This window comes from Neurospora tetrasperma (assembly GCF_000213175.1).
Source record: "Neurospora tetrasperma FGSC 2508 unplaced genomic scaffold NEUTE1scaffold_81, whole genome shotgun sequence".
NCBI lineage: Eukaryota > Fungi > Ascomycota > Sordariomycetes > Sordariales > Sordariaceae > Neurospora > Neurospora tetrasperma.
The window spans coordinates 5391082-5529169 of record NW_009799179.1 but is presented as its reverse complement, the minus strand read 5'-3'; the positions used below and the strand labels follow the sequence as shown (position 1 = coordinate 5529169).

At 47.7% G+C, this 138088-nt stretch overlaps 32 protein-coding genes across 32 annotated transcripts in view; 16 read left to right on the top strand and 16 right to left on the bottom strand.

Annotated features, from left to right (window-relative positions):
- Nucleotides 1-7120: 7120 nt before the first annotated feature.
- Nucleotides 7121-10228, top strand: NEUTE1DRAFT_126214 (mitotic control protein dis3; the record flags this gene model as incomplete). Its single annotated transcript, XM_009858089.1, has 1 exon — nucleotides 7121-10228. The coding sequence occupies one exon, from the start codon at nucleotides 7186-7188 to the stop codon at nucleotides 10138-10140; it is 2955 nt and encodes a 984-aa protein (XP_009856391.1).
- Nucleotides 10229-10570: 342 nt separating this feature from the next.
- On the bottom strand, nucleotides 10571-13916 carry NEUTE1DRAFT_150239 (uncharacterized protein; the record flags this gene model as incomplete). Its single annotated transcript, XM_009858088.1, has 2 exons — nucleotides 10571-12276; nucleotides 13676-13916. 2 exons carry the CDS (start codon nucleotides 13806-13808, stop codon nucleotides 10652-10654), a joined length of 1758 nt encoding a protein of 585 aa, XP_009856390.1.
- Nucleotides 13917-14310: 394 nt separating this feature from the next.
- On the bottom strand, nucleotides 14311-15666 carry NEUTE1DRAFT_91415 (uncharacterized protein; the record flags this gene model as incomplete). Its single annotated transcript, XM_009858087.1, has 2 exons — nucleotides 14311-15416; nucleotides 15552-15666. 2 exons carry the CDS (start codon nucleotides 15664-15666, stop codon nucleotides 14311-14313), a joined length of 1221 nt encoding a protein of 406 aa, XP_009856389.1.
- A 778-nt stretch (nucleotides 15667-16444) lies between these two features.
- NEUTE1DRAFT_91412 (uncharacterized protein) lies at nucleotides 16445-18799 on the top strand (the record flags this gene model as incomplete). Its single annotated transcript, XM_009858086.1, has 6 exons — nucleotides 16445-16545; nucleotides 16686-16827; nucleotides 17075-17116; nucleotides 17205-17272; nucleotides 17367-17515; nucleotides 18305-18799. 5 exons carry the CDS (start codon nucleotides 16691-16693, stop codon nucleotides 18653-18655), a joined length of 747 nt encoding a protein of 248 aa, XP_009856388.1.
- Nucleotides 18800-30916: 12117 nt separating this feature from the next.
- Nucleotides 30917-34185, top strand: NEUTE1DRAFT_91411 (uncharacterized protein; the record flags this gene model as incomplete). The annotated part of the gene is made up of 4 exons (XM_009858085.1): nucleotides 30917-30993; nucleotides 31529-31575; nucleotides 32103-32491; nucleotides 32551-34185. The coding sequence occupies 4 exons, from the start codon at nucleotides 30917-30919 to the stop codon at nucleotides 34183-34185; spliced, it is 2148 nt and encodes a 715-aa protein (XP_009856387.1).
- An 816-nt stretch (nucleotides 34186-35001) lies between these two features.
- On the top strand, nucleotides 35002-35282 carry NEUTE1DRAFT_118916 (uncharacterized protein; the record flags this gene model as incomplete). Its single annotated transcript, XM_009858084.1, has 1 exon — nucleotides 35002-35282. The coding sequence occupies one exon, from the start codon at nucleotides 35061-35063 to the stop codon at nucleotides 35226-35228; it is 168 nt and encodes a 55-aa protein (XP_009856386.1).
- Nucleotides 35283-38615: 3333 nt separating this feature from the next.
- On the bottom strand, nucleotides 38616-43120 carry NEUTE1DRAFT_91407 (uncharacterized protein; the record flags this gene model as incomplete). Its single annotated transcript, XM_009858083.1, has 2 exons — nucleotides 38616-39508; nucleotides 39571-43120. The coding sequence occupies 2 exons, from the start codon at nucleotides 43118-43120 to the stop codon at nucleotides 38955-38957; spliced, it is 4104 nt and encodes a 1367-aa protein (XP_009856385.1).
- A 3246-nt stretch (nucleotides 43121-46366) lies between these two features.
- NEUTE1DRAFT_51953 (uncharacterized protein) lies at nucleotides 46367-49860 on the top strand (the record flags this gene model as incomplete). Its single annotated transcript, XM_009857295.1, has 4 exons — nucleotides 46367-46615; nucleotides 46685-48129; nucleotides 48186-48715; nucleotides 48770-49860. 4 exons carry the CDS (start codon nucleotides 46367-46369, stop codon nucleotides 49858-49860), a joined length of 3315 nt encoding a protein of 1104 aa, XP_009855597.1.
- Nucleotides 49861-50308: 448 nt separating this feature from the next.
- Nucleotides 50309-51788, bottom strand: NEUTE1DRAFT_142612 (uncharacterized protein; the record flags this gene model as incomplete). The annotated part of the gene is made up of 3 exons (XM_009858082.1): nucleotides 50309-50874; nucleotides 51029-51147; nucleotides 51271-51788. 3 exons carry the CDS (start codon nucleotides 51786-51788, stop codon nucleotides 50309-50311), a joined length of 1203 nt encoding a protein of 400 aa, XP_009856384.1.
- Nucleotides 51789-53208: 1420 nt separating this feature from the next.
- On the bottom strand, nucleotides 53209-54219 carry NEUTE1DRAFT_51132 (uncharacterized protein; the record flags this gene model as incomplete). The annotated part of the gene is made up of 1 exon (XM_009856657.1): nucleotides 53209-54219. The coding sequence occupies one exon, from the start codon at nucleotides 54217-54219 to the stop codon at nucleotides 53209-53211; it is 1011 nt and encodes a 336-aa protein (XP_009854959.1).
- A 6516-nt stretch (nucleotides 54220-60735) lies between these two features.
- NEUTE1DRAFT_72703 (delta-1-pyrroline-5-carboxylate dehydrogenase) lies at nucleotides 60736-62948 on the top strand (the record flags this gene model as incomplete). The annotated part of the gene is made up of 3 exons (XM_009858081.1): nucleotides 60736-61006; nucleotides 61057-61164; nucleotides 61231-62948. 3 exons carry the CDS (start codon nucleotides 60803-60805, stop codon nucleotides 62722-62724), a joined length of 1806 nt encoding a protein of 601 aa, XP_009856383.1.
- Nucleotides 62949-64023: 1075 nt separating this feature from the next.
- NEUTE1DRAFT_91395 (uncharacterized protein) lies at nucleotides 64024-65370 on the top strand (the record flags this gene model as incomplete). Its single annotated transcript, XM_009858080.1, has 2 exons — nucleotides 64024-64631; nucleotides 64690-65370. 2 exons carry the CDS (start codon nucleotides 64050-64052, stop codon nucleotides 65368-65370), a joined length of 1263 nt encoding a protein of 420 aa, XP_009856382.1.
- Nucleotides 65371-65456: 86 nt separating this feature from the next.
- NEUTE1DRAFT_118914 (uncharacterized protein) lies at nucleotides 65457-65873 on the bottom strand (the record flags this gene model as incomplete). Its single annotated transcript, XM_009858079.1, has 1 exon — nucleotides 65457-65873. The coding sequence occupies one exon, from the start codon at nucleotides 65700-65702 to the stop codon at nucleotides 65487-65489; it is 216 nt and encodes a 71-aa protein (XP_009856381.1).
- Nucleotides 65874-67032: 1159 nt separating this feature from the next.
- NEUTE1DRAFT_51242 (uncharacterized protein) lies at nucleotides 67033-67513 on the top strand (the record flags this gene model as incomplete). The annotated part of the gene is made up of 2 exons (XM_009856661.1): nucleotides 67033-67062; nucleotides 67292-67513. The coding sequence occupies 2 exons, from the start codon at nucleotides 67033-67035 to the stop codon at nucleotides 67511-67513; spliced, it is 252 nt and encodes an 83-aa protein (XP_009854963.1).
- Nucleotides 67514-69921: 2408 nt separating this feature from the next.
- On the bottom strand, nucleotides 69922-72812 carry NEUTE1DRAFT_133332 (uncharacterized protein; the record flags this gene model as incomplete). Its single annotated transcript, XM_009858078.1, has 6 exons — nucleotides 69922-70931; nucleotides 70989-71129; nucleotides 71188-71271; nucleotides 71332-71586; nucleotides 71647-71878; nucleotides 71929-72812. 6 exons carry the CDS (start codon nucleotides 72810-72812, stop codon nucleotides 69984-69986), a joined length of 2544 nt encoding a protein of 847 aa, XP_009856380.1.
- A 1707-nt stretch (nucleotides 72813-74519) lies between these two features.
- NEUTE1DRAFT_91388 (uncharacterized protein) lies at nucleotides 74520-76387 on the bottom strand (the record flags this gene model as incomplete). The annotated part of the gene is made up of 1 exon (XM_009858077.1): nucleotides 74520-76387. One exon carries the CDS (start codon nucleotides 76347-76349, stop codon nucleotides 74586-74588), a length of 1764 nt encoding a protein of 587 aa, XP_009856379.1.
- A 610-nt stretch (nucleotides 76388-76997) lies between these two features.
- On the top strand, nucleotides 76998-77944 carry NEUTE1DRAFT_91384 (uncharacterized protein; the record flags this gene model as incomplete). Its single annotated transcript, XM_009858076.1, has 2 exons — nucleotides 76998-77345; nucleotides 77400-77944. The coding sequence occupies 2 exons, from the start codon at nucleotides 76998-77000 to the stop codon at nucleotides 77697-77699; spliced, it is 648 nt and encodes a 215-aa protein (XP_009856378.1).
- Nucleotides 77945-80398: 2454 nt separating this feature from the next.
- Nucleotides 80399-82219, bottom strand: NEUTE1DRAFT_91382 (uncharacterized protein; the record flags this gene model as incomplete). The annotated part of the gene is made up of 2 exons (XM_009858075.1): nucleotides 80399-81706; nucleotides 81797-82219. 2 exons carry the CDS (start codon nucleotides 82217-82219, stop codon nucleotides 80645-80647), a joined length of 1485 nt encoding a protein of 494 aa, XP_009856377.1.
- A 2531-nt stretch (nucleotides 82220-84750) lies between these two features.
- Nucleotides 84751-87097, bottom strand: NEUTE1DRAFT_126197 (uncharacterized protein; the record flags this gene model as incomplete). Its single annotated transcript, XM_009858074.1, has 3 exons — nucleotides 84751-84856; nucleotides 85095-85131; nucleotides 85421-87097. The coding sequence occupies 3 exons, from the start codon at nucleotides 86766-86768 to the stop codon at nucleotides 84751-84753; spliced, it is 1491 nt and encodes a 496-aa protein (XP_009856376.1).
- Nucleotides 87098-88745: 1648 nt separating this feature from the next.
- Nucleotides 88746-90383, top strand: NEUTE1DRAFT_72682 (uncharacterized protein; the record flags this gene model as incomplete). The annotated part of the gene is made up of 4 exons (XM_009858073.1): nucleotides 88746-88888; nucleotides 88969-89141; nucleotides 89204-89238; nucleotides 89306-90383. 4 exons carry the CDS (start codon nucleotides 88746-88748, stop codon nucleotides 90269-90271), a joined length of 1317 nt encoding a protein of 438 aa, XP_009856375.1.
- A 278-nt stretch (nucleotides 90384-90661) lies between these two features.
- On the bottom strand, nucleotides 90662-91320 carry NEUTE1DRAFT_72679 (uncharacterized protein; the record flags this gene model as incomplete). Its single annotated transcript, XM_009858072.1, has 2 exons — nucleotides 90662-90945; nucleotides 91186-91320. The coding sequence occupies 2 exons, from the start codon at nucleotides 91318-91320 to the stop codon at nucleotides 90754-90756; spliced, it is 327 nt and encodes a 108-aa protein (XP_009856374.1).
- A 1388-nt stretch (nucleotides 91321-92708) lies between these two features.
- On the top strand, nucleotides 92709-93803 carry NEUTE1DRAFT_150222 (uncharacterized protein; the record flags this gene model as incomplete). The annotated part of the gene is made up of 4 exons (XM_009858071.1): nucleotides 92709-92904; nucleotides 92967-93059; nucleotides 93117-93142; nucleotides 93195-93803. The coding sequence occupies 4 exons, from the start codon at nucleotides 92721-92723 to the stop codon at nucleotides 93720-93722; spliced, it is 831 nt and encodes a 276-aa protein (XP_009856373.1).
- On the bottom strand, nucleotides 93782-94203 carry NEUTE1DRAFT_72674 (uncharacterized protein; the record flags this gene model as incomplete). The annotated part of the gene is made up of 2 exons (XM_009858070.2): nucleotides 93782-93907; nucleotides 93969-94203. The coding sequence occupies 2 exons, from the start codon at nucleotides 94167-94169 to the stop codon at nucleotides 93782-93784; spliced, it is 327 nt and encodes a 108-aa protein (XP_009856372.1).
- Nucleotides 94204-94793: 590 nt separating this feature from the next.
- NEUTE1DRAFT_126191 (uncharacterized protein) lies at nucleotides 94794-96051 on the top strand (the record flags this gene model as incomplete). Its single annotated transcript, XM_009858069.1, has 3 exons — nucleotides 94794-94856; nucleotides 94993-95510; nucleotides 95650-96051. 3 exons carry the CDS (start codon nucleotides 94794-94796, stop codon nucleotides 95966-95968), a joined length of 900 nt encoding a protein of 299 aa, XP_009856371.1.
- Nucleotides 96052-123584: 27533 nt separating this feature from the next.
- NEUTE1DRAFT_150219 (uncharacterized protein) lies at nucleotides 123585-124833 on the bottom strand (the record flags this gene model as incomplete). Its single annotated transcript, XM_009858068.1, has 4 exons — nucleotides 123585-124029; nucleotides 124102-124284; nucleotides 124348-124620; nucleotides 124679-124833. 4 exons carry the CDS (start codon nucleotides 124831-124833, stop codon nucleotides 123609-123611), a joined length of 1032 nt encoding a protein of 343 aa, XP_009856370.1.
- Nucleotides 124834-125277: 444 nt separating this feature from the next.
- Nucleotides 125278-127315, bottom strand: NEUTE1DRAFT_91362 (uncharacterized protein; the record flags this gene model as incomplete). Its single annotated transcript, XM_009858067.1, has 1 exon — nucleotides 125278-127315. One exon carries the CDS (start codon nucleotides 127313-127315, stop codon nucleotides 125744-125746), a length of 1572 nt encoding a protein of 523 aa, XP_009856369.1.
- A 60-nt stretch (nucleotides 127316-127375) lies between these two features.
- On the top strand, nucleotides 127376-127576 carry NEUTE1DRAFT_96826 (uncharacterized protein; the record flags this gene model as incomplete). The annotated part of the gene is made up of 1 exon (XM_009858066.1): nucleotides 127376-127576. A coding segment is annotated over one exon (201 nt), but the record flags the coding sequence as incomplete, so codon positions are not given.
- Nucleotides 127577-128942: 1366 nt separating this feature from the next.
- On the top strand, nucleotides 128943-130655 carry NEUTE1DRAFT_126188 (uncharacterized protein; the record flags this gene model as incomplete). Its single annotated transcript, XM_009858065.1, has 3 exons — nucleotides 128943-129062; nucleotides 129130-129232; nucleotides 129291-130655. 3 exons carry the CDS (start codon nucleotides 128943-128945, stop codon nucleotides 130364-130366), a joined length of 1299 nt encoding a protein of 432 aa, XP_009856367.1.
- A 1123-nt stretch (nucleotides 130656-131778) lies between these two features.
- On the bottom strand, nucleotides 131779-132078 carry NEUTE1DRAFT_142594 (uncharacterized protein; the record flags this gene model as incomplete). Its single annotated transcript, XM_009858064.1, has 2 exons — nucleotides 131779-131910; nucleotides 131941-132078. The coding sequence occupies 2 exons, from the start codon at nucleotides 132076-132078 to the stop codon at nucleotides 131779-131781; spliced, it is 270 nt and encodes an 89-aa protein (XP_009856366.1).
- A 3301-nt stretch (nucleotides 132079-135379) lies between these two features.
- NEUTE1DRAFT_150216 (uncharacterized protein) lies at nucleotides 135380-137324 on the top strand (the record flags this gene model as incomplete). The annotated part of the gene is made up of 2 exons (XM_009858063.1): nucleotides 135380-135864; nucleotides 135922-137324. The coding sequence occupies 2 exons, from the start codon at nucleotides 135813-135815 to the stop codon at nucleotides 137193-137195; spliced, it is 1326 nt and encodes a 441-aa protein (XP_009856365.1).
- Nucleotides 137318-137651, top strand: NEUTE1DRAFT_118903 (uncharacterized protein; the record flags this gene model as incomplete). The annotated part of the gene is made up of 1 exon (XM_009858062.1): nucleotides 137318-137651. The coding sequence occupies one exon, from the start codon at nucleotides 137364-137366 to the stop codon at nucleotides 137580-137582; it is 219 nt and encodes a 72-aa protein (XP_009856364.1).
- Nucleotides 137652-138025: 374 nt separating this feature from the next.
- The window catches only part of NEUTE1DRAFT_91358 (uncharacterized protein), a gene marked incomplete at both ends in the record, with an annotated part of 2211 nt that continues 2148 nt past the window's right edge, over nucleotides 138026-138088 (bottom strand). Inside the window, one exon of the mRNA XM_009858061.1 lies at nucleotides 138026-138088. This exon is cut by the window's right edge and continues 1118 nt beyond it.

Genomic DNA, 138088 nt, shown 5'->3' with positions numbered 1-138088 from the left:
TTTTGTCCAGGATTGTCAAGCTCGGTTGGCTCCAGCACCCTGCTACCATTGTCTTGGTCCGACCCGAGATGCCTACTCCTATGCTTTCCTTGGTAGCATACGTTACGCTGTTACGATCTGAATATACAGATGTAAGCCCTACCGGAGCCTACCTAGAGGGTCTCCAGTCATTATGACTCTAGGCGAGGTGATATCGACAGCGACAGCGAGTAAGTCTATAGCATCGATCGTATTCGTGTAAGAACAGACACTCCAAGAGCGGTGTTAACGGCTTGTGCCAAGTGCGAGTCGGACTGTTGTCGCTCTCGTGAAAAATCCTTGTAGCCGCAGTTGAGTATGGCGGCAGTGTGACTTTGCAACCTTGACGTGGAATAGGAGGGTGCGGAACGACCTGCTGGGACGTCTTGGGACGGGAGCCGGGTATGCTGTTAGTGTGGACGTCGAATCTGTGAGACCACGAGCTTTGTCGGCAAATTCTCGAATAATGCAAAGGCCCAAACCACCTTCCAAGTACATATCCACCTGCAGGGAAGCGGCGGAATTTCCAAGTACACTTTGCATACTGCACCTTATTCCCTTGCTGCATCCTGACTACCACGCGACATACATATCATGGGCCCAACGTTCGCAGGAGATGTGTGATCAACTACAAATTGAGACCCTTTTCTAGTTCTCTGAGACTCTACTTCCATCCATGGAACTGTCGGAGAACGAAGAGTGTACCAAATATGGGTCGCACAATATTCGCAAAAATACAGGGAGTGAAGCGTCACGCCGTCAGCTGCATCGTGAATAATATCACAGGACATGATATGAATCCTACCCTGGCCTGGAACACCTCCCCGCTTACAATGACGAAGCGCTCTAGCCAATACAAGTGGGGCGACCGCATCTGTTGAGAAGATGGAGACATGGGGAAAGGTGGCCCCTACAAGCCACGATGTTAGATAGACGCCTAGAGCTTCGGAGTATGTGCTATGTAAACAGCTACCAGCGACCCAAACAATACAGAGTACGAGGATATCGTCGCTGAGTGTATCTGATAAGGTGTAAGTATACAAATGGAGTTAGGATAGTTGTAAGGAGATGGAAGACAGCTGCGATCTCAATCTTCGATGCAGATGTATGTACCATGTCGAGCATGTGCAGCAAAAGCATTTGCTAGGGAGCATGGACATTGCTACCTCATGTAGTGTAGTCATGAGAACAAGAATGATTGATAATGACCTGCCAGGTTTTTGCCGTTGAGAAAATCCCGCTCTATAGCTTCACAGCGGAGCCAAATATTGAGTCGTACAGCATTCACTTGCTGAGAATGAAGCCATGGCAGGAAAAGCATCAAGAAATTGATGGCCTCGACGTCGTCTGAACGTAGGAGTATGTATAGCCTTAATCTTTTTGGTGGATGCTAGGGGAAAATTTGTGGGGATGACAGAAGTTGTAAATGCTGCGATTAGCCCACAGTACATTCATTCAGTATCAGAGACCCTCGTCAACGAGACCAAATCCACAGAAAGGGCATGCCAATCTCCACTCTACTAACACGTTCTCTACCCGCCATGGCACGTCGAAAATGCCTTATCAGGTCTGTTCATTGAAGCGTGCTTCAACTATGCAGAGGTGGACGCTTTTCAGTCTGGGGAGTATGACCTACTGCGGAACATCGAGAGGTAGGTACTGTATATGTATGAATTCAACTTCATAGTGTACGAGTCTAGCAACCAGGCGTCAAATCGAAATGTACAACACCCTACCAGCCTTGTTGACGTGCAGATTGTGAAGTAGGTGGTTGGCAGGCCGCGCCCGGTTCTGATCAGCGCAGTGGGGCATCTGATGTCTTTCCCGACAATCCTGGCTGTGCCTTCCACTCTGACTTCGAGTTCGGCTTGACAATGTCTGATTGTTGAATGCACTACCGACCTCCTCTGCCTCTCGTTATCCTCTTCTCAATCGCTGGGTACAAACCAAAAGATACGAACTCAACAATCGATGGTGTCTTTTTACCTCTTTCTGAACATAAACAGGCAAGTTACGGCGATTATCCTACTTTAGCGGCGATTGAGGGGCGTTTCCCTGGCGAGTAAACTGCGCGTTGCCATTGGTTAAGTCAAGCTTTAACACTGCGTCCTGCGCGTCACAGTTCAGACAACCAGGGTCGCCCTAACATCCAACAATCCCGAATGGGTATGACTGCCGGATGGCTCGAAAGCGGGTATTTGACGCTTTCTCCGAGCGAGCAACATAAGTCCGACTAGAATTGTGACCCAGTATTTCTACTCAGCATAGGTGGCCTTCACTTGGAAGGAAAAAATTGAACCGAACCGAGTGGGAGTCGTCCCGTAAAGCCGTTTGAAACTCGAGCCGACCAGATGATGTCAGCTCGGAGTGGGAGCTTTCCACGATCTGCACTCTCGCAGGTCCAGCCGAACATCTTAAACAAATGTTTTTTGGCTCAAGGTTTTTGTAACGGTGCATAGTTTACGCTTCCTGTTTGTATGACATACGGCGGTATTAATCTGACTGCAGTAAGACCCGTTCGCTACCTATAGCCGCCATATTTGGTGCTTCGATTCAAGGCCGTGCTCTTTCATCAACTCGAGATAGTAAACTGGTAAATGGTCCAGATATCTCAAGAGGCTTCAGACACGCTTCGCGTGGTAGATACCGTTCGCTGGTTACACGACATCACCTTTCCATTCCTCACATTGGCACCGATGCTGCAGCCGAGTTCAAAAGGTGCTCCTTTTAGTCCCTGCATTTTGGGCTGTCCCTCCCTTGTCTTACTGTGTAGACACCCCAGTTTGGATCCGGGCCCCGCTAACGACGTCCAAAGACTTGTGGTGCATTGGTGCGTAACTTACAAAGATTTATATATCACCGGATATTCGCCAAGATGACTTGGCGGAGATAAATTTAAGCGAGAGTCAGTCAAGGCAGCCTGTCTACTCTCAGCTATGCCAGGTGCTCAGGACACGATGGACGTGATCATGATGAGACTCATATACACGGCTGGAAAGGTTCAGATCCAGGGGTCAAAGCCTCCAGTGGGCAGGCCTATCATGAAGAAAGCACATGTTGTAAGGTTACAGCCCCGCAAGGTCGAGCCTTGGGTCAAGCCATTTGCAAGTCACATACCATCATATGAAGGGCACACGAAGCCTTGGGGAAAGTAGGGGATTGATGAGCTGCCGACATACATGCGATAGGCTGTTTCACATTACAAGAGTACGGTTGCCTGGTTGCCTAGGCACGATAACGCTCCATCCGGAGGAATAACCTGAAAAGGTTGACTCATTGCTGCAAGGCAAGTCAAAAACTCATTCGTGACGGCAAGCACGACTATTCTGGTCATCTGTCCCGTTTTTGCCTGCTAAGTCGGATTTTCCTTGTTCACTGAGCATATGAAAACTAGAACTCGCCGGTCGACCTGCATATCAAATATTCATCACAATGATTTGCGATCCGGGGAGCCGAGTCAACAAAGAATGATGTTCCATGAACCCTGGAGAGTAATAATGCCGATTGAAACAAACTAGAGCCCAGGGCGGAAAATTGAGATAGAGGGTGTGGGAGAAGCCGCGAGGCCTTATTGAGGGGGTGGTTTTGGGAGCTTAACCCTTGACTTGTTAATGGAGGTGAGGGGGCCGAGCAGATGGTCGAAGCCAAGGAACCGTGGAGCCAGGGAGCCAGGTGGTGTGGTGATGCATTGCATGTGGAGCGGCAGGGGTGAAAACGATCAGTCATGACTTGCGCAGATGCTGATTGGCATGTTGTCTGCAACAGCGGCAAGCAGCTGACGCAGACTGCAACTTGCAAATCACGAACGACACCGTCCACAAACCAGTAAACCACACTCCTACTGCCGCGACCTCCACCACCACGGCGTGGCAGCCGGGGTTGTCAACCCCAGCTCCCCATGCGGACTCCAACCTTCGGAACCTTGTGAGCGAGTGTCTGAGTGGAACCTCCGGATTCCCTTTGTCCCGCGTGGCCCGCGTGGCTACTTGGACTTCATCCAGATATCCCTGAAAAAAAAAATAAGAAAAAAAAAAACCAACTTCGGGTGAATGTCAGCATCAGCGCCGAAGGTTCCCATATCCATAGAATATGATTTATGTGGCCCTGCGCAGCAGAAAGCAGATGCTAATATCGTACAGAATTGTGAGAGCGGAAATTCTGCATGTGAGGAAACACGGCGGTAAGCGAGAAAGGTTGATAACGATGCCCTGTTCATGAGATTCATTCCCCTTCCATCCTCACTAGGTACGCGACTCGTCTTTCTGAAATGCCAACGCTCAGTTTCAACAGCCAGGAATAACTGATACCCGAAAGTTCTCTGAATTATCAGTTTCCCGGAAATATCAAGCCACATAAAGAAAAGTTCAGTCCGGTATCCGAAGGCATGCATCACTGGTGGTATCAGGGAGTAAGCAGCCCACCTGGATTTGGAAGCACTATTATATTCGATATCTTCCGGGACCCTAGCATTTGGAGTTATAGGCCTGCACCCTCTTCTCATGATGGCGCCTCTACCTACACTACATATGCAACTCATGTGCATATTTTGGCTGCATGTCACAACATCCCTCGCTGATCCAGTGCCTCGTCCGACCAACATCGGAAAGCAATCATTGGAACGGCACCGCACGGCACAATGGACCTAACTTTGGCCCTTTGGTTCCTTTGCTCTCCCGCGATTTCTTCTGGAAGATCTACCTACCCTTGCTCACCTCTACCCCCAGTCATCCCTTATAGCTATCCCATCTTCCAGACATATACCGTGAACAGTTAGTTTCGAATGCCGCGATATCCTCAAAGAGCAAGGTGGAGTTGAGCAGATCTGGGCCGAGATGGCCGTCTGATGTTGCTGAAGCGTCTATGGGGGTACTGTACCTACGTCAACCGGCTTATGAGCCTCTGCCCAAACCTACGAAGATACCACTGCCCCTGAAATGGGGTAAGATTGGCGAAGTGATGAACCGGCTCCATCGTTACATGTCCATAATGTTAAGCTTCTGTCGGCCATCATGACCTCGTCTTTGCTATTTTCAGCACTTTCCAAGGCGAAGAAGCAAGCTCATAGTTCACTTGACGGGCAAGAAGATCGTTTCCGCTACTGTATCTTTGTGTCCGACCGTCCTGGCCAAATCAAAGGGGCTTTGCTATATTCTACAGAGCGAATGCTACAAGAAAGGATACCAGCAGTCTCCCAAACCGAAATGAAAATGACGAACGAACCGACAAGTTAAGAAAATCTTGAATACTTACGCCTCTTGCATCGAAATGTCTCAGACAGAACAAGCCATAACTCTTCCCATGTGTGGAATGCAAAGAGTCACAGGGATATCGTGAAGCCTACGGTACCACGAAGCACAGACTACCTGCCAGTCCACACCAGCGTGGTTAGGTCTCAAAAGGATGTTGCGGAAGGGTTACATCCGACTTGACCGGCCTAGCGACCCCTTCCGCCCCCCCCTTGCCCCCCCCTCCGCCTCCCCATCTAACAGTCCCTCCCTACTTACCGTTATACCTTCAAACTACCTAAGCTACTGGATAGGCGAGACAAATTCAGCACGTTGTAGTGCACACACCTCCAAATCTCTACGTACCATGCTCACATACACTACATCTTCATCACATCCTGACATCTTATAATGCCCCAAGTCCATGTCTCAAGTCTTCTTGGAAGCGAGTGAGTTCCGCAGGCACCGACCGCACTGCAGTGGGTTGTGATGATGCGACCATGCCAACCCCCAAGCTTTAATCTGGGAAAATAGGCCGGTTGAAAGTTGAGTGCAGATCATATGATCTGGGGGTCGATTTTGCTACTTTAAACTGCGCAGAAATCGAAGCATTGACGCTTTATGATAACGATCTCTGAAACCTCTATGATAAACTGCCCGAACGGAATGGTAAGGTTCAATGTGGATAGATCAAGGCCGACGTCACGGGGTCAAGGGGTCCGCTACTTACCTACGTATCAGACCGAGGTGCTGATTCTGTAACACGAAATATCTAGCATCTTTGGGAAGGGGGAGCTCATGCAGATGATATTGACAGCTGTCGTAGTTATACTGCATATAAGATGTGTAACATGATGGGGGTATGCATGACCGGTTCAGCAGGTCTTGTGGAAGGATGGATGGATGAATGAATGTGTGGGTGGGTGGATGAGAGGTTCGATAACGGCTCTAGGAGACGGATAGAATGCCGCTTTTTAACATTGGCCACTTTGACGCGACTGACGAGAAAAGGGTAGAAAGGCAATTGGAAGTCAAACCAAACCCTACTACCCATAGTCGCTATAGATGGAGATATCTGAATGGACATGTGTAGCTGAGTAAGTCTATAGGAGATAAACGCACAGTCCACGCTGGACAGACCATCCTTATCCTATCTTTGATGGATTGCCCAAAACCAAGCATGTCGTATTATAGCCAAAACTTGATCTGATCTGATCTGGTCTCATTTGATAAAACCAAGAGAATGCTTTCACCACATCCAGACTATAAGCCCACTAGATTTTGTACAATATATGTCTCCCGCGGTATAAGCTATTTCTAGGCTTCGGGGTATGTCGGTCAGGACGATTCCATCGCCCATAAGTCTACGTTTCTAGACACTCGGCGGGTGCTTGCATCCACTTGCTGAGGGTTGCTATGTGCGTGCATGTGTGAAGTTCGAGATGTGCGACTGTAACCCGGGTCGGTTTTTAGGTGCCCTGTACCTTACCGAGATATGGAAGTGAGGTGTGTGTGAGTGGGCCAGTGGCCGGCCACCGAGATGAGATGATTGATGGTGACAGGATGGCCGAGAGTGACGAACGGCGGGAGTGTCCGTTTGTCACCTGTCGGGGAATACACGTGCTGCCCGTATTTATGTATTTTTGGTATGCAATACGTACGTCTTGGTGGTGTGTAACTTGGAGCAGGTCCCAGTGGAGCGGCTACAAAGACGCGTCTAAGTCAAGCGCGGACCGGCCGCTGATTAGCTGGACAAGCGCCCCCACCATTACCTAAGTCCTGGTTTGATAGTGCAGGGCAACCACCTCAATCGTCCATGCGGTAGTGGCGGCAGCCATCACCACCTAAAAATTCCATCCCCAGATCAACAACTTCAACTTTTCCTTCGCCCGTTTGCTGAACCACCCGGCTGCCGTCAATCCTGACGACAACGACCGCAACCATGGCGAGCTTAAAGAGATCCTTCGAGTCCGACCCGTTTGCCCAGAACATTTCGAGCAAAGTCTACGTGCGCTCGACGAAGAGTGGCAAGGTGCAGAAGATTGTGCGCGAGGTTTACCTGCGTCAAGATATCCCCTGTTCTTCCAAGCTCTGCAATGCCTGCCTCAAGATCGCGCCCAGAGATGCCGCCAACCGTCCGATTCCTTTTGTACTCTCAGAGAAGCCCGCCGGCACCAGCGTCTTCACACAGGGCCATTACATCGTCCCCGACACCAACGCTTTCCTCAGCGCCATGGACCTCTTCGAGCAGAGCTCTGCATTCTACGATGTAATCGTCCTACAAGTTGTTCTCGAAGAAGTCCGAGCCCGCTCACTGCCGCTGTACAACCGACTCGTCAGCTTGACCAAGAGCGAAGACAAGCGATTCTACGTCTTCTTCAACGAGTTCCGCCTCGAGACCTACGTCACCCGCGAAGAGAACGAGTCCGTCAACGACCGCAACGACCGCGCCGTACGCAAAGCAATCAAGTGGTACAACGAACATCTTTCCAAGGCATCCAAGAAGGCACCCGCCGTGGTTATGCTGAGTAATGATCGGGATAACCTGCGGAAGGCCAAGGAGGACGGTATCCCGGCCTACTCTCTGGCTAACTATGTCAGCCAGCTCAAGGATGGCGAGCAGCTTCTGGATATGATTCCAGAATTGGAGGAGCGCGATGCGCTTATCGAAAAGAAACCCGGACAGTTCCTTTACCCCGAACACTATACCCTGTCCAAGATAAACACGGGCGTCAAGAATGGCTTGCTTCACCAGGGCATCTTCAACGTCTCGCCTTACAACTACCTGGAAGGCTCCATCAGAGTTCCTGCGTTCCCCAAGGCGCTACTAATATTGGGCAGAGAAAACATCAACCGTGCCGTTGATGGTGACTTGGTTGTGGTGGAAGTTCTGCCAAAGGACCAATGGAAGCAGCCGTCAACCCAGGTCATTGAGGAGGAGGCTGTCACTATGAACGAGAATCCAACGGAAGAGGGATCTGACCTGATTTCAGAGAAGGAGCGCAAGGTACTACAAGAAGAGGCCAAGCGGACGTTGGCCAAAACCACCGAAGGTCATGCTCTGCCAACCGCAAAGGTGGTCGGTGTAATCAAACGGAACTGGCGTCAATATGTCGGCCATATCGACCAGTCTTCAGTCAGTTCATCGGCAGCGCAAGGACGGAAGCAAGACAGTGTCTTTGTCATCCCGATGGACAAGAAGATTCCCAAGATCCGCCTGCGTACTAGGCAGGTCGCCGAGCTTCTAGGAAAGAGGATTCTTGTCACGATTGACGCTTGGGACAGAACATCTCGCCACCCGACTGGTCACTTTGTCCGGTCTCTTGGTGAGCTCGAGACGAAGGCTGCTGAGACCGAGGCGTTGTTGCTCGAGTATGATGTGCAGTATAGGCCCTTCCCCAAGACTGTCCTTGACTGCCTTCCCAAGGAGGGTCACGATTGGAAGGTACCTACAAGTATGGACGACCCGGGATGGAGAGACCGACAGGACCTTCGCGACCTTCTCATCTGCAGTATCGATCCTATCGGCTGCCAAGATATTGACGATGCGCTCCACGCTCGCGCTCTCCCCAACGGCAACTTCGAGGTCGGTGTACACATTGCTGACGTGTCCCACTTCGTGAAGCCCAACAATGCCATGGATACCGAAGCCAGCATCCGTGGCACAACGGTCTACCTGGTCGACAAGCGCATTGACATGTTGCCCATGCTTTTGGGTACTGATCTATGCTCGCTCAAGCCCTACGTCGAGCGTTATGCTTTCTCTGTCATCTGGGAGATGAACTCCAACGCCGACATTGTCGGATCGAGATTCACCAAGTCGGTCATCAAATCTCGTGAGGCCTTCAGCTACGAACAAGCACAGCTGCGCATCGACGATGCTTCGCAACAAGACGAGCTCACAAACAGCATCCGGACACTACTTGAGCTTTCCAAGAAGCTGAAGCAGAAGAGGTTGGACGCCGGTGCCCTCAGTCTCTCCTCCCCCGAGATCAAGGTCCACATGGAGTCCGAGACTTCCGATCCCATCGACGTCAAGACCAAGGAACACCTCCCTACCATGTCTCTCGTCGAAGAGTTCATGCTTCTCGCGAACACCAGCGTGGCCGCCAAGATCTACGAAGCCTTCCCGCAAACCGCCATCCTGCGTCGTCACGCGGCCCCACCCAAGACCAACTTCGACGAGCTCGCCAACCAGCTGCGCGTCAAGAAGGGTCTCGACCTTTCCGTCGAGTCCTCGCGCGCCCTCGCCGATAGCCTCGACCTGTGCGTCGACCCCAAGGAGCCCTTCTTCAACACGCTCATCCGCATCATGGCCACGCGCTGCATGATGTCGGCCGAGTACTTTTGCTCGGGCACCCAATCCTACCCAGAGTTCCGCCACTACGGCTTAGCCTCTGAGATCTACACGCACTTCACGTCGCCCATCCGCCGCTACGCCGATTTAGTTGCCCATCGGCAGCTCGCCGCCGCGATTGAGTACGAGGCCGTCCACCCGGCCGTCCGCTCCCGTGGCCGCCTTGAGGCCGTGTGCAAGAACATCAACGTGCGCCACCGCAATGCCCAGCTGGCCGGCCGTGCCAGCATTGCTTACTATGTCGGCCAGGCCCTGCGCGGCAAGGCTACGGAGGAGGACGGCTTCGTCATGAAGATCTTTAGCAATGGCTTTGTTGTGCTTGTGCCGAAGTTCGGTATCGAGAGCTTGATTCGTTTGCGTGACCTGGCGGAGCCGGAGCCGGCGGCGACGTATGATGCCGAGACGTACACGCTGACCACGACGGGAAGCAGGGAGCTTAAGGTGGAGTTGTTCCAGAAGGTCAGGGTGAAGGTGACGGATCAGAAGGATGAGACGACGGGGAAGAGAGGGGTCAAGATGGAGCTTGTTAGTACTTATTAGATTTGGAGATGGATGTTTCAATATTTGAGAAGGGGTACAGGTTAGGAATACCCATGATGGACTTTTGTAGAGCAATACATTGTTTTTTTTTTACTTTCGGCTATCCAAACGTTCATGAAGTCATTTTCGAAATGTCGTTGCTTTCGAACTCGTTGATAGGCCATTGAAAACCAGTTCGGTATGATGAACGATGCACGAATTGTCAGAAAGAATTGAAAGCTTCACTTCCAAAAGCCTTTTGTCGTAGAGGTGTTTATGATCAGGCTATATTTGACCTATTTTCTGCCAGCCAGCCTGTCTCCCTTTTTGCTCTTTCCCACCTTGACGCCAAAACGCCTCTTCACTAAGATGTGTCCAGCTCCGGGGTTCGTTGTATTGTGTTTCTGACATGCAAAACAACAAAATACTCATTACGACATTGACCACCGAGGCAACCGAGAAAAAAAACAAGAAAGTGAGATGCTCAACAACAACTGTCAACAAACACAAAAAAAAAGGGGAATAAATCGCTTTACTGCATCTCAACATCCGGAGTCGCCGTCTCCTCCTCATCTCCCCAAAGACCATCCAGCTTGAACTCCTTGGCCCACTCGGTCACGATCACCTTCTGATCCGCTAGGGGCTCATCAGCGGTAGCAGACTTGCCGCCAGCAGGAGCAGGAGCAGTGGCGGTACCAGCCACAGCCAAGACGGGAGCATCGATCCAGCCCTGGATACGACCGTCGCGCCAGTCGGTCACGACAGTCATGGCAGCGGCTTGGATATTGGGGATACCGCCCCTGCCCAGCCTGCCGCGCTTGCGGGCAACCTGGACGAGGAAGTCCATGGTGGGATCGCCGTTGTTAGGGTCGCGCAGCAAGGGGGGAAGGTCGTACACCTTCATCATCTTGTCCATCAACTCGGGGGTGGCCGACAGGCGCTTGAGCAGCAGCGTCACGGCGGGAACCGGGTCCTCGATCTGCTTGGGCGGGATGGCATTGAGGAGCACCAGGTGGGCGTGCGCCTCGGTCTGGTTCTTGGGGGTGAAGGTCGAGTTGCCGGCAGTGGAAGGGAACACGATACCGGGCGAGTCGAGCAGTGTCAGCTTGCTGTCGATCTTGACCTGGCGGATCGAGGTGGTGACGCCGGCCTCGGCGCCGGCCGGGCAGGCGTTATGCTGGCCGCGGCTGTTGCTGAGGCGGGACAGGAGGGCGTTGATGACGGACGATTTGCCGACGTTGGGGTAGCCGATTACGCCGACCTGGATGGAGCGCTTGAGGTTGCGCGAGACGGCGTACGACTTGAGCGCACGGAAGAGAGCCGCGCTGGTGCTTTGGACGGTAATGTCGCGGTGCTGGAAGGTGTGGGCGTTGGGAGCAGGGTTGGAGGCGCGCAGCGGCAGCGTGGGGAAGTAGCGGCGCAGGTGGGTGAGCCAGCCGCGGAGGACCGGGGGAGGGATCAGATCGACCTTGTTGAGGATGAGGATGAGACGCTTGCCACCGTGGGCGGCAGCCATGACGGCGCGCTCGACGTCCCTCGAGCGGGTGCCTTCGGGATCACGGGCGTCGAGGACGTAAAGAATGACATCAGCCTGCTCGACAACCTGCTTGAAGACCTTGTCGAAGGCCTTGCGCGAGGAGGCGCCGCCGGGAACCTCAATAACGCCGGACTGTGTGGGTTCGCCATCGGTCTCGTCGTCGGACTCGTCGTCATCGTCCATCTCGTCGCCGCTCTGGAGCTCGCGGTCGTATTGCTCGGCAGCTTTCCTGGCGCTGGCCACCAGGGCAGCGAGGGGGTTCGACTCATCGTCAACGTCGCTACCATCCTCCTCCATAGCATCGTCGTCGTCCATCAGATCGTCATCGAACGCCTCGACATCACCCTCGGCGCCCGTCTTGGTGTCCTGGCCGGTCTTGGCCGCCTTGGCCATCTCACGACGCTTCTGCTCCTGTTCCTTTCTCCGGATGCGGTCCTCCTCGATCTGGTTCAACAGCTTCTCCTTGTAGGGGAAAAGGTTCGGGATACCCGGGTCCTTCTTGAGCTTGGAGCGCCATTCTGGGTTCTTCTTGGCGAGCTTTCTGTCCTTGCGTTGCTTCGCGGCCGAGGCCTTCTGGATCTTGTGCCTGAGGCGTACGGGTGTACGCTTCGATTTCGGCTCTATTGTAAAGTAACGTCAGTCAATGTGTTGATTGGAGGAATATGTCGTTCTCAGCGAAAGATTGACTGACTTTTGGGCTTTGTTATCGATCCGGCCATTTTGAAGATATGCTGCTCCTAATGTCAAAAAAGGAGGTACAGGAGGAGAATTGAGGATGGGACAGCAAGGTAAAGCAGCAAAATCCGGTCGCTACTATGGGCGGCTGTACTGATTGATGGTCGTCAAAAAATTAGAGTGGAGGAGCAGTTTGTGCCACTGCTGACCGCCTAGATAAGCTCTGATAAAGCAGGGATCCGCCGTGTTGAACTCCACCAAGATTCCAGAAGTCCCCGCTTCGTATGTGGAGATACGCGTGCCTGTAAGTTACAATCGTATTGTATGTTTCAATGGTGTTTGACCAAACGTGGAATGTAAATTACGATGATACACTTATGACGTGGTTGCGCTTGATCTCTATACCAAGGATTTATTTACTCTTTACGCAAGTAACTTGCATTGCCTTTCCAGAAAGAGGACTTTAGGTCGGTCCGTCTCAACAATCAAACACTTGTCTGCCATGACGATCCTCAAATCCACCGGACCGTCCGTCAAGGTGCAGTTCTGAATGCCATCAGTTCTGTCGTCAAGCACTTGTTCATACCACGCACACATGGACGTTGAAGGTTTTTTTTTTTTATTTTTTTATTTTTTTTTTAAAATTTTTTTTTTTTTTTTTTTTTATTTTTTTTTTTTTTTTTTTTGGAGTTTGGATCATCATGGATTCGGCAGAGCACCATGCCCGCTCGTGTAATTGATTGTCGCTTAAGCTGACAACGGCATTGCACTGTGCAATGATTATCAGCAGAGCAGACACTCCTGACATTGGGTCATCTTGGCCTACGCAGACAAAGTCCTGAAGCAAAATAGCATGTTAGCATCGAATACGAATTAAGAAAGAGGGTTGTGATGGGGAGGTAACATACCACCCAGACACTAAGCCCATCACGCTTTACATGAGGGAGTATCTTGAGAAACTCTTCCGTAGATATCCCCAATCATTTGTCGGAATTGGGTAGAGCTGCGATCATCCGGTGTCTTTGCGTTGGGCTCCTCCTGAATCCATCGATACGAGAAAAATATCAGATAGTCTGCCGAGCTCTTGGACTCACTGGTACATCCAGGAGTCTTCCAGACCTTAAACTCCTGAGCCAAACCGTCACTTGACCGTGAAAGTTTGCTTTAAGACCTCAAACATATCTCTCTTATCAGCGTCTTTGGCTAAAAACTCTGCGTAAACACGTCGGAGTTCTGATATGGACTTGTCCGGATCGCTACCTCCAGCAAGCAGGACAGACCGCAGCCGATCTTGAAGCAGCTCTCAATATCCTTTGCGGAGATTTGACTCCTTGTGCAGCAAACTCAATATGTCAGAGTCATCCAAGTCTCCGGCTTGACGGCGAAGGCTCTCAAAGACGATGTCTTGCGCGTTAGCATCTCCCGCGAAAGTTGCGTAATCAAGCGCGTTATAGCCGTGGTCATCAGTGCCGCTCATGTTTGCACCAGCATCGATGAGCTCTCGCAGGTACTGGCGATGTTCATCGAAGGGCTCCTTGCATAAAGCAAGGGAAGGCGTACACCCAACGTAGGAATTGAACTATTGCATGACCACATCCCGCTATCCGTCGAGCAGGAGCGCCCGTCCGTAAAAGAAACGACCCTTAGCCACCACATTCACGTCCTTGAATGTTCGAACCTGTTTTAGGGCTTCGTACGCGGGTTAAACCGCCTGCTTCGTGTTTTCTCGTTGCATAGTATAAAGAAGAACGGGAGAGACCGATTGTTTCCCAAGTTATCGCAACCGTCAATCGCTGTTCTCTTGTAACTGTATCCAGGTCTTGCGAGTCAATTGTATCCTTGATTTGATGGGCCCTTTCAACGCGTTCAAGGAGCTAATTTGTCGCCAATTACAACGACGACTCATCCTGACGCTGCTGGGACAGTTGCTAGTTGACCATACCGAAGTTTCCGATCGACCGGCATGCGAACCGCTCCGCCTAAAACTCCTTTGCTGTTTCATACTGAACCCGAAGCACACGCTTTGCATCATCCATCAGGTCCATGTGCCGATAGATAACGCCAAGCTCGCCACTGGCTTCGATGCGCAGCTCACTTGAGGCCGACATGGCCATTGCTTGCTCGAGCAAGTCTTTTGCCTGCTCATACTTGCCAAGGCGTCTGTATGTACCACCGAGTTTGGTAAAAACCAACTGTTTGTAACGGTCACCGTCCGGGACGGCACCGGAAGCAGCCCCTGATTCGCAAAGAGCAAGCGCACTGTTGAAGTTACGCAGCGCCAATTCCAGATTTACGCTATGCATACATTGCTGTCCTTCTCCCATCAGTCTCTCAAAGGAGCGGACTACCTCCACCATGTTGGCGAGCGACGAAGGTGGCTGGCTACCCACGTCCCGATATTGTTTGTAAGATTCTCCATCCGCAGGCCCAAGCACTGGCGCGTCTTGTATGAATCCTCGGCTGGAATCAAAGTAGAAGAGAGTCGCATGCAAGGTATCCGCTGGCACTTTGGTTCTGTGGAGTACACCGGCTCCAACAGTGTAGCTCATATCGCGAGTATGAAGCGCAGTCTCAACCTGCTTGATGTGAACAATCTTCCCGGTATTCTCGACGATGGAGTAAGACTGATGTGGCACATAGGCTGTCCCGTGACCTTTCCCTGTGCCGCTCCAGGCGATCCTGTATTGGGCATATGGCGTGTCCAGCGCACCTTTGGCTTCCGGTTCTGTAACCGCATATTGGTGATCGCGGCCTTCACCCGCAAGAATCCAGCTTTGAGCAAAAGGTTGGTGTGAATGGATAGCAAAGTCACGGTTTCCTCTGTGACCATCCGGCAGCCAAACGTGCAGTCGCCAAAGCTCGTCAATCCTATTGTCTTTGATGAGGCTGCAAAGAGGAACGCTGAGGAAGCCTTGTGCACTACGGGACGCGCCCGGTAGAAGTGGCGCAAGGACTGGGTCGGTAACTGCGTCTCTGACAAGTCCCCATACCAAGTCTAGGTCGGCGCCATCAATAGGCTGGCCCTGTCTGGCCTTGTGACGCAGCACTGAGACACCAAGTGCGAGATGGATCAGTTGCCATGATGCTTGCGACTCGGGTGAGTTATCTTTGGTTTGAAGAACGGCATTATCGAGCCATTCCCTTATCGTAAAGGTGTCCCTCTTCGGCTGGATGATGAGCCCGGTGTTTGATATGATAGATCGTGCGTGCTCTGAAATACCTTCAGACACTTTTGTAGCCGCGATAACACCAATGATAATATGGGTGAGCGCCGAGCGAGAAACATCGAGGTGTTGAGCCTCGTGACCTTCATTATCAAGCTTGTTCATAGTCATGGCTGCTGAGAGCGGGGAGATGTCAGCAATGCCATGGAGACAAATTATCGGGACTCTTTCACTGCGACTTACTGGAATCAGGCTCAGTCAAGTGAAATCAGCTGGGGTATCGGAAGCGTAACTGTGCGTGAGTTCGGGTATCAGAAGTGGAAAGGGAGATGAAGAGGGCGGCAATCGGGCATCTTTTCAGCTGTTCATGGGTTTTGATAATGTCAAAAATGAAGAGTCACAGTCTGTCCGATGCCCAAGGCATAATCCCCCGTTGGTTGTGAGCGGCTTCTGACCGTCCATTTCGTTCGAGATGTTGCCAATCGTGCCACACCACAATGGTGCTCAGCCTCGGAGGCTCCAACCAGTGAGGCAGGGCAGCAGGCTCAATTGGCCATCAACAGCCTAGGCGAAAAACGCAGCGACCAACGATCCAGAAAAGCGGTTGAAGGTCATAATGGCAAAGCTTAACTGCCACTCTTCATTGTTTGCAAGTTCAGCCTTGAAGGTAATCGGCTTGGCTGCCTGAGGGCTGACGTGATCAAAGGTGGTGTTCACGGGTGGATGACCTAAGCTGCCATGCGTTGCGGATTGTTAATGCCGAACAAAAATGGCAAGTGCCTGGCTGACTATGAGGGGTTCGTCAATCGGGATAACGACTGCCGATTCGATGCGAACAATGCCGCAGAGGGTTAGGGCTCTGGCTAATGTACTTGGCTGCCGATGCCGTCCGCCCGCCCCGAGTCATCCACGACGTCTCCCCCGGTTCCGTCTTCACAACCCGGCCCCGTGTCAACCGTTCTGATCACCGCAGCCAGGTGCACCGTCAATCTTCTGAATCATTTGGATATTCTAGCTACTACTCAGCCCGTAGGGAACAGTAGGCTCAAGGTACGTTGACACCGGCATGACTAATAATCACCCAAAAGCGCCGTCATGCTGCCAACTTGGGTGTTCTGTCTAGATCGCGACACAAAGAGAAAGACCTGCAAAGGCGCAATATCAACTATTCTTTCTGACACTTGATATAGGCAAGATGGGAAGCACCTTTATCGACACTTCGGGCGCGGACTTCTCCGCGCCCCCCGTTCAGGTCACCTTCGACGGCCTTCTCTTCGACATGGATGGCACCATCATTGACTCTACCGCTGCTGTTGAGAAACATTGGGAGGCGTAAGTCTAAATTCCTCATAAGCCTATATGGCGAAGGACAGCAAGTATGCTCGGTTTTACGAGCCCAACATGGAGATACACCCGAGTGTCTGTCCGGCCGTAAGAAGATGCAGATAGCATAAGGCAAGACAGTCAAGAAGGGAACCAGGGTATCCATTGCCACGAAGATATTAGGAGTCACCACTTCGTGAATTTGATCTCGTATATACGATTCATGAGACTTGCTGACAAATGTCAACATAAATAGCATCGGTAAGGAGATCGGGCACTCGCCCGAGGTCATCCTCCAGTAAGTCATTATCACCACCACCATACCTTCCGGTCACTCATCGATTACCGATGATTTCCAACTGACCCGTTAATCTCCTATGATCCAGGACCTCCCATGGCAGAAGATCCATTGATATTCTCAAAGAACTTGCCCCGGAGAAGGCAACTTTGGAGTGTAAGTCAGTTTGAAGTCCGAGCCGCAGGTTGGCCTGCAGCTGGTCAACCAAACCTAGGCAACACACCGCACTAACAACACTGAATCATGCCAGATGTTCAGCACATGGAGGGTCTTCTCCCTAAGAAGTATGGCAACGACGCGGTTGAGATCCCCGGCGCCCGCGCCCTGCTTCAGGCCTTGATAGATCGTAAGAAGCCGTGGGCCATCGTTACTTCAGGTACTTTGCCGCTCGTTTCTGGGGTAAGTGAACTCGCTGCTGTTACTCTTCATCCACTCCCCCTGTTAAACTTCTGCAAACTTTGTTCGAATATGTTCTTCACTCTCCATTCTTGCACATCTACACATATCTCACTCCACATAACCTCTCTCATTTGACATAATCTTCATGCCGTTTCTTGGGAGTCACGCATCATTTCATCCGTGCTTTTTGTTATCAATGGCCCTCTGTTATTCATCTGGGCTCCTCAATCCTTCATACAAGTTACCACACTTCTTTTGCAATGGTCTTCTTGCCAGAGTTGCCATTGCTTTCCCGCATTCGCCCATCAGACTCATGTTCAAATTATCTCTTGAACCACTCTTCTACCAACACTATTGATCGGTTTACCCTTGTTCTTCACTACATCCCCGTCCTATCGACTTCCAACATGGCCCCCTACATTCTCCCCGTACCATACTCTCTAATATTCATCATCCTTTTCACGGTTCAGATTACCTTCCCATATGCCATCCCCCTTTCCACCCTTCTACACCCACTCACCTAGTTTGCGCCGCTCCCACCCAGCTATCAGTATCTATCTACTCACCCCATCCACTCCTGATCCGACTTTTACCTCAACTTCCCTCACATCCCTTCCATTTTTCTTTCTCCTTACCTACCTGGTACCTGATAACCATTCAATTCTTAACTATCTCCCACATCACTTCCCTTAACCCATTCCACCCTCTTCAAGACCTCTTTACCGCCTCACACCTCACCATCATTTTCCCACTTGCTCGTATCCAACCTAGAAGCTAACACCTCAAAAGTGGTTAGACGTCCTCTCCCTCCCCCACCCCGAGCACCTCATCTCCGCCGAATCCGTCGTGAACGGCAAGCCCGATCCCGCCTGCTACTTGCTCGGTCGCGAACGCCTCAGCCTCTCAAACCCAAACGCCGAGGTCTTAGTGCTGGAAGACGCACCCGCGGGTATCCGCGCCGGCAAAGCCGCGGGTTGCAAGGTCATCGGCTTGGTCACCAGCCATACGGTTGAGCAGGTGCTGGAAGCAGGTCCGGATTGGGTGGTGAGGGATTTAGGGAGTGTTAAGTTTGTGCCGGAGAGCAGCGGGGAGGGGAAGGTTACTTTGGAGATTAGGGATGCGTTGGTCTTGAAGAACTAGACCTGGAGGTTGGCAACATAAGAACGGAAAGGCTGGGTTGATTGTGGTAGATTAGACTTTGGAGGTGGAATTAGAGGAGAGTGCTGTCGGCGAAGCCATATAGAATAGAGGTTACTCGTTGCTTGTAGACGAATCGGTTGTTGTTGAGATTTCAAAGGAGAGGATATGTCTACCGATTGGGACGGTCGGTCGAATACTCTCCTGCTCTTTGTTTACCGTCAAGTGTAAGAAACGCTCCCGAAGTGAGGCCGAAGCTCTCATCCCTCTCTCTCTCTGTCTCTCTTCCTCTCTCATCTCGTCTTATCATTGGCTTCAGACAACATTCACTCACATTCTGGGTAGATACGCCTCCCAGTCCAACTACTCCTACACTGTACTCCTGCTCAGGGACTGATGTCGTACGACACAAAATCACGCCAAGGCTCCGTCATCAGACATCAGACAGCCAAGACAGCATTATTTATCTAGACAGGCATACCGACAGGCATATAGAGAGAGACATACACATTAGACAGAGGCAAACAGCCATGTCAGACACCCATATGCCTCTAATTAGACACCAGTACGGCTTTCAAGAAATAAGGGTTCGAGACACGATCGCACCACCAAGACAAGACGAACAGGTGTTCTGTAGCCTGGTGGTATATCCGCTCCCGAGTCTCTGTCTCTCATGGTCGAATTGCGTTCGCCTCACATCACCTGTTTCTCAATTCCGACCGATTTGTCACAATAACAAAGAATGCGAAGTCACCCAGGTAGGTAACTTGGGCTCATTCAGAATTATGTGTTTCCATTCAACCGAGCTCAGTTTGTTAACGAATGAAGCGAAGCTAAGCTAAGCTTTTCTCAACCTTTCCCCATCCAGACGATTCCCAAGCGAGCCCTCCCGTTACCTAATGACCACGGCTTATGCACCCGCGTGTTCATCGTTCACCTTCACCTCTCTTCTTCCGGTCCTTGGAAGGGTCGATCTCGTTCACGAACAATGAGGGGGGCTGTTTCATCTTAGTGCCGGATTTCGGTCGGTAAACTTAAATGTCCTGTGGAAACCATGTCTCCATCATGAAGCCAGAGCCTTGGCGTTGAAAAAAGAAAAAAAGGAAGGAAAGAAATAGGAGACTTGATGTCAGAACAACTCTCACTCCCCGTTTCCTCGGTATGAAGTGGCACCCTTTCGTTTTCCTTTTTCGTTTTCGGCTTCCTTACCTATCTACCTACCTACCTACCTACCTACCTATCTTGCCGAGGAGTTCCAAATGGGTTTCTCTTCTCTCCCTCAACAACTTCAAAGACTCGGAGAAACAACTGGGAATTGCCGTGTTACCATACGGTAATAGCAAATGCTCATCTCTGTTCTTTTGCTTGCTTGCTTGCTTGCTTGCTCGTCTACAAAGATAGATTCAAGACATGGCAAGACGAGGAAGAGAAGAGCACACACACCCAGCCACGTACGAGGCTCATCTGAATCTCCTTCCTTGCCCCCTCCCCCATGGTCTAGTCCAGTCCGACAGAGAGAGCGTACGCATGAAGGCGCATCGTATATGGACGAAAGGAAAACCACCTTCGACTTTCCCAATTTTGAGCCTTTTCACCTTGATGAATTCCCAACCATCGGTATTCCCTGTACTGACTGGTACGTGTTCAATTTCGAGGCCCAGTAGTCTGGTCCTTGTGCAAAGAGAGAGTGGAACTAAGGGTGGCGAATTACAGACCACGCTTTCATAGGTAGGTAGGTAGGTAGGAAGGAGTGGAAAACGGGACATAATAGGACAGAAAATAAAAATAAATAAAAAAAGAAAAGACACCAAGACAGAAAGAAGGAGACGCGAAGGAAGATTATCCACAACGGCAGTTTGTTTCGCCTCTACGAGAGAAGGTTACATTCTCACTCATTCACTAAAAAGTAGAATTTTTTCCCTCTGTTTGGACCAGCATGTCAGTTAAGGTAAAAATTAACAAAAAACACCGCACCGTACCGCACCGAACCGCATTGAAACTTGTGACAACGTGAAGTGTACATAGTGCAAGGAAGTGGAAAAGGGGGGGGAGGCTTGCGGTAAGAGGCTTGTCAGACATTTAAGCATCGCGGCATGACGATGGTCATGTGTGTTTAACCAAAGTTGCCAACAACACCCACCACCGCGACTCACCCAACCCGCGCAAACATAAATCCCTCAAGTTTCAAGATTGCAGTTTTTAGTGTATGTACGAGTTCTCGCCGTTAGCGTGTCTCCGTGTCTCTTCGCAAAATCTCTTGCTCTCCAACATCCCCCCAAGCAAGCAAGCAAGCGAGATTCAGCAGCCGTGGTTTGTTTCCGTAGGGCGCGACTCTCATGCCGCCGCTTTCCTAGGTATCCATCCTAGAAGTAAGTACCGTCTTATCGGTAGGTAGGTAGGTAGGTAGTCAAGGGTTATCGTTATCAAAGAAGCCCATTTTCCTCTGACAACCGGAAGATGACGCCCGGGTTTCCTCCACTCAATCTCCCGAATGGGGGCCCCAGATGCCCTCACCGCCTGGCCCCCTTCTCCACGACACAAATATACCGGAATTTCGGGGGGACCCAGCAAGTGAAAACGACAACAGCTTGGGTTTCCACAGCGCATTGTGTCGTAATTGCGATCCTGTTTCGAAAGCTTCACCCGATCCTTTTTTCCTCCGTACTGTGCAAGACGCCGCCTCGACATTTACGACGTAGCGTAGCGTGGTCCCTACTCTGTCGCCTCCTCCCACCTGAGTTTTCCATTCAAAGTGTGACACGACGATAGGTGATGGGCAGGCAATCAGCTCTTGGCGTGCTCCCGTCTAACGTAGGTTGAACTCTTTTTGGCCTCCAGGCCGATGAGATGAGGAGGCAGAGTAGGATACTGATCATCCACCGGTCTCCATCTACACCCAGCCGAAGCCAACTAAAGGCCCCCCTCCCCGTCCTCCTCATGTAGGTAGCTGTAGCCAGGTGTACTAGGCAGCCAAGTTGCCAGGCAGTTGAGGAGAGAGGCATGTACACAGCACTGTGTGTGTGTCCCCCTGTCCAAGTCAGTGTACTTCTGTTCAGCATCCATTATCCGTCCATTCAACGCTCACCACCTAGTCTCCATAAACTCGTCAGTGTCCCATACCCCTCTTCCTTACCCGCCGCCTCGAAGCAGGAAATGTGGGAAGGGGAAAGCTCCCTCTGACCTGCCATTCGTCAACGGCCTCGAACTCCTTGCTGAAGATGGTGTCATTGGCGACAGTACAGGCTTAGCCAATGCCGCCGACCTTTGTGTGGCTTTGTGGGGAGCAACAACATGAGGGGGGGTTAGGTCACATCCGGATACTCCCCCCGAGACAGCAGTCAGAGCCCGTTCTCTCCTTCCATCTGGTTGTCTCTTCTTCTCTTTTCGTCTCCGCTCTCGGTTCTGGGTGCCGAGACATAGGGTGACACGGGTGAGATACCGTGTTGAGACAGAACAGGCGACGAGTAGGGCCAATCGTGTTCGTAGATGTATGGATATGAAGGCGAGAAGGGGGTCCCCGTATGGGGTACAGATAGACCTGGATGAGAAAACACCATGCCTCGTGGCCCATGTTTGGGCGAAGGGAAGAGCTTCTCCTTTCAGTTACCCCTGCTAGCATATTGTTGTGATTCCTGGTAGCCACTGAGCTCTGAGTTGTGTAGTGTATGTACGCTTACCACCCCCGTATTGAAGAGCAAAAGGTTGATCTAAGGAGCTCTTCTTCCTAGGCTGATGCTGATCTCGATATCTCCCAGAGCATGAGGTCGGAGCAATCACTTTGCCCCCCGAGGCCTGAAGTTGATCGATCAGCTGAGCGTTTTTCAACCATCTGCGTGAAACGGTATCTGTGGGCTTGCTGAAGCCCTACCAGGCTACCCTTCGAGCCCGGGTCTGGCCATGTTGTCCGCTGGAGAAAAGACGGGGACTAGGAAAAGACCTTGTGTCAGAACGCGGATTTTGAATTGCCCCCTCAAGCATCGTACGCACTCTTCTGTTCAATTCGCTGAACAGCGTGCTATGAACACAAAAAGAGAAACGAAAGAGTGGAATATGGTTGCAGAGCAGATTGACACGAATGGCTGGTGAAGAAAGTTTCGCGCCGTTGTCATGCCGGTGATGGTCTTCTAGACTGCCCTAGATGTCGACCTTGCGACAATTTGGGGAAATTAAGTCGTCCTGGTGTTCCCGGAGGAGGAGTGGCGGTGGCAACATCATTCGAGCCCGCAGCCTAGACTCATGTCCCGGGATTTTCGTTTTACCCGCAACATTGTAACATTAGCCAAACGAGCCCGTTAGCAGCGATGAATTTTTTTTTCTTTTTTTTTTTCTTCTCTTTCAATTGTTTGCGGCTGAGAATCACGCTGCCATCTCAACGGTTTATATCCACTTTCCGGGAAACCTGTGATATGAGAATCGCGTTCGCGCGATGAATATTCGGCCCAAATTGCGCTTGCGCATCAATTTCTGCTCGTCTACCTCATAGCAGATATTTGTGACTGCCAATGATCGGCAGTGAACGACAATCCAACCAAACGGCAAGCTAGAATTTTGCCCCCAAAGCTCGCCAGTCAGCTTGTACACAAATTTACGACGTTTGTCGAGAACTTGTAGAACTGCCCTAAGACCAAAAAAAAAAAAAAAAAAAAAAAAAAAAAAATTGGAAAAAGAGATCAGAGAAAAGAATAATAAAAAAAGAAAAGAAAAGAAAAAAAAAAACATCGGGACTTTCAAACCGCTCACGCCGTTGGACTGGAGAGCCTTCTTCATCCAGATAGATGCCTGTATGCGTGTAATTGGTCTGATATACGGGCTGCGATCTGTTCCGAAAGCAAGTGTAAGACATTTCGGACTCAGATTGGTGGCTGTTCCTGGAGCAGGTAAACAGCCGCCCAAATTTATCATGAACTGGATGGAGTATGCCTTCATATTTTGGACACTGTCGCACTTCCGCCTGTCTCGACAGGGATGAACATAGACGGAGGGACGACATCGGCCACCCGGTCCCGAAGAACAGGCGGGCGTTAAAGATGAAATGACACTGGAACAGCTCCTGCAAGGTCCCGACTGCCTTTCGTAGGTGATAGAACGGCCCTGAGCTGATCAACCATCATTTTATGAAGCTGAATCGGTTCGTGCGCCAGGATCGGCCTTCCACGGGGGCGACGGAGCTTGCGAAATTTGATGCCCAAGAACTATGACCCCCCTCGGGCAATTGCATGCTCCAATTCACTTGTCGACCGCAAAAGATAGGGGCTGAGCTTCTCGCGAATAAATGCTGTGAATTAGTATCTTGACGTTCTGGAGAGGACGGAGAGGTGCTTCTGTAGTGTAGCGTTGAGAGCCCTAACTGGTCATTGTCGAACCTCTACGAATGGGAAAGAGTTGTTCTCTTCCTTAGATCAAAGAGGTCTCTAGGTTGGCCTTGTTCCACCCTTGTTTTGCCTCGTCAAAAGAACCAAACTGACAAACAAATTAGGGTTGTGTTATAGACGGTGGTGTAGATTGACATCATACCAGGAACGGATACAGACAGATTGCCGGAAATAGTCGGCGCTTTGCGTAACCGCCAGTTGACATCTGGTTCTCTTGAGTGATCAGTGGATGTCCTATGGTAGTAACTTCCACAAGCCCCAGAGTGAAGTCCAGATGGAAGTAGGTATTTCCATCTCACACGGTGCTAGCAAGCACAACCAAGACCGCTGTAGCAACTGTAGTGGACATTTAGCCAACATAACAGAACGCCTTGTGGCCTGGAGCCTGGCCCTATAATGACGCCTCGAAAAAGCTCGCTACGCCACCTCTGCAAGCTATCGTGATCGACGGCTACTGATGTCCTGCTTCAGTCGGGCGTTGCTTGCTGCAGGAACATGAAACAGACGAGCAAGCTGCGTCAATCTTGATATTCTTTGCGGGTAGTTGGCGATTCAATGATATTGCTTGAACCACTTGACCGAAGGATTGCGTGTTCGGGCATGTCGAAGAGCTAGATTGCGGCTCAAATCGCGGGACGAAATTAGAGTCGATGTTGTGTAATTACATCTGTCGTACAACGGCCCCCACGCCTGCAGTGACGACCCCTACGAAGAGGCACATTCTCTCGGGTTTCTTTGTCTCCTTCAGCGTCCAAATATCCATATTTGAGTGTTCAACCTGAGAGGTCCGTCTTCACGGCTCCCCCTATCAAGGCCGAGCTTTTGCGGTGGCATTTTCGGGCAGAAGAGGCTTGATGCGTCCGCGCACTGAGATATTCGGAGGGATTGAAGTTTTCCCCTCAGAACCACGTGGCCGCCCTCAACTTCTGTCGAATATCTTGCAAGGGCGTGATCAGAGGCGCAAGAGAGCGAAATGTCGGACCACTCATTTGCGGGCAGGGTCCAACAGCTCTGTAGTTAAGCAGCTGCGCTGTTCAAGACCGACTTAGTCGTATACTGCATACGAATCCTATCACCGGATCCTACCCTTGGATCATGAAATGGCCACGAGAGAGATGCGCGCGGCTACGCTGGCTGCGATTCGCTCCTCGTTGATGAATGTACCAATTACCGAGATCAGAGCAGCGGCGTTATCACTATTGCAGCAATCAGTGAAGAGCAATTCACTGCAGATGTTCCAAAGCTCCCTCAGAGCCTTGAGCTTTGGTAGCTTTCAAATGCTGTTTGGGTAAACAGACGCTCAAGATCCAGTGCATTGGTCTATCGCGCATCATAAGATGATCGATGTTTGGCTAATGATTCGGTGCGAAAGCATATTTCGCTTGTTGGTTGAGGTGCCCCACGTTTCTTGATCATCTTCAGAGCGGGAAGAACCGTACACCACTCTAGAGTCTAGTCAGGGTCGTTCAGTTGCAATACTGTGCAGCGCCCCGGGAATAAGAGCTTGCCGTTGCCTGTCCTTATATGTTGGTTGAGCGTGCCGAGCTTCGATGATGGCGAATACACATTCTCGGAGCGCCTAGTCAAATTTGTACGTATAGAACAGAGCGGCCGACATGGGTGATAAGGACGTGGGGGCTTCCCCGCGATCAGGCTACCACATTGGGACCAGTGATGAGGAGCCTTTTGCCTATTGAAGACTGAAAGACTATCTCATATCCCAAGGCAGTTTGTTTAGTCAGGGGCTGAACAACGGGATGGGAGAAGAAGAAGGTTGTCCAACACGCGGTACCGGAGATATCTCTTCAGATGCGAAAAACGGTTGGTCTTCCGCGTCCCTGACATCTTTGACATGATCATATTCTCCGTGTGGGTGTTGAAGGGCCTGCGGGTGAGAACCTGGTAGCCTTGACTGCTAATCATCAGCGGTATGGTGCAGCTGTCCGTCCATGGTAAACCTCGATGTTGGTGCTCATCGCGGGCAGAGGTTTGATGCGACGCAGTGAGCTGATGAATCTGATCCTTTGGTTCTCCAATCATGGAGTCTCTTCACCTCCCTTTCCGGAGAAGTCATATATGAGTGAAGGCCATAAATAGAAGTGTAGCCCTCAATGCGGGTGCATAGATGTTGTATCACATCGCCGCGTCGCGCCGTGTCTCTTGCGTGTGCAGCGGTAGAGCCATAACAATTAATGACGGTCAGCAGGACGCTTGAATACCGCGGCTCCGGTTCGTCGGATCTAAACTGCGGCTCACAGGGGTCATGAGTGTTCAAAGTCATGATACTTCCAAGGCTGTGTGCAAATACCATGACTTGGTAGTCATCAGCGAATGGCACCAAGCAATCTTGGAGCGGCGAACGACCTACCTTGAGGCTGCCTGGCAGAGCAACGAACACCACAATGGCTGTGCAACCAGTCATTTCCAAGCACAGTTCTCTGGACGACAAGAAATTGACAGTGAGATGCGACTTGGTGGTCGGTGACAACAAAATGTGCTAGAGATGTACGGACACTGTACCGCATGGAGTATGTATATATTCATGTTCATCGGGAGAAGGGAGCTTTTGAGCAGGCTTCAGCTTGCTCAGCCATGACCGCAACTGGGACGGGCCGGGTTGCTGCAGAAAAAGCCCCGAGTGCGAAGAAACGAATCAAAAGTGGGAGTAAGCGAACTGGTCCACAGAACACCAGCCAGATTCAGCATGACCGGTCAAGACAGAGTGTGAGGCCCAGACAGAAATGTAGACAGTGAGCAAGTGACCAGCGGAAACTTAATGTCCCGAGTCCTTTGCCCTTCAACAGCCATGTAACACAGCATCGGGTTATGCAAAGGTAGCTGCCGCCGGGCCGCTGTGCAACTTCAGTTTAGCGAATCACCAGTCTCTCTGTTGTTCCCGAAGGATGAGCGATGCGCATTAATCGAGTAATGAGGAGACCGGGCTGTCTGTCAAGCATGGACTTGACTCGTTGGCTTCAGATTTATGTGTTGGTATTTTAGGGGATTCCCATCTCTTGGCAGGATCCTGGGCCGAGTGGGCGTAGAAACAGTGACCTTTTTGCGCGAGGTGGCCCAGTGTGAGTCTTTTGACTGAGACCCCCCTATACCATAGACCCCTACCAGAGAGATGTTGCCGTAAGGAGGTGCCTTAATCGAGCCTTGGGAGGGTTGCCGAAGCATATGTGATTGTTGTGTCTCGGTGGCGCCACGCCATCAGCCAGTTTCTACCCGTGGCCAGTGGGAGAGAAAGAGTGCCTGACTGTTGTTTAGTTGAGAAGTGATGCTTTTTTCTCGTCTGTCGATACGACATGTAAGCGCATCGAAACTGTCCTCCCCAGAAGCACGTCTAGAAGATGGATTTTCCTTGCACGTGATTCACTTCACAGCAGGAGCATGTACCGGTACGTAAGATGCTGAACCCCATCTCCTAGTATGAATTGGGTTCTGCTTGCGATTGGTCGCCTCGTCAGCTGGTGCGTATCGTGTGGCATCTGGCCCGTCCCTTTCTGTTGGTGCGAAGGTCCGAGGCGGTCCCGATCGCACATCACCAGCCCAGCGTCCCATCTTGGCTTGCTCCGCGTTGCCAAACAGTTGATTGGCTTGAGCCTTTAACGGCCCCGTCATCTCCAAGCCGAAGGTGGACCGGCGAGATGAGCAAAGGGGTGAAATAGAGATCACGATCTAGGTACTTGAGTGGTGAGCAGAGGCGGAACCAGGGATACGCGGTGAGGTCAACGTTCCCACTTGACGACTTGAAGGCGTGCGTGGTGTAAGGAGGACTGCTATCTAGATGCCATCATCCATGACTCGTGAGGTTGGAGAAGCCCAGAATGGAACTGATGAAGGACCAAGGCGGGACATCTTGGCAGAACTTGAAATGGCGGGGATGGCCTCTGAGAGAAGGGAGGGAAGGGGCCAAGGGAGAGAGGATCGAAGAAGAAGGAAGGGACTGATGTACTGCGGTAGATGAGGAGGAGGAGGAGGAGGAGGAGGAGGAGGAGGAGGAGGGTGGTTATGATGGATGTCCCTTGTCAAGCTGGACGGGCGGGACGACAAGCTTGAAGACGAGGAAGGGACCGTGACTGAGTGCGGGAGATCGTAACACTCCGACTCAGTGAGTGAAGTTCCAGACAGGAACGAAGAAGGTGCGCTCTGCAGTGATTGAACCACTCCAGTCCGCAGTCAAGAACCCAAATCGCCCGACGTGAACAGTGTATACCTCCGACTCCACTCATCCCGCACTGGCAACCGAACTGTAGTGCGGTGCACGGCTCTGTAAAATCCGTCACTGAATGCCTAACCATGTGCCACGCAGGCATTTCAATCGATCATGATTTGAGGCTAACTGTGCGGACACAGTGTGGTAAGGTTTGAGATGAAATTTCGGAAACTTTGCAGATACAGAGGTCCGTTATGGTAATTTACTGGGACCTCGAGCATTCCCTGTACTCGGTACGGGCACCTACTGCGTGGACTACACTAGTGCCTGCCAGCTCCGTGTCTGGACCTGGCCCTCCGGACCGACTTCATGACGGACGGCGGTCATCCCTTCCTCATCAGAAGCAGCACATGGCGGCATGGCGCAGACTTTGACAACGTCATCGACTTGGAGAAAATTCTGCACTTGGAAATTGGTATTGCAATTGGGCTCGACAACTGAAAGCTCGCCAAACTATCTCATTGAGCAGACGGATCGACCATTCAGTCCGTCACCTCGTTTCGAAAGTTCAATCAGCCTTTTGGGGTGCGATTGACGGGCACACGCGCTGCACCGTACCACACAGCAGACGCCCACTTTTGGTCCGTCATCACAGTCTCCCGATTGGGCGGTTCCTGCGCAGGAATCGTCAAGCCGTCCAGTCTAAGCCAGTCAACTCCTCCAAAGGAAATCTCAGAGTTCCGCCGTTCCTCATCTCGCTCAGGTCTCTGCCTGCCCCAGTCATCAAGCGGTCCCACATCCCCCCACCGGCCGCAGCACCGCGGACCACAACGGTTTTTCTCTTCAGCTCGGGCCATATCACCTAGCCATGCTTCCCTTTGGCCAACGCTCGGGCCGTAGTTTTCCCTATTCTCTCCTAGCGCCTTGGTGTTGTCGGCTTTGCACTCGCATTCGCCAAGAGCCAATGTACCGTTTGATCTACCCTCTCCACCTCTAAAGCCAAGAACCAATAGAAATCAGACTTCTGACTCGATCTTCTTTTTGTTTTCCTTTGGCTCTGTTGTTTAGACGATTCGAGCAAGAGGCTCCAGACCACCATGACGTTTACAAGAAAGTGCACAACAACATCGAGCACACAACGACGATACTTTGATTCTACCCCATCCAAGCTCCACACTCCCCAAGTAGTGTACCCAAAACCGCGTGCACTCGCCCCGAGAACTTCTGGCCGATCAGGGCCCAAGAAAAAACCAACACGCGCTCAACGGCGAGACTAAAAGACTCGGCTGTATCCACCCAGCGGATAGGCTGTCTCGGCTACATCGCAAGAACTACACTACTACCACATATGTACAACTCATCTAAGGTACTCACCACTTTTGCTGTACGTAACCGCGTAACCGCGTAACCGAAGCTCTCTCCAGGTCCGCAGCGCCGTCTCGCGCCTCCAATGGCAGAGCTGGCAAGCTGGCTGTTGACACACACTGCCAGGTGACTTCGACACCCTCCACAGTTCGGCCTGTCTCTTGGACTCGCCAGTCCCCAGCGTGCCCAGTCAGCTCCAGCCCACACATCGGTCGTCGTCGTCCACGGTGTTGCGAACCAGTTGCTTGCAAGACAAAGAACACGGGCCTGCACCCATGCATCTCCCTGAGGTTCAGGACTCTTCATTGAGCTGCACTGAGCCTGCATCAGGGCCAGGGATACAGTCGCAAGCCAGCGTCAAGAGTCGATCCCCAAGGGTTGCTCAGCAAAAGCCGGGACTGGTGTCTACATAACGTAGTAGTGTAGTCTACCATGTACTATGTATATTGGGCCTGCTGTGCGATGGTTGCGGGACGGTGCTGTCTCCAGTCTCTCCAATGGCCAGGGACGAGATGCGATGCACTGGCCGGGTTGGCACTTTGGACTCTGGAGTGCCTATAGCCAGCCTCCATCCAGATGATCAGCTCGACCCCTGATGCCATGTTCGTCGTCGTTCATTTTCTGGGCTCTGCAGGTGTGGGATTGCTGTTGCCAGGGCGCAGTGATGATGCATGTCAAAGGATCCGACCACCGTCGCTCTCTTGTCTCTTTCAGCTCCCCTTTAACCCTTCCATTCCCCCATTGTCCCCTTTTCGCAGCATAACTCTGGCTGGCGAAGGGTAACGTTTATCCAGGATACAAAAATCATGTACCTTCTCGCCTTTGGCAGCGCCCATCCCGGTCACTCCTACTAAATGTTTTCCTCACAACTGCATCGAGAAACTTATTGCACCAGCAAAATTCAGCGCGCCCAAAAAGGGTTTTTTTTCCCCTCGGCTTGTAACGAACTTAAAATGCCGTGGGTGGAAGAAAAGTTGCCAAAAGTATCCAGGACATGGGGGCTTTTCCCTGGGCGCGAAAAGGTGCGTGCGTTTTTTAAATCTCGATAATCGTTCCCTGATGACTGAAGGTCTCTCGACCTCGCAACCCCAACCACACCAACTACACTAAAGTAGCTTCAGTTCCCACACCCCATGCCCCCTTCTTCATTACACACACTGTGTTACGTCCTTGCCAGTCATGTACCGGTACCCGGTCTTTCCAGCCTCTGGTTCTCATCCATCAGAGCACGAAATGCCCCGGGGAGCTGGTCAGCGGGTCGGCTAACCAACCCAAGATGTCGTGATGACTGGTAAAGCTATCCATGTGCTACTCTTATAGACCAGAGACCTTCGATCCGGCTGTCCCGTATTGTGAGTCTAGCCAGCCATGATTTGGAGATTGCAAAAGGTGTGCAGTACCAATGCCTGTATCGATGACAAGACACTTCACAGATGTTTTGGGATGTTATAGGTGTGTATATGCACGGAAACTTTGGCCTGGAGTGCCATCCCGTCTTTACAGTACAAAAGTCAACAAAAAAAAAGTATCTCACCAGAACGATCAGGGCGACAACCAGGGCAGTCCCCCCCTGCTCCCTCTCCGCGGTGCCCAGACGTGGATCACTTGTGATTCCCTGTCCATGAACACCCACACTGCTTGGAGCACTTTCCCTCCCGACCATCCCATTCCACTTTCCGCCCTAGAGAACCCCCCCGGAGGCTCCCACGTACGAAGTAGTCAGGTACCGGCCTAGCGCCGCCTCAACGTGTGTTTGCCTTTGCGCGTTGGTCGTCGACACTAGGCCAGCGGTACATGTTGACTAGACCTGCACAATGTACAAGACTCCGTGGCGTACACCTTGCTTGTGTTGCTGTCTAGATCCTCTTCTTCCTGCTCTCATCCCCGTTGAGCTGGCAACACCTCACACGGCGCAAATCACAGCACGTCTTGTCATCAAACCATCTCCTTCTTCTTCAACCGCCGATATCACCACTTTAGGTTGCTTCTAGGAAGACAAGACTCGCTCCCTCACTTCTTCTCGTCCTGTAAGTCCCTGTTGTGATTTGTCTTTCTGGATTCAGGTTGCCTGTCCTTGCCGCCTTCAGTCTTACTAGGGATCCGCGAGACCAAGGTGAGCCGACACATCGTCACTTCGCCCGTGTCTCGCTCTCCCGCTCCCGCCCGTATCTTCCCAATCTCATCGAACCCTGTAGCCCCTGTCAGCTCGCCCCTCCTGGCGGCTTGCTCACTCTTAAACTGGTTAAGCCCCCTCCCCCCGAACAGTTCACCCCCTTGCTCCTTCTTAGCCCTGGTATTCTGCTTGACCCACACGTTCTTTCATAACAACCGAGAGTCTGCCGCCTTCTCGTTCATCTGACCCTCAGTCACTCCTTCCTGCAAACCCATCAGCCCTTTATCATCATCCCAGCCCGAGACAGAGAGTCGTCTGAGAGAGCACTTGTATAGACACCAGCCGGTTTCCTGGGTTTCCTTGACTGACAACAGGATCGCTCTTATGCTGTAGTTCTGGAACTCGAGTCTCTGACTTGATCGCTCATACTGCCATATTTAGTCGGCAGAATCACTAACCTGCTGCCTCTCGCCCATCTCCGCGGTGTCGACGAACTAGGGACAATGGATCCGGAACTATTGAAGTATTACCAGCAGCAATACTACCCGGGCATGGGCTTTGCTGGCCCACAACACACACAACACCATGGGCCCCAGTATCAAGTCTGGAGTCCAAACAGCTACCAATGGACGGTTCTTCAACAGCAGAGGGCAGCGATGATGGTGGGACCAGGAAGCTTACACCCTTCGAAGCAAACAGAGCCCAAGCCTAGGTTGGCAAAGGACGAGGTCGAGCTACTGGAACGAGAGTTTGCCAAGAACCCGAAGCCAAACACCAGTCTCAAACGTGAGCTGGCTGAACAGATGGGTGTTGAGGTTCCAAGGATCAATGTTTGTTCTCGCGAGAAATGTTGCCCCGGTTGTGTCGTGAGCTAACATTCGTTTGTTAGAATTGGTTCCAAAATCGACGAGCGAAGGAAAAGCAGATGAGGAAAACAGCCGAGTTTGAAGCACAACAAGCGAGAGAAAGAGCAGAGTCCGAATCCAAGCCCTCCGACGACCAGGACCAAGGCACCATCACCGAGTTTTATGGTCTAAGCAACCGCCATCAGCCCCTGGGCCTATCGACCGCTTCCATCGGGAGCGAGGATGGCGTCAACAACGACCAGTCTGATAGGCAGCGCCCAAATCTCGAGCAGTCAGATCTGGCTTTGGCTGGAAATGCGTCGGCGGCGGCTACGCAAAGCAACGCCTCCCCATCTGGATCGGATAGCGATGGATTTGCTCCTGCTGACTACAACACGCCACACTCGTCCGGACCCCGTGGATACGGGCTTGTCAGCCTTGCTACACCAACACCCGTCTCGAATTCATACGGCTCAGCTTCGAGCCATATGCAGTATTCACAGCCAGCCCCATTTCCATATGGCCTAAATGAGCCACCACGACCGGTGGATGGTCTCCCAATAGCCACCACCATGCCACAGCATAATGGTCTGCTTGGTGAAGCGAATCAGTTTGGATCTTATACTGAGCGGAGCATGTTTATGCACCCTTCCGACGGACCATTCCCATCGCAAATGGGAGGCCAGGATGGAACCGGAAATGGCACTGCTGAACATCCAACGGTCCGTATGTCGATCGAGGGTGCGATCAACTCGGAAAACATGTCTCCTTCATCGGGCACTGGTTCGTCTCCAGTGATAGCGGACCTGCGCCTCAGGTCACCGCCTCCGCCTTCCGACATTGCCAGCCGCAGAAACCTGCGGCGTCCAGCGCCGCTGGGGCCTCTGTCGCTCCGCACCGATTGCGTTGGAAACGGACCAAAGACAGGTATCGACGTTGCGCCCCGACGGATGGACAACGCACGTACGATCAGGAGGATGTCGTCAGCGACCGGAAGCTTGACAGGTCGCATACAAAAATCTCTGGCCCTGAACTCAGGAGGACCACGCTCTCCGTTTCCCATCGATCGAAAGAAGGAGGCCCTGCTACAGGGCATTCAGAACGTCCAATCTCCCCCTATCATGGCGTCTCTGAACAGCGCCATGTCCCCGATGACCAATGGTGGTTCAGATGATGAGCAGGCGTATACCTTTGGCTCTTGTGGGGCGGTCAGTGGGATGTCGTCCCTGCCGCCATTTAAATCTGAAGCTGGAATCAAGACACCGCCTGGGACTCCTGGGCTAGGTGTTCACTTCCGTGATCCATTCGCGTACTCTGCCCCGGCTGACAACGCTTGGGGTTACGTGTCTTCGGACGAGCCTCTACCCACCCCTGGTCTATGCAGCAATGGGGGCTCTGAGCTGGATTACTCCATGGCGCCGCAGCAGCAGTTGTCTGGTTATGTTACCAGTCAGCCTGTGACCCCTTCATTTGCCGCCGCCATCGGACCGACCTATAACAACGTATACGGAACCAACGGCGGAACTCATCTGGCTAGAAATACCGAGTATACCTTCCCGGAGTCGTACCAACCCGAATCTTCGTCACGGTGCTCGCCGGCTGGCCAGTTGAGGGCAAAACAACAACAATTCCAGTTTGCTCAAAACGTCACGCCGCAAGACTTTAGTCATGAAAAGTGAAGAAGCAAAAGAAATAGCCGGCCGGACTGAGACGCAGCTTGCTGGGCGTTTTTCTTTCAGGCTGTTTTGATCACACGATTGGGATGGCAGACTCCTCTGGTGAGCTGCTGGTTTCCTCCCCACGTGGGTTGACGTATGTTTTGAGATGCCGTCATCTCATTCCTGTTGTGGTCCTCTTTCGGACGCAATATGCCAACACTTCCTCTTTGCAGCATCTTATCTTGCCCTCACTACTACTGAGGCGGATATAAGTTGCATACCGCCATTATCGTCTCATGAGGCTGCTCTCGAAGATCAGGTGATATTTGTCCCAAGGCAGGATCGACTTTGTTCCTCTCTCTGCATGGGCCAATTTTTTCCCCGGGACCGAGAGATGCCATTCTGCGACGAACCCCCTCTCACGTCATTAAGTTGAACAGATAAGGGAGCGTACCCGCAAACGCGAATACACGGGGCTCACGAGTCTTCAGACAACATCAACCGCTATACATCCCGCTAGGATAGGGCAAGGTCCAGAATTAGCGAAACAGTTTGAGAGGGACGTGAGAGAAGGGATGGCGAGATGCGAGGTTTTCTTGTGACAAGTCCCAGTGACAAAGAAGCATTTTGAATGCATTGATACGATGGGTTACATCAAAAGACACATATATAAACGACGGGGCTACTTTCTGTGGGCGCCTGTCCGCACTTCTCTGGGTTGGAGACATATGGAGAACTGGGTTTTGGCCACGGATACCCGTACGCAAAGGAACCTGGGAGGGGAGTAAAGGGAGGCAAAGGGGCCTGTGGGAGGTTTTTTATTATCCTTTTTTTTTGTGTGTGTGTATGTGTGTGTGTGTGTCCGGTGTGGAAATTAATGCCGTGATTAGCCCATTATGGGCCTTGAAATACGGAAGTGGAAGGACAGGGGGATAGTGTCTGTTCTTTCTGGCAGAACACCTGGGTCCGTTCTGCTTCTCGCGTTGTATTATTTATCTCTTTCGGCTGCCCTTTTGTCACTGGCCACGAGGGAGCGGAATCAAGGGATGAACAACCGAATATGAAAGATATTTCGAGTATGAAAGAAGAAGAAGACAAAAAAATCAGACTTCATACCATCGAGCTCGGCGGTTTGAGAATTATGTGACGCGCCATGGTAAGGTCAACTGAGGTTCAAATTAGGTTCGGAGGTTCACGCGGGGCGGATGTAAAGTAGTTAGTTACCTTACGGGGCCGGTGGTCGATTACAATTTGCTGCTGGATAAGTGGTCTTAACGCGCTCGAAGCATCCGGTTTAGGTATCATCCTGTTCGATGATTGGCTTGAGGAAACCCCTGGGAGGAGTAATCAGTTCAAATATCAAAACGTTTTGAGGGAAAATAGGGGGGGTGGAGGGCGACAAAAGAAGTAGTAGTAGCCTGGTGAGGATGGATGGATGCCCACCGAAAACCATACATACATACTTGACCTTCAAAGCTTGACCTCTTCAGCTTCCCACACACACTACACCGTACCTGTGACCTAGCTTCCTTTTTTGTTGTAATCAGGACCTGTGACTCTCTCGTCGTCATCATCATCATCATCATGACCATAGCAGACCGACAAACTCGTTGAAATGGGACTGTTGAAGCTGTTCGAAAACCCCAGAAACCCAAACTGCGTGATCGGCACCGAACCTCCCTGGGAGCCCTCGAGAAACCGAAAAAGCTTCCATCTGATTTCAAAGTTTTTTTTGGAAAGGCTTCCATGGGTTCTTTTTTTTTCCCCTGTGCTTGGGTCACGTCAGCTCTTCAGTCAGCTTCGTCGGGGTAAGGTAAGGTTAGGTAGATAGTGGGGCCCAGGGGGGGGGATCCATCTAAACCCATGGAAAACTTGCTGATGATTTTCTTCCAACCAGCTTCTTCCAAGTTTTTTCAGCTCTTTTTGTTTTTTGGAGGATTCAGGCCCCGTTTGGTTCAACTAACAAAAAGTCAACTTGTTTTTACAAGGGGTAGAGGAGGGTACAAAGCTAAAAAGGCAGCTAAGAGGTACCGCAGGAGGATGGGGGCCAAAAGACGCGTTGTTTTGACAAGGGTGCATTCTGTTGCTTGGTATCTTCATACCCTGAGGAGGGAAGATAGAAACCAACAAAATGCTCCTGCAGAGGCCCACTAATTCCCTTCTTAAGCCTTCCGGACTACATTGCATCTACTTGCCTTAGCGCGGTACCTCTATATGCAGCCAAGACTGATATGACCCCCAACTTCCTGCATAAAATAGCAAAAAAACAGTTTGTTAGCTGGCAGGGATCATTTTCCCATACAAACTTTTATTTTGTTGGTTGAACCAAACGGGGCCTCAGGCAGGCAGGCAGGCAGGCAGGCGAGCAGGGGCTGTACGAGTTTTATGTACTATGTAAAAGAGGAATTTTGCGGCTCCGGACCCGGGTTCGTACATAACGGGATCGGCATACATCGATAGGGGGAAGGGGTGGGTGGTGGGAAGTTAGTAGTGTAGGGTGGGAGCGGGGAAATGGAAAGTGCGGCGGCGGGATCCTCTTTTGACGACATCAATCAATGCGATGTGTGTCGTTCGTTCGTTCGTCCCGAAAAAGAAGGACGAACGACGAACGACACGTGAAACCTAACTTAACCTAATCTTGACGACACCAAACAACGGGACGTACCGAGGAGGCGGAAGGGATGGGATGGGATGGGATGGGATGAACGGTTAATTTAAGCTTTTTTTTTTTTTTTTTTTTTTTTTTTTTTCTTATTGTTCTCCGAGATTTTTTTGGTTTTGTTTTTCCTTTTCTGGTCTATCGATCAGCTTTTCACTTTTTTTTTATTTCTTTTTTTCCCACATTTCGCGTTTTTCAATAGTTCCGGGTAACTATTGAAACTGATTTATCAGATCGTGATGATCGTCATCGGGTCTTGCCGTTTGTGGGGTTTACCGACCGACTACCGAACCGGACGAACCTCCGGGAATATCGCAAATGTACCATGTAGTTCTAGTGTAGTATAGATAGGGTAGAACAAACATCCCGAACGATCCCCGGATGCAATCAATCAATGTGCATGCCAGTTGAAAAAAGAGCGTGCCAAATGCCTGAATGCCTGGCTCGAGCCTGGTATGGATGGAATGGAATGGAACGATGAACTGAAATGAAACTGACATCGATACATCCGAACTTATCGCTGAAACCGTCCGTCACGATTCAGGAAAACCGACGGTGTTCAATGGTTGGTGCCACTTGCCGGTATTCTACACAAGAGCACAAAACACAACTTGAACGAACGAAAAGCTTGATTAATGCATCGGTTAAAGCCACACACTCACCAAGCCACTCTCGCCCACTGCACCTTCCCCCATGCGCACCTTGACGAACATCTCCCGCCTAGACTAGCACTTGCCTTAAGCTGTCCATTTTTACGTCTTGGAAACATCACTTACTACCGTAGTATGAACTCTATATAAAATGCTACAGATGAAACGCCATGGGCAGGCGGGTGTAGCGAGGATGGTTGTCTGCCTTTATCCGACACAAACCGTAAGTACCCTCGAACGAGGGTTTGAAGTAAATAACTAACATATTCCTGTCATAGTTACAAGCACCCCTTTTCACTTCCCCTGCGGGTATAGATACATATGGTGCCGAGTCGGCCGGGTTGCCCCGTACCGTTGCCGTACCGAACCGAGCCTAAGATGATACCGATCCCGGCTAGGTAGTTGGATATCTATTTCGGTAGGTGTCCTTGAAGTTCTAGACATATGTAGGTACTTGCCGTTACCGGGATTCTTCCTTGTGTCGTGGGGTTGAGATGTACTACATGTATGCCGTGATGCCGTATCAAATGCCGTGTAATGAAGTGACGAGAACATGGGAGGACCAGACCGGGAGAACTGCCGAATGAACAAAAGTCGAAACCTGGTACAAATCTTAGCTGAAGATATATTGCATAGCAGTATGTATCTAGTAATCACCAGTCACGCTACCTGCGGAGCTGTCGTCTTGGTGAACTAATAGATAGGGAAACCACAAGTGGTCGAAGAAATATATTACATTTGCCTTCTATACTTGCTTGATGACATTTTAGACATCGTCAAGTTGTCCACTAACGCTGCCTGACAACCCCCTTCGTTCCACACACACACACGCACGCACACATATAAAACATAGTACTACTAAAGCCAGGCGCGAAGTGAACCCTGCCATTCAATCCATGAGTTAAAGATGCACATGCAAGAAACCTCCGTCCCACCACCCTATCCCCTCCTTTATCCTGTCTTAAACGCACGAATTATCGGATGCCTCCCTCCTTCGTAGTAGAAAAACTCCAATTGCATCTTTTTGCCCGTCCTTTGAGTTTTTGATACCCTTTCTTCCCTGGCTTTCACCTACTCCCCACCACCCAAAGCAACGTTGCCGACCCAGTCCCTTCAATCAAAGGACTGCTCCATTTATATTGTCCTCTTGCGTCGTCATCATCCTCAAAACTTTCACAGCCCTTTTGTGATCTTTTCACTTTCTCTGTCTCTCGTCACCCAAAAAAAATATAGATAGCTAAGGGGGTATCGTATCCGCGCATGTACCGTTCGAAAAGGGATGAAATGTTTGTTGGCGCTTGTCGTGTTACATAAGAAAATAGATGGGGCGGTTAGAGGTTGGTCAGGTAGTGAAGGTAATTGTTGCTTGGAGCCATAGTACCATGCAATTGCCAACACTTTGTCCTCCTCTTGCTATTCACACACACACTCTCTCTTTTTCCAGTCAGACCCCGGACGGACTCGCAGCACTTCAGAAATCATCAGTACATTCCATCACCAGGAAAGCCGCCTCGTGAAGAATTGCCCGGGTTGAGCGCGCCTTGACTCGTCGTTGAAGAACCTGCGTCGCTACTAGGGGTGGCAGGCTCGACAACTCTGTTCCTGATGGTCATGATCCATTCATGCTGCAACAGCTCCATGGCAGTTGCGCGCTTGGTGGAATCCCGCATGAAACAGCGTCTCAGAAAATCGATGCCCTCAGGGCTGAGCTGGTCTTGGCTGGGTAGCTGGGGCGGGTTTCCTTGGGCAATGTTGTACATGATAGCCCACTCGTTGTCCAGGTTCGCCCATGGCCTTCGGCCAGTTGCCATCTCAAGGATGACACAGCCAAGAGACCATATGTCAACCGCTCCAAAGTGACCGGCATTCTCACCCTTAATCACTTCGGGCGACATGTACATGGGCGTACCTGTCATCGACTTGTTGGGCTTGGTGCTGGCGATGTCTTGTACCAACGTCCGTCCCTGGCGGGCGATGAGTTTGGCCGCACCAAAATCGACATACTTAATTATGCCGTTATGATCGAGGAGAATATCTGTCAGGGCGCAGTTAGTACAGAACAACTAGGCAGCAAAAGCAACTGTACAGCAAACTTACTTTCTGGTTTGATATCACGGTGAGCAATCTTGAGCTCGTGAAGGTACGCAAGACCTTCGAGAAGTTGCAACGCGTAAACCATGATAACTTGTTCGTCCTCGATTCTGCCATGCTCCAACAAGTTGGCAAGTGAGCCTCCGGAACAAAATTCCATGAACATGTACACGCGGTCTCGATGGACCTCGATACCATAGTAAGAAACTACATTGGGATGGTCGACCGTCTCCAGAACCCGCATTTCATCCCTGATCTGGCCAGCAATAGTGGGGATCAGTTTAGGATCTTGCAGGCGAATCTCCTTCACGGCCATCAGCTGGCCGGTGTCAAGGTTCACAGCCGCGTACACGTTGCCGAAAGTTCCACCGCCCACAAAGTGACCTTGCTGCCATCTCATGGTGAAGTTGGTCGCTGTGGAGGAGAGCCATGCAAGCGACCGATCCACCTCGTTAGAAGCCTCCAAGACTCTGCCCATGGCAGATTGTTGCAGTAGGATCTCCTTTCTGTAGTTGTCGACTTTTGCCAACTCTTCGAGGCGATGTTCTTGGTAGTACTTGGCTGCTTCGTTGTCATCCAACATTTGACCTTTGTTCAGACGCTTGATCTGGTTGACGAGTCCCTCCAAGCGCTTCTTCTCCGCCTGGGCGGCCACGCTGGATCTGGCACCCATGATGTCGAAATGAGATATCAGAAGCGCCATGCACCCGGCAACCTTGGCCCTCAATCTTGCATACTCGTCTTCTCCGAGGCCGAGAATGTGTCTTCCACGCGTCATTCCCATGGCAAACTCCAGGGCCTGCACGGCCCAGCGGAAGGTTTTGCGGTCTGAAGAGATGCAGTCGTCACAGATGAAGCTTACCCAGTCCAAAGCAAGCTTGGTGAGTTTCAGGTTATTCATTGTGCGTCGATTGTTGTCCATGTACAGCAAAGACCGCTGGCCGAACTCGGTTGCAAAGATGAAGCATGTCTGGATTAGTTCTTGGCAATTGAGACCTCGTGTTTGTCGTCGGATGGCTTCCACACTGTCCATGAAAGCGTTCGAGAGCTTGAAGGCAACCTTGCGAATCTCCATGAGCCTGAAGTTGACCTTTTGCAGGTTTGACCTCTGCTCTACCACTGGGTCGACCTGCATATCGATCCTGTCGACAAAGGCCTTGCGTGCATTCAATAGTCTGGGTTGGCAGCCGCCGGCAATGAGTCGCATGTGCCCCAACTTGATGTCCAGGGGCTCGTTGCGGACTCTGAGAGTGTGGACGGGCCCGAGCCACTGAGGTGGATCTTCCGCTTTAATGATGAGAAGGTAGGGATCCGATGGGTCCTCAATAGCGGCCTCATATGTGAAAGTGCCCATCAGCACTTGGATCTCATCGTCGCGGTTATGAAGTGTCGGGGAGGCAATGATGAGTATGTCTTTGTGTTCGGGACTGGCACTATAAACCTGGAAATGACCCGTCTCTATCAGGCGGTCGTACAGTTGGTGGAGCATTTGAGGCTGCTCAAATGCGATTGTGTAATCGCATGCATTTTCATAGTTGTCGCTCAACATTCTAGAGAAACGCTGCAGCATTCGCTGCCGAACCCGAACGGAGTCTAGGATCTGTTTATATCGCTTGGTCATCTCAGCCACGCTTTCTTTTGGCCTTCGTTGAACCTCCTTTTCAAAAGTTTGGCTCAGTCGGTTCCAGGCTTTGTAGGTTAGAGAACTGAACTGTTCCGCGACTTCCACATCGCCGTGTGCCAAGTAACGCCCGATTTCGTTTCCAAAACCCCACTCTTGGAATAGCAGTTCGGCCTCCTTGAAGGTGTTCTTGTTGCCGCTGAGCTTCCAGTTCAGCAGTTTGAAGTAGTACTTGAGCGCCTCGAGGATGACACGGTCGAAATCCTCATCAATACATGGGGGCAAGTCCCATCCGGGCTCCGGTCGAGCGATTTCCATGTATTCGCGCTTGATTTTGATGGCGAGCTTGAGAAGAACTTGGAACTGCGAGATCATTTGATCCTGCATCATGGGGTTTTGTTGTGCCGAGTCCTTCATCTTCTTGGCATAAGCCAGCCGCATCTTGATGATCTCCTCAATGAGGCGAGAAGGGAAACTGATAAGGGTGAGCAGCTCCTCGATATAAGGCGGGAGATGGCGCTTCTGGAAACCTTCGGCATTTTGAATAAGTGTGTCCTTGGCCTTGGTAATGACACGAGAGATGCCGTCGAGTCTACTCTTCTTCTTTAGGCTTTTCGGTTCGGTGCCTTTGTCTTCGTGCAGTGACTTGAGACCCTCCTCCTTCATGAGACGATCCAGGAAAGATGATTCATCGCTGAGACCATTCCCGCTGGGCGATTTTTCCTTGGTGCGGGAAAAGTCGAGAGCATCGTTGCCGACCCACTTTTTCAAGATCGACAACTCTGTGTTGATCATCTCATTGACGTTGTACCATGATATCACTGCGTCGCAGGTCTCCTGATAGGCCGAATAAACACCAGGCTTGAGGGCGGTCATGAGTTCCCTACTGGACGGGTAGAGGCTCTCGATTCTTTCGATTTTGTTAACCACATCGCGAACCTGTTCAAATGGCGGTTTCCCTGCCTCGCTCTCTCCGGCAATCGCAAAGTTGATGATGTCGTTAATGGAACGGTCCAGCGCTGCACGGGCATCTTCGACGACCCTTTTCTGGACTGGCAGGTGTCTACCACATAGCCTTGCCCGAATCCCAAGCCATAGCTCTACATTGTGGGCTGACTTTCCAAAGGCCTCATCATTGGAGCCAATGAGACGCTTCTTCTCTTGCCGCACAACATCACCGGTGAGCACAGCCTCCAGCATGCCGTGCCATTCTAGTCTCTCGCGGCTCTCCGGATCTCTCAGGTCTTCCTCGGTAATCTGAATATCCTCGTTACTGGCGAACATAATATGCGCATCATCGTAGCTGTCGAACGCGCCCTCGGAAGATGGCGTCTCGCCTTCGGAATCGGAATCGTACTGCTCGCCGGAGCCGTAAGCGTCGAAGTAGTCGTTGTTGTAGTCCTGTTGTCGTAATCTGCGCACATATTCTCTCTCCTGGGCTCTGAAGGTTGAAGTGCCGGCCAAGGGGCGTGGTCTGGAGCCATCACGGGCGTGGGGATTATTCGCCATATAGGACGAAGGCTGACCTTGTGGGGGCCTGCGCTGGTTGTAGGGCTGATAAGTGTTGGAAGGCGTCCTGGCAGGGGCGGTTGGGCGCTGTGGTCGTGACGGAGTCCCATTGGCATAGGTCTCTGAGTTAGCACCGCGGCGACTGCTCGATCCATTGGCCAGGGGCAGGGAGCTGGTCAGGGACCCGGGCACCAGAGAAGGCACCGAGCCAGAATGACTCTCGACATATCGACTTAGAGAACCCAGCTCGTCAATCTGCTCTCGGACGTGGAGATCATCGTGGGCGTCCGTTGAGGAGTTGGAATTATCCGAGTCGTTGGCACGGGGGTTCGGTCGGGACACGGTCTTGTGCTTGTCGAGCCGGGCAATCGGCTCATCGTCCGTCTGCGAGAAGCGCACAGCACGGGGAGAAAGCTCGCTGGCCATTGTGGGTTGAAGGGGTGGAATGAGAGGTTAGATGGTCGATTGTCAGCGGATGGTCGTCGATTGTTCACCGCCCGATGCGATACGAGGCCGTCCGTCCCGGAGAGGTCGGTCGCGGCCGCGGTCGATGGCGGTGTCGATGTCAATTTCGGAAGACTGGTATCAGTCAATATCAGTGGCTGCGTGTGCTGTGAGCGTGTGTGTCTGCGTCTCGTGCTCGGCGTGTGTTTCTGTTGTTGGAAATGATGGTCGTCGAGGTCGTCGTCGTCTATCTGTGGGAGTCCTCGGTGGTCGTCGTTGTCGATGTCAAGTCAAGGAATGTATGTCTCGCTAAAGAGGCTGCAGCAAAATCACCCACTGCTTGGGGAAACAAGGCTGACACCAGGGCCCTGCTTGTCCATGGGGTGCAAGCCAGAATGAGGGGAGGGCCGTCAGAGCTCGATCAATTGATCGGGTATGTCGGCGAGCGGCGTGAATAATGGAAAAACGGCTGTATCCAGTGTTTCGGGTTCGAAGACTGTCGCGGCCTGGAGCCCCTAGTGGCGGCGGAATAGGGGGAGTCCTTGCGTCGGGATGGAAGTGGATGAATGCAGCGATGCAAGCGACGTCCACGGCGGTCCCGGCCGTCGTCACCTCCAAGGTCAATTGGGACCTGGGCGCTTTCCACTTGTTAAGGTCGGGGTTAGGCAGGTCAGATAGGTAAGTAGGTACAGTACTACCACCAGAGTCCGGCTTAGTCCAGTTTGGTCCGTGCCAGGGGCAGTGCGGTAGTGCGGTCGAGGTAAGGAGCAGTCGTCAGGCGGTCTGTCCTGTGAGGTAGCACTGGTCCCACCATAGAGATCGATATCGACAATGGGGCCGTCGGACAGCAGTAGGTGTCTAGTGTGTCGCCGACAAGTCAAAGGAGAGAAAGGGAAGTTCGTGATAACTCTGGAGCTCTGACAGAGAAGGTGGAGAGAGGTGAAAAGTCCTACTTTGAGTAGAGGTACAGCCCGGTGCATAGGGGGCAGCCCAGATCGAGGTAGGTACCACTGATTGGGCCTTCGGCTCCTCATGGCTCAAGCTGCCCCTGTACCTTCTTAATAATCCGGGGTGGGTTTGACAGGCAACAGGAATGCAAGTTGTGGCCCGACGGCACCCATACAAGCACACTGCAGGCCAGCTCGGCGGGGGTTAGGTACGAGCGGGCAGCTAGCTCCGTCTGCACTGATGGCACTAAGGAGCCCATACCTCTAGTGTATGTACACTGGGGACAGGTTGTGGAGATTGGCGGAGTTTTTGTGTTGGTGTGCTTCTCTTGGCTCTATCAGTCCAGCTCTACAGCCTTGCCTTTGTTCGCGAACCAACAGGAGTCTCTGCAGGCGATGTTAAGACAGTTGGGAACAGCCTTGAAATGAGGAGGCCTTACTCGTGTTACACCCCCACTTATTTGGGGCTCGCAGAACTCACACCCTCCTAAGAGGGTGTTCACCACCATTACGGCCAACCCAGCAAAACGGCCACGAGGGTTGAGCACCAAAGTGAAAAAAGCATATAACGCATAGCAACAACAAACTGAAATGAAAAAAATACTGTAAGTATGACCAGGACAATTCATTTCATCCATTGAGACTTTTCTATTTAAGATTTTAGCGAGATGGAAAAGTTGTATTTCAGCCTCTAAATCAAGCGCAAAATTGCACCTCTAACCCTAACCTGGCCGTTGCGCTGGGTTGGCCGTAATGGTGGTAAACACCCTCTTAGGAGGGTGTGAGTTCTGCGAGCCCCAAATAAGTGGGGGTGTAACACGAGTACTAGGTGGTGTAGTAACACTCAAGCGATCACGGTACAGCGGCAGGGGGTGAAGCAGACCTCGGGAGCAACCCTGACCTGCAGCATCGTGACTTTCACCTGTCGCCTCGCTTTCTGGGCAAGAGCAGGAAGGACATTGCCCCTGGCAAAGACTGCTGGGTTGACTGGGGGTGATGCGGTCGAGATGGCTACAGCAAGGTAGTTATGGCTGATCTTTGCCGGGCCCTCATCCGATCAAGGGCGCATGGCATTCTAAATTCCCTTGCTTTGACTCGACTTTGTCTTTCTACTTGCTTCCTCCTGGCAACGTCCTTGAGAAGGCCGGAAATGAGATGACGAATGGAGGATTGAGTTCTGTGTGCACTAACGATATAATGCGTTCTGACCAGGTTTGTGGTTTTTGGCCCAAATAGGCAATAGGAAAATGTCTAGACCTGGATAACGATCCCACGGTTTGGTAGCCAGTCACTGCCAGTCCCGGTCGCGCAAAAAGCAAAACACGTGCGACAAGGCTGGCCGGGCGAGTAGTGCGTGAGCCCTCCACTCCAGAGCCGGAGTCTCCCAAAAGCGCCCAAGATCTCAATTCTGTAGGGGAATCGGACATTGGACCCGGCCGACATGATCGATCGGGAATTGCCACCGCGTCCACCAACGCACTTGACCACAACATCGTGATCGAACCCGAGGTTGACGAACCATCTAGACCATCTTGCCATCGTATCTGCCTGGGAGATCCAAAAGAATGGGATTTCTGAATTGTCGTATTCGATATGAGCATCTTGAAACAATAGATAAAATGTATTTGACCGGCTGTCTCCCCGTCCAGCGTCCGACCTTTGATTGGATCGAAGCTCTGCTGTCGTTGCTGTGCAAGAGTCGACTTTTGTTGGGTGAGATGGGAGCAGTGCCGCAGAAGCTCTCAACCTCCCCTGCTGTGAACCCGCAAAAAGACTGACGGAATCCAAGCCTGCAAGCTTCTGCTAAGCCACACGGAAGTGCGGAGCACGCCGCAGTCTTTTTGACTGAACCAATCAACGTGATCATCTCCACATAGACTCAGTTACAAATGTACATGGCATTGTTGTAGGTATGTAGTGTAGCGTACTGCGTAGATGTGGCGGGAGCTTGGGCTACATGCGCCTTAGCAGCGCACAAACCTATGACGCTTTGGCAGTTAAGCGCAACGCGTAGTTCTTAATTGGACACATTCACTGCGCGTCCAGCGCGACGGAATGGGGAACCGGCCACAAGGTGACCTGAGGGGCCGACCTGACCATCAAGGCGAGACAGCACCTTACAGTATACTAGGTAACTTAGCAACGAGAACAGACACAGCTTTATTCGATTTTCACGGAATTGCGCACCCGGTCATCGAGTCTTAATCCAAGTCGCCATGTCCATCCTCAATACGAGTTAACAAACAACAATATTAATGGCGAACATATTTAGCATATCGATATGTCCTCTTCGCTTAGACGCACTTCTGGCGCGTCGCGTCCAACTTCATCCAGATCTATATCTGCACCGACGCCATCCTTAACGGCCGCAACAGGACTACCGTTTCCAGCACTACCTGCATCACCTGTAAAACAACCTTCGCCTACAAGACAAAGCCAGGCTTCATCTGATGGCAGGAAGCGCAAGAGGGAGGCAACCGGCTTCTCTCAAGCGGGAGATGGTCTTTTGAAGGCTTCTGTTGTGCTCAGGGTATGTTTGCGCCTTTCTGATGTCAACTCACTTTTTCTTCAAGCAACTGACCGTCTATTGTCTTCCCAGCCACATCCTTCCACCCTGACCGACAAGCCGCGCATTCTATCACCCTTGATGCTTCTTCCACGAGAACACTTGCCTCTGTCTGCCCTTGACCTTGTTCAACCGCAGGGCGATTTCCCTCCCAGCCGCTTCTACGAATCGCGTATCAAGATCTTGGACCTTGAAGGTCGATTGGGCTCAAACATTCTTCTTGCCCGATCTGAGGCCAATCGCATGCTATATGCGATTGAGCGGGAAAGCGATGGTCTATACACACTATGCAAGCTTGGATCATGGGTTGACGTTGATGTTTTGGCCCAGGCCGCAACGGTCGTATCGAGCCAACGAATGAAAAGCTGCAAGCCATCGCAGCTGGAGGTTGCCGCCCCAGGGCCCCTCATCACACCACAAATGTACAAGGAGACGAAGCGTCGAAAGCTTGCAATAGAGGAGATACAGTCGTCACTCACCCGAAAGCGATCCAACACGACAACTACTGAGCAGGAGTCTTTGTCTCACCTGCCTACACCAACATCAGGGAGTCCTGAATCCAAGAGCTGTGAAAATCAATGCATCGCGGAACCAGCCGAGGTGCCGACAGTGTCGAACAAACCCGATCTGCCCGCTACTCTTCCACATCCTGCGGAGGACGTGTTGTCGCAACCAACCGCCGAAGGGATTTTCCAAAACATCAGAATGCAATATTTTGAAGCTCTATATCATTCAAAGGGATCCTTGGCGTATTTTGCAAAGGGGCCGCTCTCTAGGGCACGAGCGGCATTCCACTTAGACTGCGACTCGAACCTCGAAATGAGCCATCTCATTGACTTCCTGAGAGGTCTTGTTATGACGACAGCTTTAATAGACAAGAAGTATCGGGAGACTCTCCCCGAAATTATCGGAAAAATGAAGACTATCGTGGAGGATTCCGAGCAAGGGCATGCACGGTCGAAGCCCAGAAAGAAGAGAGTAAAAAAACCAAAGCTAGGCAAAGATGGACTTTATCCGTCGGAAGAAGAGCATATCGAGCGATGGTGGGTGACTCACAAGCCGAGTACTACACAGGAGGATGAGAAAATGGTCGCGGCGACCGAGGCCAAACACCACATCTCGGCTCTACGGCGTCGGGAGACTCAGCTGCAAATGATCATAATACTCGAGATACTGGCTCTTGAGCCTTTGAACAGACCAGTAGTAGCTGCAGAGGACAACGAATTGCCGGGCTTGGAAACGCAAGAAACGATAGGAGGCACCAAATCAGAAGGAAACAAGAAAAAGAACAAAACGGCCAACTTGCCGCTGTTGCTGGATATGCATGCTGATCGTCTCTGCATTTGGCAGAGCACAACTTTAGACGAGGTCAAGGCATTGACAGAATCACAGCCTTCTGCTGAGGAACAAGAGGCGTCAGCAGAGAATAATAATTCAGATCCTTTACGAGATTTCTGTGTCGACATCATCGTCCCCTTGTAAGTCATGGCCCATTTCCGTCTGAATAACTCGGATGCTGATAAAACCGCGAAAGTTTCTCTGCTCGTCTACCGGAGCTCTGCGATTCCATCAACCGTAAGCTAGGCGGTCCGGTGATACAAGCTCCCAAAGAAAAGGCGAAAACAGTTGCAGCAACCAAGCCAAAGCCTGGGGCCCCTGGGAAACGAGTTGCAGCTACCAAAAAGGAGAATGAAAGAACTCTTCAGCGCGTGCTCTCCAATGAGCGCATGAGACGAAGTGTCTCAAGGGGTCCGTCTGGGACAATCGCACTGCTGCGCTCGGCGAGTGCAACTGCAATTCCGGGCCTGAAAAGAGATGGTAGCGAGCCTCTGTTGGGGATGGTACCCAAGACCGAGGCTGTAGCGGTCAAAGAGAAGAACGTTTCCATATTCTCGCGGAGTGCTGGGCCTTCGGCAAACAGTGAAGACGCCAAGGCGAAAAAGAAGGCTCGTCTCGAGGCCGAGCTCAAGGAGGCCATTTCTGCACTCAAAAAGCCAAACCGAGCCTTGGCTGGTAAGGAGATTGTAGAGGAGGCTGAGAGACGCACAGCTCAGCCAAAGAGTAGTAAGTAATCTCTCGATACCCATCCTTATCGGGCAAGTCTAACAACCCTGCCAGAGCTTAACAAGAAGCAACCAAGAGCCGCCGGCGTGCAAATCAAGGCCACCCCCGCGAACAATCGCTTCAAGGACGTATTCGCCACAGAATCGCAGCCTCTACACCTGAATCATCTCTTCGAAGAGGACGGTCCCCCCATACCGTCTAGCGCCTCAGTAGTCCCTGCGTCCACTTTACCTCGCAAGTTCACGAATGTGTTTGCCACTTCCACTACCCCCAACATTGGCGCCAACCCATCTTTTGAAGGAGGGAATGAAGCCGCACAGATCCCACCGCGCAAGCAAATGCAAGAGACGCCTTTAAGGAAGAAGTCCGTCCCACATATCTCGCTCCCTCAAATTGACGAGGAAGTCGAAGAGGCGACCCCGGTACCGCCGAAGAACAAGGAGCTACATGTTCAAGCAACGCCCATGCGCAAACAGCGATTTACACAGCAAAAACTACCAGTACCTCGCCCCGAGGGGCATCTACAGGTACAAGCAGCAACAACAACACCTCAACGAAAACGAGCCGTTCAAGGAACACCTATGCGCAAGAAATCTCTACAGTCACTGCCTCAGATCGTAGAAGAAGAAGACGATCCCCTTACCCACAGCATCCCTTCGTCCTCTCCGATCTTCGCAAAAAGGTTGACGATCGCGTCCCCGTTTAACAGAGTCGCTAAGCAGCAGCAACAACAGCAACAACAGCAATACCTAGTCCCTCCAACACCCCTCGGCAACCGCTCCGGTAATGAAGGAGCTGCGATGACAACAGCGGATTTCCCTCCCTCCTCCCCTGGGTTCGCATTCTTCGAGACCCCGCTGAACAACGCAAAGACAAAGACAGCCATGTCGACCACCGCCGCCGGCGGCGTTGTTGATGACACGCCCATCAAGTCCAGACTCCCGAGTGCTTTTACCTCCATGACGACGGGGGCAGGGGGGAGTGAGAATAACGGCCCATTCGGCAGCAGTAGTAGTAGCAGTCGTCGTGCTAGCGGCGGTGGCGGTGTTGGAGGAGTTACGAAGATCAAGAAAGAGATGGACAACTCGCCGGTTAGTATATACCAGCGCTTGGGCTGGGATGATACAGATGATGATTTGGCATGAATTCCTGGGGGGGAAATATATGTTGTGGAGCGTGGTTCAAGACAGTTTTCATATACCCATACCCAATAAAGCAGTTACGTACATTCAACAAGTTTCAGGGGTTAGAAATCAGAAGGGAAGGCCGAATAGCTGCATACATAAAGATAGATGATAACTATACGAATATATGAATATCAAACACCTTGTATCATGGCATCTTGGTTTTTTTAAGCTCCATGACGTTCTAGTAAGCATCCGTCTGTATACGGATGATATGGGGCTCAGGGTATCTTCCTCTACTCTCCAGCCCACCGCTCTCCCTTTTCTTTTCCTTTTATAGCCCTAGTCCAATCCCTCAGCTTTTGCAAAACCTCATCAGGGCTCCCTGAGCCCTCCCCTCCACATCCCCAATTTTCCTCCCCAAACTCACTACTCGTCTCCCAGGACCGACCGACTGATTGTGACGTGACTAATCACTATCATCATCAAGCGCCTCATCCTCGTCCGGCGGTCCCGCCCTCTCCTCATCATCCTCTTCCTCTCCTTCTCCTTGTTGCCCATCCTCCTCCTCCTCCTCCTCATCTTCCTCCTCGTCCTCGTCCTCTTCCGCCTCTTCCTCTTCCTCATCCTCATCCTCCTCAACCTCTTCATCCGGAACCGTCTCCGCATCCGACGGATCTTGGTCTTGTTCTTCTCCGTCTACTTCCATCTTTGATGATGACGACGTATCCACCTTGGCCTTCTTGGCTGACCTTGGTCCAGCTTCTCTTTCTCTGTCTGTTGTCGATGTCGTCGCGGCGGACGACTGGTTTTGGTTTTGCTGATTGCTACCGCTGTCGTCGTCGCCGCCAACAGCTCGCTCGTGTGATTCGCCTCCTCCTGGTTCGTTGCTGCCGCCGCCGTCACCGCCGCCGGCTACGCTGCCAGGACCACCGACACCGGAACCGGAAACGGAACCGCCGCCTCCGGCCTTTTTGGCTGCGGCTACTTTTTTGCGGTAGACTGATCGTTTGGAAGTTTGGATTTCGTTGAATTCTGTTGTTTTGGTTTGTGTGTGCGGTTAGTACATGTTGTAGATACGCTACTATGAGCCTGGGTTTCTGTGTATGTGCACAGGCTGGGGGACATGGTGAAGGAAGGAAGGGGGAAAAAAAAAAAAAGAAAAAAAAAAAAAAAAAGGATGACGTACTCGCAAACTCGGCCTCCAACTTATCCCGCATGAACCCGTACTCAATCTCGTCTAGAGCCTTAAACACGTCCGCCGGCATGATGGTTTTCTTTCCTGATGAGACGGTATGTTCGTTTGCACTGGTAATTTTTGAAGTCCCTTCAGTCAGCGCCAATGTCCAAAGTGAATATAATGGAGAGGGGGGGGAGCAGTCTCCCTCGTCCTCCTCCTCCTGGAGCCTGCATGCAGACAAAAAGACATACGCATTGGCCAGATGGCTGATAAACACCGTCGCGCTCTTGGTCATAGCCAGAATCGCATTTGCCTGTATCTGCGTATTCGAGGGCAACACCCCCTTGGCAAGACGGGTGATGATCGATTTCGGAAGCGTGAGATCTTCAATTGTGATGGCATCGCGCTCCTTTTCCCTTTCCCTTTCCCTTTCCCGTTCCTTATCCTTCTCTGATGCCCCTCCTCCTCCCCGCTTAGACTCTGATGGTGATGTTGGCCCTCCTCCTCCTCCTCCTCCTGCTGCTGATCCCGTGGTTGACGAGGCGCGGCCGGCAGCTGTCGAAGGTACTGGGGTAGACTGCTTCTCGGAGGTTGTGGATACAGGTGGAAGACGTTCATCCCGCTCAATGGCTGCCGCGACGAGGGCGGAGGCTGGGTTGGCAGAGAGAGTTGGTTCGCCTGTGGCCATTGTCGTGTCTTCGTCGGCTATGACAAAGCGCGCTACAGAGACGTCGCTGCGCCGAGTACCGTCGGTCTTTTTTGGTGGCATTGTGACTTGGTAGTAGTTTGAAATTGTTTAATGGAGGGGTACGTCGTCGATGGTGAAATTCGGGACGAGCTGTTCACAATGACGGTAGTTGTGGATTCTTGTAGTGGTTATCTTACGGAGAAACTGGGTAGAGGGGTTAAATGTGCTGAAGTCCCAGTGGACGTTGGGAATGAAGCAATACTTTGCGATTTCCAAGAATGACTTCAATTGCGACTGGGGGTATGGGAGAGGAGCATTGGATGCGATGGGTTGGAGAAAATTGCGGCGCGTCACCGGAGGAGGACGCGTTAAACAGCTAGGGACGTTAAAGTGAAGGGTGTTAGTGGCGCACGAGCCAATGTCTGTTTCTCCTGAAAATAACCCTGAATGGCCTCGAGTTGGCCCAGACACTTTGTTCGCGCGGAACCTCTGGTCAAATTACCTAGGCGTTTTAAAACCCAGGTTATGCATCCTATCCAAGCCAGTTGGCATTGCTGAATGTATATGATTCTGGAATAAATCTAGATGATGTACTTCATCGGCTGATTTTGCCTTGCTATGTGTCCTCGCAGCGATCAAGAAATCTCTTGTGAAGTACCAGGCTAACACATGAATCAGCACCAAGACTGTAGCTTCAACAACTATCGAGAGGGCCCATCTCTCACTCTTTTCCTCTTTACGTTCAGCAGTTTGAATACTTGAAGCGATCAAGGCAGGATGAATCTTACCGTCTAGACGCAATTGATTTTGATCGCGTCTAATTCTGGGTCATATTCAGGATCAAGTTATGTTTCAGCCACTCGAAATCTCGTATCGTCCTACTATCACCGCTTATTTCACACTCACAAACAACCACATGGTTAAACCTCACCACAAATAACACCCTCAATATACCTTGATCATACAAAATAAACCAAAAGACCCGCGGCATACATAGAGGTAGTCAATTAAAATTGTATTTGAATTGACGTCCTCCTCTTCTAGTAACAGTTTTCCCAACCAACCCTCTGCGTAGGGGAAGGAAGAAATAAGGTACGAAAATTTTGAAACAAAATTATACACAATAGAAGCAAGAACGTCTCTCGGCAAAGGGTATATCCAACATAAGTTTCCTCATTCCTAAAAAAGTAAACAAAAATCGAACAGCCAGTCAAGGCTAGCTGTCTGTCATCCCGGAAGACACAACAAAAGAAAAGTAAAAAAAAAAATGTTCCTGCATTTTGGCAATGAGCCAGCATTAATGTGTCCAAGGCATGACTAGGCCTCAGATCCAGAGAACGTTGTAAACTGAGGAAGGTAGCTTCCAGCACCTCGGTGTGAAGAAGTTGGTCGATCATGGATCTGCAGGAGAAAAAAAAAAAAATGAACATGGCTTTCCAGCCAGCCGGATATGGAGATTGGAACTGGAAGAGAGTAAAGCGTAGGTAGGCAATAACTCAAATCACCCAATTGCCCGTCCGATTTCTTCTTCTCTCATAAACTGTCTCCTTGAAAGCGCATCATCGCCAAGCGACAGCCTCGGAGGAACTGTCACTCCCGATTGAAGACGTGAATGGTGCATGCTACGGGTGCGAGCGTGGTCGATGGAATGTCGCCCAGGGAACCTCTTTCCTGTGTCGGATGTATAGCCTCCGCCTTGGTAGTATGCCCCCCTGTTGTTTTGGTAGTTGTTGTTGTTGTTGAAGTTTGAGTAACCGCCTATGCTGCTGGTGCTGCTCTTTGAACTCTTCTTCCTCCCATGTCTTGGACCTGGTGATGATACGACGGCATGTGCACCTGGCGGTAGCTTGTGTAGCCGAGAGGGCTGGCGCTTGGGCGTCAGTATGAATGGAACATCGCCGGGGACCGCGTCGTCTGTGAGCCCGGCTCGGGAGTTGGGAGCCCTTGCGAGGATAGGGGTTGGTGGTAGTGGCGTGTGGTCGATGCTCGTTCTTCCGTAATAGCCGCTGTGGGTGCTATGAGCGGCGGACCGAGGCATGAAGCCTTCGTCGAATGATTTCCGGGTTTCTCCAGCTGCTTGATCTTCAGGGTTGATGTAGACGATGACGCTTGCCGGCTTCTTTACCAAGCTTGTTGAAGGCTGTTTCCCATGGCTGGTGTTCAAACGATCCCCTGTTGCCGACCTGCTCTTTCCATCTACGTCGGTGTCGTCCATGGTCGTAAACCCGGCCTCCTCACTTTTTGGGATTTTCCATGTTGCAATTTCCTCATCATCGACTGGTGTAACGGTTCGCGAAAAGACTCGTATCTGCCGTCTTTTCTTCCTCCAGCATAGACAGAGCACAATAGCCGCCAAGAAGATGGCCACGACTGGGATTGCGCTGCTTAGGATGATGATGAGCAGCCTTCCTCCTGTGTATATGCTGGTGGCATCGTCGCTATCGAATGGTTCTCCCCTTTTCTGATTTGTAACGGCGTCGACAAACCTCGCCACGGTCGTGATCGGGGGCATAATAGGGACATAAAGTGACGTGTGAAGAGAAAAAGACAGATGGAAGCCGAGGACGGATTGCCGTATTTCTCATAGAAACGCGGCGCAAAAGGGAAACCTTGCCGTTCGGAAAGTCGACTTTATCGAGACTTGAGGATGCTGATTTCCTTGCCAGCTGCTAGAACAGCCTAAACCGGACGGAACAAAGAGCTTCGTAAGTATGACTAGCGTGAAAATGCCTGATGACAAAGACGTTAGCAGGTTTGATCGGACATATTAGGTTATTGAACAAATATGTTCATTGGTGCCAAATCTTTGCTTGAACTCGGACCTGTGGTCCTGTTGAGTTTTTTTTTTTTACACATGATTCACCTCTTGGCTGTTCGTAATATACATTGCTTCGCTTAATATAAGCGACAGGAAAGATTAAGGAAAGCGAGCCATGGGTGAAGGGTGGATTGGAGAAAATAAACTATGTTTTACCTTTTCAAGATGTCATTGAACTTTGTCTTGATTTCAAAGAGCAGCCCTGTATATCATAAGACTTGATTTGATGAAGCGGATCAGGAATTCGAAAGCAAGAGGAGCGGTGATGAAAGTAGCTTGTTTGAACCGTGCAGGGAAAACCAGAAACCAGGAGTCGAATAACTCGAGGAGCAAACCATTGGCACCGAGGCCTTGTGGTCTGGAGTGCTTGGAAGAGAAGAGGTGAAAGAGTGGGATAAACGGGAGGAGAGGGATCTTTGATGTTCAAACCGCTTGAAGTACAGAGGAAGCCTGATCCCCAACCAGTTGACATCCAGTGTACGCAACAGCAAGAAAGCAACCACGAGGTCGGAAGTAGGTGGCGTACCCTGTACGGTTATAGCTATTAAAAAATAATGACAAAGACTTAGTGTAGAAAAGGAATGACCGGCATGTATATTCCCAGTCCGTGACCCAGGCGCATCAACAAAGACGGACACTATCCCATCCTGGGCAGGAGTGGCGGGCTAGCCGGGCGGGGTGTGGTGAGGTGTGCATATTGTGATGGATACCAGGTGGGTGGATGGTGGTGAGCCCACCAGGAAGACTCGAGATCCCAGTACCTTGCATATCTCCCATTCCTACCCCTTTCAGGGCACCCGCAGTCCCGCCGTTTCTTTGTGGATGTGTAAACCCAACGTCGGAGTCTCGAGGTGTGTGATCCTCGACAATATCCTCGTAAAGCTGTTCAGAGGTTGTTGGTCAAGTTCCCCCATGTCTGGCTTGGGCCGAGTGCACAATGGAAGCATTGTGTGTGCCACAGGCCTGCAAAGTCAGCTGCAGTGATGGTCTCGGAATGGTTGGTCAAGAGCAGACAGAGATATCTTTGGTCGTGGGATCAGACACGCCCCGCTTGAGGGACAGGACAATGGCACCCTCCCGGGCACTTGACCGAGACCGGGGCGGTACGCCGTTAGGTATACCTACGTTTGTACGCAGTGTACAATTCCAAAAGCAACCCAAAAAGCCATCTCCGCTCTGACTTGGGGGAATTTCACGGGACCAAGTGTGTCAATGGCTGATGATATATCAGTATCTAGACGAGTCCATTGTCAACAGCGGATGGTTTCGATGACAGACTCTCCGTGCGGTCTGCCAGCTGCGTAAATATGACAACAATGATAGCTCCAAGCAAGATGCAATCGTAGGGGCACAGCAGACAACAGCCGGCTTCATGCGACCACGGCGAGGCGGCGCAGGTCACTGCGTGGCACCGTCACTGGTGAGGTTGTGGAAAACTTGAAAGCTGCTACCGTCCGATTCATTATGGCGTGCTTGGGCGGCGGGGTGTATTCAAAGAAGAAGAGGGGGGGGAGGGCAATTGAGCATGGTGACGGGAACTCGACGGACGTTTCAAGAAACAGAAACGAAATGGCACTATGGAGCTTCCCAGGCACTGAAACGTCGTGTTCCCTTGTTGATGACATTGCGAACCCAATGCAAGCAAAATTGTCTTCCTGCTCAATGATGTGATGTTTGCTCACCGCTTCGGAGACCTGGACCGACCGGCCAAGCGACCGACCGACTGCACGAATTATTGCTCACAGATGTCAAAAGTCGTCCATGAATGGTCAAAAGAGAGGCTTGAATTGGTGGATGACAAGAGGCAATTCCTGAAACAGCAAAATCCAAGGGCCCGCTCTCTGTCGTGGATGATGTCCATTGGCTGGTCAGCCTAAGGTGGGGGAAGAGAGAAAGCCCGCGGCCAGGCTTGGTCTCTTGCTTCGTCGCTTGTGTAGAAAGTGGGAGTACGTGCTGGGCCGCTTACATACTGAGCTCAGTTGCAAGGAACAGAAATTTTGTTATCAGAGAATGACCCGGACGTGAGATGGATCCGACAGCGGTCTCAGGCTCCTTCATCCACGGCACTTCGCTTTTGTCCAGGGTCAATGCTGGGGTCCCTGCCTGGGTGTCGCTATCCGGGTACGGCATCATTTTTTGAAGTCATCGCCGGTTGATTCGGATCAAGGGACGTGAACAAAAGTTGAACAAATCTCCGAGGAACGATGGAGATTTTACCCCATCTGGTATCGGCAACCTTAACAGCTTTTAGCAAAACGTCTGGGGTATGTGGGGCTAGTTCGGGCGAGCTAGGCCTGATGTGGTAAGATTCTGGATTGTGCAGGACAACGGACAGGCCAGGCACTGTTTCCAACTTACCCCACCGATCCACATCCGTTCCTGACTACATTCAACCTAAGCTTCGGTCCATACCGTTACATTACCTACAGTAATGTCCCCTGAAAGTGCAACTAATCCGGGCCGACAAAATCCTTTGCACTTTCTGGGTATTTGCACTTGGGGGATCTGGTGCACAGACCATGAGCCCCCCTCCAGCCACTAGAAGATACTCGGCTATACTAAAAAGTGGGACCTTGGAGCCTTGCTAACTCGGTATAAGTGTTCTCCCCCACCAAAATTGGGCCCCTGTAGGTGCAAATCCGGGCCAGAGTCTTTGCACTTTGCAGTTTGCAGGTTTAATATAGGAAAACAATTCCGGCCACCCAATTCTTTTGCACTTTGGGGGGCTTTTGCACTTGGGGGTGGTTGCACTTTCAGGGGACATTACTGTACTAGCAAAAACATCGTCCCATTTTCTTTACCTCATCAACTTGATAACAGGTTTTTCAGGAGATTGACATTCCGGTGTCGTGGTTATTCCCGATAAGCTTCGGGGTATTACTTCACGATACGATACGCCATGATAGACTATTGCAAAAGGAGACACGGCTTACAATTCACCGACCGGCCTGAGCTCTTATGCAAGGGAGGGAGAGCCTCTACTGACAGAAGGAACGGGCGCAGACAGAAAGAAGCAATGGAATCGATCCTGTTCCTGCATTAGAAACCGTCGCCCGCAGGAAAGCGTCAGTGTGTATTGGCCGAACCTGGGTTGTCTCAACGACATCCTTTGTCCCCCCGTGCTTACGGATCCCATTTGGGCAAAGATCGTTTGGTCCCATTGTTGTGCAAACGTTACCTTGTGCTCGAGACAGCTCGGGTTCGTGTACGCTTGGAGTGGATGTTGTTTGATCTGCTGCATGCTTACCCCATCTTCTAGGTGGTTACCGTCCCCAGAAGTTTGTTGGTGATGCTCTCTGAACCTGGCCGCATGATAACATCTTGAATCCACGTCTTACCCCCTTCGTCTATCTCGTCGCCTATTGAGGCAGATTTATACGGAAAACGAATGTTTGCACTGTCCACCTGTTCCCGACGACGAAGAGGGTTACCGAGAACCCCCAACAACCTTCTTCATGACGCTGCTTTTGGCGGCAGCATTCCAGTCCGGTTCCCCAAGCGCCCCTGCGGTTCATGTTTGTTGCCGTCGATATATATATTTTAGCATTCCCATTCGGCATTCACGCGGACTCAGGTTTGCCAAACTTACAGTTAAACGTTCCTCTTGGCCGGCTGCTGCTGTCACAAGTTACATCCCACCCACAAGTTACACCACCATTCCACTTGAAAAGGATGCAAAGGATTTGGTGGGGGCATGATGGGGTAAGTTTGCACACATCAACATGCTCGAGTTTAGCGAATGGCTGTTGTCGATCCCCGCAACAAACTCGAATCACTACGCCGGTCAAGGTGAATCTTTGCGCGCGGTACTGTGTGCTTGATGCAGTCATTCAGTCTCACCACAACTTACATACGTTGGACTGCTAATTTGAATGTGGATGGCGAAGGCTCCGATCGACTCGTGTCTATCCCGCAAGGTTGAAGTTTTGAAAAGCTTAACTAATTGCCTTTGGCGAGTTGCAGATGACGGTTCTCTTGATGCCGAAAATTGTCCCGAGTAAAAGGATCTCTTTTCAGCTTTACAGAGTATCGTTCTTTTTTACGAGGCTTGCAACTCATCCTTCGAAACAGCACATGCCGTTTTCTACGGTTTGTGGGTTGTCAGATTTCTCCGACGGCTATCGGAGCCCAAGATGGATGGTTGAGCAGTTACTCCTGCAATTATACATCCAGCTCCTGTTAACCAATTGCCAAGCTTACCAATTATTCCCCTCTTCGACCGACTATGGGGGCGCCGGGCCGAGCCATAGCCCATAGACCAAGTTGATCAGTTTGCTTGCACTTTACCAATCAAACACATACCTGGACGGGAAACCCTCCGAAAGAACGACTGCGGCCGGGATCCCTGCGACTGTTTCTGCGTGACGTGGTCATGTTCGAGAGGTCTGGAGAAGCGAGCTCATGAGCCAACCAGACGTCTCAGACGCCATCTCACGTTGTCGATTCGCCGTCTCGCCTCTTTTTAGCCTGTGCCTTGTGACGGCAAGCCTGTCAGGGCTGAAGAAGGTGGTCTTTTGGTCCATGCTTTAGGCTTATCGTCAACCGTTATGAACACCATGTGGTGATGGTGGGGTTCAAGTTTCATGTGGTCAAGTGGTATTCAATGCCGGCCTCGTCTTATGGCGACGGCCAATGTATAGGTAACGACCCTGGTTTGGAGGGCTCGGGAGGGTTGGTGAAAGTGATCCTTCTGCGCGGTGATTCGTCGTGGAAGTGATCCGCTTCACACCCTCTCGTTGTACTATCGATGCACTATCTTTCTCGTGAAAGCAACAAACAAAAGATTCCAGTATCAAGGACTAGTCTGGGGCTTGTTTCCGCTGTCACGTCGGGTTCAATCGTGAGGGCTGATACTCAAGTCTGTTTTGAGAGGATTGGACATTGGAAATCGCATATCAACTGCTAGAACTACTAACTTGGACCACCAAGGAAATGTCAGCATTATGGTCAGCATGCAGGGCATCCAGCTCTCTGAGCACCCTCGAAGAAGCAACGAGGTAACGAAGGAAGTGTGTAGAGATATACCTAGTTAAACGTAGTGTAGAGCATTGATATTTCTAGCAAAGGCACTCCACTAAATTCATGATTGAATGTTGTACATATTATTCAGTCAAGTTTAATGAGAAGAGGAGAAGGAGGTTCACACCGTGAGGTCCAGATCGTGGTTTCCATCTTCACGAGTCAGACACTTGCATGATGCCGCAGGTATGTGCTGCTCCAGCGGAGCGCCCCCGGACTACAGTGGAGCTAGAAGGGAAGGCCCGGGCAGGTGTCTCAGTGCCCCACCTCCGAATCCATCAACATCGATCACAGTTTAGAGTCTCGTCAACGGAGAGTCCATCATTCTTTTTTATTTCCTTGAACACATTTTGCTTTGCTCATGAGATTCCCTCCTTGAGTTTGAATCTTTAGCTCTGATCATATTTCATTGCAAAGCGCTCTGATGACAGCGTCCATCTCCTTTGCGATGATCTCTGGCACCGATGATTTTCAGTCGTGTAGGGGGGAGGTATTACTGCTCCTGCTATCATGTAGTATCGTATCTCGGCACAAGCAAACCCGGTGCCTCCGAGAACCGGCTTTCGAACTTTTAGAAAAGGGAAAAAAAAAAACCTTCCAGACTGCTTCAGTGCAACACGCTGACTGAGGACTGGAGCTGAAGTTGAATTGCTCTGTGAAGCTCGGCTTCTAGTCGAACGATAAGATGATAGCCGGAGGGCAGTCGGCGCCAGCACCCTTGTTATCGGCTTAGCATTCAAACAGCGCCCCTGCTTAAATGAAGTATTGGCCAATGAGAACGACCCCAGGCCCCGCACGAGAACGTCAAAATGTGAAGGCGTTACAGCTTGATATATCTAAAGCCGTCGCAAAGCGATGCGTCAATCGCAGAACCTGGCTGGATTGGTTGGCAGGGATGACAGGGGCGGGCTGAAGGCATTCATACAGGACACAAGCAGGCGTTTGTGAGGGGAAGACGATGATACATGGTTTCCAAAGGCCGATGACGGAATGGTCCGACTGTACTCTTAATTCAACTCCAACCTCCATCGTCGAATCTTCAGTTTTACATATAAGTGTTTCCTCTAGGCAGCTCCAGCTCGAAAGTCCAACGTCGACATCACGCACGAAGGACTTCCTATACTACAGTACTGACCTGAACAACGGCAGTTCCGATCCTGTGCAATTGTCTCCCCCCTGCAGCTGGGATCTCGAAAGGCATACATACCTACCTACAAAAAGAGCCGCCTGGGACGAAAGCCAAAACAAGGTCAACAGAATGTCGGCACGCAGGCTTCAGAGGCTGTCTCTTACCACTTCAAGTGGTCTGAGATCAGCTCGCACATCCTCGACTACCATCAACTCTGCATTGCTAAGGCCGCAGCTACATAACCAGAGATCCAGGACAGCCATACCCAGCATCGCCAGGACGAACTCTACTCTCGCAACCTTCAAAGTCCCTACAGTGGCCAACGAGCCCAATGTGAGTCTTTCCGGACCTCGTATAACCGCCCTATCTGACAATTAGCGTAGCAACACTATGCCAAAGGCTCAGAATCACGACACAAGCTCACGGAAGCTTATACGGCGCTTTCAAAGAATCTTCCTGTCGACGTTCCCATTAACATTCGCGGAAGGACGGTAAGCGTGTGCCCAAAGATGTCCATTCATCCAAAGCCGTTCGCTAACCATCGCCCATAAACGTAGCTTAGCAAAGCAGACACCAAGTATCAGGTGAACCCCGCCGATCACAAACAGAAAATAGCCAATTATGCCGTGGCAACCCCCGAAATGGTCAACTTGGCTATCAATGCCGCCCTGAACGCAAAGCCGGCATGGGAAAGCTTGCCCTTCGCTGACAGAGCGGCAGTCTTCCTTAAGGCCGCCGATCTGATTAGCACCAAGTATCGCTACGAGTTGATGGCCGCAACAATGTTGGGCCAAGGCAAGAACGCCTGGCAGGCCGAAATCGATGCCGCTGCTGAGCTCTGTGACTTTCTCCGCTTCAACGTCCAATATGCGGAGCAACTATACGCTCAGCAACCGGCACATAACTCCCCCGGTGTCTGGAACCGTGTCGAGTACAGGCCACTTGAGGGCTTTGTCTATGCCGTCACCCCGTTCAACTTCACTGCCATTGCGGGCAACCTTCCAGGCGTGGCAGCACTGCTGGGCAATGTTGTGGTCTGGAAGCCGAGCGATTCCGCGATCCTCAGCAACTACATTCTGTACAAGGTCCTTCTCGAAGCGGGACTCCCACCCGATGTCATTCAGTTCATTCCCGGCGATCCTGAGTTGGTGACAAAGGAAGTGCTCGCGCACAAGGACTTTGCGGCTCTACACTACACAGGCAGCACTGCCGTCTTCCGCAAGCTCTATGGCCAGATTGGCGCTGGAGTTGCTGAGGGTAGGTATCGATCATATCCTCGCATTGTTGGCGAAACCGGTGGCAAGAACTTCCACCTGGTTCACAAGTCTGCCGATCTACGAAACGCTGTTGTTCAGACGGTCCGTGGTGCATTCGAATACCAGGGCCAGAAGTGCAGCGCCACTTCCCGACTGTACGTTGCCAAGTCGATTTGGCCAGATTTCCAGGAGCTTCTCATTCAAGAAACGGAGAAGTTGAAAGTTGGCCCGCCTCATGACCATGGAAACTTTATGGGCCCGGTCATTCATGCCGCCTCTTTCAAAAAGCTGAGCACGGCTATTGACGAGGGGAAGAAAGACCCAGACCTCCAGCTAATTGCAGGAGGAGAATACGACAGCTCGGTTGGCTACTACGTCAAGCCAACCATCTTTGTGTCCAAGACGCCAGACCATAAACTCTTCTCGACGGAGCTGTTCGGACCCGTCTTGACGGTCTACGTCTATGATGACTACGTAGACAGCACTACCTCTATCTATGATATCGTCGACGGAGCTACGGAATATGAGTTGACGGGCTCAATCTTTGCAAGTGACCGGACCGTTATCCGCTTCGCAGAGGAGAAACTCCGCAACTCGGCAGGAAACTTTTACATTAACTGCAAGAGCACGGGTGCTGTTGTAGGCCAGCAGCCATTTGGTGGCAGCCGAGCGAGCGGGACCAATGACAAGGCCGGCAGCATCAACCTCCTGAGTCGGTTTGTTAGCATGAGAAGCATCAAGGAGGAGTTTAACTCGACGACCACGGTGACATATCCCAGCAATGAGGTCGAGTAGGGCCTTACTGAGATTATGGAGAGCAGCGTATACTCGGACGATAGTTGGGAGGATTTCTCCCGGAGGACTCGCTCAGGGGGAGTTTTGATGCATGAAGCCGGCATCGGCGAATTCTTTCATATAGGTGCGGTTCGACGGAGTTGTGTACGAGCAGCGTTGAGACGGGTGCCATGTTATTGGTTTAGGTGTCTAGCGAATCAAATCACTACCCGATGTTGAAGTTGCATAGTGTTGCTGGCTTTATATGGCACAGGTGCTTCACCACTCGCCCCTGTTGCCTCTTTCTCCTGGTGCTGTGAGTCCGAGAGAGTTACGGACGGCCCGTCGTTCTGCCCCGTGTTGAAGATCGTCCTGACTGTCAAAGACCACGTGCGGGCTGCCTTAAAAGAGCTTGGGTAGCGGCGGGGGCTGTGGAAAGGGTCGGGGACCTTGACGATCACTGACGATGTACAGAAGACACCATTTGGCCAAAGGTGGTTGTGGGAGTAGAGCATAATGACAAAGACTTGGCAGGTATCCATACTTCCTGTAGCCGGCGTCAGACAAAGGTCCAGAGCCAGAGGCACAACCTTGTACGGCATTGCTTACAGGCGTTCTTTTGACACCTTGTCGAGACACTAAGGAGCACGCTGTCCAATCAGCATCAAGGAATCCACCTCGTGCCGACTGGAAAGGAGCTGGCACGCGACTGCTTCGGGACTTGGGAATGCACTTCAGAAATGGAGACACCAGTGTTCCATGGGACTGCACGTTACGATTACCGACTTCCTACGTCCGTCTCCCCGCCCTCTGCTGAACCGCCAATCCCTTGGCCCATTTCTCTGATATGGATCATAGATTAGAACCAGCAAGCGCAATGTCCATATATTGCCCGTGATGGCATACCCGGATTCTGGATCCCATGCTGGGACATCTGTGCCTCTCGACAACACCTGAGCGAACTCACCACAAAATCGTGAACTCGAATCTGCTTCTTTTTTTGCTACCAGTGCAAGGTGATACTCGAAGATCGTTTGATCGTCCACTCTTGACCAGACACAGCCAGAAGCACAGTGAAAACCACGAATTGAAGGATTTCCGCCATCTTCAAACCCAAATCTTGTACAGAACCGGCAACGTCAGTCGTGCCTGACAGTTACCTATTTCGTCTAAGCAACAGGCTGTTCTGAGCTTCCCCGGCTCGACTTGGACGTGACTCTGAAGCTCAGGGTTCTACGCACCTACCTAGCGCTTTCATACACACCCACTCATTCACTACCAAGTTCGCCTCTACCTGTTCGCCGGGTGGCCTTAGGTCATTGCAATAGAACGACAAGCCAATCACGATGCCTCCGAGGTCGTTGCCTACGCCAGTATCATCAGCGGATATGAAAGCCCAGGAACCTCCACCCCTAGCCTCCCTTCAGATGCTGTTCGAACTACCACCACCTGCCATTATGCCATCCAACGCTGCAGGCACACCTCCACAGACTCCGGAGAAAAGATATCCGATGCAACCAAGCGAGACAGTCAAGTCACGAAGGCGTGCAGCAACCGTCACAGGCCCATCCAGAAACGATTTTGCACTCCCTCCCCCTCCTACGAGATCACGCAAAATCATCCAGATGAAGCCGCGTGAAGTTGCTGTTGCCCCACGACCTGCACCAACCTCCAAAGATTCGACCACTGGCAAATCGGGCTCGGATCTTGTGTCCACCACAACGAAACCAGTGTCGACCACACCACCAGCGACAACAGGTGGCGCCACAAAGAAACAATCGACTGCGGCAGGAAGGAAGATAGCGAGAAAAACAGCACATAGCTTGATCGAGAGGAGAAGGAGATCCAAGATGAACGAAGAGTTTGCCCTTCTCAAAAGCATGATACCGGCATGCACCGGCGAGATGCATAAGCTGGCTATCCTTCAGGTTAGTATCATATTTCTGAGATGGTATACTTGGAATCGGAGCTGATGAAGTACCTTAGGCCTCAATAGAGTATATCAGATACTTGGAAGATTGTGTCGCTAAGCTCCAAGCCCGGCATCAATCCAGTCCATCAGAGGAAGAAAGTGGGATAAAGAGTCTTCCAACACCCTCTGGTCATGAACCTTTCCATCCTGAGGCTGTCTTTACCTTTGCAGCAAGACAAGAAGTTCGTTTAGATGGCGACGTAGAGATGTCGGACTCGTCAGGGGTTGATTCACCGGCCTCTTCGCCTCCACTTGCCGCGATCACCTCTTCCCACCAGCCATCCGCATCCCCGGGAATACCACCCCAGCAGCCGTTAAGGGATCGACATGATTCGATCTCGTTAGCTTTGACATCGACCGATTACCAAAGACACTACAGCTTCAGTGGCTCATCTGTTATGGCCTCGCCTGCCGGCTTTGGCTCCGAGGGGCATCTATATGGTGGCAACAGCAACATGCACGACACGCGAGCCGCCTCGATTTCGGGCCTAACACTGACTAGCCCTTACCTGGTAGCGCGAAATGACCTTGACCATGAAGCAACGGCTGCTCTTCTCATGTTGAACCAACAGACACAACCGGATAGGCGGATGTCAACGACGAACATCGACGGGCCCGCTGAAGCCGCAGCCACAGCCTCTGGAACCGTGAGAACAGGGCGGGGAATGAGTGTCAGAGACTTGCTAAGCGCATGAGGGATCCGGAAGGAGATCGTTCGATGGCGCCTCCACGTTCGACTGAATAAGATCATTTACCCTTGGGGTCTGTCTGTCGGCTTACACTCGGGGCTCGGCTTCGCAATTCGAGCGGTTTACATTGCATACATGCTGGATCCACGGCCACTAGTACCGGCAAGCAACCGAGCGATCACAGGATCGGAATATGCAGGGTCTTTTGGGGTCCGCCAGGGATAAGGATGCCCATGGGAAGGGTGAAGAAAGGCGGCCTGTTGGGGCTTTGGAATTTCTCGGAGAATTTCGGCACCCTCTTCCATGTTAAAAAGTTTCAAATCGCAGCATCGCTCCATACATCGAGTCGTGAGTGACTGGGATGCGTATGTTATTCTGGGCTGAGGATGCACAAATGAATAATGCCTCAGCTGAGGGTTCTGGTCGTCACAGAATGGTTCGAGATGAATCGGTGATACAGGCTTACCTATGCGAGAAAACGCTCTTCAAGATCGGTAACGAAAAGGCCACCAGGGAAAACATGGCAATCGATAGACGAAAGACAGACGTTTTGAATTTATCTCATAGATTTTGAAGTGCCAATAGTAACATTTCCAAGAAAACTTACCATTTATGAAGATTATGGAGCCAGTTGGAGGGTAGTTTAACGGTAAATGTTTCATCTTGATACCAATTGCGCAAAGGTACCATCGACTGTGTTGCGCTTTGACCCCTGGAAGCGAACGTCGACGACACCGAGCGCCCGGATGATGCTTAACACCCAAGGTTTGAGACGGGCGCGTCTAGGCGCACAACAGTTCATTCCATCCCGGAATGGCTTCATGGGGCCTACATTGCTACCGAACGCGCTGTTTGATCCTCTAGACGAAGAAGTTGCGTATGTGACAATGGAAAAGCCGGAGTTTCGCACTCGTCAGTCGTACGAGAAACCAACGGTTCGCCTCCAGCTTCAAGCATCACCCACGGACCCCAATGCCCCTGTATCGCCCTATGTTCCACAAGATATCTGGGCCAGGGGCACGTGATATCCCTGATATCGAACAACAACATACCGAAATGGTCCTTGACGATGGCCGGACAAGGCCGGTGGTAACACTCAGCAGGATGGACAAGACCGAGTCGATCTCCCGGTGTCCCGGGGAATCCCAAGGAGGAAGCCACCGACTCTCTCCGCCTCCCGGATCAATCTGCTTATATATACTGTCCTCTGCTCGCCCAATGTAGCCTTTCATGTCCTTAACCAGTCAACAACAATTTCCACCAAACCCTTTTCAACCAGCTTCTTTTTCACAGCCTCGAATCGGCGTGGATTATCTTCATCAAAGACAACCACCGCCCACTCTCTACCACAAACAGTCCGTAAGACCGCCTCCTTACCCTCCTCTCCCGGTATCGCTGCGGCAGTCCACCAAACTTTTACCACCGGCACCACTTATACCCTCCCGTCCACATCCCCGGACCGTTTTTACCTCGAGCAAGCCTCAGCCGCTTCGTCTCGTTCAGGAGTCACTCAACTCGCGCAAGCGCAAACCACCTGTCTTTTACGCCCAGCACACACGGACTCTGGTTCAGTCCGTGACTTACATTACTATCCACCAGGACTCTTCTTCTTCTGTTTCTCCGACTTCTCCTTCCTACTCGCCAACCGCGACAACAACAACCTTCAAGATGTCCAACGCCAACCCTACCATGCCTAAGGTCTCTAACCTCCCCCCTGTCCCTGCCGGAGCTCGCTCAGGTTATCTCTCCCCAACGAAGGAAGAAATGCTCGCTGACCTTCGACACCAGGTAAATACTTCAAACTCCCTCAGTCCCTTGTTTTTGTGTTTAGTTTTTCTTTTTATCCTCTTTCTATGGATTTAGTAGTAAGACAAAACCCAAAACAAAGGGAGAGAAGATCTGACTTGGATATGAAAAACCAAAATAGCTCGACGACAACAACACTGACGGCTCCTCCGTCGACTCCCGCGGCCGTCGCCGCCGCAGAAACAAGGGCGCCCTCCAGAAGCAGGGCGGTCTTGCCGGCCCTCAGACCCTTCCCCGTCTGGCCGACACCAAGCCCGTCCGTCTCCAGCTTGGCTTGAACCTCGATGTCGAGCTCGAGCTGAAGGCTAGACTGCAGGGCGATGTCTCGCTTACTCTTCTGTAAGTCTTTTTCTTTCCTCTATCCAACTACCTACCGACGGTGGGGGCTAATCCCATCTTTTTATTTATCCAGTCAATAAATTTTTTATCTCTTCGCCCCCTCCAATTCCTAATCCCTAATCCCTCCGTTTTGTTTCTCTCCCTCCATCTCTCTCTCTCCCTCTGCCATAAGCCCATGAACCCAACCACCACAGCTATATCTCAAAAGATTCCAAAGTCCAACAAAAACCAAAAACCAAAAAAAAACAGAGTCGAAAACAAAACACCGCAAAAACGACCCCCATCATCCACCCAACTCCACCTCAACTCCTCCACCCACTCCGTCACCGTCGACGAACTCTTCCATCTCCGGCTCGGCACGCTCCGCCTGCATCAGCGCTGGCTCGACCACGACGTCAGCCCCAGCCTGACGGCCGCCGTTGCGGTCTTGATTGGGATGGGCGGGTTTTTGTGTGGGGTGTTGTTGGCTTCTTCTACGTCTAGCTGTTGTTGTTTCTCATGGCCATGGTCTTGGTCATGGATATGGATATGGGTGCAATTGCTTTGGGACGTAATGATGATCAACACCATCTCCACGATGGTTCCTTCTTGGATGACGGGGATGGCAACGACAATGACAACGACAATGATGGAAATGGGCTCAGTGGCGATGGAAGCAGCAGCAACAACAACAACATTGACAACAACAACGTCCTGGTCGTATTTTCATGTTTTGCTTCAGCAGGGCTTGACATCGGCGGCGTCTTTCGAATGGGTTGGCGTTACAAACATCATTGGGATTGGGGTCATGGGATGAGTCTGGGTCCAATCACCTTCATGCCATCCAACCATTCTCTGTTTTGGTCTGGTTTGGTCGAGGAAAATGGAAGGGAAAAAAAAACAGAGGGGAGGGGCTGGGGGGAAGGCAAATGCAAGGGTTTGTAATGATACAACGGATTGGGGCATTCACATGGGAATGGATATGGGAATAGGAACAACGAGAAGCACAAGACGGAGAGGAAGGCAAAGGAGAATAGTACTTGGCTCTTCCCCTCCATACTGTGTCATTCTTGGCTTGTCTTTTCCTAGGGGGATTGGGGGGGTTTCCGTGGGTTGTACGATACATGTGGGAAGGGGATAGAACCGAATGCATTTTCTCTTTTTTTTTTCATCACCTTCATCATTGTGCTCAGCTCTGTGATACTGCCTGTTAGTCTTTTCTTTCGAGCTTATACTGGAATCAAGTGTTATATCAATTTCTCTTTTTCCCCCTATACTGGTCCCAGTACGATGGTATGGCTCCCCCGGGCTCCTTGGACGGTGTAGCGTGGCAAAATTGTAGGGGCTGATATAGACAATCGAATTGATGTTTTGGTTCCATTTGCCTGTTGATACTCCGGTTGAATTGAGGCAGTGTCTTCATTCTGGCTATCAGATGAACTTGAGACTTGGGACATGATTCATTCTGGGACATAGCGCGGAACGAATATGTTGGCGTACAACAAGACAGAGCCATGGGCTCTGACTGCGATAACACGATATATAAATGTGAGCTAAAAAAGAGGAAGATACAAAGGAAAAGGAGGAAAGAGAAGAGGAAGAAAGCAACGACAGATAAAAATCGCTGATAGATGGATGAACGGAAAGAGGGGTAAAAAGAAAAAAGAATTTTGGTCTCTCCCGCCGGGAATTGAACCCGGGTCTCGAGCGAATCGAACTGATGTTCAAGCTTGACAAGCTCACATACTGACCACTATACTACGGAAGATGTACAACTGTTACTCAGCTGTCGTAGTTGATTGCTGGAAACCTACTGTAGAGCTAGGACCTATATAGTTAATCGAATGAGCTATGCTCATCAACAAATCCGGCCAAGACATCAAGAACAAACCTAATATGGATATTGCACAGTCCAAAACCTTTAATTATGGAAGGTCATTGGAAAGCTGTAATTGGGATCAAATTGATACAGAAACATCTCGGCGAGGATTCAAGAAGGAATTTTCCTTTAGAACTACATAAAGGTTGGGTCCAAAGATTTAACAAAAACGCTTAGAGGCATAAAACTGATAGAGTATCCCCAAGGTGTGATCCATTGACCGTTGAGTTGTTGAGCCTATTCTTACAATCATCGGAGTCACTTGGAATGGGAAAAGCTGGTCACGATCAAGACTGTGGATGATGGCAAGGTTTACCGCTTTATTGGGTATTATGATATACATGGGTATTTTAAACGTAGAAAATGATTGCGAACATGGGGATAGGATGTGTACCGTCGGTCTTGACTGCCACCCACTCATCCAACGCGCAGGCTACTACCATAGAGGCTTGCACCGATGAATGACGAATAGTGACACCGATCGCGCACACATCCATCCCATGGATTACCATTAAACATTTCCCAGCCGCTGCCCCAGCGTAAAGGGAGTGAATGAATGCGAAAATCTCATTCATTCATTCATCCGTCATCCTCACGTCACCTCTCACCTCTCACGTCACCTCACCCCCGCTGGGATCTCCGGCACCTCTGGCACATCCGACCCTCCTGTGCCACCCGTGCCTCTCGACCCACTACTCCCCGCGCTGCCCGGCGGCGGCGCAATCGTTGGCGGTCTCGGGCCTTTGTAGCTCAGCGTCGGAATCGTCAATCCATAACCCTCCGTACGTCCCTCCGGGTTATGCTGGTCGATCTCGATGCGGATGCACACATCTAGACTACCGTCGCTTCCCGTGCCATGCTCGGCAGGGTCGGCGGCCTTGTGCTTGGTGCCGGCGCTGACCTCACCCTTACCGAGCGCGTAGCGGCCGTCTTTGTGGCCGGGGAAGGTTTCGCCGGGGGTGGACTGTGGGGGAGGAGAGGAAGTGTGGAAGTCATGACCATTTTGAAGATGAGTCCCGTTGTTGGGCGAGTTCTCGGTGATGACGGCAAAGTTGCGGCTGGGCATGGTGACCTGGTTGTGCTTGGCTGTCTTGGTGCTGTCGCCGGGGTCTTTGTCGAAGATCTTCAGGAGCGTCTCATCGGTGTCGTGGTCGAGGTGGTGAATTCTGTTTCGGCGCGCCAGCAGGTTGGCAACGGCCGCTGGGGGCGGCTTGTTCACGATGGCGGAGGAAATGACGTTAACAATGTAACGGTAGTCTTCTTCCAGTGGAATGTTGAGCTTGGGGTTCGAGTAGAACCTTCCTAGTGCTGCCAGATGCACGTCGCCGCCTAGGATGGTAACGCGCACCGAGAACTCGGCGGCGATCTGTTGCAGTTTGAGGATCAGACCGTTGCGTTCGCGCTTGTGGGTTCTGGCTGTATAGTGATCGTCGAGATCGTCTAGCAGATCAACACTTCCATCAAAGGAGTTGAAGAAGCTGCCACCAAAGCCCACGCGCCTGTTCAGCAGCTTTACTGGACCCATCAAGGGGCTGGCAAAAATATTCTCAAGCCATGTCAAGCGCTTGTTATATGTTAGCCTCAGTTTGTGAATGTATGAGTTACCATAGTTGCCACTCACAGGGTATGCAATGGGAATCCCCAAAAGAAGAATCAAGTGCTTGAATGGTTTCTCGGTTTGTATGGCATGGCTAAGCTCTTGCCTCAAGCGGGAAAATATGGCCTCATATGTCTCAGGGTAGTTGACTTGATGTCTCGTGCGCTATAAGGTGTTAGCATTCGAAATGTGACTTCCTGCATCCCCTCGACAGGCCACTCACTTCTGTTCGAGCGTCGATACCCAAAAATGCTATGCGAGCGCCCAACTTTGTAAACATATTGTGTGAATGTTCCGCAACGTAAGGCTACATAAATGTCAGTAATCAAGCCGATTAGCTGGCCTAGCACCGGAGAAAGAAACCTACACCGGGAGAGGATCCAACAATGTAGTTAGGTTCTGTCATAGCTGGGTGTACGTAAGCCGCGATCATTTGATTGGGGTCAATCCCCTGACCCGCTTCATCTTGAGCTTGGGACGTGGTGTCCGAGGTATATGTCGAAGCTGGAGGTGGCAGATGGTGCTGGAAAAGCATGTAGTACTTGTGGGCAATGCCGCCAATTCCTCGGAAGACATCGCATTTCATAAAGTCGTCCACATAAGATCCAAACCCATCGATAATCTGGATCGTGTTAGTGTTTCCACATATACGGTGCAAGAAAAAGTGGCGAAAGGGTCATACATCATGATCGTCCCAAATGTTTAGCTGAGGAATCTGACCGTTCGCACCTGCAAATGGCTCCGTCCCATACCACCGAATATAATTGTTCAAATAGTAGTCGTCACACTCGGCGCGGAGACTTTCGGGGAATGGAAAGTTTCTCCGTTTCTTGGGGCTGCTGATACTGGTCCATGTGCGAAGAGGCCCTGAGACTCGAACGCCGTCGTTATAGATCTGATCGCCGCCACCGATCCTGTACTCTGTTAGCAGTCGACAGACTCGAGAGAATCCTCAGCTTCTTACATCACATGGAACGGTGCCTCTTGATGGCGTCTCATAACGTCGTTCCACAAACACGCGCCGCTCCAGTCCTCCTCGTCTGTACCGACACTGAACCCGTTGCAGGAGTGGAACATGATTCTCATCGATTCCGTGATCGCGGGCACGAAGAAGGCATTCACTTTTGGCTTTGTGTTGCTAGCAAAGACAAGGTAATCCGACAGCCAATATTCCCACTTGGTTTCATAGGGTTCCATCTCCAGGTGCAAATCGAACCTCCAGAAAGTGTTGCGCCAGTCCGAATAAAGACAGATACCTTGACTTTCACTGACTCTGGATCCACTGCTGTGACCATTGGCGGCGCCATTGCCATTGCTCATACTGACCATAGCAGCCTTTCTCAAGAATAAGCTTGGCCTATAGGACTGTTCTCTGCCGCCCCCGCGGGTCACAACCAGGACACTGCCAACCCATTGATTTCCCTCCATGCGGCGATAATTGAGCAAGGGTCCTACCGCGACCTCCTTGTCGTTGGGTACACTCTCCGGAGCCAATGCGTCGGCCACGTGTTTTTCGCCATTGAGAACCTCCCTCGCTTCTGTAGCGCCCAGCACCACAGGCTTGAACTTTGGTTCGGTAGGAGGGCGAGTGTCAGCCTCCTTGGGAGAGATACGCGACTTGTTGAGGAAATCGGCCAGGTCGTTCACATTGCCGCGTGCGTCTGCTTCCCGCGCTATTGAGGGGTGATGGTGGTGGCGGGATGGTGCCTGGGGCTGGGCTCTCTCGGCCTCGTACTTGGCGAAGGCTCGCGACTCTTGATGACGCCATTGGGAGCTGGAGGCATGAGGATTGCGGTCCTGGGCATTTTGGTCGCCGTGCGCATAGCCCTGCGCTTCGTGGGAGTCCATATCGAACAGGTGGACAGGCGTTATCACGACGTTTTCAGTCGCAAATGCAAGCAGCGGTTAGGTGGTTAACGTATAAACATATAAGATTCCGCGACCTGATGTCCCCGATTACAAAACAGGGAAGTCCAAGCTCCCAAGTTCGAAGTACCAGCAACGCTTCGGTAAGCGGTCGCAAGGGCTCAGCTTGTTAGGTTCGTAGGCTGAGGCGCCGGCGGGGTCTTGAAGCTGGTCTCTAGCCGACAAGAGACTTAGATGGCCTGTTGGGTGGTGAAGGGAGTAAAAGCGGACAAAAGAAAAGAAAGAGAAGTAGAAATCAAAATTACAAAGGACAAGGGAGGAGACCTTCAATCCAACTAAATTGATGCCATGGGAACAGGGGGGTCGTGCACAACTCACTTGCTCGGCGACGGTGTCGCGGATAACTCAGCTATCCTCAGCCACCAAGCTTTGTCTAAGAGATTGCCAATTCTGGGAGGGACACCTTAGTTGTTTCGGGGCCAAGACTTCAGTTCCTTGTCTTGAGGTCGTGTTTTTAAGGCCGGCTCAGCAAGGAAAAGAATCTCCCAGATAGGGAGGAGGGGGGAACGCGGAAGAAGAAAGGATGTCATGGCAACTTGACTCCTGTACCACTTGAAAATACAAGTTGGATAAAGTAAGGTTGGTACACAAACCCATACACACATGGCACACAAGAACGTTGACCTAGTAGGTACGGCATGAAGACGCCGACTGGGGTGCCCATTACCCAATTGGTTTGTCTCTTGTTAGTTCTGGGCATCGTGGAGATAAAATGCGGTGAAATAAGAAGGCCAGTCATCCATGTGTAGTGTAGATGAGCAAGATGGCGAGTTAGTCACTCGGCGTCCTTGTCCGCCCTTTCGACGTTTGGTTATCTGTCTTGGCTGGACTGCGGCTTGTTAGCAGAATGCCTCATGTTGATGGAACATTCCTAGGGAGCTTTGGGGAGCTGTTGGAGGCCTCACATGGTCGCCAACACCCCCGTCGATCTTTTGGTATCTCTTTTGATCTTCACTCGGCGCCATTTCATTCTGGGCCAATTCCGAGAGGAAAACTCCGCTTCCATATGAAAAGAGGACTGCGATGGTGGTGCCGCTTATGTATTACGCGTTTAGACCCACTCTTTGCCGGCTCAAGGCAAACATCAGATTGGTATCTTCGTCTTTTCGGGTCCGTTCAGTCCAGTGACTCTTTCTGGGTGGAGTTTGAGAAGACATCTATATGATAAGTTACCACAGTGAAATGCTGATCGAACAAGTAAACGTAGCGCCCTCAGAGGCCGGCTTCGAGCTCTGGACAGCTTCATATCGGACTGTGGTGAGGTCGATAGAGATGTTCTTGAAAATCTCTCCCAAATCTTTGGAGACGCAAATTGACTGGACGACGCCAAGTCCAAAGTCCAACAACTCTCAACGTCTTTGGTCCTGTGCCCTGTCATCATCCTGCATGTGGGAGAGCAAGAGTGTCCAATGGGGCAGCCAGGTTTTGGAACCCCTGTTCCGAAGGGAGCCGGTCCCTCCCTGCCTTGTTCAGCGGGACTGGCGGGTCTCGGCAACGCACTAGTTTTCAGCTGGAATGGATCAAGAACGTGATCGAGAGACCAACCTCTGGACGTGGATAGGGGTTGTTGCTCCGAACGACGGCCCAAAATGGCACTCAAGTAAACAAAGGGGAGCATCCGCGGATGTTCAAGCAAAATATACAACTATACAATACACTATGTGTCATACAAGATCTTTCATATTTGAACACCATTTAGTTCTTCTCCAGCATTGTGTCCAGAACGCCGGACCCTGTCTTTTGGTCCTTCAAGTTCAGCTGGGTGTTTCCCGCTCCTTGAAGCCTCGCCTTCTTCTTCTGCTCCATCAGATGACCGGCAATGATACCAACAAGCATGCCACCCAAATGGGATACGACATCCATGGTATGGTTCCTGCTGAACAATCCCCATATGTTCAGACCTCCAAACAATCCAATAAAGGCCAATCCCTGGACACCAGTATATGGGTCAGGAGGCAGGCCAAAGATCTTGAAGCCCTCGAATCTGTGCATCCAAAAGTAGGCTGCGGAGATGCCGTAGATGGCGCCAGATGCGCCGAGGGTAGTCATATGGAAGTTACCCTTTAGAACGAGCCAGAACAGACTGGTCAGGAAGCCAACAGATCCGGACAGGATATAAGTAGTCAGGAAGTCGGCCCTGCCAACCTCGTCGTGAAGCCGGGTGCCAAAGAACCAGAGGAAGGGCATGTTGACAATAAGATGACCCCAGACAACCTGGTGAGAGAACACGGCACCAAGCATGCTGAACGCGTTAGGTGTCGCAGGCGAAATCAAGAAGTACCGCAGCAAAGGCTTCCACATGACAGGGACCTTCCAGAGGAACCAGATCAGAACGTTGGCGCCGATGAGGACGGCAACGGTGGCGGCTGCTGGAGGACAATCGGGCCATAACCTGTTTTCGCGGCTGGGGGCGACGTAGAGTTGAGAGTAGGTGAGAAAACCGGCAACGAGGAGAGCGACAAAGACGGTCGAGGGCAGCAGACGCTTCCACGCAGGCATCTTGGGAGGTTCCTTGAGGTCAGACATGGCCCATTCCTCCCATTCCTTTCTCTTGGCGCTAACTTCACGCTTCGGGGTGTCGTCCGCTTTAGCGAGAGGCCCGGCCTTGCCGTTCTTGTACTCTTCCTCGAGCTTCTTACGTTCCTCTTCCTGCTTCCTGAGCTTCTCCTTCCAGATAGCCTCGTTCCGCGCGCGAATAGCATCGAAAGCGCTCTTGCCGTAAACCGATCGGGGTTCGGGTTTCTTTTGCTCGGATTCGTCGAGACCCTCAGTATCGTCCTGGTACATCTTGAACCGTGACTTGTACCCCAGTTGCTTGGTGACGTTGTCCTCTCCCTCAGCCTGGGCCTGGGCCTGGGCGTCTTCTTCTTGTTGTTTTTCCAGGGCTGCCAGCTCGTCCTCGGCGCGTAAGCCGGCGTTCACGACCTCGTCAACATAGATGTTCTTGCGAAGGTAGTCCAGTGCGATTCTCCTATCTTTAGGAGTGTATCCGGCAGTATTGACTTTGAGCACAGGGTCGTCAAGGGTTCCAGCGACGCGTCGACCGTGAAGAATCCTTAGCAACCGGTTAGCCGCAGGGGTGGTCATCTGGGGCCCGAATAGTTGAAGAACCTCGCCAGCTGCCAGGTCATCGACGCGGAACGGCAAGCCCTCCTCGTCCTTGTAGTTCGGAGGTAGGTCTACATAGTGGATAATGACCCTGTTGCGGGCGGCAAACTTGAGGGTGCGTACGGCGATGCGCGAGATCGAAGAGGGTCCAGGAAAAGGTGTCGAGGAAGAAAGGCGGCCCCGCTTGGCTTGCCATTGGTTCTGGGCCGTGGATGGGAGCAATGTCGTGGAAGAGAAGCATCGCGTCGTGGGTGCGGCGGCGACGAGCAGTCGGCTACATGCTTTGGAAAAGTGGTGAGCGGCGACCTGGACGCCCGGCCGAAAGGCATTGACGCCCAGGGAGCAGTTCATGGTCACGGAATGGGCGCCCTATATCGCGCCGTTTCGCGCAAACTGCCCATCAAGGTGAGTCCGAACTCGGGAGTTGTTGGACCGGCCGATCTGGGGGGAGCAACCGGAAAACGGCCAGGGAAAAAATGACGGAGCTCCCGGACCCGGCAGGCAGATTTGTGCAGTATAATTGGTTCTTTTGAGGCTCAATTGGCTCCATAGAGGGGCCGTCTTCAGATGCTCTGCCCCTGCCGTCCTCCAGGCACCTTCGCGGGACGCAAGGGCCCCGCATAGCAAGCTTCCAGAACAAGCTCCCGTCCAGGCAATCGAGCTGCGACGTCAGGTCAGGACCTCGAAATTCATTAGAAACCGACCAAAACAAACAACCAAAGTGCAGCCTTCTTTCGCCATCGTAATCATTAAATTGTCGATCCAACACCGAATTCGCTTTTCAATTTCTATTCTTGTACCTCTGGAATACAGGCCAATCACAGCGTCAACACTCTTCCACAAGAAAGCCGGAATACCTACACAGGGAGACAGGTACCCCAGTTTGCTTCTAGAAGAATAGGTAGCAATAGTCCACACTACCCAAGTACTTCGACGACAGCCAAAACCACAACAACCGTATCAGTGTTTCCCCCTTGATACCCATCACACCCAAAAAAGATGTCATCTTCCAACGAATCCCTCCCCATAACCCCCCAAGCTTTCGCCGCAGCTCTAGAAGACCTCCCTGTCTCGGCCCTGCATCTCAAAGTGCTTGAAATCTACAACTCCATCGCCCACCTCAAGTACTCCAACGAGCAGCTGCGGCCCTTCGCCGAAGGTATCGAGGCCCCTCTCGGCTCCAGCACCGGCGGCGAGTCAGCGCAAAACCAACCCGACCCGGACTGCGTGGAAGCCATCCGCGAGAACGAGCAAGTGATAGTCCGCATGGAGGAGCGCGTCCAGCTAATCAAGAACGAGGTCGAGCGCAGGGGGCTCAGTTGGACCGAGTTCGAAAGGAAGGACGAAGTCGAGGCGGCCGCGGCGAGGAACAGGGCTCGCGGACCGGTGGAGACTGGTGAGGATTCGGACGATGAGGAGCAAGGACAACCGATGACGAATGGAACTTCGACGACGACAACAACGACACAGCACCCTGCTTGGATGGATGGGACGTTTCAGACTGGAGTGATTAGGAATGGAGAGATTGTCATGGATGATGTTGCTGGGTCGAGGAGACAGCAAGAACAACAAGGTGGAACTGGTACTGGTGCCGGTGCTGGTGGCTCGCTGAGTGACGAGGAGCTTAGAAGGAGGATGGAAGAACGGCTACGGGACTTGGGAGGGGAAGGTGACGAGGAGGAGGGCGGTATGCACCTGTGAAAGGCAAGCGACGGGAGTAGGGGACCGAAGGAGGAGGATAGGGGTTGAGCACCGTTAAGAGGTTACACACGACTTGTCATTTGCAGCATGGATCGGCAGACTGACGAATAAGTGACTTTCTGATGCATTTCTTGTTATTCAGTTACCAAGACGCCTCAGGGCTGTGAAGGTTGATTAAACAGATGCTACAAGAGCAGGAAAAGGCAAGACATCGTGCGAAATCTTCAGAATTTTCATTTTTTTTTTTTTTTTTTATCAAATGGCCTACGTTGCATCTCATTTGCCTGACACCGCGATTGTTTGCTGCGTCTTCATGCAATTAGTGTTCAGAAGTTTGGGACCACCCCCAATCCCCACGAAATGTATCATTACTCATTAACTTTATACTGCCAAAATGCATATCTATTGAATGACCAAACTATACAAGAGATACAATTTGATGGAGAAATTGACTTTTCATCTAAAGAAACCATTGTCATAAGAGTAAGTCCTAATTCCATAGTACACTAGAGCTACAAACTTGGACTATTTCGGCCACGATGTGTTAGCGCATCTAAAGTGGACTTGGGAGTTTGTCAGATTCCCTCATCCCAAATACAATATACATTGACTTCATTTTTTTTTGTCTTAAAATTTAACGTATCAATCGCAAAGCCTTCTTATAGGAGCACCAGATAAAGGTAATCCCAACGCATCTAGGAGCATCAAATCTCTATGGTTGGAAGGTTGGTTCTTCCTCGAGTGTTAGGGGAGGCGTAGAAAGAAGGGGGTTGCTCCAAGCTCTTACCATAGACACTCGATTACTTAAATAACCTAAACACCTCTTCTACCTTGTATATCTCGAATCATTGTTGTTACATCCCATAACACCTAGTCTTTGGTTCAACACATGGGACGACGCAGCGACATAACCCAGATACATTTCTTTCTTCAACAAAGGACGCAAGTCTTCTTTTCTTTTTGTATCCTCCAGTGATCTCCACCCGTGTCACGAGCACACACTATCTCCATCACCAGTGTTTGCTTCAAGTTACCGAACCCGTCATCTTGATACATTCCGAAGATCGTTTCTACCTTCCAGCACACCGAACGGCGTGTGGTGTGAGTATTCCGGACTTGAAGACAGGCATATATAGAGAAGTTGGGTTGGCCTAGTCCAAAGACGATGATAGGGCCCCTCCCGGTTGAGAAACTTGCCCACTACTCTACAGCATGTAGGGTTATCATCCGACCACTTATCCGTCGTTTCGTTCCAAGTAGGCAATCAAATCTCATCCTCTTCCGAAGCCCGGATCCCAACCCGACTGGAATGCATATGCAACACGACGAGAGGCACCGTGGAACATGCTCGTTCGATATGGACATGGGTGGATAACAATGACCCCAGTCCACTTGAAGAAGATGGACGTACTGGCGTGTTTGTTCATCTCATATTCCTCCCAGCTTGCAGTGTTCCGAACATCAATAACTGGATGTCATAAGGTAGGTAGGTACAAGCTGAAAACATTCGATCCACTACCGGAGCCTAAGTACCTACCCTAAGAGGCCAAAGAACTAAACTATTGAACGAGTCAATTCCCTTACGCCCCCTATGCGGGTTTCTAATGTATATAACCAAGCTCAATATGATGTCTTCTAATGAAGTCGAAGACGTTCCCTAAATCGAAACGAAGAAGCCGAATTACGTCTCCTCCAGATGTTTCAGAAATGATCAACCCAGCATTGAGCTGTATTTGCTGGACCGACGCTGGTTCGTGTTAGTAGGTAATTACCAGGATTGCATATTCTAATTGATGCGCCCTCATGAGGTATATGGAATATATATCTGTAGTAGACAGGACATGAAGAGATGAGCACCTAAATCTGCATCAGCCACGAGGGCAGTATTCCGTATGATCAGCAGAAAGGGTGAGATTCAACTTAAGTGCGGCAGGACTTGTGATTGGAAGCATACAATCTGTCGAGGTGGAATATTTTCCGCCTGCGATATTCCTCCCCGTTGATTAATCCGTCCTCCATCTCTAGAATCAACAGAGATGACGGATGGATGAAAGACAGTTAGTTCCCGGTCTTTTAGTTCCTTGGCCTACGCACCCTTACCACGTCAAATATACTTGAAAAGCACATCAACGACCATGAGCTTCTGGCAAGTTAGTTGCAAATCATGTTACAATCTTTTTTTGGGCACCAATCGTTCAATCCAATTGTGGTGAATTTTCTGCCTTTGCTGCTTGCCTGCCTGCCTGCCAAAAGCAGTCTCAGTCTTTCAGCCATGGTTCGATCAACACCTTTCCCTTTCCTTCCCTTCCCTATCCACACCCCTGAAACGCCCTTACACCGACATGACGTGTTGGATGTTGATCCCCAAGATGATCCCAATTGCACGGAGTCCGAACTTCTGTTTCAAAAAGCAAACCACAACGAAAACAGCAACAGCAACGAGAATCCTGAACTGCAAGGCATTGCAGCTAGAAGACACCTTCTGTCTTTTTGTAGCCATCGCATCCATCGCACCCTTCCACGCTCACCCCATTTGCTCAGCTCACCCTTTTGTTCCCCCATGCATGTAAAGTGCTGAATGAACATAGTAGGGAGGTAGTTAGGTACGCGTGCCAATCATGCTAATACTCTCTGTACACGGAACTCGCAAAAAAACGAAAAACGGAAAGGCAGTAAAGATGCAGAAAAAAGAGAAAGAGAAAAACACAATAACAGAATGGCTATGCTAGATTTTGAACAACTTAACATGATTTGACTTGACTTGAAAGCGTCCCGTTCTCTGAAAGTGTGCGTGCGTTAGGATGACGGGACAAGAAACACACAACTGAGACGCAATGCTTTCGTTTCTGGTTGATAACGGCACCAGTACCAACAACGACAAAATGCCCATCGCTGTCGCACTTGGCATTCTATCTCTGACAAAGATTTAGACCTTTGAGGCCCGATTACGCATGCATAGCAAGACCGCTGTCAATGGAGCCAATCATGCGCTCCTTCTGATTCATCTTGTTAGAGGAAGAAGACACGGAGCTCGACGAGTTGGTCGCGTCTTGCAGGACGACCTTGGTGCTGGATCTGCTCGTGGGCCTGACCTTCGGTGACGAAGACAGCGTCCTATCCTCCGAAGCGAGACGAGCATCACCTGCGCTCTTGATGGTAGGGAGCTTGGGTCTCTGGGCGGCGTGGGGAGGGAAATGGGTGCTGCTCAGTGACTCCGGGCTCTTGGAGATGTAGGCGTCCTCCTCGTTTTCATCGCTGTCGGGCTTGGCATTGCGGTTGCTACGTCTCCGTGTGGTCCGTCTTTTCGGTGCCTTGGTGCTTGAGTTGTCCTCGTCGGATCCGTCAGAGCCCGTAGACAGGTCCTGGCTTCTGGTTGTAAGACGGCTGCTGGTTCTCCGTGCCATTGAACCGTTGGTGGCTCTCTTAGATCTCGCCCGGGACATGGTCGAAGCAACGGAATACAACTCGGGATCCAGATATCCGTCACCATTGGCAGTTCGCTGCTGAATCTTAGCCTCAAGAGCCTTGTCACCAACAATTCTCCCCAGCGAAGGCCGTCCGTCCGTCGACATGGTGCTGCCCATCGTCCTCTTGGATTGAACGCTCATCGTGCTGGCGCTCCTGCTAACGGGGACCTTGCCCTCCATCACCTTGGCGGGAGGCGGGGGTTGCAACATCCAGGCACGCGCGTTCTTGTGCGAAGGCTTGCTGCTGACGACCGGAGGGTGATAGTCGTTGACGGGCGGGTTCTTGGTGGAGAAGTAAAAGTTGTACCTATCCTCCTCCGTCACCTGCTTCTCGAGCCCTAGCTTGGATTCGACATAGCGGCCAGCGCTCGAACCAGCCTGCTTGATGGCGTCCATGAACTTGTAACTTGTTCTGATGGACTCATCGTCGTAGCCCCAGAGTTCCTCATCTTCGCGCTGATACCGCTTCATGTTCCAGTCGGTGCCGACTGTTGTCGCAGAAGCTGTCTTGCTCAGTACGGCACTAACGGCATCGTCATGCTGTTCTGGAACACCGGACGTAGAAGAGGGCCACCTTGTATCTGGCCTGATAGTCTCCGTCTCTGCGTCTGTTGCTAGGTCTGCTGCTACGTCCACGAGCGGAGGGTGGACAAACCCAACAGGCTTATTGTTGGTTTCCTCCGTTGTCGGTGTTATTGGCGTCGCTGTCATCGGCTGTGCCATGCTGATGGCATGCGTACTCCCAGTTGCTATGCTCACTCCATCTCGACTTTCCCACATTAAGCCCCTCTGGCTCTGACTCTTGCTAGCATCGTTCGGTTTGTTCTTCTTGGGTAGACATGGCCCCATGCGGATCTCCTCGGCCCAGTAGGGGTTCGTATTATAGGGGTCCGGATGGCGATATAGGTGCGGCTGCTCAGCGATGATTCGTGCCTTTTCCTTTCGCTCCTTCTTTGCCTTTTTCTGTGTCCGGTGTTCATGGCGAAGTTGGAGACATGGAGTGCAGGCGAGGTAGTAGAACAAGGCCGACTGGATGGCGACGCAGATAGACATCCTCAGCTAGCACTATGGCCAGTGCTGGCCGTTCTCTCCCAACCTTGACACTCCCTCTTTGTCAGTCCTCCTCTTTTGCTGTTTAGAGATAATTTTTTTTATCAGATCGATATACCGAGATCATATATCCCAAACGTGGGAAGTTTCGGCAAGGTGTCCCTGGTTCGTGCGAGCGGGGTCGTCGTCGTCACGGTTGATGGAGTCCCGGAGGAGCCGTTGGAGTCCCTCACGGAGATAGCGATGGAGTTTCCAATTGTGTGTAATTCATAAAGTCCGCAAAGCTACACTAGAAAGTAAGTCGCTTTCTGAAGGTGGATCAATCGTAAAGATGAGATATCGTGACGAGCTTGGAGGGAGTCAATGTGGACAAGTTTCCCCTCGGGGGAACTGTTGGCGGCGGTATAGGGGGTAGAATTGAAGAGCCAGAACAAGACTGTAGCGGATGATCCGGGAATGCAAGGCGCGTGGGTGATTAAGGAAGCTGACTTTCGTCTACCAGTGAGCTGAAGTTGCGAATGGTTGCGGTGTACCGGTAATGCGATGGCCTGGTGGTGTGGTGGCCTGTCTTGTGCTTCCCAACCCTAGCCGGCTCGCTTCTCCGCAGGACCCTACTGGCGACAAACAGGTAGGTTAGGTGAGGAGGGGAAGGTTTGTAGAAGGTCAGAAATGCGTCGTGTGCCCTGCTCAGTCGTCGTTGGCAATGGATGGCGTAGGATGATGTGGATGTTGATGGATCCACGTCTGCCAAATCACAGCTGGAGGTGGAAGAGTTGCGTCGTTGTCGCACCCGGGCATTGGCATGGGGTACCGTCAAGGTGCTGCTGCCCGGCGTACACGTTAACGTACAAGTGGTTGGAGGAAGACGGTTGCGCGGATACAGAAGAAGCCAAATGCACATGCAATACGCTGGTTGTCCAGATAGCGAGGAACGGAGCTGCACAAGATTGATTGCTTGATTGATTGCCAATTGCCCAGACCTGGAGCGCAAAAGGGGGCGAAATGGAGATGGCTAGGTAGAGCGAACGAGGTCGGTCGCTTACAAGAGAGAGAAGCGGACAGAGAATCGCGGGAACCAAGATCGGAACTCGCAAGTCAACGTTAGATGCAGTGGAGGAAACTGAATGTCATGGTATGTAATGACGGGATTCTCTTTGCTTTCACTTCAATTGCACCCCATGCTGGTAACAATCAAGCTGTGGCCACGTCCCTTTACGTAGAGATACAAGAATGCGCGGTAATTTTGGAAACGAAACGGGAGGGAAAGGGGCATGGTCAATGAACCATGGAGATGGACGGATCGTTTGATGAGTGGGCAAAGTGGAAAGAATGGCGGGGCCATTTACGACGAAACCCGTAAACGTTTTCCCCGTCCAACCCTTGAGCGGAACCCAGGGGCTCGGCGAAGTAACCAAGGGAAGGGAAGGGGGTGAGGATAAACCACAGGGAAAGAAATGATTGTGTGGCAGGAGGGAGCGCACTGAAAGGTTGGGGAGCACTGCAGCCAGGGGCAGCCAGCCTCGAGCCACTCACCTCAGCCAAAGGTGCAGCAACAGCAGCCAAAAGAGAACGAAGAACTGAAGTGGAAGGGAAGTGAAGGGACCTCGTAGCCCACAGGTACCTTCTTACACCACCACCAGGGTGGTGTGTGTGGAGGGCTGGACGGCTGGACGGATCCATAAGCGCACCAAGCCAAGCCGTGAAAGCTGTGCCGGCAGCCAATAGGGAACATTAAAGACTTCTACCCCACAAACCGCGATACTGCGTACAGGCACCGTGATACCGCCAAGACGACGCTTGGCCGGGCACAGCCTGGCGCTGCCGAGAAAATGCATCGAAACGGTCCACGCAATTTGGGGGTTCAGGAACGAACAACCCAGAAGAGCGAAGGGCTCGCTTTGCCTCTTTTGGGTGTCACCGAAGAGACAATCTCATCTCGGACATCTCACCCAGATCTAACGGCACGTGTAGGTAGGTAGTAGCGTACGGGTCTCGTTAGGAAAGACAAAGAAAGGTTCTTTCACATGATGCCAACTCAATTACACGGGTACATTGAACAAAACAACGTCTCTATGCCTCTGGGGACTTGGACACGGGCACCTTTGTCATAATTCTGTTATAGGCGGTTCGCCTTCTTTGCTTCAACTGGCCCCAATCGCAAAGTTTTACAATTTCACATGTCGTATGGAAAAAGGTATTGAAGGCTTCCGGTCATTGCTGATCCCAGTCTATGGCATGTACGAAATTAGCATACCGAGCGAAGCCCAGCAACGGGTAGATAAATGGCCGAAGACCCCCATGCCACCGTTTTCCTGTGCTGAAATGTCGACGGCCTCGGTTGTTGGCTCGTTGGTATTTGAATGTCGATGCATAATGCCTCAGGGCTACCGTGCCGAACTTCAATTACCATACCCCGCCATCAGTTTCATACATGATATCCGAAATGTTACAATCCATTGCCGTTTATCCGTGCAAGGTCCAACCAGCACATGGTGAAAGTGGCCGCCGAAAATAAGCGAGAGATTGCTGGTAGCTCAGTCTGCATGGGCCGTATCTTCGCGATGGAAAGGACCGAAGCTCGACAGAAAAACCACTAAGAGGTAGACGTCCCCGTGCACCATACCGCCGTGAGTAGACATTCTTCATCGTCAGATAGGAGAGATGGCATCCTTACCGTCGAATTTAGGAGGCAGATGCAGGTATGTAGGTAGGTTGCTAGTGTCCAAGTTTACTAACTGTTTGTCATCAAATTGATTTCAGCTATCAAGCCACTATATCAAGAACCAACACGGGCGAAAGGTAGGCAATGCGGAGAAGCAGAGCGTGGTCAAGGTCTAGTGCCGGCGCACGAGAAAGTTTTAAAAGGACGTTAATATACATACATACATAAGACTCCTCGCCCAGCCCATGTGGCTCTTCGAAAAAAAAAAGCCAAACGTTGTCTTTGTATAAATGGCAGCAAACCCCATGATCAAATGGTAAAACAGATAGATCGACTCCGCGACGTGGTCACATAACAGGAGCATCCTCCTTCTCCTCCTTCGCATATCCACACCAAGGACGCAAACAGCACATGTTGATTAGTGATAGAGCTTATTACCCCCTCGATCCGATTTCCCCTTTTCGTTCCAATGGTCTTGGTCTAATACCCAGAACGCAGGATAGATCTGGTTTAAACGTCCCACTCCGTCTCGACAAGCTCACGCTCGTCTTCCTCCTCCTTCGGGCTCAGGGCAGCAAAAGCAGACTGCTGGTAGACGATCTTGGACGACTTGTTGCCGTTAACAGCCTGAGGCTTGGTGGGAACCGGGGTAGAAGCCTCTTGAGGCTTGGCCGCCGCGGACTCGGACTCGTTGGCACTATCAGTGGCGGAGGCCTTGTTCTTCTTGGACTTCGACTTCTTGGTCTGGACAGTGTTCCAGGCCTCCTCGTCACGGAGAAGCTGCATCTGCTCCTCTTCAGTGGGCAGAGATGACATCCAAGTCTGAGGCTTCTTGGTCTCGGCAGCAGGGGCCTTGGCTGGCTGGGCGGCAGCGGGAGTGCTGCTGCTAAAGGTATCCAAGGGCTCAACAGAGACGAACCCGTTGTTCTCGGCACCGCTATCGCTGTGGGAGCTGCCATTCGCGCCATTGCCAGTCCAAGCAGATGACTTGGCAGCCTGGGCAGCCATGAAGGCAGAGCCATCCTTGGCAGCACGGCCTTCGGCGATGCGGGCCTCCCTCCGCTGCTTCTCGAGCAGAACCTGTCTGGCCTTCTCAGCCTCCTCACGAGCAGCCTTCTCGGCCTCGGCCTTCTTGCGGTTCTGGCGTTGCTTCTTGGTTTCAACCTTCTCCATAGGCTTCTCCTTCTTTGCCTTCTTTTGCTTTACCTTGTCGGTATCGGTGAGGCGGAGGACCGAAGGGCCCGAGGTCGTGGGTTCGAGCATGTCGCTGACGTCTCCGGCGTCCTGGGCCTTGACCTCCGGGGAGGCGACTGAGGACTCGTCGTCATCGGCATCGACGCCGGTAGTAGAAGAGGGGGCAGACACACCCTTGGGGGTAGCCTGTTGAGGCTCGGCCTCGACCTCACGCTCGAGGGCACGGGACTGCTTCACCGACTTTTGACGCTTCTCGTCCTGCTTCTTCGTGTTGAGGACGGTGCCCTGCTTGATGCTGGCGAACTGGCGGGCGAACTCGCGGTTGTCGATACCATCATCTTCATCCGAGCTGTAACTTGCGGGCTTAGTGGTGGTGGACACAGGGGCGGCCTTGGAAGCAGCCTTGGGAGCAGCTTTGGGAGCGGGGGTAGCCTTGGCCTTGGCAGCCTTTTGCTTGGGCTTCTGTGCCTTCTCCGGCTCCTCGGCGATTTTGCTTGGTGGCTCTGTTCGTTGCTTCTTAATCTTCTCTTTGGGTTCCTTGCGTGTCTCCTGCTGCTTCTCCTCCAACTTGTGTCGCTGCGAGGGCTTGCGAGCAAGCTCACGCTTCTTCTGCTGCTCTTTGTAGTTGTAGGTATAGAAGCCGGCAACGCAGATGATGGCAACCCATCCGGCCAGGGTAGAGAATGAGATACCCATGATTAAAGATGGGGATGTGAAAGTCGTGGTGCGTGGAATGAAAGCGCGCAACGTTGGGTCGGACGCGTAAGTGGCAAGCTTCGAGGTCGCTGGGAGGGACCGCTGGCGTTTAAGCAATGATCGTCGCTTTATAACGGAGCTTCTGTGGGGGCAATTGGGTATGCTGCTAGATCGGAGACCCTTTCAAATGTCCGTTGGTGTCGGGGATAAGGTAGGGTGATCTTAGCTGGCGACGGATGTCGAGATAGGAGGAAGGACTTTATAAATCCGCTGCCACGTCGTGGGGTAACCAAGACGATTACAAGGTAAGGTAGGTAGTTGAACCGTGTATCTGCCTGTCCGCACCAATGGGTAGACGGAGGGAATCGATATAGTAGAAAGTGGAGGATTAACTGATGCTGGAGGACGGAAGGGTTGGGGAAGAGAGGAAAAAGATGGCCTCGTCTGGGTCTGGAAACGAAGTCGGTCGAGGGACCTTGTCTGTGGTGGGTGGATGCCGCAGGTGAAAGGTGTTCAGATGTTAAAGGCTCCTTTTGCGCCGTTCATTGGCCCGCCACCGTGTCGCGCGGAGATAGGTGTTGGCAGGGATAGGTCCTGCGGGCTGCAAGCCAGGGAGGTTGATACCCCTGTTACCCGCGGAATGGGTGGTGAGGACCTTGGAGGTGCGAGATCACGTGACCTTGCTGTCGTTGCGAAGCATAAAAGACTAACCGCCACTTTTCCTACCTCGCTCTTCCCAAACAAGGATGGACGTGCCGGCGTGGTCAGTGTGGAATGGATTCGTTATGTTTCGTTACTTTGACCGCGCGAGTCCAGGTGGTACTTGTTTTCAAGTCGGCCTTGATGCTTGGCCTGGAGCAAAAGAAAATGGATGCGGTGGTCCGGGAAAGTGGAAGCCTTTTATAATCTCATTCCACGTTCCACGTTCCAAGTTGTGTGTCTGTTGGCCATGGCGTGCATATTGAACACGGCAATGGAACAGTGCATGGTCGGGCAGTTGAACGTTTCATACCTCTTGTGTGTCTCATCATGGCTACAACGTCGAACAATATCGTTGTCTACCCTCGCGGCATAGAGAGCTGAGGACTGAGACGAGACGTGAGCGTCGCCAGACTCTATCCGTATTTACCATTCGCCGAACATATAACGATTGCCGTTGAGTGTCGCATCTTATCTGTCTATTATACCTACCTGCAAGCACGACTCAATTCACAGATCCGTTTCACCAGGAATGTATACAATTTAGTGAATACATAAAAAGCCCCACCGCAGTGACCCTGTTTGTGCTCGGGCCTTCTCTGTTCTGGAACCGGCCGGCAGCGGGGGTTGAGAGCTGAGGTCGAGGTCCGTCCACCCCATTTGCAGCGGCCGGCGGAAGCCGTCAGGCGGTCCATATCACGGGTGACGGCACAGACGGGATTCGGCGCAGCTACCGAGTCGGACATGGAGGCTCTACACACACCTACGGCCCGGGCGTGAGCAAAGTCTGGATGGAAGGGAAAAGAATAACTGGGTCACTAGAGTAGTGTAGATCCAGTGGTGTCTTAGGTGTGTGTCGTGTTGCCATTCTGCACTACTAGGGGGGTACTTGCGATGACCGTCCCACCTTCCTATCACAGCGAATCTTAGTGTAGAGCCGGTGCTAACGACCCCAAGACTCGGCGGCCTTGTTGACCCCGCGTCAGATTGGCAGACTTCAAAACTGAAGCGCTTTTCATAGCTTGGTGCTTATCCTGACCTCAACTTCACTCTCAAAAGTCTTTCCCTTTGAAGACCAAAATCTCGCTTTTACTACTCCCATCTCCAGCGTGCAGTACGTATATGACCCTACCTGTTATCCAGCAAATACCTTCCGTTCTGGTGGAAACTGCAACCGCTTAGCATCCTCCGCCACCCGTTCTCGCATACAGATAATTCACCAGCAGCTGAATACATATCAAAGACTGACATATAATTCGCAGAAGAAAAAAACCCACCATGGCTCCCAAGCAACGTGTTATTCTCGACACCGACCCCGGTGTCGACGATGTGCTGGCTCTTCTTCTCGCCCTCAGTGCCTCACCCGAGGAGCTTGAGCTTGCTATGATCTCCGTCACTTATGGCAATGTTCCGCTTCAGAGGTATGTATAGATGGTCATGAAAATTTCCGGGTAGCGGCAGCTTTTGTCTAACCTCAAGTTCCTTTCTTCCCGTCCCGCAGCTGTCTCCGCAACGTCGTGGCACTGTTCCACGTGCTGGAAAAAGAGATGAAGTGGCGCGAGGAGACAGGCAAGAGCACTCGCGGTTTCGGTGCCCTCAACACCCATAAACCCATTGTCGCCGTTGGTCCGGAGCACGCGCTGGAGGATGAGATCCTCGCGGCCGACCACTTCCGTAAGACAGACCGAGACCCCCACCGCTTTTCCCCCAGGAACAGAGCAGTTGACAAATTGTAGATGGTGCCGACGGTCTACATGGTGTCCACGAGAAGGTAAGTAAATTCCGAGGACTGCGTTGCGTTTCTTGTCATGGTACGTTTGACCTGACCATCGCCCCAGCAACCTCATCTTTCCCCCGCCGACACCTGGCGCTCTCTGTTCAGCGACGAAGAGCCCAAGGGTGAAAAAGTTGAGCCTCCTTCGTACTCCAAGTACTTCACCCCAAGCAAGGCTCCAGCGCACAAGGAGATTCTCCGTATCCTGAAGGAATCGCCCGAGAACACCGTCACCGTCGTTGCCGTTGGTCCCTTGACAAACGTGGCGCTGGCCGCTGCTGAGGACCCCGAAACCTTCCTGCGCGCCAAGGAGCTGGTTGTCATGGGTGGTGCCGTGAACGTCGAGGGCAACGTGACCCCCGTCGCCGAGTTCAACTGCTTCGCCGATACTGTTGCCGCCGCCCGCGTCTACGCCCTGACCTCGCCCAACCCGATCTCGACCATGCCCCCCGTCATCCACGGCAAATCCTTTTTGCCTCCTTACCCCGCCAAGCTTTCCAAGCAGCTTAAGCTGACCCTTTTCCCTCTTGATATCACCACCCCGCTCGAGCTGAGGAAAAAGTACTTCTACGAGACCATCCAGCCCATCACCAAGTCCGGCAGCCCGCTTGCGCTGTGGATCGAGACCTTCATGACAGGCATCTTCAACAAAGTCGAAGCCATGCTTGGCGACGGCAGTGAGCCCGGTCTGTCTCTCCATGACCCGGCGTGCATTTGGTACATGCTGACCCAGGATGACCCTGCATGGGAACCCGTGGCGAAGCCGGAAGATATCAGAATCGAGACCTCCGGCCAATGGACCAGGGGCATGCATGTCGTCGACAGACGACAGAGGGCGAAGCCGGGTGAGCAGTCAAGCAAGGTGGAGACGCATCCGGCGGATCCTCTGGATGCGACCACCTTTGACGATGTTCCCGGAGACGACATGGGCTGGCTAAGCGTGAACAAGGGAAACAGAATTAACAGGATGGTCAAGACCCCCGGCGACGAGAAGTTTGCCGCCATCTTGATGGATAGACTCTTTGGTTAAATCTGCCGGCAGCACTTGTTGATTTTCTTCTTCTTTTTGTATATAGAAAGCGAATCTATTCCACGCGGAGTTTTTGAGATCTGGGGTATCTGAAATCAATATTCGCTGGGTTCCTTAAAACGAGAGCTGGACCTGCCCGTGACAACTTGTCTTATTTTTCTTCCTCGGTCAGCATAAGTCTTAACGGGGAAGTAAGAAGGGGAAGAAAGATCGTCGATTGGGCATACCAATGTAGTAAAAGAAAACCTGTAGCTCCGCGTGCCAAATGCCAATGATGCAACCAAATCTTGTGTGCCACGCCCATTATTCACCGGTGTTGTCCTTTATGTCAACTGCCCGCGACCGCCACACCGTTCGACTTTTGTCTTTTTTTCCTTTATTTCCTTCTCCTGCCTCCTCTTCTTGGTTTTGAGGGAGCGTGACACCATGCCTCACGCGCTCAGGTATAGCGCAGAAACGGTTTTATGGTTCGGTGGTATATTCTAGTGCTTTGTCGTCCCAATTGTAGCCCCCTTGACTTTGGTCCAGTCTATGCTCTCGTCCAGCGGCTCATCAACCAACCCAACCAGGCAGACCGTGTCCCCGCGAATCATGTGCGTTCCCAGCTCGATCTCGGCCGAGGGCTCGTCGTCATCGGGGGAGCGAATGACTCGTTCAACTGCTCTTTGTAGGAACTATTTTGTTGGAGGGTTAGTTGTCGTTCGCGATATGCTTTGTTTGTTTATTGGGTGGCAGAGGGACTATATCAAAGTATGGGAATTGGGAGGGAGCATATACTGACCACATTCGTGCTCATGTCTACCGAGATCAGTGTGCCTACTAGGGTGCGGCCATCGACTGTAATTATGCAAACCTTTTCTAAAGTGAAGAAAGATGGATCTGTTAGCTTTCTGGTCTTGCGAATATCCTTTGACTTTGGGATGCCATGACCAATTGATCTTGCGACCGAAGCAACAAAGGAAAGAGGAAGAGGGATCGAAGAAGCAGAAGGGCTCAGGTAGGAGGGTAGACCAACTGTTGAGGTACGAATTTACCAAGCCCGCCGACATGGTGACGGATGAGTAGATGCTATTACTGTAGTCTTTGTGTTTTCTCGTACCGGCAATGCGCGGGCCCAAGACCGCGGTGATAAGCAAAGTATCACGTAAAGCCCACGGTCTAACTTGAAGAGTATTGATTCAAGCGAAATACGTAGATGCAAACAGAAAGTCGTCGGTTCAACTCGAGGGCGACTTATTCGCTGGGTGTGATCTTGGTAAGCCCGGCCGGATGGGATCGTTTGGTCGTTCGTCGCTTCGAATGGGGCAATTGGTTCGTGGTTATTGATGTTTTCGTTTTTCGTTGACCGATCGCGAAAGAGGAATACAACCTGGTCGGCGCGCCGCGTCAAAGAAGTATAGTGGGTACGTAATGCTGGCGGGGAGGGATGTGGTGAAATCGTGGGGATGGGACAAGAACGTCGCCGTGAAGCTGGAGCTTCTCTTGTTCTTCCGTAGAATCGCCAAGCCCAGATCACTGACGACGGCTCACGGCAGACAACCCGACGTACCAGTGCTGTAGTGAAGGCTGGAGCTTCTGAAGCGGATCCATTCTCCACTCAATTGCCTGCCGCAAAAGCGACGCTCACCCATCGGCTTGCCCCTTTTCAATCGGGAGGGTTGTTTTGTTTACTTTTATCCGCTTTGGGGTGTCAATGCAGCCCTCAACTATTTTCGGTTGCTGCTTGAATGATTGCTTTCATCATCGTATAGTCTACCATCAGAAATGCAGAGCTTTCTCCTCCTGGAGCTTCTCGTCGCTGATTTGCGGCAGTGTCAAAGAGCCCTATGGAAATTCTGTGGAAGCTTACACGTATAGTAGGGCCAAGATGCAGATGTCAACGTCCACCTTCGCTTAATGGACTTCCATTATGAGACCATTCAAACCCATTGAACCTGCCGTTCCCGTGACTCGGAAGTTTGAACATGTCAATAATCCGAATACCGGCGGAGGTTGTGGTGTCTACAGTCAGAACAGCCTAGGTAGAACCGAATGCGGAGGGAGATACAGACGCGAACCCCGCAGTAGGAGCCCCGCCCTACTGTGTATCTCTTGGACGAAGGCAGGGGACGAACATCTCCCGAAGGTGTACCAAATTGGCCAGCAATTGAACTTGTTCACCCAACGCAGCCGGTACATTTCCTCGCCATCTGCCGTCAGGTTATTACAGTTGACATCGAGTATGTGGCGGCGGGACATTGGTTCGGAGCTGCGCATCAACTTTGATTTCACAGTGTGTGTCATCGGATTTGCTTTAAAAGAGTTCGGGTTGACTTAGTCCGAGCTTCCACCTGTATCCCCACTGACTTGGCATGCCTTTCCTCCCCTTCGTATTTTAAAACTCCTGAAGCATCATATCTCTTCACTGAACAAAGCCGTTCACGTCACTTCGGTTCACCAACTCCGTACAATGTCTTCCGGTAACCCAACTTCCAAGATGCTGGCAGCCAATTCGTTGAAGCAAATCTTTACCCAGGGAAGCCGCCCTGCTATGGGTGTCTGGCAGATGCTACCCGGGGCCAATATCTCGAGGATTCTCGCTCGATCGGGGGCTGACTGGGTAATGGTTGACTGCGAGCATGGAAACATTGACGGTAGGTAACCCGGAATACGGTGGTGAATAATGGGGTTTGTTGAGCTGAATGATATTGGTCAGATGCTGCGATGCACGAAGCAGTTCCGGCCATTGCTGCCCTGGGCGTTTCTCCTATTGTCCGGATCCCAGACCTTCAGCCATCGATGGTCAAGCGTGAGTGCCATTCGTGTTGCCTTGCCACTTGGACGGTTACTGATGTACCCTTTACAGGAGCGTTGGATAGTGGTGCCCATGGAGTGAGTGTATAAGAGTATCTTGTGTTGGAGACAATTTTCTGACGTGATCCAGATCCTTGCACCGCTCATCAGGACCGTTGAGGATGTCAAAAACTTGGTTACCGCGGCAAAGTTCCCACCAGAAGGCAAGAGAGGGTTTGGATCGCCCATCGCTATGCAAAACTTCAACCCCATGCCAACCTTCACCGAATACCTCCAGCAAGCGAACGAGAGTCTCTTGACCATGGTGCAGATCGAGACACAGGAAGCCTTGGACTGTGTTGAAGAGATTGCTCCGCTCGTGGATGTCATCTTTGTTGGTCCTTTTGACTTGGGTAACAACATCGGCCACCCGATTATCGAGGGAAAGATGGATCCGGAGCTAGATGAGGCTATTGAGAGGATCCTGAAGGCTGCCGTAACGGCAGGCAAAAAGTGCGGCATCTTCTGCACAGGCGGAGAGCAGGCCAAACAGTATGCCGACAAGGGATTCCATATGATCAGTGTCGCAACGGATTACACTTTGTTGGGAGCTGCAATGGCGGACAGCCTAAGCATTGCGCGGGGCCAAGGGAAGCAGGACAAGCCGGCATCGTATTAACGAGAATGAGGCCCTGGTATCGACGCACCACACGAGTGCCAATAATAGGATAGTCTCGCTCATGACTCTTCGACTTGATTCATTTTAGTTTCAACTTGCTCGACCGTGAAGCGGTGCATCAACTTGACGGCCTTGGAGGAGAGTTGGGGGTCTTCTTCTGGGGCTTGAGCCTTGCTGATGTGAATCTGTCAAGGTGTCACTGGGTGTTAACTTCCACCTGAGGTTCGACGACCTGAGTCAACTCACCACTGGAACATCAAAGTCATAGAGATCTCTCCAGGCCTTAGACTCTGGCTTGACAATGTCGACTTCCTTGTACTCGAAAGGCCGGCGGTCCCAGACATCGGACAAGACGGATCTTGCCTGAACACACAGACCACAGCCTTCACGCCTGAAAAAGGTGATCCGGGACGGAAAGGACTGAAGTAGCCGACTTGTAAGACGCATGTTGTTACTGTTAGAGTTTGTGAAGGTAACCACAGCGAGATGCGTTTAGATGTCTCGAGGATGTATGGTGTTGTTGTACTTGGCTTAACTAGATCGGATGTTGTTGACGTTGGACATACTGTGTAGCGCTTCAGTTGCTAACAAGAGGAAAGCATGTACCTGCCTACCTAGGGCTGGCTTGCCTGCCGTCGGGGCACACCCACTGTACGCGCAGCACGCGACCACTGAAGAGGTACCTCGAAGTGACGACAATACGGGTCCGAGCTCACGACTCCGGGGTGCTTCCCCGCCCCCACTTCTCAACCCGACGGCGCGCCGGCACTGGTATTTGGGAATTGGCACGCTGGCTGGAACAGGAAGCCGCTGATGCTGTAGAAAGCTTGAATGTTCTACGCTCTTCTGAACGGAAACTTCCACAAGGCCCATCTCGTACTCCATCTATTTCTAGACAAACCACTCCCCTCGGCTCCTCCTGTTAACGTTGGATGAGCATCGACTAAGCTTTCTGTCAACTGAATACAGTCTGCATCTTTTAGGTATTCTTTTCGATAGCGCATCACTCGCGTCAAGCGAATCTGCATTGACTGTCTTTCAAGGTTCTCACACCTGCATAATTGGATAACCATGTCCGAGGCCAACAAGTGCGTCCATCAAGGTTGCGGCAAGGTCTACACCGACCCCCAGGAGGTCTGCCGTTACCACCCTGGACCCCCTGTTTTCCACGAAGGCCAGAAGGGCAAGTAATGTCCAGTTTGATGTTGTCCAAGTTCGGCGAGATGTAAAGACAGCCCCGGCTAACGCACATGGCTGCTTAGGATGGAAGTGCTGCAAGCCGCGCGTGCTCACCTTCGAAGAGTTCATGACCATTGAGCCTTGTACCGAAGGCAAGCACAGTACCACCGATCTTCCCCCCAAGATCGAGAAGAACGAGGCCGATCCATCACTGCTCGAGTCTCTGGCCGCCACCCCTCCGCCACCGACCCGTACGCCCGTGCCTGTTGCGCAACATGCTCCCACTCCTCCGCCGCCGGCGCCAGAATCCGATGATGACGAGGAAGGAATTGAGATTCCGGATGGCCGCGTGTGCAGGAGAAAGGCTTGCGGCGCGACCTACCAGAAGGGCGCCAACCGCGAGGGCGAGAAGTGTGTACACCACCCCGGCGCTCCCATCTTCCACGAGGGAAGCAAGGGGTACAGCTGCTGCAAGCGCCGCGTCCTTGAGTTTGACCAGTTCATGAAGATTGAGGGCTGCAAGACCAAGGATCGGCATCTGTTTGTCGGTAGCGGGAAGAAGGAGGCTGCGGCCGCATCAGGAGGCGAGGAGATCTTGGAGATGGTCAGGTAAGTTCCGTCCGTGGTGATGATGTTTCGCAGCCAAGGTCGGCCAAGGATGGCTGTGCCCTGCAAACATTCTTTTTCATTTTGATCTGCTTGATCCTGCCATTCCACTGCAGCTCAACTGACCTGTGTTTGCTCTCAGGACCGACTTCTACCAGACCCCTTCGTCAGTCATCGCATCTTTCTTCCTCAAGAAGATCAATAAGGACGCTGCCAAGGTTGAGTTCAAGCCCAACTCCATTGTTCTGGATTTGCCCACGACGGACAGCCCCGTAAAAAGGTACAAGACGGAGGTGTCGCTCTTTGGGCCCATTGTCCCTGAGAAGTCAAGCTACAAGATCCTCGGCACCAAGCTGGAGGTTACGTTGTGGAAGGCAGACGGCAGCTCTTGGCCGGTGCTACGCAGCGATGACCGGCCAACAGGTGAGATTTTGCAGGTCGGCCGAGCCGGAAGGGTGTAGTAATTTAAAGGTTATGAGGGAGGTACCGGGCTAGAAAAAAAAGCGAAAAAAGAGCGAGGGAAGCATGTTAGGTTTCCATTGTTGATTGTGCCTCGAACCTTTCCTGCTCCGTGTGTTGTTTGTTTTCGCCGAGAGCACCGCCAAGGAACGGGACACGGAAGAGGTCAGCTTTGGACCCGATAATTACTGCGGTGTAGGACGGCCTAGAAGCACAACCAGCGGCAGAGCACAATTTCACTCGGAAGCCCAGAACGACGCCATAGACGCACGGGGTTCATAAAAGCGTCGATTTTGATCACTCGCGGTTTCAAAGCAATTATCAAGGTAGGACATGCATGGGTAATGGTTCTCGGCAGCTACGGAGCAGTGGAGGTAGGCTAGAGGCCGCCTCCGAAGATCAAGGACGGGAAGGACCCGGGACAAATTGTACCAAGAAATGGCAAGATATTGGAGTAACACCAAAGTCTACACTAGAAGATCACAGGTAATTGAGTTTGACTTTAGTAGAGACTCGACTGATATTATATCGTGTAGTAGGATGAGCGATATCGGTTACGTACAAGTCGAAAACATCTCTCTATGCAATATATAGGTATTCCCCAGTCACGTCATGCCCACCCAGCCTTACGCCCTCAGTCTAGCCCATTCTGAAACGGAATGACCAATACTCTCCGTGAGAAATATATCAGTTTTTTGATCGGGTGCTGTACGCGACCTGGCTCTTGGCTTTATCTCGGCCTTTCCTTGGCCCTCCTTGGCTGTCTCGGATTTGATAGTTGGGCTCGGATTTCGTTGGCGGTGAGATCGATCAGGGACCGTGATTTTAGATTGTCATGTCTGGAAAAGGGAAGAAAAGAAGAAGAGCAAGAAGTCATCATGATCTCAGCCGATCAAATTCCTTCGTTGGGAGTTCAACTCCTTTCACCTTTGACTCTTTTCACAATGCCTGAGTGGGTGCAGAATGACGAGAAAGAGATCACAATGAGAATGGTTACTCTTTCGATATACTAGCTTCAGCCGCCTCTTGGCCTACTTACCATATCTAGTGTATGATTGGCGTACGATGTACGTATGCACACTACACGGTAGTTACACTACATACTCACACCCTTCCTGGATAGGATCTCTGGATCCATGGAATGCATGGAGGAGAGCCAAGCGTGACAACTGACGGGAAGGCAAGCTCAACAAGCTCGACAAGCGACTGCGCAGTACACTATACTAAGGGCGCGTTTGGTTCAGTCAGCAAAAAATCTGCTGACTTCTTACAAGGGTAGAGGAGGGTACAAAGCGCCATCTGCAGTAACCAACAGGGATATTATACTATTTATCTTTTTTTTCTTTTTATCTTTTATTATATAGTAGCGCTAGCACGTACTTAGTAGCGCTATTAAGCGAGGCTATACAATTGGGTACAGCGCATCGTCGAAATCCTTATAAAATGCCTCGATTTTAATACTACAAGACTGTAATTACTGTAACAAACTTAATATTGAAGGTATTTACATATGGATACTACCGTCGGATAGTTAGGAAGCCGTTTTATAAGACTATATAACTTCTAAGTAATCCTTAAGTTAGGGGGTGGCGGTAATTAATTATAAATAGTTGGGGGATAAAAAGGGGGATATAAATAATAGTCTACTATAATAATAATTGCAATTGAATAAATTATAATATTAGTGTATAAAAGCTATTATTACTAGTAATAATAGCAAATTAATATAAATCGAAGGTTTCTAGCCAATTGAATACCTAATTAAATCAAATTGAATTAAATAGAGTCGAGTCGAATAGAGTATAAATATAAGTATTAACTCTATAATATTATTAATTAAAATCCTTTATTATTAATACCCTTATCTCTCTATTATTTACTCCTTTACTTTATTTATTATACTTACTACTCATTTATAGATTGCTAGCCTTAGTAATAATATCGATAATGAGGTATTTAGTTTAGATAAATTTATATATAACGGCTACCATAATTAGGAGATCTATTTAGAATTGAAAGAGTTTGGTTTTGTATCGCCTAATTATTATAATACTTAGGAATATAATATTATAGCCGTATAGATAGTACTTCTTTCAACCTTCCTCCTTCTATTTAGCCTCCCTAGCCTACCCCCCTAATTAATTAACTGGCCTAACTTTAAACGCTTTGTACTTCTAAACCCTAACTAACTCCAACCGCTTTATAGTAAATTAATATTAGAATTAATTGGGTATTGCCTATTTAGTTAAACCGGCCGCCCAGGCAGCCGGGTGTAGATTATTTTATAATCTTAATACTATTATTTTAATTAGAAGTTATAATCCTTCGACTTTAGTTTACCCCTATTAACTGCCCTGCCTAGGCTGGTTCATCCTCTACCGCCAGTTCTTCGATAGAGAGGAATCCCGTAATAGGTTCTTCGATAGAGAGGAATCCCGTAATAGGTTCTTCGATAGAGAGGAATCCTATAATAGGTTCTTCGATAGAGAGGAATTCTGTTGTAGGTTCGTCTTTCTTTAATATACCTATTGTTAATTCTATTGCTGCTAGCTCTAGTGATATAAATTATAATACTAAGCCCGCTTTATTTAATAATAAATTCCCTCTCTTTAAAGAGATTAGCGCCGCCCTATAATAATTTACCGGCTAAACTAGATTATTCTTCACCTTCTTAATTAATATTTAAAAAAAGAAAGATATAGTCCGGGGATTTAAGGGTAAATGGTTAATTATAGCTTTCAATATGGTAATTAGAAGGCTACGTAGTAAATACCCTAATTAGAATTTGTTTTGTAAGCGGGTGTATAATTGTTAGAATATATTGAAAATTAACTATTAAATATAATTGACCCTTATATATAAGATTAGGGTAATATTTAACGAGACTATTAATCTTTTTAATATTTATAAGAATATGTAGGTTTTTTTCTTAGCTAACTGACCGAAGGTGAGTTAGTTGAAGACGACCCTACTTAAAAATTATAATAAGATAGTACTACTTTTTATAATTAATTGGGTGATTAGTAAATATATTATTAATATTTATAGCTGCTTTATTATATATATAAGGAGTAAGTATCCTTTAGTTATAATTAAGTAGGATGTTTTATAAACTGATTTTTTTAATAGTAAATTGAAGTAGTAAAACTAGTACACCGAAATCGATGATATACTATTTAATAGTAGTAATAAAGCCGACAAGGATTTAAGTAATAATAAAGATAAGGAGGTCGAAGTCCGCCGGCCGGTTAAGAAAAGAATAATTTATATACTAGTATAGATTGGCTTACTTCTTCTATTAGTATTAGGTCTAAAATACTCTCCTAAGGACTCGAATCCTCGCTTACCTAGCTAATAACTGCCGGTTTATTATAATTACGCCCTTCTTTTAGTCCTACCTCTTCTAATTTCTCTTGTATATTAGTTACTTTAATAGTATTTCTATTAAAGAGGATATATAATAATAAAAAGTAGTAGTTGATTAGCGAATTAAGGAAGGATTTAATATATATAGCGGTATTCGCTAATATATCCGAAGTGAAGATATTATTAGTAGAATAATTATTTAATATAGTACTTAACTTCGAGGATACGCCGGTGCCTACTTCTTAAGATTAGTATTGTATTTTATTACGTTAGGAAATTTCGTAATTTTCTCGTACTGTTTAATAACTTTCATTAATCTAATTCTATTACTTGTATTTTCGTACTTGTATGTATTATAGTTGAAAAGTTATCTTATAGAGTATAATCATATTATTATTATATAATAAAATTATTATTAGGAAATATAGAGGTTTAATTATATAAAATACGAAATATTATTAAATTAAAACTTAATACCTAGTAGAATACTTCGTTTAATACCTAGTAGAGTACCTAATTTAGTACCTAATAGAGTACTTAATCTAGTGCCTAGTAGAGTACCTAATTTAATACTTAGTAGAGTACCTAGTCGAATGCTTAGTAAATCTAGGCTCTAGCGGGTAGTAATATTGTAAAAATAGGGCAAATATAGTAGTTTAGTCCCGCGATCGTAATTTTAAACCTTAATTCTAAGTAAATAAGTGATTTTGTAATACTGATAATTTATTTAATTTAACTCTAAAATACGTACAACCGGTATTAATCGATTCAGATTAATTTAACTAATAAAATAATACTATTATATTAAAATTTAAGTAAGGGATAGAAAAGTAATTATAGTATAGATAATTTACAATTACCGTACTCGTTTACACTCTACCTAACGTACCTTCTCTACCCGCTACTAATAATAGTAACCCTCTTATATCCTTTTGTAAGTATATCCTTAAACCCTACTATCTTTTTATTTTACTTAATATTTATATTAATTATAACCTTATCTTTATTATTATTATTATTATTATTATTATTAATAATAATACTACGCGTACGACCGTTCTTATTACTAATTTTATTTCCTTTATTATTAATTTCTATATTTGGACCGTCGGGATTAGTACGTTTAATCCAATTATAAAACGTAGTAATAGTAAAAATAATATCGATTTAAATCCTAATATTATATTTAAGTACAATTAACTTTACTACCTTCTACCTTTTCTTTAGTATACCGATTATAATTTTAACCTTTATACGATACTTCGAATATTTTAAATTATATAACTCTCATCGAATCTTCGGTCGGCTAGCGCTACCTCCCTATTTATTAAAATAATATTAAATTACTAGGTATAGGATAAATATATTATATTATATAAATACCCCGCGTTACTAAAGTAAAATTTACCCTTTAATACTTCGAAACCACCTAAATTAAATATTAATTGTATAATTTTAAAGTTATATATCGATTTTTCTACCTCTAGTAGAATATATATAAAAAGACTGTCTAAATCGATACTAATTATAATATTCTAATATATAAATCCCTTTCGACTATACTACGTTTCTACTTTAGCATTAGGTACCCGTATATAAATTAAAGTACTATCAACCGTACTTAAATAGTTTTTAAAGTATAATACTAACGTTATATCCCCTAAATTATATATTGTATCGGAAGGGGGAAATTTAATAGTATAGTAGTATAGTACAATTATAGTATTAAAGATCTTACAAAAATTATAACTAATAGTCTTAGTATTATAACCAAATTAGTAAATAGTATTCTACTAAGTTTTATTATAGGTACAAATATATAAGAAGGCTATAAGCTTCTATTTAAGGGATATTTATTTCGTATTATATATAGTAGTATACTTTAATACCCAAATAACTAATTAAATAAATAACTAATACTATATATAATATAAATTAAATAATTTAATCTTACAATTAGGGTAGAAGGTATTACGAATAATTACTTCGCTTTCGTTTTTATCGGTATAGACCGATCGATATATAGCTTCGTTACTCCCTCGAAGGCGAATAGTTTAAATAATAATAGTAATAGTAATACGGGTAACCGGAGTGCTCTACAAATAATAGTATAATGATATTTAAAAACATTGTGAAAGATAATGCAAAAGGAAGAACTAGAAGCCAACGGCTAGCCCAGAGGGCAAGCCTTATAAGGCTTTCTTATCTTATCACAGACTTATTAGGTCTACGACCTACCTGCTGGGGGAGACCCGGTCGCAGCAGCCAATATATACGGTCGGCTAGGTAGGCTAGGCACACGTAATTAGCTACCCTATAGCCTTATCTATATATAATAATATAAGTATCCGGTATTAAGTCCTGGCTTATAAATAGATCGCCAATATCCTTACTAGGAATACCCTTACTTCTTTACCTAATTACGAATAACGTACTTAGTACAACGGTCTTACTTACTTCATCCTCCCTTCCAAACCTAATATTCCTCAATTAATTCCTTTATATTGTATAATTCTACCTTAGTCTTCTAATGGTTGTACTAATACTTATATTTAAATTATTTAATACGATATTTATACGTACTATTATTCTTAAGCTTATAGTCTAAGAGTATTTCGACTTTATAGTTAGTACTACCGTTATTATTATCTAACTCCTACGAATCCTCAATTAGTCTGGGCGGTAGGGCAGTTCAATTAAAAGGGTTATTACCTTTAAATATAAACTTTAGGTACATAATAGAAATAATTAGATAAATTTTTATTTCTTCAGGAAGGTCTAATTTATATACTAATTTACTTACTTTATAAATAATTTTAAAAGGCCTAATACGCTATTATAATAGCTTTCTCGAGGGGTATCCTAGTAAATAATATCCTTTATATAGTTTAAAGAATATTTTATCGCCGATTTCCAGTTTAATCTATTGGTAGTTAACGTTATATTGACGCTTAATATCGGCAATAGCGAAGTCTATAGCGAGACGGGCGTCTTTTCGGATATAATTATAAAGAATTTTATAATCCTATACTTTCTTAATAGCTACTTTATTAGCAATTAAATCGAAAGGAGCCGCCAATTTATAATTAAAAAAATATCCGTAAGGATTAGTTTTAATAGTCTTAATATAGGCGCTATTAAGGTTCTATTATAAATAAATAACTATATTAAACTATACTTTTTCTAGGTAGTAGAAAATATAAAAACGTAGTATTACTTCGACGGACTAATTCTTATATTCTACCAATCTATTTCCTTAAGGGTAATATACGGTAATTATTAATAATTTAATATTTATAATCTTCTATATACCTTCCTAGAGTGCTGAAGTAAATTTATAATCTCGGTTTAAAATAATAGCGATTAGCATTCCCTAATCGTAGAGTAATAATATACGAGTAAGAACTTTTTCTTAGTCTTCTACTATATATATTAAATGCTTAGAAATAAATAAGGATTATTTAAAAAACTTATCGGTTATAAATATTATATAATTGAATGTATTGTAGCCTTCTAAATACTATAGAGTACCGATAGATAATACTTCCGGGAATCCAATAATAAAATTAATAACGATAGTTCGTATTAGTAAAATGTTCTCGGGTTGAATAGGCTAATAATCGTCTATTAGCGCACTTCTATCGGTTTGGTTAAGATTATAAATTAGGTATTTTTGAACATAGTCTTTAATTAATTGTATTTTATTAGAAAAGGAGAAAGCTTTTAAATTATATATTATTTAATCCCTACCGAAATAGTACTTTTTATCGTAGATTGCTTTAAGGATTTCTTTTACATAGTTAAACAGTACGTACAAATTCTTAAATCTATCGTTCTATTAATTATAGATTAGACTATATTTGTTTATAAAGAACGGATATTCGGGCCGGCGAAAAATACTACTATCCTCGGTAGTATAGTCTTTTAATTTATTAATAATTATAGTGAATTTCGTATTAAATTTATAGCCGTCTATAAAGTATCTATATATTACCCTATTTATTTAGACTTTAATATAAATATAAAATACTTCCTAATTATAGTATTCCCCTTTATATATATACTAAATATCGTTAAAAATCGCCTCCCCTTCGGGGTTACTATTATCGTCCTTTATTTATAACTAGCTTAGTACGTCCAGTAAAAAATTAAATTTCCCGAATAAATAATAAACTTTAATATTATATTAAGATAGGTAAATCAAAGCGTTAATTAAACGTCGGTTTACTTTATTTATTAATAAGGTTTATAAACTAATTTATTTAATAATACCTTTTATTATAGAATAATCGGTTAGGATAATCGTAGTTTTATTATAGGAATGGATCTATATTTAGAAACGCTTAATAATCTAAATTAAATACGTAATTTCCAATTCTAATAATCTATATTTAATTTCTACTAACGTTAGTACTTTATTTGGAAATATAGTAAGTAGAAGTTAATTAGAAGGGATATTTAATCTAGCTACCTAATTGTAATCGGTTTTAAAATAGACTATTACAATACCGAATCCCCTCACAAAGGAACTATCTATCTAAAGGAAAACTTACTAATTTAGGTCGAAATAAATTAATATAGTTAGGTCATTATAAATAGCGTTTTACAATATTTTAAAAGCAGTTAAATTTTATTTAGTAAATTCAAATTTCGTTTTTATATAATATACTACGCGTTTATTATAACTATCCGTTTTTCCGGTCTTCCTTCCCTCTACTAATAGTACGACTTTTTTATTTTAGAGTAGTTTAACAAATTAAGCGTAGTAGGGTATTAAGTAGCGAAGGAAGCCTATTCCACTAATATATTATTCGAACGCCTTTAATTAATTTAGGAAGGTTAGATTATATATTATAACAATCTTCTCTATTATAGTTAATAGGCCTAAAGAATTTACCCGGAAGTTAAGGAGCTCTACGCTAGGGTACCCTAAGTAGGATTTTTTAAGTAAGAATATAATATTCTTATTTATAAAGATTTCGAAAATTATAATAAGGTAGGCGATATATTTACTAAATACTAAAGGTAATAACGATATTATTAATATATACCGTATAATATACCTTATAATCTTTTAAAAGTATATTTATAAATTGCTATATATATACTAGTATATTTTTAAAACCTATTTAGACTACCGTAGGTTACTTTAAACTATAATATATAATAAGGCTAAACCTATTGTAATACTTCTATTATATACCAAATTAATAGAAAAAGGATATAACGTCGATTATTATTATAAATAACTTTCCCTGGATAAAAGCGATAATTTCGCCTTATAGCGGTAGAGGATAATTATTAGATACTATCATACTATTTAACGCCCTTAGGTCAATAACCGGTCGTTTTTTTAATTTAAGTTTAATTATCCGTTAAACTACGAATACTAAATAAGCGAAAGATATAGCGCGCAAGACGTACTCTATCTTACTTTATTTATATAGTATATTAAATACTTTATTAATAATAGTTTAATCCTTTTTACTTAATAGGTATATTCTTATTACTATTTTTTACCTTTACTATCCTTCTACGAGCAGGACCCTTATTATATCCTTTAGAAATATATTAATAATTCTTCCTTCCTTCTATAGATTAGGAAAAATTACTACTACCTTCTTTAATATTTTAGTTAAACGCGGGTCGGTTATATAAATATATACGCCTTCCTTAGTAATAATCTTTAATATATCTTCTATTCGGATATTTAAAGTTAAATACTTTTTAAAAACGTTTAATAGTTTTAGTATATTATTTATTAGTAATGCGGGAATACTATATCCTATACATTATATATATAATTAGATTAATTAACTAGAGTAGATTGGGTATAGCTTACAGCCATGCCCACCCCTAATAGAGGCACTAGCGTGCCCAGGTACATACCTTAGTACGTACCCGGCTCGCCCGGTCGCTAAACCTGCAGACTAACTATAGACTAGCGATAAGATAAGAGAATTCCCATAAAAAGATTCCCACGCGGGGCGGCCTTCAGCTACGCCTTTCTTCCTTTATTATCTTCTTCTTTAATATTATAATATATATTAGTATTATAATATTTAAAGATACCTGTATTACCCTATTAAATAATAACTATAATTAAACGTTCAATAACTATCACGAATAATATACTCCTTGTACCTATTTTCTAATAAATTTATTAACCTCCGTTATTACAAATTTACTAGTCTAATTGTAAAATCGTCTATTGTAAGACGCCGACCCCGCGATTATAAGCCTTCGATTATTCGTTATAAAAATAGTATCGAATACTCCCCCTAAACTTTCGATTACTCATCGTTAAAATAGCATCGAAGCTTCCCTTAAATATACAATTATTTGTTATAAAAATAATATTGTACGCTTCCTATACTATAATATCGTATTCGTATCAGTTCGCATCGAACGAATATACTAGAACCCCCGTACTACCCCAATCCAAACTTCTTTAAACCTTAATACAAAGAGTAACCTACAATTATTTCGTTAAAAAACAACTATTACTTTCTTCCCTATTAATTTATTAATCGCTCGTTGTAAGGATAGTACTAATAAAGAAGCTTCTTAAATTTATTAATTGCTCGTTGTAAAGATAGTACTAATAAAATTAAATACCCTCCTATTTAACTCCCTTCTACTATTACCCTAATTCTACCACCCTCCAGCACTGTAATTATAGGCAAACGAACTTGCACTAACCTTTTTTAACGACTATTATTTTAAACCTTATAACCAATAAAGACCCCCCGGAGCAAACGACCTTACATTACTTACCTTACAAACTATCTATACTATTAACCTATAATTTTAACCAATTAAATAATTAATCCTTAACCTTACTTTAATTTCGTAATAATTCTACCCTAATCTGTAATATTATTTAAATCTAAACTAGTCCTTTAATTACCGCCGGCCCCTTTACTATAAATTAATTTAAACTAGGCATTATTAGTAACGTTATTTCCTCTATAATTAACGTATTATTTCCTACTAAATTGTAATAATCTTTAACGATCGACCTACCTAAAAGCTTTATACCGTACTAAACTTCGCCTCAAAAGTACGGTTTATAACGAAATAATCGGGATATAATAATTACCGGCCGAAAGGATAATTTTAACTAGGATAATAATGATAATTCTTACAATAGTATTTCTAGCTGTATTTCTAATAAGGAGCTTTAGAAGTACCTTAATAATATAAATACTATAATTAAAAATATTAATATTAATATAAAGCAATTCAAGAATAAAATATATAAATAATTTATAATTTATATTAGGGACGCCCGTACTTAAGGAGACTGCATTAACGAACTTACTACTATAATAGCTAAATTCGAATTTAATATTTCAGCCAACTATAAGGAAGTTATAAAGGCTATTACCTCCCTAACTATTAATAAAAACAACTACCCTACTTCGTTTAACAAAGGCAAAAGTAGAGAAATATTAAATTATTTTCCTAATACTTTATTTAATAAATCTAATATTATATAATTTATTGCCTTACTAATTAGTCTAATTAATACTATATTAATAAAAGTATTACCCTTAAAGTAATTATTAATAGCTTTACTAACGATAGAGACTTTAAATTCGTCGAAATTCTTCCTTATATATATACTAATCCTAAAACCTATAAATTTACCCCTATACCCCGTAACCCCGCTATATACAATAATAACCCTCTCGCCCGTCCGTGTATATATTCCTACAACGACCCTCGCCTTACTAAATTTATAAATAATAATAAAGAATTTAATGCTTAAAACTTTATAAATTAAATTAATAATTTATACGATTATAATAATAGTCTTTATTGTATAATAGAAAAATAAGCCACAATATATAAGAGGCACATTATACAAATCCGCGACTTTTACGCAAGAAATATACATACCGTAATCTTTCTAAACTTATTCTACAATAAAACCGTCAAAGCCGCTATAAAATAAATTAGTAAGGTTAACCCCTCTTCCCTAATTAAATATATTAAACCGACTAGTAAAACTAATAATACTACTTCAAAGAAAATTATTAAACCTAATAATAAGGCTAGAAGTAGTAGTCCTCCCTCAACCCCTATCCATCCAATTGCTACTGCTTTTAATAATCTTAATAATAATAATAATAGTAATAATAGAAATAAGAATAATAACCAGGATTTCCCGTTCGAATATTTTAATATCTATAACCCCTATCGTATTCCAGCTACTCGCCAAATCTATAGTAACCCTAATAATAAGCCTAAATTAAAGTGCAATAATATTAGTATTTTCAACCCCTTTACTAATAACCCTAAGGATATAAGAATAATTAAAAACGGTAGTAACATTATATATACTAATACTATTATATTTACCGATCGCTTTAACGCCCTTTTAAAGGACGATTGCGCCGACTCTATTAAGAAGTAGCTAATTCGTATATAGCCTACCTTCTTATAGGGTATAGCTTATATATAGTAGTATAATTAATTAGACCCTGCCAAAAGGCAATACTATTGTAAATCTTTAAATAATTTAACTAAGGCCTTAGTAAAGAGGTTTACACCTAATTCAACTACTATAACGAAGAAATTCAACGAGGGTAAGCTATTACTATATAATATTTATAAGGATGAGAATATAATTTCAATATACGTATTAAAACAGCTTCGTCTCGCCCGAACTATAGGAATCCTTTCTAAAAGTAGTAATAATTAGTATAGTATTATAATTTAAATTTAGAATAGTATAAACGTCAATATTAAAATTATCCTACGAACCCCCCGGGCCTTTAGTAATATCGAGGTTTATTTTAAAGAAATTAAGAAGATTAAAGCTATACTACTTACAATTATTAAAAGTAAATATACTAATTGTAGATAATAGGAATAAGGTAGATTATTTAATTAATTATCCAGCTATAACCGCGATTATAATCGTTATTATAATTACAACCGAGGTAGTAACCGCAATTGTAACTGTAATTATAGTAATAACCGGACTAATAATATTAATAATTGCTATTACGACCGCAATAAAAGTTATAACCGTAATTATAATAATAATAGCACCCGTAATTATACTAATAATTACAACGCCGGCCGTACCCAAAATCGTAATAATCCTCGCGACCGCAGCTGTAACACTAATAAGACCCGTACTAATTATATTTATAAGGACGCTACCGTAGACTTAAACCCTATTAACTCTGCGGACGACTCGGAGGAATATAGCTCGGATACTTCGGTTTACTATATATACAATAACTAATTAATTTATTCCAAATACTTAAAAAAATTCAATTTTAATAACTTTAAAGTAATAATATATAAATAAGTACTATACTACATTTACTTTTAAAAATAATAATAAAATCCCTACTATTACACTTAACTCAAATTTTTATAGGTATTAAAAGTATAATTAGGAATTCCCCTTCTAGAATTAATTATTTAAATATATCGATTTATATAAAGCCTCCAAAGTCCCCGAAGACTAAAATACAATTTACCTTATTATTACTCTACTAATCTAAACCGCCGTTCCCTAAATAAACGAATACTCCTAATAGAACCTACTATTAAGATTTACCTATCTCTATATCCTTATAAAGGCCTCTCCCAAGGTAATACTAGTAAAAATATATATAAACCCGGGTACTAGTAAAATAATTATCGGACGTACCTTCTTTAATACCCTCAATTATAAAATATCTACCGAGTATTCTATAAAGGTAAAAGGAGTAAATAGTAAACTAATAAAATTAATAGAATAGACTACTTTTACCTTCTATTTACCTAATATAAATAGTAAAAGGAACCTTACTTTACTAAAAATAAAAGTAATAAGGTAAGTAATTAATAAACTCGAGCCTAATTTATTATTTACTAACGCTTTCCTCTACCTATAACAAATAAATATTAATTACTATATATTAGAAGTACGCTTTCTATAAAACAATTTTAGTATAGTATTTAAAATCCTAAAACCGCCCAATCGGTATATAAGAAAGGTAATTATAACTAAAAAAATAATCCTATAGCTAGGAGAGGAATATATAGTACCAATCTACTACATAACCCTTCCAAAGGATAGGAACTTCCTCTTCAATTCTTTATACCCCGCTATTATTAGTACTATTATCGATATCCGCTCCCCTATAATTACTTTAATAAAGAATATAAACGATAAAGTACTAACGATCCTACAAAAGTAAAAAATCGGTAGAATTACAAAATATAACGCTAATAGGTATTTCGCTATAACTTAAGCTAACGTCTATAATACAACTATAGCTTCCTAAATACTTAGTATTATAGAAAATAACGGTTTAATTATTAAATAGGCTATTAAAATAATTTACTAAATATATTATATCCCCGCTAATATTAATCTTAACCTTAATACTACCACCTTAATTAATATAGTAACTACCCCGTCCGCTACATTAAATACTAGCCTAACCACCACTCTAATTAAAGTATAGCTATTTTATTCTAAAATACTAGAAAGATATTCTACTCTAAGTATATAAATAAATAAGAAAGCGCCTAAAACTTTAATAAAGGAAGAAGTATATATCTATACTAAAAGTAAACGGGTAGTAGCCGCTTTAAGGAAGCTTATAGCCTGCTTCCTTAAATTATAAAAAGAAGGTAGCCTAATTAATATACCTAATAAAGATATAATAAAGGTCCCGCTAATAAACGGTTAGTAAAATTATAAAGTAATTATAAAAATATATCTAATAAGTAGGAAAGACTAAGCAATAATTAACGAGGTCTTTAATATATTATATAAATAAGGTAAAATAGATTAGGTAAAATATACTATACTTTTCGTCTATCTAATATTCGTTATATAACGCAAAATAAAGAATAGCCCTAAAGGCCGCCTAATAATTAATTTACAAATTCTAAACAATCTTACAATTCCGGATAATTACCTTTTACTATTATAAAGCAAAATTATTATTTTTATAAGGGGTAAGATTATTATTATAATTATTAATACTATATCCTTCCTCTACCAATTTAGAATATAGTAGAAATATTGAGATAAATTTATACTAATTACGTACAAAGGTTTAGAGTAACTTACTATAGTTTAAGTAGGATTTAAGAATACTCTAATATATATTTAACGCTTTATAAATATATTATTATATCAGTATAAGGATTATTACCGAATTTATATTAATAATATTATAATCGCGTCCGATTTTATTAAAAACTATTATAAATACCTAAATACTATCTTCTCCCTCTTCGTATCTAAAAATATAGTACTCTCGCCTAAAAAATTATACCTAAACTACCCCAATATCAAACTACTTGGCTTCTATATTAACGGATTTAAATTATCTACTATAAAAGAATATATCAAAACTTTCAAAATCTTAACCTTTCCCAATAATTTAAAAACGTTAGAATAATATATTAGGAGTATAAGCTTCCTCCGCTACCTAATCCCCTACTATATACAATTAATAAACCCGCTATAGAATTATAAAATAGTATTACTCGCTAAAGGGTATAAATTCAGGAAGGTAGAGACGGATAAACCTACTAAACGAACTGCCTACTACTTAAAAATTTACTATATACCGACTTCCGTTAAAAAAGTAGCCTTTAATTCGCTCTAATACTCGATCTACGACCAACTAAGTATATTGTACTATTTCGACCCTGAACTCCAAACTTTTTTTTAAATTAATAGCTCCCTTGAACGAAGGTTTGGTATAATAATATTCCATTTAAAGGATAAATATACTTAGGTTAAGGGTAATTATATTTCCTCTAATTATATACTCCCTATTATATTTTTAAGTAAAATCCTTACTAAAACCGAAACGAAATATAAACCTTCTAAATTAGAAGTAGCCTATCTTATTTAAGTAATTAAAAAATTCCGAACCCAACTATACTCTTATAACCTCCTTATTATTGTCCTAATTAACTATTCTACTACCAAAAGTATTGTCGAATAAACCTTATTATATACAACTTTTATTAATCGATTGAACCGGAGGTTAATTAACGTTTTAATCTACTTATTAAAATATAAGTTCAAAATCTTCTATATCCTAAACAAACTCAACTTCGTACCTAATATATTAAATTACTTAAAAATAATTGAAGACCAAAGTAATAACCCTAATAATATACTAATATTTAATAACGTTTAAAAAGATTTAACCTATTACCTAAAGGATATTTAGTACGCTTTTTTAAAAGTATAAATAAATTTAGAAATACGCAAAGCATATATAACGGCCTACTCCTTAGATAAAGAATTTATAAAAATCGTAGAATATTTAAAATAATATAAGAGGGTCTCCGAGGACGGAAATATTATCTTTTTAAAAACGGACTATCCTTTCTTCATATACAACAATCTTATTTACAATTAGTAAACTAATAGTACAAAAAATCTCTATATTCCTTACAAATTTATTAAAAATATACTAAAAGCCGTATATAATAATAAACACCATTTCGACCGTAACTAAATAATATACTAATTATAAGGACTATCTTTTCTAAATAAAACACATATAATTAAGCAATATTTCGAACATTACTACTAATTAAATTAGACCGACTATAATTTACTAATTAGCAATTACTAGTCTATTAAACTAAAAGAAGCTCTCCCTATAAGAATTATCTCTATCGATTTTATTGTAGAATTTCCTAAGGTATTAATTAAAAACACCCTATAGTAAATACTAAATTACGATATATTTAACGCTATAATACCTATTATAAATGAAACCTCCAAAAGATTTCTATTGATTCCCAGCCATTCTATATATATAATTATGGAATAGAATATTATTACTATTTATTTCCTACTAATATATAACTAAAAATTTCTAATCAGTATTATATCCGACCGAAATAGAAAATTCATATCTATTTACTAGAAGGGTATATAGAAAGCTATAAGATCTAAATTATTAATAATAATTACCTATTACTTATTAGGCAATAGCGTAGTAGAGAAAAAGAACTAAACCGTTGAAATCGCAATTAAATTTCACACTTTCTACTATAAACTAAGCTACAATTAGCTATTAATTATTCCCTTACTACAATGGAATTTAAATAGTGTCTTTATTAAAAATATTAAAACTTTAATATACAAATATCTTTTTAATTATAAATTTATTAACCCTCTCAATATAACTACCAACGCCCATACTAATAATCTCTCTCACTCTTTCGAAAACAACCCAACTATTCGAAACTACATCTATTAAAAAACCTAATTAACTATAAACTTTACTATTACTAACGCTAAACTTTACTATAATACTAGCTACCACCAAATAAAATTCAAAGTAGGAAACAAAATCTTTCTCAAACTTAATTATAATTACTATTTACTAGAACGACCCTTCTAAAAGATATCTCAATAGCAATCTAGCCCCTTCAAAATTATTTAAAAAATAAACCGCCTCGCTTACAAATTCAACCTTCCAACTAATATAAAAATTTATCCAATAATCTCTATAACTTACCTATCTACCGCTCCCAACAATACAAATCCATTCGGACGCTCTACCCCTCCGCCTAGTCCAATCGAAAATTCTCAAACGGATTTTAAATTAGAAGAAAATCCCCGATATAAAATCGAGAAAATCGCTATATACAAATAAATCGACGGGAAGGTATAGTACTATATTAAATTAAAAGGGTACAATTACTATAATAATTACTAAAAGAATACTAAGGATTTAAAGAATACAAAGAATATAGTAGAGGATTACTAGAAGCATCGGCCGGACAAACGTAGGAACAGAACCCCTTACTCCTACGTAGATAAATAATGCAAAATTCGCTTTATAAACGAGAAGGATCGCTCGGATACTACGGAGGTACCGAAAAAACGCTCCCCAAGGAGGAAATAAAGCTATTAAGGATAATAGTAATCTCTTTATAGTGCCGGGATTTAATACGGGAATACTATATCCTATATATTATATATATAATTAAATTAATTAACTAGAGTAGACTAAATATAGTTTACAACTATACCCACCCCTAATAGAGGTATTAGCGTGCCTAGGCACATACCTTAGTACGTACCCGGCTCGCCCGGTCGCTAGACCTACAGACTAACTACGGACTAGCAATAAAATAAGGGAATTCCTATAAAGGGATTCCCGCACGGGGCAGCCTTCGGCCACGCCTTTCTTCCTCCATCATCTTCTTCTTTAATATTACAGTATGTACCAGCATTATAATATTTGAAAATACCCGTGTTACCCTATCAATTAGATTTAAGCGTTATTTTAGCTTCAATTTATCGGATAAAAGCACTTTGCTATTAAATAATAGAAGGATATCCTTAGTAATTTACTTAACTACTTATATAAATATAGTATTTAAATTGCCTTTTAAGATTGCTAATACTTATTCGACGATTGAAGTAGTATTAAAATCAGCTTATAAGGTATTAAAAAATCTATTATCTTTATATTCGCTAATAGATTTAATATAAAAGTTCTTTAGGATATTGATAATCATTTAGAAGGTATTTTTAATAGGAATTAATCGAAGGGATTTAGTATTAACGATTATATAGGGAATTGTAGCGTATTATAATATAAAGGTGAAAGAATAGTCTTTTAATAAAGGCTTATAATAAATTAGGATTATAATTTACTCTCCTAGTAATAAGGAGACTTTCTTACTAATTATAATTTTCCTGTTATATTTATTTAATCACTTAATTACTAAAAATTTCGTAGTAAAGCCGTCTTTAAAGAAATAGACTAATTTAGTTTCGTAATTAATATTTACTTACCTTAAATAGAAGAAAGAATTCGTAAATAGGATATTAGGGGTTAAATTATTTATTATTTAAACATTTACTTCCGTCTTTAATAGAGTATCTTCGCCGCTTTAATTAGCACCGGGGAAATATACCGTACATATCACCTACTCCTTCAATTTAATTAATTTATTACTTACTCTTCGGACTATTATTAAATAGTCTATCAATATAGAATATTAGAAGCCGAAAAGAATCTTTCGGTCGATGATATTTCGCCCTACATTTAGATTGAAGTAGACCTTAAAGTCCTCATTATTTAACATCGTTCTAGCCTTTATATATAAATAAGTATAATTAAATAGAAAGTTACCAGCTAAATCCTCGCTTAAGTAAATTTTAGACTCCTTAACCTTATAATCGACGGGGCCGCTAATATAGTATATAATATCTAGTTCCTTTTCTTTATCCTTATATATATTTATTAAAATATATTTATATTTCTTTATATACTTAAAGATTATATTTCGGGATGGGTAAACTAAATAGTAATAATTGTAAATTCTTCTAACGATTGGGATTCTTGAAATTGGTTATATAGCTTTACGCTCTATTACTTTATATAGTAAATATTATTTTATATAATACTTTTTCGATAGAGCGGAGTTAAACCCCTTAAAGTACTTATAATAAATTAATTCTCTATTATATATATCATAGATATTAGTAATATTACTATCCGAATTAGAATTTAAATTTCTTACGAACGTAGCATCCTCCTAATTAAAGGCTTTATTAAGGCTATTATCCTACTCTTTAGTATCCTCGGTATAGTAAACACAATCACTTTACTTATTATCCCTATTTCCTTTAGACCTATTATTATAATAAATATTTCAGTAATTATTATAATAGTTAGTACAATAGTCTTTATAGCAGTTAGTATAGCGATTATTATAATAATTATTACGGCGGTTAGTGTAACGGCCTAGTTATTTGTCACAACTATATAAGACCACTTAAGCGACCGAACTGCTAGCTTCGGTTACTTGTATCCTTTTATAGAAACATAGCCTAGTTAGTGTAGTGGTCTGCTACCGCCGTAACACTTAACCGAAGCTAAAAGGCTCTAGGTTCGAACCCTAGAGTTAGAAAACTAACAAGTTTTCGGATATCCTTATATAGGTTCCCCTTTACGGAGATGCACACGACGTGGTTGTATGGATGCTCTGCCGTCGCTTAATTGAGAATTCCCGTTCGAAAAGTTCGATCGGCTCCCTAGGCAACCGTCGCTGGCTGGCACGGTTGAAGCCGGAAGGGGGGTCGAGGTTCGGGGCGAACCTCTCAATATAAGGGGAGGAATGTAACGGCCTGGTTATCTATTATAACTATATAAGACTATTTAAGCGACCGAACTGCTAGCTTTGGTTACTTGTATCCTTTTATAAGAATATGGCCTGGTTAGTGTAGTAGTCTGCCACCGCCGTGATAGTTAGTATATTAATCGTTATAATAATCATAATTATTATAATATAAATTACAACTAGTAATTTTAAAATTATAATTGTAATATCGGTCCCGATAGGGATTATTATATATTAAATTATTATTAATATAATTAATAGAATTCAAAGCGGTATAGGCAAATTTAGGTTAAATATTAGGGTACTTATTTTTAGCTATAAATACGAGAAATTCTTTAATATTATCGACCTCCGCTATATAATTGGTTAAAAAGCCTATTTTATAAGGAGGGCGTAGTAGGGTCTTAATACGAGTATTTATATTACTTTAAAAATATATTATAATGCTATACTAATTATCTTCTATTTGGAAGAGTATACCTATTACACAAATTAGACGTAGTTTCTTCATAATATATATTGAAATTATATTCTTATTTATAATAATATTTCTTAAAATAATAGTCTCCTAATTGAATTTACGAATAATAGTTATAGAATTTAATCTAAAGCGAGTAAATAAACTATTATATAACCCTCCAAAACCCTCGCTTCGTATTATATAATACTAATCAGGCTTAAACTAATTATACTACTATAAGAATACTACTTCCTATAATAATTGGGGAAAGAAACGAATTAACTAGCTTTCTATTTTAGCCTTAAAAATAAAGAAATCTTCTATTATAAATAGGATTCGGTCTATAAATATAATTACATCGGTATAAATAACGTTTTTACTATTTTATACTATACTAAGGTTATTAGAATCGGAATAGTAAGGGTTAAAATAACTAATTTCTTCCTTTTTAATTTTAATATAGTCTCGAAAGTATCCTCCGTATAGCCTAACGTTCAATTTATTATTAGGCGGGAAACCTCCTCTACAAAGCAGGAAGCCTCCTCTACGAAGTAGGAAGCCTCCTCTACTAGGCGGGAAACCTCCTCTACTAAGCGGGAAGCCTCTTCGGAGGAGTATTAAGGGAGGCATATTATTATTATTACTATCATCGGGATCGTCGTTACTAAGGTTTTCTATAGTAATCGAAGGCTTAAGGGTTTTATCTAATTAGGACGTAAATATAGTTTATAATACAGCGATTTAGGCATTACTATCTTTTTTTATTACCTTTATATCTTTAACTACTTACTTAAAATTGTTCTTAAATTCCTCGAAAATTATATCGGTAGTATAAACTAATAAAATTATCTTATTAATACTAAAGGTGAATACTGAAGACCAGTGGGGTTTTAGTAAGGTTGGGGTGAATTTTAATCCCTATAGTTAAACGAGGATATATTAGAAAAGTATAATATAAGTAATAATTAGAATAGCAGACAGAAACTTTAGAGTATTTTATCTATCCTTAACTATAAGTTTAGGAGGCGTAGCCTTGTACGTACTAAGGTTACTAGTAAGAAGGGCGGGTTTAAAATTAATACCGCCAATTAGAGGATTTCTAAATACTAAACGCTTACGCCAATCTTTAGCTAATACTAGGCCGGGGGGTAATTCGATAAATCGAAGTAAGGGACTACCGAAAGAAGGTTCTCTAATAGTAGGAGTATAATACTAAGTAACTATTTACTTTAAAGCCTTTTAAATTAGCCTCGTCTTTAGGGGATATAATTCTTTATTTATAATAAATTCTAAGTATATATTAAAGAGGAGGGTACAAAGGGTAATACTAAATATTTTAATAACGGATAAAAACTAATCTTTAATATATTTATTTAATTTATTAAATGATTTAAATACCGCTCTAAATATAGTGAAATTTACTTATATTAAGGTAACTTTTCTATTAATTACATTAAGGTTAATACTAATTTATATTACTTTATTTCCTATTATAGCGATTTTTTCATCAATAGCATTAACTTTCATTTATATATTATTATTAATTAACTAAACGGTCTCAAACCAGTCGTTTATAGAATCGGTTAATCCTTTAATATTATAATTAGCTACAATTATTTAATTTAATAAAACGGTAAAATCGCGTCCCTATCGGTCGTCGACGAAGGTTATTTTGTTAATAAAGAATTATATAGTTTTAATATCTACCCTAAAACGCTTAGGAGTATTAGGACGTTCTAAATTAAATATAAATCCCTCCGTTTCGTATTTTAATTCGTCAGTTACTTTTACATTTTCCTCGGTATAATTATATAAATCGTTACGTCCTATAATTATTAAATTACAATTATAGCATATTAAAGCACGGTCTTTAATAAGGCAATATTCAATATATAATATACTATTATTATTAAAATTAGCCTCGGGAAGTATAGAGGGCTTACTCCTTTTAAATATACTCTTTGCGAAGTTTATAATATCTTTAATTTTAAAAGGGGAAGTAGGTTCCTTCTTAGGAACTTCCTTATTTACTAGCTTAGTAGAATTATTAGGAATTATTAGGATAAAGGCCGGTTTAGTTAGAGAATTATTAATAACTAGTAGGTTAATCGGTATTATAAAAATTATTTTAGTTAGTAATACCGCGGGGATTATCTTAATCGGCGATATTATAGGGAGTAATTATAGCTTTAAAGGTAAGGAGGGAGGCTTGGCCAGTAGGGAAGGCGGCGGAAGTAGTAGTAAATTTACTAATTATTAAAAAGAAGTTAATTCGGTAAATAAATTTATTTATTTAACTTTATTAAACTAGGTTACTAAGCCGGAAAATAATTAAATTAATTAGGTAAAGGGTAATTTACTACGAATTAAAGGGTAATTTATTTATCTAATAATAGTACTATTATAATTAATTAGACTATTAAAATTATTAGTAAAGTGATTTTCTTATTATAATATATTATTATATATTAGTAAGCTACTAAGCGGATCGTTAGTTAAGCTATAGTCGGCTATAGTATTAAAGTTAATTTCCTAGTTTATAATATACTTAATAGCAGTCGCTAATAAACAATAGTATTAAGAATAAAAATTATATTTAAAGGGAAATATAAATAGGAAGTAGGATAAAAATATATTTGAGAGTCGAATAATTAGTAAATAGGGTTATCCTTCGCATTAAGGCCCGTAGGTATTCAGATTGAGGTAATGCAATATAATATTCTAATTAATGCGAACCGACGTAAGTAAGTTGGTATAATATAATAGGGAAGCGTAGGGGAAGGTATAAAGGAAGGATTAGGAAGGATTTAGAAATATAATAGTAAAGGATTATTGTTATTATTTACAATTGTAGGGTTGGTGTCGAACGATATAGGGTCTTTACGATTAGAGGTTCAAAGAGTTTAGAAATTAATTAGTTTACCTAATCAAAGGCTCTAATCAGAAGGGTTTAGTCTAATTAATCAATTTTTAATTGCAATTACTATTTGATATAAGTAACCGGAGTGCTCTACAAATAATAGTATAATAATATTTAAAAGCGTTGTAAAAGATAATATAGAAGGAAGAACTAGAAGCCAACGGCTGGCCCAGAGGGCAAGCCTTATAAGGCTTCCTTATCTTATTGCAGACCTATTAAATCTACGACCTGCCTATCGGGGGAGACCCAGTCGCGGCAGCTAGTATGCACGGTCGGCCGGGTAGGCTAGGCACACGTAACCAGCCACCCCATAGCCTTATCTATATACAATAATACAGGTGTCCAGTATTAAATAGCTAGAACGATAGTTAGTAGGAATATAAAAATACGCTATTAAATAGGATTTATATTAGGGTTTCGTTTTATTAGGTATTTATAGTAAAATACAAAACTCGAGAGTAGTATTAACTTCTAGCAACTATTCCAGCCTAGCCCAGCTTACCCCTATTAGCTAGTAAAACGTTTCTATTTTTATAAGTCAACCCGTTAAAATAAAAATTAGTAAAATAAAGTATTACTATACCCAATTAGGAAGTTAATAAAGCCTTATATAAACTATTATAAGATACGTATAGGGGAGATACGGTTAAGAGCCTACTATATTAAGCTTATAGGGGGGTTATAGGGGGGTTATAGGGGGTAAAGGAGGTCCGACGTTGGATATTGGCCTACATTTATAATTTGCTAACTTGTAGGGGTCGATTCCCTATATAAATTTTGGTTTTACTGACTGAACCAAACACGCCCTAATGCTGTAATCGGCTCAAACTTTTTAATAAAAAGTTGTAAGATTTTAGTACTTGGGTAACAGGGGGGGTGACAGGGGGGGAGAAGTTGTACCTCAAATTCGCAAACTTTCTACAACTTTTCTGCTAGAAGTAGGGGGGGACCTACTTCTAAAATTTAGTGAGTTTTGAGTAAAAAAGTTGTGAAAGAACCAATAAAATTTGAGGATTTTAAAGCTTGGCTGTTGTAGTCCGAGCTTACAAAAAAAGTACTTGAGTAAAAAAGTTAGAAACCCTTCAAATGAAGCTAACCAAGGCGCTATCGCTACGAACGGTAAGCCCGGGGACGTGCACGCTCGGAAAGGTAAAGTGGCCTTGGTAAAGGATGAGGTATACCCCTACTAGTGTAGAATATCCCTGAACACCTTTACAACTTTTCATTAAAAAGTTTGAGCCGATCACAGCATAAAGTGACCCACGCAACTACCGTCTCGCATCTCGCATGCACTGCCTCAAAGATCTCCTATCCCCATGTTATCACCGTCATCAATCGGAGTCTACCCACTAGATCTCCTCCCCTCTTGCTGACATACTGGGTGTTTCTTTACCCGTCTGTCCGTCTCCTCCACCGACAACATACATACTACTCTACACTACATTCCCTACACAGTACTTACGTAGTGTACCCAGTAGGGTGAATATATACAACTGCGCCTCCCCCTCCCCCATCTCCTCCCACGATAGCGGGAACGGGAAAGCCACCCCCTGATCACCAGCTGCCGCTTAGTCAACAATGCAGCCAACCAGCCAGCCCTTGTTCCTTTTCTTTTGCTTGTTCCGTCGTAAACCCCCCTACGTATGTTTGTGTGTACTTTGGTATTGTACCTGGGTAACATCAACAACCACCACATTACAACTTGTTGTACCATATTCCTTGGTCGAAGAAACTCTCTTGGCTCGGTCCTGGGTCTGCTACGTACAGCATTCAGATTATGTGCCTGGATAGAGGTGGTCTCGCAAATCACAAACACCCAGGCTTCCCAAGTAAGAAAGCTTGATGGGTAATATGCGTGTACATATAGCTGGAAATCTAGACTGATAGGGTGGATAAGTGTATGTACAAAGGTGCTTAGTTGTTGACTTAAACTACCACCGTTGCATTTATCTTGAATTGACTAACTGTAATGTGATTTCTTAGGTTGGTATGCCCGATATTGGGGGATGTCGGTACCCGCATTCTTTAGCCAGAAAATGACGACGACGTACACTAGTCTCAACACAGCCTATCACTTGTTCCGGCTTGACCACGAGGGATGATTTAGTTGGGATGTCTGGCATGCGGCGGCGCCGGCGCCGGGCACGGCGCGGGTTGCACTTGGAATATTTCTATAGTGGGCCAAGATCTCTGTGTCCCCTATGTTTGAAGCCTGAAGAGGGCCAAGATCTTGTATTGTCTGTGGTGTTCAACATGTTGCTTGGAAGTTTGTGTCATTTTCCCAAGTCTCAGATAAAACCGACTTGCGTCTTCACTCACAGGCGGGCGCTTGAAATCATCCCGGTGGGAGAGGGGTTGATAGATGAGATGAATTGCGTCTGACCGAGGTCACTGGTATGGAAATGAAGACAGTACCTACGCAGTAAGTACGTACGGGGCTCACCAACCATGTGTAGAGTGGAAAGGTATGTAGTGCAGGTTGATAAGAGCAGAAGATCGACTTGACTATGGAGAATACGTATTTATGCACCCCAGATTCAAAGACCTCCACCGCTTGGCGTTGTGGACTTGAGATCCAAAACACCCGACCAAACCACATCCGAAACCAACAACTCCACCAAGAGGCGAAAATACCTATCTTTTAGGATCAACCTTGCCCTTGTCTTCCCCGGAATCTGGCATTCCATATCAATGGTGGCTATGTGAAACCTTACCTTTACAGAGAGACACCAACCGACGAAACCGTAGGTGCTGTCCTTGATAGGTAGGGAAGCCCAGAAGAAAAGTGTCCACCATTTCACATTCTAACACATGAGAGTTTCTGCGGTAACTCATCTCCCATGATATCCTGGATGATAGGGGAAAATAAGAGAAAAGAAAATACCAAGCCGGACGTTCACATATCGTCCGAACTCTTGCATTGTGTACATGTGTACATGTGTACCTTCCTTGTACGCGTGGCTGCCCTGCGGTAGGCAAACCGACCGGGACGACGGAGGACGAACGGAGGAGGGAGGGGAGAGACGATGTAGGTAATCCGTCGCCCTTTCCACTTGTGTGTCAAGCTAAACTCAAAGATAGGTAATATTCCGTTCCATTGCTTGGCCCATTTGCTAACGAGGTACTCTGCCAACTCTGCCGTACATCTCAGCATTGGGTAATGGTGCAAGGTAGATTTCCAATTTGTAAGACAAAAGTTTGTCAAGAACAGAGTTATTCCGCCATTGAATATTGTTTTCTAAGTACAGCTTACATACTACTAAAGCCCCTGCCTTGAAAGCAAAGCCACGTGAACGGTGAAACGAACGCGACTTCCAGTTCCAGACTCGTGCGTAGAGGTACCTACCTAGTTCTTCTCTTTCCTTCCTCCTTGGGTTTTCACGACACTCGTTCTACATCCGCTCAAATTTGCTTGATAAACATTTTGCGTTGTCCTCCCGTTTCACGATACTTCGGATCTCCCAAGTCTAATGACACTTCAAACCTATCTGTAAAGGATAGTATAGTAACAGACTGTACACTATTCATCAGAACCGGAATCAACACAGTCAAGTGGTCATGCGCCCATTGACTTTGCCATCGTTGGGGACACTGCAGATGAGCAGCTTGAATAAATGGCTTTGGCACGTGAAACCCTTCCATACTCTGAGGTAAAAAAAATGTACTCAAGACATGCATCTCTTGGTACCCTTCACTGTCAGCACACGTGTTTCGCCGGAAGTAGGGCGTGTCTCAGTGTTCCCGCTTGGTATTCATGCTTACACAACCAACCTCATTTTCTGTTTTTGGCAGGTCCTTCATATATATACACTATGTAAGTAGAGGTATGCATGTATATATGCCACTTCTCGGCGAAGCAGAGAGTGATGAGTGATGACGGATAACATTAGGAGGTACAATGACGGGTAACTACCTTGCCTTAGTTGTCAACTGTCCTATAGAATAAATGTTGAGGTATTTGTGTAAAGTGATCTACAATGCAAAGTTTCTACCCTACAGAGCAAACAAGGGACGTCATATTATTCAATTTAGGTGAAGGGTTAAAAACGACAGCAGGACCGAGTATGAAATAATCTGTTTCACTCCAACATGGTTACGAAAGCCCCAATAACACACGGCTGTAAAAATTAAAGGGATAAATCAGCGCAGTGTAGATGTTCGAACAACAAGGTTTGTGATTGATAAGCCTGGACATGCATAGATGTGATCGGGCATCTAGGTACAATCTCATTTCCCTTACTCCCACCCCTACACTCAATCTCAGCTCTCACGCACCCGCCATGGGTATCTAGATAACGCAAGCCCAGCCGCGCGGGAAGAAGGCGCTAATCTACCGTTTTTTCTTTTCAACACATGGACATTCGAGTACGGCATTTCTCGACAAGAAACGCGAAAAGAAAACAGAAGGAAGTGGAAAAAACAAAACGGAACTCCCGATAACCCCAAATTGCTTTTTCTTATACCGAACGCTATGCCCCCAAAAAAGAGAACTTTCGTAATGTCGTAATTTTGCTTGCCCTTGTTCCGCTTGCTTGCTGGCTTGCCTGCTTGTTGCCCAACGCCGCCGCCGTCGATCATAAATGCCTGCTGAAACCCAAGATAAAGCAAAAAAGAAAATCACAATATCACACAAAAACAAACAAGGGCCAAAAGAACAAAAAAGCCAAGAGATAAGAAAAGAAAATCAAAAGATGAAGAAAAAGGGGAAATCCGGAAAGTGGGTGGCGTCCGAAAAAAAAAAACCCAAGACATTCCCGTCTCAAACAGGGGAGACATGCACTTCGGCCTCCTCGACTTCCTCGTCTGACGGACGGCACGGAGCAGCAATCCTGACGACCGGTGGCGGCCTTGGCGACGAAGGGAATGGCACGGGAGGAGGCACCAGTAATGATGATGGTGAAGCCGCCGCCGCTTTTTCGTTTGTTGGGGTGGACAAGTCACTGCTGTTGCCGCCGTCCGAAACCATAATCATAGACTTCTTATTAAAGGCAACAATGATCTGTCCGTTCATCGTGTTTTTCCCCAAGATGGTGCCGCGCTCGGGATCGATGCTGTTGCCGGGGTCATCGACGAACTGGAGGATTGGGGCGCCTTCGGGGGTGTAGCCGAGTAGTTTGGCGCGGTATTCGTTGTTGTTGTTGTTATCACCGCTGGGACAATCTTCTACACGGATCGTCTCCCTGGAAGTCTGTGTTAGATTCTGTGCCGGGAATAGACAGCGATAAGGCAAAAGACAAATAGGGTAAACGTACTCCCTGCTCATGGGCAAATCGTTGGTGGAGATTCCATTGAGACTACTCTCTGATCTGCCCCGGCTCCGGGAGCGTAAGCTCCTGGATCGAACGCGCTGCACACGCTTGCGCATGGCGCCGTGGAAGGCGTGGCCGATACCGGCAACGACGAGGACAGGAGTACCGAGTGCTAGTGCCCAAGGTCTGTAGTATGATATTAGTAGTTGATTTTGGTGACTGAGTGACAGAGAAGATGGGGAAACTCACGGGTTCTTTCTATCCCGAATGGCGTTGAAGGCAGCTAGGATAATGCCCAAGATGGCTATGAGCGAGCCAACCTGCAGCATCGTCCAAGTAGACCAGTAGAGCGACATGAGGTCTTCTCCATCACAGAATTGCAAGGCCAGCAGAGCGTAGACCTCCATAACGAGGGCAATGATGGAAAGCAGAAAGTAACCGGTGCAGATCAATAAGCATCGCTGCATCTTGTGTCGGTAGTGCTTTGTCCCAGCTCTGGAATTCGCCAATGCCTCGCAGGTCCTGGGGAACACATTAGTGACTGTTGGGAGAAAAGAGACGTGTGGGGGGGATAACATACCCTGAGTACTTCCATGAGGCGAGGAAAAGCATGATTATGACAAACACAAAGAGGGACCAGTATATCCCATCAAAGGCCGTCCGATCGAGATGTGCGGCGAAGTGGGCATAATGTTGACACTGCTCAGGGTCAATGGGTTCAAAACCGCCGGCCATGCTAGGCTGAATGATGAGACTACTGGACTTGTAAGGAAGATGAACTTGATATAATAGGTACAAGTGAATGATTTCTGAGATGTGTGATTGCTTCAGAACTCTTGATCACACACTCCCAATCACGCCCAGCATGGGGGACATGGTACTTATATATATATAAAAGGAATAGGGAGGAGGGACAAGTAGTACAAGGCATAGAGAATCAACGCCAAGCAACTCGGGTGACGTAGAGGGGAAATGTCGACTAGGCAAAGCCACAGATCAGATTTAGGTCGCGGTAGTTTCAACCTACTGGAGTACACTAGTAATCGAAGTGTTGACTAGGGATGCATGGAGAAACATCCTAGTCTTAGGTGGGGAACGGAGACGTGGGACGGACTACGGTCGGTTGGGTGGAAATCTATGCAACGTCTCAAAGATTGCGGTACAAGATGAAAGAGAGATGAGAGAGTAAGAGCCGGCAGATGATTGCTTCTTTTTTCCTTTTCAACACTCTAGCTGTATTACCGTGCTTACATCAAGGCAACGGGAAGCCGCAGAAGAGCCTCTGCACGGAAAGGGAGGCGAGCGAGTCTGATGTCCATTTTGGGCGGTACGCATGCTAGACTGATTTAATATCCTCTTATCTGTTGGGACTTCTTAGACGACCTTGGCAACCTTGATGGCTTGTGAATATGTAAGTCTTCCCGCCGATCGCTAGCTTGGCAACCAAGGTACTTGGTGACCGAGCGGTAAAGAGGTCAAGCTAGGAAAGCCGGGGTCATCTCGACAACTCAGTCTCTTAAGTCTTCACTGCCACCAGTACATGGTGCCAAGACTCTTCCGAGCTGCACGGGGGGGGCGTGGGGAATGAATGCCGTTCTCTGGCTCTCGATTAGATAGATGCCGCAAGTCAACCATAGGCCGCGGTTTATTGCATGCCTGGCATTAGGTTGACGGCATCAAGTATCATACCCTTGCTTAAAATATATTCACGGAGCACGTCAAACTCTTCTCCTTCCTCCTCTCCGTAACGAAGCACTTCCCCAAATCCGAATGAGCAGGCAATTTTGTCATAAGCGGCCCGTTCATCCTCTCGGATCCATCGCTCCCGCAGCGGAATACCCGGGCCCCAGGTCACCCGTTTCATCTGGTCGTTTGCCGTGGTAGTGGCCACAATGCCCATGGTCGCAGTGAAGCCGACATAGGCCAGCATGCCGAAGAAGGCTACGTTGGTCGCCATAACAGTCTCCATTGAATCTTGCCATGTACCATAGTTCTTGGCGAGAGCCCAAGCAGCGACTGGAGTGAGTCCCAAGCCGGTCATGGGTACAAGTGCCTTTTTCAACAACTCGGCGCGGGTAAAAGCCTTGGTAGCGTACGTATTTTCGACAATGCCAACAGCGGCATCAAGGTCCTTGGCATCCAGTGCTGCGTCCAGTGCCATCTCAGCAACCTCGGGATCCACCGCGTTCTTCGGCATGTCAGGATTCCGCTTCTTGTAAGCCAGCTTTCCAGAGCTAAGCTTGGGGGCTGCCTTGTACGCATATAGGCCCAAAACGTACGGCAGCGTCTTGGGCTTGCCAAGAGAGGCCTGGAGAGCAACATACTCTTTGAGCAGCAGCGGGGTGATGACAACAGGAGGATGCGAAATGATTGCAAAGGCCGCATCTGAGATCTTGTCAGCAGCATCCTTGTTGAAGCTCAAGTAGGTGAGAGGCTGAGGTTGCCCAGGAGCAGCCGCCGAGGCCCGGGCGTTCCGGCCGTCAAGATCCAGACCAAGCAGATCAGAAGCACCCGTCTGATCGGCCTCTGCACCGGCTGCGGGGGGCTGGCTATCATGAGAGGAGTCAGGGGCAGAGGCAGAGGCAGCAGCAGCAGCAGCAGCAGCAGCAGCAGCAGCAGCAGCAGAGGCAGAAGCCGCTGACGGGACGGTTGGTTGGACCAAGGCGCGCAGAGCGGTGAGGGTCATGTGCTCTGACGGAATACCTTGCTTGGCCAGAAACTCCTTGGTGACACGGTCAGGATCCGGAGTGGCATGCTGCCCCTGGGCTTGAAGGGGTGCGGTCTCGGTGGCTGGCGGCTGCTGGGCTTTCGGTAGTTTCTGCGGGGACGTGAATTTGGAAGCAGATGCAGAAGGCGATGACGGCGACGAAGACGATGGCTGATTCTGCGACTGGGATGCCTTGGGACTCTTTTTCTGGGCGGATTGCAATGGAGACGGCACCCGTTTCACCTTTGAAAGGGAGCTAGTGGTACTCAGCATACGGATAGCAGCGATCGACACGGCTGAGCCCTCTTGGGTGAGCTTGGCCAGCTGTGTGCCGGCACTCAGTGTCACCAGGGAGCGCTTGGCAAACGGCGCAGACACGGGCGCAAACGCCGGTCGGGCATGTTGCTGACGGGAGTAGATAAGGCCGCAGGTCTGACGACTCTGCCGCCCGGTAGTGGCGGTGGTGAGGTTGACCGTGGTGGCCCTGAGGTTGTGAGGACGGAGAAGCATGATAGGCGAACTGAAGACCTGGTGAAGTAGACACACCGGGTTACCGTCGTCAAGTCAAGATGGGACCCGCCCGACCCCGTGGGGAGAGTTGGTGGGGAAAGTCGGGGATATCCACTGCCCCGAGTCACCAACGGAGAGCAGGTGGAGGATAGGCGCGTGCGGTGTGGAGAGCCCAGAGAGTGCCTGGGAGATCTGGAGGCGCAGGGGCAAACGAGCACGCAGACGGCGGGATTGGGAAAAGGGGTCAAGAAAAGGTGGTGATTGGAGTTGAGGACGTGAGGCCGGAGTGTCTGGCTCTCTGGTTTGTGCTGTGGTCAAAAAAGAGCTGGCAGAGCTAGACCTGATGCTGCAGATCGGTGCATAGGGTGTGCTCTTGGCCTCTTGGTCTCTGTGCCACGGTGTTATACGCTAGCTTAAACGAGTAGCCGAAATCCTACCCAAAACCTAGACAGGACGGTTCATCTGGGTCGGTCTTGGCCAGCAAGGTAGCGGTGCTGATGGACACATGCAACTAAGGAGGAGATGCCCGTAGCCAGCATGTCACACAACACGTCCGTAAGACTGGGAGTGCAAAGCCGATATAGTAGTATCTTTGACGTTTAAGGTCTTTACGTAAGATCTACTCCCAGGACGGCTTCTAGAAAGCTTAGTTCAAGAGCTCATCACTTTGGGAGGGACTCTTTGACCTCGATTGGAGGCGCTGTGTTTACTGTTCAATCTTTGTTTCAGCCAGCAGCCCAGAGCAAGCGTTTTGTCTCGTACCGTCGCTCTTTTTGAGGTGCGCGAAGCTGCCAGAGAATCAGTTTTGAGGTTGTGGTGACTGGTTGACTAGGTACTTAGGTATCCAGATGAAAAGACAACGAGGAAGCACGGGCAGCTGTGTCAGTCCTTCTTATTCCCTCCTTCTTTGACAGCCATGGTTGAGAGGATTGAGTGACGCTTTGGCTCAAGAATATTGGAGGGCGGGCGATGAGAAAATAAATCCAAGTGAAGGGAAAGTTCAAGGTCCTGACTGGATTCAGAGGACAATGTGATGGATAACTCCATCATGGGGCTGGTGTCTGAGCCCCAGGTGGCTGAGCCTCAGATTTATGCAGAGTGGAAACTGCCCCTAAGCTTCAGTCAGGTCTCATGCTGCAGGGCAGGCTTGGCATCCAAGGAACCCCGCTGTAGCGCACTGACCCACAGGCAACCGCCGGCCAGCGCCCTCGAAAGGAGTGCAGTGACGCAGCCTGCTTCCACTTCCACTTCCACTGGGATATGGAGACAACCACTGAACTTCGACATTTCATCTCACAAAGGAACAATCCAACGCTCGCCTACTCTGGCACGTGCTTTGACTTATACGTACCCGACCTGATCTCGTCCCGTCTTCAACACCTAACCACCGCACTACACACGATTGCCAGTGCTCCAGCGCCGGAACCCCCGTACCAAGCTCGAAATAAGTACACTTGTGGCACTGTCCCGTTTCAGACACTGCAGACGTCCAATCGACCGGTAATTTCGGTTCGACCCGCAACTACAACTAAGGCAACAAGCTGAGCGTCAAAGTCTCTCACTTCCTGACACTTTTCAATCGACTTCCACTTCAACCCTCGTATCGCCAACACAAAAAGAATACGCAATGCCACCTCCACCACCTCCTCCCCCTCCGCCGCCTCCGGGTATGGGGGGACCTCCGCCGCCGCCGCCACCTCCCCCTGGAGCACTTCCAGGCCGACCACCTGCCGGTCTTCCTAATAGGGTGCGCCAAAAGAACACCTTCGGTCTCACGAGCCCGCATCATGAGAGATGTACTGACTAGTTCACAGGGTGCTCTGCTCACAGATATCACCAAGGGCAAGGCGCTCAAGAAAGCAGTGACCAACGATCGATCAGCACCCATCATCGCCCCAACATCAGGCAGCGGACCAGGTCCGTCTCCATTAGGGGGGGGCTCCCCCTGTTCCTGGCCTTCCCAAGGCTCCCGGAGGTCTTGCGCCTCCAGTACCCGGAAATCGAGCCCGTAGCGATAGCGATGTAGCCGACCGGAATCAAGGTGGATCAACAGGCATGGAGGCTGCACCGCAGCTTGGAGGCCTTTTCGCCGGAGGCATGCCAAAGCTACGGAAGACGGGTGGTGGTGTAGACACGGGCGCCAACCGGGATGCATCATATCTTTCCGACCCGGAAACAACATCCAAATCAGCACCGAAACCACCAACGGTCTCGGCCCCCCGCCCGCCTCCCGGCGCAGCCCCGACAATTCCTGGACGGCCATCAGCTCCTACTTTCCACCCATCCATGCCCAACCTCAAAAAGACTGCGAATGGGGCATCATCGAAGCCGCCTCCGCCGCCAGTGGGCAAGAAACCGCCTCCTCCTCCAGGCTCCCGCAAGCCTTCCGCGGCTATCCACTCTTCGGCACCTCCTTCAGCGCCACCTCCACCACCCTCATTTGCTCCTCCTCCGCCTTCATCTGCCGCCCCGTCTCTTCCTCCAGCACCTCCCCCGCCGCCTCCAACAGCCGCCCCGCGACCACCACCGGCTCCATCACGTTCGCAGCCCCCTCCACCGCCGCCGCCGTCCTCGTCGACCAGCAATCTTTCCCAGAATATTGCCGTCCAAGCCGCCATCCGTGCTGCGAGCAGCGCCTCTTCGCCAGCAGCACCCCCTCCTCCACCTCCGCCCAGCGCTCCTCCTCGCTCAACAGCATCAAGCCCTTCCCATTCGGCTCCCGCACCTCCTCCTCCGCCGCCGCCATCCTCGGCCCCAGCTCCTCCTCCACTCTCCCATTCGCCCTCGACGAGATCGGCACGATCAGGCTCCGGCATCAAGTCCATGCTCGATCCTAGCAACTTCATCCTTACACCGAATGGTACAGGCGGAAACAAGTCTCCAAGTCCAGTGCATTCGGGTGGTGGCAGTGCGAGATACATCGTCCAGGATCCCAGGTGGAAGTTTGCGAGCGAGGATACCTTTCCGAAACCCAGGGAGTTCATTGGCGGGCCAAGGAAGTATCGCGCTGGCAGGGGAAGCAGTGTGCCGTTGGATTTGAGCGCCTTGTAATGGGATACTTAGAGGAGATTGGGTGGGGTATGGATGATTGTTGAGGGACTAGGCGAGTAGTAGGAGTGACAATGCGTAGGACGGGAGTTGGGAAAAAGGAGGGACGTCAAAGGTGACATTATCGCAAGGCGGTCAAGTTTGTTTTTATTGCGCAGATGCTACTTGGCAGTTTTTCGTGGTGGCATCGTCTTGCGCAGACACTAGCTTGCATCCTTCTTATACCTTCTTGCATATAGTATAATATATCATACCTGCTAGCCTTGCTGGCGGCAGATACATTTGAACAACCGAATCGCGACCTATTTGACAAGTGATTTGCCTTGTGCCTTGTTGATGTCTGCGCTTTTCTCCTTTTTTCCTTTTCCCCCCCCCCCCTTTTTTTTTCCTCTTTTACTTTCCCTTTGAAGAAAAAACAAATAGACGAAAAGTCACTCCTCGTTCTCTCTCTCTATTGAGATGCCACTGATACGAAGCTCTAGTTCCGAGAGGAAAGTTGGACAATCTAAACAACCGAGTTCAGTTCCCATGATGAACATGGCGGACTCATACTAGGAACCAACCGAGCTGGACGGACACAAGGCAGATATTTCACTAAAGCACTACACATGACTTCTGACAGTGACTTTTTATCACTGCCATCGCACCATATCAAGATTGGGGCCTTGTGTACCTAGGTACCTAGGTAGGTGTACACATACATACATATACATAACGTGGTCCGTAGCACTGTTACTAATAGCGGGTAGGTGTTCTTGTGTGGGTAGGTAGATACCTATGTAGCTAGGTATGCATGTGATAGCGCAGGATAAAAAGCATTTGCAAAATAGCTAAGTAAGTAAGTAAGTACATGATAACAAGCGGCTCTTAAGTAAGCCAAGCGGCTCTCAAGTAAGCCAAACGAAACTGAATCGGACTGAACGGAACTGCAAGAGTAGAAAACATGGAATCCGGGTGGAGCAAGAGGAGAAGAGGAAAAAAAAAAAAAGAAAAAAAGAAAAAAAAAGTTTAACAGGTCAAAGAAGAAATGTTGCCGATAGGAACCAGAAGACAGTGAAAGCAGAAAGATGGTCAATCAGGGGGAGAGAGAGGGGACCTTCATCACGGAAAAACAACAATGGAAAAAAAACCAAAAAAAAACAGGGTATAGCAAGATGATATTTATTCCTCCCAACGTAAGTATTTCCTCCTCCTTCGAAGAAAGTAAAATGGGAGTGTCCTCATGGTGTGTGTGGTGTCTGTCGTCAGGCGTAGTGCGTTCGTGCGTGTGTATCTATGGAGGCCGTTCGCTCTTCGTTAGTTCTCTTGTCTTGTCTTGAGATTGGGATAATATTGGAAAGGGTTCAATATTGATATGGGTTAATGAGAAAAGAGCAAGAGAGTGGCTCACTAAAGATCATGCTCGCTGTCAACTGTCACGATCCTGACATTCCCATAGAAATTGTAGAGTCCACACCACCGGCGCCCCCGTGGCTGGGGAGAGGGATGGGAGTGTCACTGTCCTTGTTAATGAGAATATGGTTTTCGGTCCAGGCTTGCTCTATGGCCTGGGACTGACGATGGTAGTCTTTTCATACCTTCGGATCATCGTAGAAGGGGTCGTCTTCCTGCGGATCATCGTCTCCATCTCTAGGGGGAGGGGGCGCGGTAGGAGGGGTGTTTTCAAGAGTGTTCTCATGGTTTGAGGTTGATTCATGATGGGTTGACTGGCTCATGGTGATTTTGTCTTTTTTGTTTCTTGACTTCTCGATAGCAAGTGATTCTCAGATGTATCAGAGATGATTCTGAAGGTCGATGTCGGTGTGACTAGTCATTGATTCACCTCCTCATGCAAGCGTACTGATATTTATACTTCTAGAGATCCTCCATTTTGAGCCTCAAGTACGTACACATCCTCACCAAGCGGGGTTCCCGAGCTTAATCATGAGAGCAGTTCATCCCTAATTGCCATACCAACTGCTTGTAGGTGTACCGATGCATCACTTGTTGTCCGGTTATCGGCAGTCATACTATGCTCCGGACGGCATCTCTAGACCATCCTAAGGATCGCGGTGGTTCGAACGATGCTCTGACAGCGTCTCTCGCAGAGCCTCAATCTCCATACACTACTCGGGGAGTTTGCGTTCCCCCGTTCCCCGGCCACGCTTCTTTTTCTCCTCATCTCTGCATGTACGTAACGTCTCAGTGGGTATGTGGAGGGTGTCCAGAATCTTGGTTCTGCCCGCACCATACAACGGTATGTGCTAGTTGCAGGGGAAGCAGGAGAAGCATTCCTACCCAAGCTTGGATCGTCGCTCCGCACTAGAGAGCGAATGAAAACAGACCCGACAGTCTTTCGATTCTCGAATATTATGTTGTGCAAGTTGTCCTGCATACAGTTGCCTATCTCTGAGAGGGTCGCTGAAATCACAGAGCCGCAAACATCAGGGGCATGAAATGGATTAGTAGATCGTAGACGTGGCACCAGAAGAGAGGACGATATGAAACAGTTGAGTGGTGAGTTCGGATTCGTGGAAGGGCGAGTGCCATCTGCGTAAAAGAGGTTATGTGTGTGGATTCGGAAATGCATACCTCGAGATATGGCAGCCCTGATATGGTCTGAGCGTCAACCAGAGCCCTTGTGAACCTGTTAACTTGTTGAATTCCGAAAAAGGGAACCATGGACCCAAAAGTCCAACGCGTAGTCCAATGTCATCTAACACTGATTTGTCTCGCCTTATTTGCGGAACCACACGAGTCCCGCTTTTAACCGTGTAGTGTTCGAAGCACTTTGTGCATGAAGGATGTCTCTTTTGACGACCATCTGGTGGACAATGTGAGCCTTGCGAAATGGTCCCACTCAAGTCATCAACAGTGCTTCACCAACCAAAGGAGAGCGGTTGAGAAGGGCAGTCGAAGGCGCCCTTAGTGCCGGCCTCTGGGCTGTTGGCAAATCCTCCACATCGTCAATCTTGGCGATAACTGCCGAACGGGGAGTGGTCGTTCAAAGCTGCCGGTTATGAGGCCCTCTCGTACCACTTCCAATGCGATCAGAGTGCTGACATACTTGAGGCTGGTCGTGACCCAGTCTTATACAATCTCCGTTCTCGTCGCCGCTATTCGGGTTATTGCAGACTTGAGAAGCGAGGACAGGGCATTCCCCATTCAGAGCAGGAGATCGGAAACGATTGCCACGTCAGAGCCGGCTTGAAGGAGATACCGTTGGCAGGTTCAATGACGCGCCTTGAGTGGCAGTTAGTGACATAGCTGCATAGAGCGTGGGGTAAGCTTAGCTCATTTGAATAACCGTATATAGGAGGTAGGTGTTGTTATATGGTTGGAGTATCCTCTTCTGTACGGCGTCGAAGGGGGTGACCAGACATGGCTGTGGAGGTGGATGAGACGTCGTGCTCCAGCGGTCAATGAACGGAATGGGTGTGTAATGGGTGAATTATGCTCGAACGGTCATGTGGCAACCAGGTAGGAACCGCACAACGGGACGGAAGACGGGAGAACGGCTCGAGAACGGGTACTTGGGTCAATGAACCAGTGTTTCGCATTCGCTTGAAATGGTTACACCGGCACTGGAGCGGAACGATGATTGCTTCCGTGCATCCAGTAAGGAACTCTACTCGGAAGCAGCGCCGTGAGTTGGACAGAAAGGCTGAGCTTGACAAGAGAAAAAGGACCATGAAATACTCTGTAGGGAACTAGTAGATACCCAAGCAACTGCTCAAGCTAGGAAAGATGGAACCGAGCTTGAAGGGTCAAATAAAAGCGTGCGAGATGGAAGTGACCGACCGTAGTTGTCAGGATACTGTACCGACACGCAGGCGAAGTTGAAGATTCTGGTTGTGTCGCAGTCAGCACTCCCGGCCATATCATCGTAAGAATCAACAGAACATGTCCAATCCAATACCACTCGCTTTGACTAGGAAAGGCCGTTGCAGAACTGTGACTTGTAACAAGCCGAAAATACGTCGGCCAGGGTCTGTAAGGAACGAATGGTTTGACTCTCAACATGTCTCGGATTTCGTTCCACAGGTGCAATAAACACACATGGATTCGTGCAAGAATATCCTGAAGGTGTGTATATATTAGACCGTGAGGTATTCGGCTTACCTTTCGACCGCTCGCCGACCAAACAGTCTTTTACAGTGTATGGGACGAACATCAAAGTTGCCCAGCGAGACTTTCATCATATCGGACGCACGGCGAGATTGCCCGGCGGCAGGATAAGGGGAGCATGGAAAAGTACTCGCTCAGACAGGTTTTGGCATTCCTACACTATAGTACTGCATTCCTGCTCAAACATTCGAAGAGCCGACTTACGCCATAGGTACATCATATCGCTACATCACAGAACCGTGATTGTCGAAGTGGGTAGACAACAGTGGTGAGGCTCGAGATCTCTTTGAAGAGACGAACTACCTACTTTAGTTGCAAGCGCCCCGAACGCCGAGAAAGATAAGATGGCGAGCATGAACTGAACACATGAGGAAAAGGTCTTGAGGTTTGTCGGCCGGATGTAGTGACGTTTGGTAACTCTAGTGACTTGGTGGAAGCTTTTGGGTCTTATCGATTCTTATCCATGACAAGTGGAAGTTCGTCCATTGAAGCCAGGCTCGACCAGATAAGCACGTCATTTGGGGTTGACGATGGGCAGGCGACCATCCCCAGATCAGCATGCAAAGCCAATCAGAAGTAGGGACGGCCCTCGACTTGCACGCTTGAAGGTCCAGTTGCAACTGACAGGTCTCCGGAGGATGGATCACGCTCTCCGCCGCTAAAACATCCATGGCTCAGCGCCCACCAGACCACAGCCCAGGCTGCCCAGGTGCCCTTCCCTCCCCCCTCTCTCTCTCTCAAGTGTTTGCCCGCTCAGACCACCTACCTCACCTTGGCACGGCATGCTTCCACTTCCCCCATTTACACCAAGACCACGCCTCCCAAACACACCTTTCCCTGTTCGCACGCATCGATCCCCCAAAGGCGGCTTCGCGTGCTCAAAGAAAACCCCAACAAAGCCTCCGTTCCCAACAGCCGATACCATCCCACGGGCAATCGATTCTTTCCCTGGGTATCTGGCTCCAAGATTCATTCTTTTTGGTGTGCCTCTTTGCTTGACTTCCATTAGATGCAGTTCCACAGATACCTAATACGTAACTATTCACGAGGTCCCTTCGGCCGTCCGCTTTGATAGTACCACCACCCTCCGTACTTGCTCCGTGACTGGGCTTCTCTTCTTTCCAGATTGCCAACATCATTCCTCGTCCCCTGTTAACGAAACCGCGTTCATTCCTGTGCTTTCCCGCGTCCAGACGCGGGAGTTGTTGGTTCCCCTAGGACGTCTTCCGGGGACTGGTTTAAGCAAGTTCACCTTGTCGGTGAGCATTGCGCGAGTGGACTTTGCCGTGCTGACGTTCACGGTACCAAACCCGTCTACGTGTCCTGCCTCCGGAGTCTTACCATGGCATCCCCCGATCCTCAACGACGGCCGGTGGATGGCCGTCGTAACGATGGTGAGTTGGCCCTCAATATCTCCTGTAACCTACGACAACACGCGCTCACATCACTAGATTCCTGGGTTGAGATCGCATCGCAACCATCGTCATCCTCGTTGTCGTCGATAGGAGATGAGATTGTAACTACGGGCCTCCGGGTCGGCAACAACTCATACCCTCGAAGACGGAGACGATCCCAACAGCAAGCACCAATGCCTGCTTCTTTCATCGTCAGCCAACCGAATCCCCCTGCCGGGACGAGCAGCCAGGATGAATACGATGAAACTGAGAGCGAGGAGGACAGAGTCATGACTAGCTCGACGGAAGGCGTTCATCCAGCAGCCAGCTTGCCCCGTCAACAGACTGCTTTCCGAAGCGGCCTACCAGTAGACTCGGAGGACGACTCGGATGATGATGAGAATGCGACTGCTCTCGGCCGGCCAACCAACACGGCCCGGGGTGCCTTTAGGCCGCAGCCGAACGCCTTCTCTCATCCACCATCCTACATGATGCAACGCCACCAATCCGCAAGTCCATCCCACCCATATCATCCCGCGCAATCCCGGCCATCCATGCCAACCCGTTCGCAAACCCGGTCGCATCGTGCATCGCACAACTTTCTGTCCCCAGCTCTGCAAGCCGACAACGACGCCGCGCTTCGTGCTTCCCTCACCACCCTCTTGTCATGTGCCGCTGCCGCCCGTGGCCTTCCCAAGGGGGAAGAGGCAAGCCCAGGTCCTGCTGGTACCGGCGTAATGCCCAGTTCCCAGCCAATGGAGTTCCGCCTTGTGCCAGAGTCTGAACTCATGGCCGAAGGTCCTTCCGGAATAGGACTGCCGCTCAACCAGGCCAAGACACGACAACCAGCAAGGACCGCCTCCAACTCCAGTGCACCAAGCGCTCCGCGATCCGCCAGCTCTGGCCGGGAACAGCAACAGCAGCAACATCAACAAGGTCTTGCCACAACCGAACGGACCAAGCGGGGAGCAAACCCTGCCTCGAAACTAGCGCGTACCGCGAAGAAGAGGAGGGCAAACTCACCCTCGCCAGCGGGGGTTGTGTCAGATAACGATGTCGCCTCCCCCTTCTTCCTAAGCCCGACCATGTTGACATGGGTGGTAAGCGCCGGCGTGGTAGTTCTCGTGTCAGTCGTCGGGTTCGGCGCCGGCTACGTCATCGGACGGGAAGTCGGCCGACAAGAAAGCAGTAGCGCTCTAAGCCTGGCCTCTGCAGGATCAGCGGCCTCGAACGCTTCTTCGAGCTGCGGCCAGGAGTTTGTGCGGTCTACGACGAGCGGAACGCTGAAGAGGTTTAGGTGGGGCTCGGTTGGGAGGAGTGTCGTTGCTTGAACGACGCAACGCATTACGACTTTGACGAGCGGCATGTCTGTCTATCGATCGGCCTCAAAGATGAAAGAAAGAAAAAAGGAGGGAGAACAGAACTCCTGGTCAGCCAGCCAGCCAACATGCTCTTGTACAACACGAGCTCCATGAATATCATCCACTAAAGCACTAACGATGACGGCAACTGGCTGCTACCAACTACGGCTACGGCTACGGCGGGAATTAACTCTCGTCATTTATCATACCGATAGTACCACTGGGCCAAATAGGTCTTTCACGGAAAGAATCCAAGTCGATGGACGACGTAGAAGGAAATATTCCCCAACAAATGCTGCAAAGATAGGAGAGAACGATGGTATGCAGAACATTTACCTCCAATATGTGGCGACATAGGGACAGCCATACGCATACACGCATCATCAACCTTCTTAATCTGCTATTTTCTTGTTATTCTCTTCCCATCTTGGTTGTTTCTTTCTTCGGGACTCGGATTTGGTCTTGTTCTTTTGGTTACCCGATTTGGTCGCAGGTCTAGGTGCTTTTTTTCCCCCTCGGTGTTGCGTGACTTTGGCTTTAGTTTGGGCTTGTTTATGTATCGACTATTGAGATGACTTGTAGACGAACCGAGTTCATTGAATTCAACTTTTTCGGGATTTGCTTCGTGACACTTTGGGAGCTATCGCGGTCAACTGTGAGCATGTTGAAACACGTAACGAATGATCAAGGCATTTGTGAACGAGCAGTATTTGGAAAATCCTATCGTCATACACAAGTCTACGTCTCAATATACTACATCACCAACATAACGCCAAGTCACATCATTGGAACATCGCAGTTACTGAACAATACTTCTTTCTTGCTACTTCTAGTCCGTTGGGACTTGGGTATATGAAACAGGG